This window comes from Danio aesculapii, chromosome 22 (assembly GCF_903798145.1).
Source record: "Danio aesculapii chromosome 22, fDanAes4.1, whole genome shotgun sequence".
NCBI classification, from domain to species: Eukaryota; Metazoa; Chordata; class Actinopteri; order Cypriniformes; family Danionidae; genus Danio; species Danio aesculapii.
Genome location: NC_079456.1, coordinates 24,607,584 through 24,723,746, shown reverse-complemented (window position 1 = coordinate 24,723,746; position 116,163 = coordinate 24,607,584). Strand labels below are relative to the sequence as shown.

Sequence of the window (116,163 nt, the reverse complement as noted above, 5' to 3'; positions counted from 1 at the left end):
TTTTCAACACATTTCTAAACATAACAGTTTTAATAACTCATTTCTAATAACTGATTTATTTTATCTTTGCCATGATGACAGTAAATAATATTTGACTAGATATTTTACAAGACACTTGTATACAGCTTAAAGGGACATTTAAAGGCTTAACTAGGTTAATTAGGTTAACTAGTTTAAAGGGGCTAATCATTTTGACCTTAAAATGTTTTAAAAATTAAAAACTGCTTTTATTCTAGCCGAAATGAAACAAATAAGACTTTCTACAAAAGACAAAATATTATCAGACATACTGTGAAAAGTTAATTGCTCTGTTAAACATAATTTGGAAAATATTTAAAAAACAAAATCAAAGGGCATTTAATAATTCTCTTTTCAACTGTACATGTTTAGTTTTTTTTTTTGCATGTCTTTAATTATTGAATTATTTGTAATTTTTTTGTTAAAAGTAATTTATTATATTATATTTTATTATAAAAGTGCGTGTTAATAGGCCTATAATTAATTAAAAAAATATTTTGCATGTCAACAAGACATTTTTGGCTTGTTTATTGTTTTTGTCAACAACATTTGACAATTAGAAAATTATATTATTATGTCCATATATTAAAACAGTTGTTAAATAATTGATGAAGAATTATTGTTTTTAAATGAAATGTTTATTGATATGAGTTACAATTATTACCAATTTTTCATTGAAGTTATTTAAAAAAAAATTACCTGACAAAAGTCTTGTCATCAATCCCAGTTGTAAGAGCAACAAATAATGACTTCTAGTTGATCATTTGGTAGAAAGTAGATTTTTCGGATAAATCATCTGTTAAACTGCATCTTAATCGTCACAAATACTGCAGAAGACCTATTGGAACCCACATTGACCCAAGATTCTCAGAGAAACCAGTCAAGTTTGGTGAAGGAAAAATCATGGTTTGGGGTTACATTTTAGTATGTTGTGGGGGGGATCTGCAGAGTGGATGCCAACATCAACAGCCTGAGGTATCAAGACATTTGTGTTGCCCGTTACATTACAAACCACAGGAGAGGGCAAATTATTCAGCAGGATAGCACTCCTCCTCATATTTCAGCCTCCACATCAAAGTTCTAGAAAGCAAAGAAGGCCAAGGTGGTACAGGATTGTCAGCCCTGTCACCAGGTGTGAACATTATAGAGCATGTCTGGGGTAAGATGGAGGAGGAGGCATTGACGATGAATCCAAAGAATCTTGATGAACTCTGGGAGTCCTGCGAGAATGCTTTCTTTGCCATTCCAGATGACTTTTATTATTATTATTAAGTGATTTGAGTCGTTGCAGAGATGTATGGATGCAGTCGTCTAAGCTCATGGGAGTCATACACAATATTCGTTCTTTTTCCACTGCACCATGACTTTATATTCTATACTGTACATTATTTCTGTTAAGTGACCAAACTTTTGTTTAAGTCAGAGCTTACTGTCCTAATTAGAAATCAAGGCATGATCATATTTTATTTTGGTAAAATAAGCGTAATCTTGAGGCATTTGCCTTTCATATAAGCCACTTCTGATACCAACTGATCAACTAGAAGTCAGGTTATTATTTGTTGCACCTAAAACTTGGATAGGCGACAAGACTTTTGTCAGGTAGTGTACTGTATGTGTAGGCCTACTCTTTAAAAGCTAGGTTGTGGTAATCCAGCGTCGGGTAAGGGTTAACTGTTAAATTAAAAAGGGTCATTTACGTGGGAAAAAAATGAACCCAATGTTTGGTTATGACAATCCAACGTTTATTTAGAGTGTGGACCACCTGTAAATAAATCTATTTATTATAGTATAGTCACAAAATATTGTTTAAACATCCTGAATCATACATTTAATAATTATATTTATAAAGAAAAATATTTAATAAATATCTGCCATACACTTAAAAAAAAAAACTTTTGCTGCTTGTTCAAACTACTTATTTAAAATGAGTTGAAACAATTCTTAAGTTTTCTGGGAGGACAACTTGATTGTTTTATGTTCAATGCACTTAAATTGTTACAAAACGATTGAGTTGACTTAATTGTTTTGTGTTGAGACGACATGTAGGAATTGTGTGGACCCAGCATTGTTTACAGTGTATACATGTTGTTAAAAATAATGACGATAAATTAGGTTTAGGGTATACTTTAATTACTTTATTCTTCAATCAATCACTCAAAACCATTATAAAGGTACAGCTTTCATTCACACAGGTGCATTCTTTGTCATTTTCTTTATTTGTCGCTGTCAACAATCCCACACAGCAACCCAACCCTAGACAACAGAAACTGAAAGCAAGATGTAAAATGAATCACTTTAAATAGTCAGATGCAAAATTTGTGGTGTGGTTTTCATCTTCATAAAGGGCTCAATCACTAATGAATGAGGAAATGTCCTGTCTGTTAATGAAAACAATAGCCAGTCGAGGGCAGGTTCACCGACATGCCGAAGATGTTCCTGCTTAGATTGCATGTTGAAACACCACAGAGCTTCACAGGTGACAGAAACTCTTTCCTTCAGCTCTGCTGCCATCCAGCGGCATACATGAGTATTTCATGAATATATAAATCCAGTTTACAACTTTTTTCCTCTTCTCAGGTTTGTGCATTTGAGTTTGGGAAAGCTGATTATCTGCAGCGCGCACTACTAGAAACAATGACTGAAATCCTGCTATTCATCTCAGCCACGATTCCTAGCAATGTGCACTGCAGGTCTTACGTCCAGGTAAACAGGTATTATGCAACATCTGGAATAAAAATGGCAGTATGAAATTTCATGCACATGCCCACTTTAAAATAACTTAAGTAGATATTATATTTTAAGCACTTATCTAAAACTACTTGAATTCCTTTCAACATGCTTATCAACGTTTTTCTCGGTTTGTCTTAAATAATCATGAAATTGTTATTATTACATGGAATTTTTGCACTTAAAATGGATGTCACGGTAAAATTCAACAAATTCGGTTTAAAAAGTAGCTAATTATTCACCCTAACAAAAATTAAACACTTAAAAAAAACATGATTAATTTAAGCAATTTTATTTTATTTTTTTTAGAAATTAATGACAAATACTACATATTACTAATATAGAACATATTTACAGCCTATACAAAGTATTCAGAAAGTTTCTAAAGGCTATTAAATCTATCAAATCACAATTGTCATTTCAACAGACTAAATGTTATTCGTTTAAAATCAAAATCAATAAGACTTAAAGGCATAGTTTACCCAAAAATGAAAATTCTGTCACTTTCGCACACTTGTTTCAACACTAAAAAAATCTTATAATCAATTAGTCCTGACAGCATACATTTTTGTCATTGTAACTTATTAAACTAAGTTAATCATGTTCTAACTTAATATTATAAGTTACACAAGCTGTTTTAAGTCAGTTTAACGTAATATAAGTTCAGTGGACTTAAGTTCAATAAGGTTGATTTGATTCAGCTTAAAAATGTAAGGCAACCAGGAATTGTTTACAGTGAAACATTTAAGATGCATTCTCCTGCTGAATACAAAAGAAGAGATTTTGAAGAATGCTGAAAACCTATTAATGATTCCATACTTGTTCCTACTGTGGAAGTCAGTGGTTACAGGTTTTCAACTATATTTAAAAAATCAACAGTGTTCAACATAATAAAGAGACTTTTATAAAGGTTTGGAACCACTTGAGGGTGAGTATGTTGTTGTTATTGTTGGGTGAACTATCCCTTCAATTCAGAGTCCGATGTAGGTCTATCTATTAATTTTAATACCGGTTCTGTTTTATTTGAGCAAGTTTTACTTATTTTTTTATTTTATTTTTTTTCAAATTTAAAATTTTCCCTCAATCTAATTTAGCAGCACTGTCTCATTTAGAAAAAAATACAATTTGAAATTAATTTTAAGGCTTTCATTACCCATTTTGTTAAGTGACCGCCACAAAAATTAAATATGAATATCAACTTGCTTTCAACCTTACACTAAACTTGACGCGCCATTTTAAAAACGCAACGTACAGATAACCGACGTCAGACATACGTTTAATAATAATAATAATAAAACATAAAATGCTTTAAAAAACACCTCACCTGTGAACTCTTAGACAGAGCATGTTAAACCGTGAGTGTTTATTTCTATCGTGTTTATTATCACATTCAACACGTCACTCAAACTGGCTGTCAGTTGCGTAAAAGGCTCCCCTCGGAAATGACAGTTGCTTTACCTGAGAGAAACGCTGCAGCGGTCCAAACGCGCGTCTCGTGTCGAAAAATGGAGATGTACACACCTAATACTTAACACTTACAACCTCCAGACAGCTTTACACCGTTCACCTCAACACCTTCTCCTCCGAGAGCGTAAACTGAAGCGTTTAGGTGTGTCGGCGCGCAGGTGTGAGTGCAGCTCTTCAGGCTTTGCTTTAATTCTCGTCGTTTACCCATTTCGGGCCGATGAGCCTGCGGCACATCTTCAGGAAAAACCGGTACAGGTGGTCACATGAGGGTGTGGTGAGTCAGTGATAATTAAACTCAAACAGGTTGGATATGCGTGTAAAAACTTATTCTGGTGAATAAAAACGACTACCACCGGGCTACCTGAAAATAAGTTCGCTGTGCTGGTTGCTGTTTTCTCGTGAGACCAGGCTGGTTAAGTTTTGGTTTTTTCAGAGAAGGAAACGCGAGTGCTGAAACCCGAAGCTCGAGACGCGAACTCGAGTCAGGCTTAAAGCTGAAGTGTGTGTTTTTGGCCATTTCTGGAGGCTTTAATATGCAGATACTGTATGTCTAAAAGGGAGTCGTTTAGGTTAACATCAGAATTCTTTTATTTTATTTATAGTGCTCTTGGTAATGTAGGCCTATAGTGGAGCATCTAGTTCATCCCAGCTTAAAGCTAAAGTTGTTTATTTAATGGTAAATGCCCTTTTCCCTCCATCATAATATGCAGAGATTTTTATACACTCAAAAAATCTTCTTTTTTTGGGGGGGGGGGGGAACAACAGCAAATATACAATTTAAACATGAAATCCAAATAATACAAATGTAACTAATAACAAAATAAACCAAAATATAAATTACATAAAATAATTTTAAAAAGACAACTTCTACATAGAAACCTTTACAATGATAATATGATTTAACCTACCCAATGGACAGCAAGTTTACTATTCAGTTAACTTTGCATATAGTTGTATCTTGACATTTCTTGCTATTAATATACTGGAGCGAGTCTATATATAAACGAAAATCTATAATACAAATCATTAAACAAGGTTTAGAGGTATTCAACCTACATTTATGAATATGGAATTTACCAAATAAAATCTAAAGATTTTTTCTAAATTCCACAGATAAATTGTTTGATTCAAAATAAAATATAACATCTTTGGGGGTCAAATTACAACAAAACCTGTTTTGTTTTGTTTTTTTACATACAATGATAAGTCTTTCCAAAAAATCTTTGAATGTTGACATTCATAAAAAAGATGAACCAAAGACTCTGGGTGATCTAAACAGAATGAGCAGTTTCCATCAGTCTGCATAAATTTAGATAATGTAAAATTGCTACCAAAAATGTTCTGAAGTATTTTTAAATGTAGTTCCCTATGTTTATTACTTATGCAGAAACGAAAAGGAAACAACCGAGCTTTTTTCCACACAATATCTTTAAAACAAACATTCCAAATAAAATTTCCTCTTGGTTTTAAGGCTCTGTTTTAAAAAAAATAATAATCTAATAACTTTGTTTGTACATTTTTTACTACAAATTCTACCTCATTTAAGTATAGTACAGAATCAGTTCTATGAGTACTATATGAGGACATATGACTTCTCATTAGCATTGGTAAACCAGAGGGAATGGCTTTTGTTACAGAGTTATATTCATTAATTTAATAGGGAATGACCATCTTTCCATAATTTTTTTAATAAGAAAGTAAATAAGCTGATTAGGTCCAAAATATCAGATAAGAAGTAAATACCTTTCTCTGTCCAATTTTGCAAATAGAGAGATTTCCGGATATGAAAATTCCACAATGACAGATATTTTAAATTTCCCTCTTGGACAGAATGTAGCTGAAACAAGAACAGCTGAAACAACACAATTCTTAAGGTTTTTTGAGGGGACAACTTGATTGTTTTATGTTCAATCCACTTAAATTTGTAAAACTAATAAGTTAACTTAATATTTTCATGTTGCCCCAACACAAATCGATTATTTATTACAGTGTAGCTACAGGTATATACAGTATGTTATAAGTAGGGCCAGACAGAACCTGCTGAATTTTTCTTCACAGAATTTTGTAAAAATCTGTGAATTTATTATTTAATTATTATTTTGGGAGCATCGTAACTAAACATAATACATTAAATAAAAATAATACCTTTTCAACTCTTATTTAATGTTTACAATGCACATCCAATTAGATCCACTTATACATTGGTGAACAAAGCAAGTCTCTCATATAATAGACCTCCAAAAAGACTTTACAAACAGTATTGTAAATAAATCAACATTTTCATATTAGTCAATAATATTACTGAAATTCATTTAAAACTAAATAAATTTAAATTTACACACATTTACACACAACAAAATAAATAGACTCGACGATGGGCTAAGAATCTGCAGATTTCTGAGCACGCAGATTCCATGTGGGCCTAGTTAAAAGCAATTTGTTGTTGAACTTTCCTAAAAAGTTAAATCTATGGCTCTCTTGCTGTGCAGCAGGACGCAGGCCTAACTTGAAACAAAAAATGTTTTATCTCATAATTCAAGTCATGCTTAAAATCCAATATTATCCAATATTGCTTGATGACTAATATGAAGATAAATCTATAAGTGAGCCATCGGTTGATGAAGTTATTAGAAAAACGTAAAATTGGTGTTCCTCATGCTCTGGTATAGCCAACCTAGGTTTTATTTTGAGTATTGCTATGTAAAAGGGCCACTTAAAAACACTTAAAACTGAATTGCTTATTAATCATTTATTTATACATAGGTTTAACTGGCATCGTAACTGCCTGGTTGACAATTGGTGCATATTTTATAATATGTTATTATGAAAGGGTTAATATGCAGAATATATACAGTATCTGTTGAGTATAGTCTGATCTCTTGAGTCTAATTAGAAGATTCACATTTTAAGCTAATTTTTTTTTTTACCATAATATGCAGTGACTATATGTGAGCAGATTGTAGGCAAGCTTTCCATAAAAGTCATATGTGTTTAACATGAGTCATTCTTACAGTAAAATGTGTGTGTGTGTGTTTTAACTTTTAAATGTCCTAATATGCATATATCTCTACAAATGAGCAATTTGGTGTGTCAAATCTGAGGCACTTGCTTTGAGAAAAGTATGGTGCAACTGCATTGAGACGTGCCGCTAAAAGTTTGTAATTTCTGACATTTGTAGGTTGTTTTAGTCTGATTTGTGTAATTAAGTGCAAGTATGTTAGAACTGCTCCTTCATAATCGCTCCACACATGAATGGTGTAAGTCTGTGTGTGTGGTTTAAAAAGAGTGAAAGCCACATACAGTACATTCCCATAGTAATGTGTCGTTGGGCCTCAGGCTTTCTCTGCAGGAATGACATCTGACAGGTTTGAGAGCGGCAGTCCTAGGGCGCAAATACTGAGAGTTTGACTTGAACATCTAATTGATGTTTGGGGATTATGCTGGTTATGTTTTATAAAATCAGTAGTAGCTTTTAAAAATTAGTAACAAAAATATTATGATTAATAAGTTGGCCTTTGATTACAGTACAGTCGAGTAATTTAAAATTAAAAAGTCAGAAAACTTAGTATATTATAACTGTGAGGGAAAAAGTGTTTAAGGTATAAAAAATGTTGGATTTAAATGTACAGTGCATCTGGAACGTATTCATAGCACTTCACTTTTTGCAATTTTTTTTTTTTTTTGTTACAGCCTTATTCCAAAATGGGTTTAATTAATTTATTTCCTTAAAATTCTACACACAATACCCCATAATGACAATGTGAAAAAAAGATTTTTTGAAATTTATTAAAAATAAAAAAACAAAAACAAAAATCAAATGTACAGAAGTATTCACAGCCTTTGCTCAGTACTTTGTTTATGCACCTTTGGCAGCAATTACAGCCTCAAGTCTTTTTGAATATGATGCCACAAGCTTCGCACACTTGTCTTTGGGAATTTTTTGCCCATTCTTCTTTGCAGTACTTCTCAAGCTCTATCAGGTTGGATGGGAAGCGACTGTGTACAGCCATTTTCAGATCTCTCCAGAAATGTTCAATAGGATTTAGGTCTGGGCTCTGACTGGGCCACTCAAGGACATTCACCAAGTTGTTGTGAAGCCACTTCATTGATATTTTGGAGGTGTGCTTTGTGTCATTGTCCTTGTGCCTCGAGACAATCCTGTCTCGGAGGTCTACAGACAATTCCTTTGTCTTCATGCTTGGTTTGTGCTTTGACATGCACTGTCAACCCTGGGACCTTATATAGACAGGTGTATGCCTTTTCAAATCATGTCCAATCAACTGAATTTACCACAGGTGAACTCAAATAAAGCTGCTGAAACATCTCAGGAATGATCAGTAGAAACAGAATGTACTTGAGCTCAATTTAGAGCTTCATGGCAAAGGCTGTGAATGCTGATGTACTGAACATGTTATTTTTCAGGTTTTTTATTTTTTAATAAATTTGCAACAATTAAACAATTTTTTTTTTTAGCAAAGTAATTAATTTAATCCATTTTGCAATATGGCTGTAACATAAAGAAATGTGGAAAAAGTGAAACGCTATCCTTTCTGGATGCACCGTATTCAATTCAATTCAATTCAATTCACCTTTATTTGTAATAGCGCTTATACAATGTTAGAATTGTGTCAAAGCACTTCACAATAAAAGGTCACAGTAAATAGGACAGTGTAGTTCAGTTTGTAGTGTTTAAGTTCAGTTCAGTTTAGCGTCAGTTCAGTGTGGTTTATAATTCACTACTGAGAGTCCAAATACGGAAGAGCACCCAAATTCCAACGAATGCGCAGCTATACAGATCCTGAACCAGGCAAGCCAGTGGCGACAGGCGGAAGAGGGGAAAAAAAACTTCACTAAAGGCGGAAGTGAAGAAAAAAACCTTGAGAGAACCCATGCTCAGTTTGGGCTACGACCATTTTAATTTCTCCGCGGCCAAAACGTCTTGGTGGCAGAGCTGCAGTCGCAAGTGGAGGACGGCTGGAAGCTGGCCTCAGCGAAGACTCGTCCTGTCTCGGAGCGTCACAGGAAACAGTCGCTAAATGGTCTCTCCACTTGTTCCATGACCATCGCAATCTAGTTGTTCAGGATTCGGCCAGGTCCAGGATATGGAAACCTTGGGATCATCTCTGTCGTTGGTCTTGGGTCCGAATCAGTGACTCTGCATAGTCTGAGTCTCTGCATAGCCCTCCCCACCTGGGAAGAGTATCCCCAGGTGGAAATGGAGAATAAAGAAAATAATTAGCGTAGCTGATGTTCACAGTGTATATCAGCAAGATGCATAACCTGTGTGGAAGCCCCCTAAGTGGTGCACTAAGTGTATGCTTTACTGAACAGATAGGTCTTTAATCTAGTTTTGAATTGGGAGAGTGTGTCTGAGCCTCGGACGTTATCAGAAGGCTATTCCAGAGTTTAGGAGCTATAAATGAGAAGGCTCGACCTCCTTTACCTCGACTTTGCTATTCTAGGTACTACCAGAAGTCCTGAGTTTTGAGATCTTAAAGAGCGAGTTGGATTGTAGCGAGACAGAAGATTGGTTAGATAAACAGGAGCTAGATTATTTAGAGCTTTATATGTAAGAAGCAATATTTTAAATTCAATACGAAACTTAACAGGCAGCCAGTGTAAGGAGGATAAAATTGGTGTGATGTGATCAAATGTTCTAGACCTGGTAAGAACTCTGGCAGCTGCATTTTGTACTAATTGAAGTTTGTTAATAGAGGATGCTGGGCAGCCAGCAAACAGAGCATTACGTAGTCCAGCCTAGAAGTCATAAAAGCATGGACTAGCTTTTTTGCATCTGAGATGGATAGCATACTTCGTAACTTAGCTATATTTCTCAGATGAAAGAAAGCAGTTTTGTGACATGGGAAATATGATTTTTAAAAGTTAAATTGCTGTCTAATATGACACCCAGATCTTTTATAGTAGAGCTAACGCTAACTTTGTATCCCTCTAATTGTAGGTCGAGTTGTGAGATCTGCTGTGTACAGGATTTAGGCCCAATAGTAATAATTCTGTTTTGTCTGAGTTTAAGAGAAGATAATTGTTGGTCATCCAGTCTTTAACATCTTTAATACACTCAGTTAGCTTGGACAGATTAGACGTCTCATCAGGTTTAGTTGAAATATATAATTGAGTATCATCTGCATAGCAGTGAAAGCTGATCCCATGACTTCTAATAATGTCTCCCAGGGGTAGCATGTATATTGTAAACAGTAAAGGGCCTAAAACTGATCCTTGAGGCACCCCGTATTTTACTGGGCTGATTTGTGAAGGCTGTCCATTTATATTTACAAACTGGTAACGGTCAGATAAGTATGACTTAAACCATTGTAGGGCCTGTCCCTGGACACCTGTAGACTTTAAGCGATTAATAAGGATACCATGGTCAATGGTGTCAAATGCCGCACTAAGATCGAGTAAAACTAATAGCGAGAATGCACCCTTGGTCAGCAGCTAGAGTAAATCGTTGGTTATTTTCACTAATGCAGTTTCTGTACTGTGATGAGCTCTGAAACCTGACTGAAACACTTCAAAAACATTGTTGGTCTGCAGAAAGGAGCATAATTGAGCAGAAACAACTTTTCTAGTATTTTAGATATAATGGAAGGTTTGAAAATAGGCCTATAATTAGCTAAGTTGCTGGGTTCCAGTTGTGGTTTCTTAATAATAGGTTTAATAACAGCTAACTTTAGGGATTTGGAACATGGCCTAAAGATAAAGAAGAGTTGATAATGTTAAGAAGAGGTTCTCCTATAACAGGTAGCAATTCTTTCAGTAACTTTGTTGGAATTGGGAATCAGACGTATTCTCTCTCTCTCTCTCTCTCTCTCTCTCTCTCTCTCTCTCTCTCTCTCTCTCTCTCTCTCTCTCTCTCTCTCTCTCTCTACTTTACTTTAGTGTTTTCATGACTTTGAAAAAGAGGGAAAAAAATTGTGAGACTGGAAGAGAGAAGACGTCTAATCTACTGTCCTGCTCTTACTGTAGAGGCTGTAACACCTTGCATAAGCAGTAATTCATTCATTTTTTTTTTTTTAATATAATTTGATGTAAATATGACATATAGCTTTATAAACGTACACACATTTTTTTAAATTAAGATATTTAAAACTTTCAAGATATTAAGATGCTAATGATGACAGTTAAGCGCATTATAACCGTCTTGTGAAATTTTGAATAATGTTCAGTGACTTGGCAGCTTTATTGAAGCATTTATTTTAGGCCGGGTAGTAGAATTTCAGAAAAATGGCCAGAGAAAAAGAATAGTTGATTAATTAAATTTAGAGATCAGTTCAAACTTTTCTGAAGTTAAGGTTTTAAAATAAAATCTGTTGTGTTTGTTTTAAATAAGTAGAAATATTTATATTTACCAGCTTATGTATTGGCTTTTGGCCTCCAGATCTAAACCGTCTGCATCAGTCAGTAAATCCATATCGGTGCAACCCTAAGGTTTTTTACCATGACACAGAATACTTCAACTAAAATTTAATTCATTGTTACAGTATGTAATACCAAAAATAAGGCATCAGTCAAATTTAGAACAAGAATTAATTGATGAAAATGTTCACAGTGGAGCACTAATTAATAAATACTAATAAATACTAATTTATTGTTATTTTAAATCTTTAATCTCATTTTAAATATTTATTCATTTTCTTTAAATGTTTGCTCATTATTATTTAATCAAATGAAGTCGTTGTTTAATTTTCGATATGGTGAATTTCACCCATGTATTTTGAAAATTTGTTTTCACAAAACTTATTTGTAACATTAAAATCAACACTTGCACTTAACATGATTTATGTAAATACAATAACTTGCTAAAATATAAATTAAATGAGTATATGGGTAAAATATAAAATACAAATGGGCATATAGTTATTATATAATAAGAGTAATTTTCATTGAATCCAGCCACTCTATAGCACATAAACTCTAATAAAGCATCAAATGTAGAGATGCATTTGTTGATTCTTTAATGATTTGTTAGTATACAATACTGATGTTTTGCTTTATCAAACACAGTATATTAAGGAACCATAAGATGGCGTTAGACTCTGCCAATATGCACCATTAAATATATACCTTTTTTTAAAGACCATATTAAACTTGGGTGTTTGTGCTCTAAAACATGAATGGAATTTAAAATCATGTAGCATATTGAGACAATGAGGGCTTTTCTTTTCATCAAAATCATAATCTAGTTGAGCAAAACATGACTCATGCAACGAAACAAAGCAGAAAGTGTTTGTACACTCATCAGCTTGAGAACTGGAAAACATTTTTGTGTGAGAGCCAAAACACACAACGCACACTGGTGTTGTTGGCACATTTTTTTTCTTTTCATTTCTTTGAACATAAAGTTTCTTTTAATATGTCTTGAAAAAAGTATTTCATTAAGATACGTTTACACGGCAAATAAAAAATACATATTCTTGAATAAAAACATTTTTAATTAGAAAATTTGCCATACAAATATAGTTAATAGTAATGTGTACAATTCATTGGTAAAGTTTTAACTTGATATCTTTACATAAAAAAACCCAAAAATAAAATTTCAAATAAAAGTTACAAAACATTCCCCCCAGCAATTTAAACTTTCATTCAAGAAGAAAGGGGGAAAAACCTTAGATATAATGATCCTTGAAATATAATTGCTCAATGTTACTATACTGTAATAGATGACCAAAGCTAACCTTCCCGGCATGTGTCCATCCTCACGCCCATTTGTTTCCTGTCAGCGTCACAACCCTAAAAAAGGAGGAAGCATCACAAGATTATGAGACTATAAATAAATCTTGTTGCATTTGTAAGTAAATGAGTGTTAGTTTAACGATTTATCATGGTCATGATGCGTTCATCATTAGGCGTAATGTGCTGATGTGTGTGGTTTGAAACATTTTTCATCGTCCTCCCTATAAACATGTTCATTCATCATAATAAATGACCAATTGGTTACTTAAAATATTTGTATAGATTTATTCAGAATTGCCTTGTTATAGGGAATTGAACCAACAACCTACTATTTTCCAATCAAAATCTTTAATCCCAACACATATAAAACTTAAAATGTATTAAGTCCAAATTTTAATTTATTAAGTCCAAATTTCCAAATTTTATTGAAATCTGACCTTGAAATCTCCTTTAAATGTATTGTTTAACTCCATGATACTTTATTCAAAATGGCATAATATTGAGAATTGATCCAACAACCTACTATTTTCAGATCAAAAGCTTCAACCCAAACACCTTTAAAACTCAAAATTAAGTTCAAAGTACAGTTTTCCAGATCAGAGCTGCTAATTCCATTGAAAACTTGCCCTGTCCTGTCAATGAATGATTTACACTTTATCAAAAATGGCTTAATATTGGGATTCAAACCAACAACATACTATATCTGATTAAAAACAAAACTCAATAATAAATTTAAGTTAAATTTATTTCAAAGCCAAATCTGCTAATTCTATAGAAATCTGACTCAATGTCTAGTCCATAAATAATTCACACCCGCTGTACTTCAGCAGCGCTGTACAGGTGTACCCACACTTAATTTGGGAAATTGAAGCAACAACCTACTGTTTTCCAATTACAGGTTTCAACCACAACACCAAAGACTCTAAATAAGCTAGATTTTTCCTTCCCAGATCTGCTGACTTTGGACAAATCTTAATTCACAATGCTTTATCCAAAATGACTTTATTTTGGTGAATGAACCAACAACCTACTGTTTGATTTCCAATCAAAGATCTCAACCACCACACCTGAAACTCAAAAAGAAGTTCCACTTTGCTTTGTTTTCCCAACTCTGACTCCATGTCCTGAAAATGAATGGTTAAAACTGACAATGCTTTATTAACCTACTCTGTTTATGAAACTTTTTCAATCAAAAGTTTCAACCCCCATACATAAATCTAAAAAATAAGCTCAAACAAGATATTTTCAGATCAGAGCTAATTCCTTTAAAATCCCTTAAAATGTCTAGTCCATAAATTATTCACACCTACTGTACTTCACATTGTTTTATCCAAATCGCTTCAGTTTTGGAAATGAACCAAAAACCTACTGTTTGTTTTTCTATTAAAGAGCTCAACCACCACACCTTAAACTCAAAAAGAAGTTCAACTTTGCTTTCCCAAATCTGACCCGATGTATGGACAATGAATAATTCAAACTGACAAAGCTTTATTAACCTACTCTGTTTATGAGGAATTGAACCAGCAACCCACTGTTTTTCTATCAAAAGTTTCAACCCGCTTGCATAAATCTCAAAAATAAGCTCAAACTAGATATTTTCAGATCAGATCTAATTCCTTTAAAATCTGACCCAATGTCTAGTCCATAAAGGATTCACACCTACTGTACTTCACAGTGCTTTATCCAAAATCATTGAATTTTGGGAAATGAGCCAACAACCTACTGTTTGTTTTCCAATTAAAGATTTCAACAACCATGCCTGAAACTCAAAAAAGAAGGTTAACTTTGCTTTGTTTTCCCAAATCTGACCACATGTCCTGACAATGAATGATTCAAACTGACAAAGCTTTATTAAACTACTCTGTTTATGGGGAATTGAACCAGCAACCTACTGTTTTTCTATCAAAAGTTTCAAGCCGCTTGCATAAATCTCAGAAATAAACTCACACTAGATATTTTCAGATCAGAGCTACTAATTCTATTGAAATCGGACCCAATGTCTAGTCCATAAATTATTCACATCTACTGTACTTCACAATGCTTTATCCAAAATTGCTTCATTTTGGGAAATGAACCATCAACCTACTGTTTGTTTTCCAATTAAAGGTTTCAACCACCAAGCCTGAAACTAAAAAATAAGTTAAACTTAGATTTTTTCCAAATCTGACCCGATCTCCTGACAATGAATGATTTAAACTGACAATGCTTTATTAACCTACACGGATTATGGGGAATTGAACCAGCAACCTACTGTTTTTCAATCAAAAGTTTCGACCATCAGACATAAATCTCAAAAATAAGCTCAACATAGATATATAAGCTGCTAATAACATTTGAAATCTGACCCAATGTCTAGTCCATAAATTATTCACATCTACTGTACTTCACAATGCTTCATCTAAAATCACTTCATTTTGGGAAAGGAACCAACAACCTACTGTTTGATTTCCATTTAAAGGTTTCAACCATCACACCTGAAACTCAAAAAATATATTATTTTCCAAACGTGACCCGATGTCCTGACAATGAATGATTCAAACCTACCATGCTTTATTTAGAATAAACAATTCATGGATCCACCCAGCCCATGAATGATTTACACATCTACTTTACCCTAAATAATATTAGGAATTAAACCAATAACCTACTGTTTCAACCCCCAACATATTGTTGTTAAGCTCAAACTAGATATTTCCAAATCAGAGCTACTAATTCCATTGAAATATGACCCAATGTCCAGTCCATGAATGATTCACACCTACTTCAAGTGATAAATAGCAGCCTGCAATGCTCAGTTTGCATTGGTGAGCCTCAGTGGACAAATACTTCTGACTGAAACATTTACTTCACGTTGTTTTGTTATTTTACTCAAAAATGGCTTTTCAACTCTTTGGTTATATTTTGACCATTGCTGGATTATGTGGCCTGCTCATAGGCACATTTACGAACGAATGGAAAATCAGCGGACACAACAATGACCAGTCTGTGATTCTGGTGAAATATGAAGGACTGTGGATGCAGTGTTCAGTCGACAGTTCGTCTCATGTTCGGTGCACCAATTTTAATTCTCTCCTTCATCAAACTTGTGAGTTTCAGTCATTTACTATATGGATCAAACAGACATTTGGCTTCTTATGTGTGTGTTTAATGTGCTGTGTGTTTGTTGTAGTTGAAATCCGGATGAGTCGAGTAATCATGATCGTCAGCATCGTGTTGTCAAGCTTTGCTGTTCTGGTAGCCGTTTCTGGACTCAGATGCACAAAATTTTTAGACGACAATGAGACGTTGAAGGACAGAACTGCTTTCTTTGGAGGAATCCTCTCAGTGTGTGGTGGTGAGTTTGTGAATTTTAAATATTACTGATCATTTAACCTTTTAAGTGATTTTGTTAAAATATTTCCTTTTATACCTGTAAAAGTTCTTTTAAATTAAAACTAGTATGTGGAGAGCGCTTGAAAATTCTCAGTTCCTTTGGATTTACTGGATTTACTACACAGCAAAATCCTCTGAGTAAAATGTACTCAGTTCAGAGAGTATTTGGTTCCTCTTTGAATAAGGGCAAACAGGTTGGTAAGAAGTAAAGCTGCTGTTTGTGGAGTTGTATGTTGAGTTGCTTAACAATCCTCTGCTGAGATTTTGAGAGATTCAATGTATTGTATTTCAGCTGATTTCATCTAAGGCTGTGACAGAAGTCAGATGTAGTTTTGTGTTTCTGCTTATTAACAGCAGGTGTTCATCACCAGTGCTCAATCATCCTTTCATTGTCTCATTAACTTGAGTAACTTTAACTCAATTTAGAGTTAAATTTTACTCAGAGGATTTTGCTGTGTAGGCTTGTGTATATATTTTTAAAATTTGTTTTTGGTTTTTAGGTCTGCTAAATTTCTTCCAAATTGTAGATAAAAATATTGTCATTTAGAGCATTATTATTTTTTTATTTTTTTTATTATTTATTTTTTTAAATGACAATTGTTCTGAGTTGTTCCAGTAAAAGTTGTTTTTATAATTGTCTAGTTTTATAATTGTTATAGTTGTCTAATTGTTTATATATACAGTACTCAACATTTGAAGTTGATCAAAAGAGTTTATGAACGCTGTCCTAAAACTACTGAACACCACCTATAGTACAATTTAAAAAAAAAAACTTTTGGATCCACTTCAAATGTTGACTACTATATATATATATATATATATATATATATATATATATATATATATATATATATATATATATATATATATATATATATATATATATATATATATATATATATATATATACTACTAACCTATATATAGATATATATATCTGCAAATCACTGAATGGTGCATTTGTCAGATAGATAGATAGATAGATAGATAGATAGATAGATAGATAGATAGATAGATAGATAGATAGATAGATAGATAGATAGATAGATAGATAGATAGATAGATAGATAGATAGATAGATAGATAGATAGATAGATAGATAGATAGATAGATAGATAGATAGATAGATAGATAGATAGATAGATAGATAGATAGATAGATAGATAGATAGATAGATTAAAAAAATTATAACTATATCATAAGTACTAATCCAAAATTCAGAGAAACAGTGAATTGACATGCAGCTGTGTATTATGATACAACAGAATTTATTTCAAATAGATCAATATACTGGCTCTTTTAATCGATTACTGTATCATCCTTGCTAAATAAAGCTATTGTTGCTATAAACTGCTAATAAAATGATATATTAAATGCTATTTATTTTAAACTGAGACATGAAGATATATTTATTTTATAATATTTAATAAACTTAACAAAAAAGATTGATTGAAAAAACATTTATAAACTAGCATGTTTTATTTCTAGATTGGTACTTAAAGGTTTACCTAATATAATATTTTTCGGAAACCTAACCTGTTTTTTTTATAGAACTGATTCTATTTTATTTTTTAATTAGCAATCACTTTTGATAAATTAAATGTATCTTTGCTGAATAAAAATGCTATACTTTTTACATATCTGTTAAGGTTTAGTTAACTGCTATATATATATATATATATATATATATATATATATATATATATATATATATATATATATATATATATATATATATATATATATATATATATATATATATATATATATATTTTTTTTTTTTTTTTTTTTTTTTTTTTTTTTTTATTTTATTATTATTTATTGAAAATGTAAATGCATTTTAATGTTACAAAATATTTTTTTATTTTCTTTTGAAAATGTTCTTTTAATTATTAAAAAATCCTAAAATAAAAAAATGGGTCATAACATCCATAAAAATGCAATGATTTTCAACATTGATAATAAAAACAAACTGTTTCTCGTGCAGCAAATCCACACATTAAAATTTCTGAAAGATCATGTGGCGTTAAATAGAGTAATTATACAAAACAATTGAGCTGTTCATCAAATTAATAAATTACTTTTTAAAAATACATTCAAATATGAGCGTGTGTGTAAAATTTCAGTACTGGGTTGCGTTTGGAAGGGCCGCTGCATAAAACATTTGCTAGAATAGTTGGCGGTTCATTCCGCTTTAGCAAACCCCTGATAAATAAGGGACTAAGCTGAAGGAAAATTAATGAATGAAACACATTCACATCCAAAACAGATATTTTAAGTTGCTGTAATATTATTAGATTTGGAATAAGCTTTATGAACATATATTCTTCTTTCTTCTACCCAATGTAGGTCTGTTTGCTTTGGGAATAACCAGCTGGTTCACTTATTTAATTGTCGATGATTTCTATCAGAAGGACGAGGGCAAGGATAAGTAAGTTTAGTTTTTGTTTTGAATATTCACTGCAGCTTCATGTTGTTTTGTTTTTGTGGATCTGAAATGTTAATCGTCTGTGCTCTCTGTTTTTTTTGTAGGTATGTTATCGGCAAATCTCTGATTGGTGCATTTGTCGCATCTTTGCTCTGTTTATTCGGAGGTGTGTTTTTATGCGTCTGCAGCGTGAAGAATCTGAGATCCAGCAATAAGCTCAGCCAGCATCTGGTCTCCAAAAATCCTGAAAAAGACTACGTTTAATGCTCCTGAGATGATCTGAATGACTAAACCTCAATTTGAACATCACACACTTGTTAGGGATAATAAATGTATATGAATTGTAATACAGATAAGTATAAATGTATAATGCATTGTGCTGATATGACCTAATGTCCTGATGGTTTTTATGTGTGTGTGGTTTATATGGACTTTTATATTTAAACTGTTTTCATTCATTTGATATATTTTGTACTATTTGATGATGTTTGAAGAAGAGTCTGGATTTTGATTTATTGTATCTTTTTGCTTGTTTTATAATTTACTCTTTTAAATATTAATCATTATTGTACAAAACTTACACAATAAATTGTTTGTCATTGTGTGCACTTGTTTGTTAATTCTCCTTTGTTTATAGCACTATAAATACAAAACTGTATACTATAATAATAATATGCAGTGCTCTTTTGCTTAATGACATGCAATATTTTACTTAGTGAAAGGTATATCATCTGACTACATTGTTTGTATTTAATTTAACAATACACTGTAAAACCCAAAAAGTTGAGGTAACTCAAACCATTTGAGCAAACTGATTGCAACAAACCGTTTAAGTTCAAAAACTATTCCTAATGAGTACTGTGAACTTAATCCATTTGAGTAAAAGAAGCAATTTGAGCACAGTAAAACACAATAAATGAAGAGAACTCAAACCAACTGAGTACTAAAAACTCAATAAGTTAAGGCAAATCAGACTGTTTGAGGAAACCGATTGCTACAAACCATTTGAGTTAAAAACTAATGTATATGAGCAAGGTGAACTTACTTCATTTAAGTTGAGGTAATGAGGTATTTAATTAACATCAGCTAATTAAAGATTGTGTAGCATCAGGTAGATGGTGAGTCATATGGATATCAGAATTATTGATCTGTGCCTGCTGTTTATATTTAATTATCTGAAAAATCTATTTAACTAGCAGCCAAAACTTCCAGTTTTCATTGACTTCGTAAGATGGGGTTTTGTTCAACCCTGCTCCTGGAGATCTACCTTCCTACAGAGTTCAGCTCCAACCCAATTAAACACACATGAACCAATTAATTAGGACCTGAACAGGCAGGTGTGTTTAATATGGCTTGCAACCGGTTGCAATTGAAATCTGCAGGAAGGTAGATCTCCAGGAACAGGGACAGGAACACCCCTGTTTTAATGTGATTGAAACCCTCAGACAGCAATTTGAGATGAACCCTATGAACCCTAAAGTAATGAGGCTTTTGACCATAGCAAGAGAAACTGGTCACTCAAAAGCTGTGATTTCTAGAAAATATAGACCATCATTTGGGAAATATTTTAAAAAAGAATAAAAAAGTCAACTATATATATATATTATATTAGCCCCCCTTTGATTTTGTTTTTCTTTTTAAAATATTTCCCAAATAACAGAGCAAGTAATTTTTCACAGTATGTCTGATAATATTTTTTTCTTTTGTAGAAAGTCTTATTTGTTTTATTTTGGCTAGAATAAAAGCAGTTTTAAATTTTTTAAAAGTATTTTATGGTCAAAATGATTAGCCTCTTTAAACTATACATTTTTTCGATAGTCTACAAGAACAAACCATCAATATACAATAACTTGCCTTATTACCCTAACCTGCCTAGTTCACCTAATTAACCTAGTTAAGCCTTTAAATATCACTTTAAGCTGGATAGAAGCATCATGAAAATATCTAAAATCTTAAATATTATTTACTGTTATCATGGCAAAGATAAAAAAAATCAGTTATTAGTAAAGTAAAAGTTATTACTTACAAGTAAAAATATTTTATTTACTTACTGATTTGACTGCTAGATTGGTCCATAATTGGGGTGGTGGAAAAATATGCTCATGGTGTAATAATTACGTCAAAATGCTATTTGTTAGATTTTTGCCATACAAAATACGAACAAAAAAGATGGTATTTATAGTTTATAGTTTTAATTTTTACTTCTAGGTGCTTATTGATGGCCCCCAGATTTCCTGGGCTCCTAAGCCACTGCCTACCTCGCTTCTTGGTTAAATCCACCCATGGTAAAGAGTGAACACATCTGTATTAGTTGTACCATCAATGTTATTATTTTATTGTTCTATTTTGTGGGTTGTTTATGTGTTAAATACAGTATATTAATGTTTTTAATATCGTTATTATCAGGGATGGGCAGTATTTATGATACATGTATGTCAAATAAACATTTTAAATACAAAATAGCATTTTGTAATTGGTATTTAATGGAGTTTATGAAAATGGGTTAATATTTTGTATCAAAATACTTTAGTATTGTCACGGATTGGTCAGGCTCTCACGATCCCCACTCACGAAGATCACCATCACCTGACTTCTAATGAGCACACAGCTGCATCACATTCACGAGCACCAGATAAAAGCACAGCACTCCAGTCGCTCATTGTCCGGGCTCGTCTCGACGAAAGCGGACAACTGAGCGACCACTCAGCGTAGTCATCCTCAGCTAAAACAAACGCTTTACTTACCTGTTCTCTTTGTATTCCTCCTAGTCTTCCTGGTCCACCCGAATCGTCCTGTCTTCCAGTCCTTCCAAGTCTGTGTCATCCTCTGTCAGCTGTATCTGGTGTGTGCTGTCCATCCTCGTGTATTCCTGTTACCCAGCCACGGAGGAAAAGACCCCAACATCATTCCTGATCCTCCTGGCTATCCTTCATGTGCTCCTTGTTGTCATTTAATAAACACCCTAACGTTTCCTTACCTCTGTCTCCTGTCCGCTTCATAACAGAAGCCCGGACCTATAACGACGACAACATGAGCACCCCCGATCACTTTCAAGAGCTGGTGGACCAGTTGAAGCGGATTCTACAGCCACCAGCTCCACTTTCCAACGCACCACCAGCACCGAGCACTTCCGCCTCCACAGTTTCTTCTTCGGCCCTTCCTTCCAGTCCCATGGCCCGACCAGCGCCCTACTCAGGCGGAGCGGGGGAGTGCAATGGTTTTCTGTTACACTGTTCCCCTCATATTCGAAATGCAACCTTCTCTATATCCCACAGATAAGTCAAAGATCGCCTACATCGTATCACTACTCTCTGGGCCTGCACTTAAATGGGCTGAGACGATCTGGAACCAAGCCGGGCCGGTCATGAATTCCATCACTACCTTCACGGAGTATTTCAAAGAGGTGTTTGGACGTTCTGATGGGGAAGTAGCCGCTGGAGAGCAGCTGTATCATCTAAAGCAAGGTACTCTATCTACACAGGAATATGCTCTCCGGTTTCGCACTCTAGCAGCTGCAAGTGGATGGAATGAGAGATCGTTGTTGACCACGTACCGGCTCGGCTTGGAACCCACTCTCCGAATCCAGCTGGCCACATTAGATGATACTATGGGTCTGGAGAGATTCATCCAACATTCTCTCCGATGTTCCGATCGTCTCCGTTCCTATCAACAGGACACCATCACCCCCCTCGTCTGCACTCCTCCAATTGCCTGAGTCAACAGCCTCTCCAGAACCAGAACCCATGATAATAGAGTCTGGAAGACTGACATCAGCGGAACGACAGAGGAGGCTGACCCGGGGTCTGTGTCTATACTGCGGTGTCAGTGGACACACCCGTATGGAGTGTCCCCTTCGTCCCATTCGGACTTCAGTGAGTGTATTCAGTACGAATATTGAACAATGTAAACCACTTACTACCCACCGTACAAATAACTACTGCCTCTATTTCTCTCCTTGTCACAGCCCTCATCGACTCCGGGTCAGCAGGGAACTTCATCTCCCAATCCCTCTGTCGTCAACTCCACCTACGTACTGAGGCGTCCTCGCATATATACCAGATACAACCGATAACCCAGTGCACTCGATCTTCGACCCGTATCCATCGACAATGCGAAGACATCCTTCTTCAAGTGGGGTTGTTTACATCAAGAGAGGATTCAATTTCTGGTTCTGGAGGGTGCAAATATGGACATCATTCTAGGGCGCCCGTGGCTGGTGAAGCACGATCCCATCATCTCTTGGGGCACAGGAGAGATAAAGAAATGGGGATCTGGATGTACACCTACCTGTTTTCCAAATCTCCCTCTTCAAGGTCGGAACCCCCCATTTCTTTGTTTACAACATCGGTCGAGAGTCCTCCTGAGAAGCAGTCTATCCACATTCCTAAGGAGTACAGCTCCTTTCATGATGTCTTCTGCCCCAAGAGAGCTTCCCAGCTACCGCCGCATCGGCCATGGGACTGCGCGATCGACCTAGTTCCAGATGCCCAGTTGCCAAGAGGTAGGATCTACCCGCTCCTCGCTTCCAGAGAATCAGGCAATGGAAGATTACATAAGGGAGGCTCTGAGTCAGGGGTACATACGTCACTCAAAATCACCAGCCGCCTCAAGCTTCTTCTTTGTGGCCAAGAAGGACGGGAGGGCTGCGTCCATGCATCGACTACAGGGTCCTAAATAACGGTACAGTAAAATACCGATATCCCCTTCCTCTGCTACCAGCCGCTTTGGAACAGCTCCGAGAAGCTAAGTCTTCACTAAATTGGACCTCCGCAGCGCGTATAATCTGATAAGAATACGTGAGGGGGACCAATGGAAGACAGCATTCGTGACCCCTACTGGCCACTATGAATATGAGGTCATGCCTTACGGTCTGGTCAACGCCCCCTCCGTATTCCAAACTTCATTCATGAAGTCCTCCGGGAGTTTCTTCACCACTTGTAATAGTGTACATAGATGACATCCTCATTTACTCCCGGAGTGAGGGCCGAACATCGCCAACACGTTGCGGAGGTCCTACACACATTGAGAGAACATCACCTCTACCTCAAAGCGGAGAAATGCTCATTCCACCAGAAGTCGATTCATTTCTTGGGATACATCATTGACCAAACCGGTATACGTATGGATGGGAAGAAAATTGAGGCTGTTCTATCCTGGTCAGAAACCCACTTCCATTAAGGAGCTCCAGAGGTTTCTTGGGTTTGCTAACTTTTATAGACGGTTTATCAAGGACTACAGCAGGATTACATCACCTCTCACTAATCTCCTCAAGGGTAAACCCAAAGGACTGGAGTGGACCAAAGAAGCAGCCGCAGCCTTCCGCCTTCTTAAGAAGGAGTTCACAAGGGCCCCACTCCTGACTCATCCTGACCCAAATCTTCCTTTCGTGGTGGAAGTGGACGCATCCACCACCGGCGTCGGGGCAGTATTATCCCAACATCATTCATACACCCGCCCCGACTGCATCCCTGTGCCTATTTCTCTCGGAAGTTGAGCCCGGCGGAGCAGAATTACAGCATAGGAGACAGGGAGCTTCTAGCAATCAAGCTAGCCTTGGAGGAGTGGCGTCACTGGTTGGAGGGAGCCAAACATCCGTTCCAGGTGATCACAGATCACAAAAACCTCCAATACATCAAAGAGGCCAAGAGACTATGTCCACGTCAAGCCAGATGGTCACTTTTCTTCTCACGTTTTGATTTCTCCATTTCCTATCGTCCAGGACCCAGAATCTAAGAGCAGACGCTCTCTCTCGTTTACACGAGCATCACGATCATGAAGAACTCCCAACGAAGATTCTTCCCGAACACATCTCCATTTGTCCGATCACCTGGAACGCTCCTCCAGTCGTTGCCACTCCGGAAGCCCCTGCTCCGCCGGGATGCCCTCCTCATCGGCAGTTCATACCACCTGAACACCGGGTAGATCTGATCCACTCCTTACATACCTCGCTAGGCACTGGACATCCAGGGATCAACAATACTCTCTCGCTAGTATCCCAACGATTCTGGTGCCAAACATGGCAAGGGATGTGAGGCAATATGTTCAGGGCTGTAAGGACTGTGCCCAATCCAAGAGCCCACGTCATCTACCCGCTGGAAAGCTCCATCCCTTGCCGATTCCGAACCGTCCCTGGTCACACCTAGGAGTGGACTTTATCACTGACCTCCCCTCGTCAGAAGGTAATACCTGTATTCTAGTCATCGTAGATAGATTCTCAAAGTTTGTCAAACTAATCCCTCTGAAAGGTCTTCCCACAGCCTTTGAAACAGCCGACAATATCTTTAATCAAGTCTTCAGGTCATTTGGTATTCCAGAAGATATTGTGTCGGACAGAGGTCCACAGTTCATCTCACGTCTATGGAAAGCCTTCTCAAGCTCCTAGGTGTGGCCGTCAGCCTCTCTTCTGGATATCATCCCCAAACCAACGGGCAGACAGAGAGGAAGATTCAGGAGGTGGGACGGTTCCTGAGGACCTTCTGCAGTGGTCACCAGAGCTCCTGGAGCCAGTATTTGGGCTGGGCAGAATATGCCCAAAATTCACTGCGGCAACCCTCCACCAGACTCACGCCATTCCAGTGCGTCCTGGGCTTCCAACCACCGCTCTTTCCCTGGGATGGCGAACCATCTGATGTCCCCGCAGTGGATCACTGGTTCCGGGAGAGCGAGAGAGTCTGGGACGAGGCTCATCAACATCTGCAGAGGGCAGTCCGTCGAAGCAAGGTAACCGCCGATAGAAGAAGGTCTGAAGAACCCAGATACACACCCGGACAAAAGGTGTGGCTATCCACCCGGGACATACGCATGCGACTGCCCTCTCGCAAGTTAAGTCCCCGATTTGTTGGTCCCTTCACCATCGTGGAACAGGTTAACCCCGTCACCTACAAACTACAATTACCCTCTCACTACCGTATTCACCCTACATTCCACGTATCACTCCTGAAACCCTATCACGATCCTGTTCTTCCCTCCACAGAGCCTGACCACGAAGAGGAACCCCCTCCTCCCCTGCTCCTAGAAGAAGGAGCCGTCTACGCAGTGAAGGAGATCTTGCGTTCCCCGACGTCGTGGTGGCCAGTTGGAGTACCTGGTGGACTGGAAGGGTACGGCCCCGAAGAAAGGACATGGGTTTCCCAGAGCTGATATTCTCGATCCTAGTCTCATGGTGGAGTTTCATGAGAGCCACCCTGAGTTCCCCGCGCCTAGAGGCAGAGGGAGACCACCACGGCGTCGGAGGTGTCGGCCCTCAGGAGCGGGCCCTGGGGAGGGGGGTACTGTCACGGATTGGTCAGGCTCTCACGATCCCCACTCACGAAGATCACCATCACCTGACTTCTAATTGAGCACACAGCTGCATCACATTCACGAGCACCAGATAAAAGCACAGCACTCCAGTCGCTCATTGTCCGGGCTCGTCTCGACGAAAGCGGACAACTGAGCGACCACTCAGCGTAGTCATCCTCAGCTAAAAACAAACGCTTTACTTACCTGTTCTCTTTGTATTCCTCCTAGTCTTCCTGGTCCACCCGAATCGTCCTGTCTTCCAGTCCTTCCAAGTCTGTGTCATCCTCTGTCAGCTGTATCTGGTGTGTGCTGTCCATCCTCGTGTATTCCTGTTACCCAGCCACGGAGGGAAAAGACCCCAACATCATTCCTGATCCTCCTGGCTATCCTTCATGTGCTCCTTGTTGTCATTTAATAAACACCCTAACGTTTCCTTACCTCTGTCTCCTGTCCGCTTCCATAACAAGTATCTTGTATTTTTGTATTTTAAAATACTGTAAAACACTTTGTAAGAAGTCTACATGATGACATCATAAAAATACGCCATCTGATCAGAACAGAAAATTGATTAAGAAGGTGGTCAATGCTTGGATGGAAGTTATGCAACATACATAAAGAAAATAACAGACAAATGGAATCAAACATCAAAAATGATTGAAAATAATATACTGCACAATGCTAAGACCAGTAATATATAATGCCAGTATAATGTACAATTCAGCATCTTTGCTTAAGAAATGAGATGGACTAAAATATCAGTCATTAAGAATAGAATATGGAGCCTTCAGCACATAATCATTCTCAGTCTCAGTGCTGCGGGTGGAAATACAGAGGATGTTTAGAAATATAAAACACCTAAAGTCTGTTTACTGGTGTTCACTAAGGGGGCAAAATGGGACTCTTACAGTTAAAGAAGAACTGAAAAAATCTTGAGAGAATGAGTAAACTGCTCAAACAATAGTAGTTTTGGATGGACTGCTGATCTAGATGCCAAGAATATAAGACAAACAACATACAAATTAGTCATACAGTGGATATTTCTTCATTGGCTGTTTCAAATGCCAGTAGCTGATCTGTAGATGCAGTGTACAGTTAATGAAGAGATGTCAAAGTGGCACATTACAATATATTAGACACAAATATTTAATAATACTCCAGTCAGTACAGGATGCATCATATGCAGAATATGCAGCAGCAGGGTGTATATGAAGAGTTCATTTTTAGAGACATCATGTTTTATGTTCAATATGCATTGAAATGTAATTGCAAAAAAACATGATTTATGGAAATGACTAAAACTGGAGATGTTAGTAGTTTTTCAGAAATCATGTTTTTACATTAGGTATTGAAGATTTCAATCGCAAGAAAAAACTGTATTTATTGAACTAAACAAAAAAACCTCTTCATATATCATTCTTTTAAAAATATAAGACTGTAAGGAGATTGTTGCAGTTTCATTGGCCAAGCAATGAATGGAAACGCAAGAGATACAGTACTATATTCCAACTCATTATCTGCATTACATGGTTTTTACAGTAATTAAAGAAATCGTCTTCAAGACAGGACTTTCTAGATGAAATTTGTACAAAATGTATGCTAAAATGAAAGGGAAAGTCAGTTTAACGGTGAAGGGATTGAATAAATATGATTGAAGGTTTGCGAAGAAATGTCATGCTCCCTTGTAAAGTATTTTCAAAATACAAAATACGGTATTTTATTTTGATACATGTGTGGATGCTGTGATTTGTAGTTTATTTTGATACATGTAAAACTGAGGTATTTGGTATTTTATTTAAAAAACATTTCGATGTATTTTCCCATCCCTGGTTGTTGTTATTATTATTATTATTATTATTATTATTATTATTATTTATTTTGTCATTTGTCCTGTTTTAAAGGCTTTGAAACTATTGATTACCTGTGAGAAACTAGACCGAGAGCTTCATTATGTTGTCTGTCCTCAAGAGGGAGTCAGTGAAGCGTCGGAGGGATTTGAGTTTGTGAGAATTTCACTGAAAAGTTCTGTCTGAATGTCGGTAAAGCTGTCCATAAAGAGTGCATTTAAACCTGTTTAAAGTACTTGTTGTTTCACATATTATAAAATCCACAGCCTATGATATATTGGTGTTCAACAAAGCAAAAAGGTTATAAATCTGGGGGTCGTCATACTAAACTATTGTTGTTGCCTCCTTGTGTGGGCTGTAGGGGAGGAGTGGCTCAGAATTGATGGGAGGGACGGGGGTCATTGCTGGAAAATGTCCCCAGTAATCTCTCATTCATTATGAGTGACAACGACCCGTCTCGGAAGCTCAAAACGGCCGTTCAGCCGTCACTTTCATTACTCTGCTGCGTCGGTAACATCCCACACTAGACTCATCATCGGGTCTGTTTGTTCATCACACAGGGCGCATTATTGTGCGCACCATCCCTTCAGAAGATGGATATGAACTCCAGAATATGTGGATTTTTGATTTGTATTATCCAGACGCTGCTTTTGTCATCGGCTACTCTGGAACCTTTCGACCTGCTTTACGATAGCGGAGTGGAGGCTTTTTATAAAGGAGATTATGGAAGTGTGGTGCGATACATGGAGAGCGCGCTGAACAGTTTCTCTGAAGTGCGCCGGTCTAGAATCGCATGCAGACTCAAATGCAGGGAACAGCATCGCTTTGACAGCTTTCAGACCGAGAAGATTTTCGAAGTGATTCTTCATAAGGCACACTGTTTAAATGAATGCATTGACGGCCGGATTGGAGCCCAGTCCATGCATAAAATCAGCGAGGATGTCATTCAGGATTTCAACAGGAGAATTCCATTTAACTACCTGCAACTTGCCTACAGAAAAGTGAGTCCAAGACTTTTACAGTTTGAATAAAAATATTTGAATATTAGCTACATATGTCATATTTGTTCCAAAAATTGTTGTGTGTTGAAAGTTGAAAGCCGATCCACTAAATGGTTGACCATATTTTGACTATTTTAAATAATGGTTTAAACACACAGCATTGTTGGTCTAACAAACAAATCCCTGTTGCACTACTACACTTGATTTTGGTTTTATTGTAAAAACAAACAAACAAGAAAGCATGTTAAATGAGAATATATAGTATTTTATGGCATAATTCAACAAATAAATATGTTTTAGTATTCAAGTGTTTTATTTTGCACATTTTTTTTAAAATAAATTTGTTTTACACTTCATATTTTCTGATTTCTCATATGTATTAATTACGGTACTTTTACCGTAAACCGACATATCAGCCATTTGTAGAGGCTGATATTTTAGACATTATGGGATGTGTTGAACAAAAATGCATAGCGACATTAGGAGTTAAGAAATGCAATCCAAACATTTTTTTTTTTCTTGGAGGGGTAGTTAAAGGGTTAAGATGTTCGAGCGCAATTAAAACCGTCATAAATGTTCCATCGTTTGAACCAAACATGTTCATAGATTAAACATGTTCTGGGACATTTAAATTGAACATATACGATATTTTTGAGGGTTATTTTGCATCTGAACATTCGAATAATCTGTCATAATAAGTTACACATGTTCATCTTGGCAAATCACAACCTCTGCCAGAGAATGTCGTAAATTAAACATGGAACTGACATGTAAGTTATAATATGAAGTGTTACGCAATCCTGAGAGCCACCTCTGGCCGTTGGGATGGGACGCGGGAATTCTATAGAAAGTCTGACCCCAATGTCCAGTCCATGAATGATTCTATAAAAGTTAATTTCTTTTCTTTTTTTTTCTTCTTTTTTTTACTTTGTTTCATATTCTTTTACTTTACCAACAAAGCAAAGAAAATTATTTGAGGCCTGCAAAATTACAAAACAAAAATTTGTATATGTTGTTGTTATGTTTATACACCCTTCAAAATAACCATTCTTGGTATCACTTTATTTTGATGGTCCCTTTTAACGCATTTTGTTGAATTTAAGTTACATTGCATCTACATGCCAACTAATTCTTATTAGATTATAAGTAGACTGTTAGGTTGGGGTTGGAGTTAGTGTAAGTTGACATGTACTTGCAAAGCTTCTTATAGTCAGTTAAATGTCTGTTGAAGCAGATATCAAGCAGAGAGTCTGCTAATACTCAAATGATTATTAGCAATTAAAGTTGCAATACAACTTTTAGTCAACAAAATGTGCAATAGGGAACTAAAATAAAGTCTTGCCGTTTGTTTATTGGCACATTTCCATAAATTTAATTTTAATCCACAGCATCACTGTAAAACATATATTTCTTTAAAAAAAGATTATTATTAGAAGCATATAATGTTTATTTACTATGTAAAATTATATCAATATAGCTAAAATAATCATGTTTATCATGTTGCCTTTTTTACTATTAATCATATTTCCCTTTTCATATTTTATACTTTAGTTTGATACAGAGTTTCCCTGTTTTACTATAGTAAATAATCATGTTGTTGCCACCTTTTGTGTTTTCAATGTAATCATATTGTAAGTATTGTGTGAATATGGCGAAACAGTGAAAACAATATACAAATGACCTCGATAAATGACCCTTCTGGAGCACTTAAAGGTGTTTTGTGAAATCCTAAAATGATTGAGATATTCAGTACAGTTTTTGGACGGCGCTGCAGACAGATGGGAACAGAGCGTAACATTCTGAGAGTAGCCGTCTGCAGGAGCCAAATCCGACTCGTGTTTTTACCCAGTGACAGCGAGTGACTAATAATTTGTCCAGAACCAGAGATCACACACATTCCTGTCAGCTCTCCTGCTCGGCGGATGTCATAAAGAGAAGTGTATGTGAGTGTATATGGGGTGATGTTTGAGAAATTATATAACATTCCACTGCTCTTTGATATGTTAACCGCACTGCCATAGTGAGGCTTTTTCGCCTCTGGACGAAGGCTCCGCAGGCGCCAACTGTTGCTTCATTGATTTGAAGTTTCTCTGTTTGAGTTCTTGGGTCAATCAGCATTTATCTAGGCAAATATTTTGTTTTCCTCTTAAAGTGTGTTTGCTGTTCTGAGGGGAAAGGCAGCTGCTTGTTTGGGGTTATGAATGGATGGGTTTTGGGCCAGAAGTTATGCCTCCTGCTGCTCTGTTATTGGTTAGTTCCTGCTGCATCAAAGGCCAGCTATTTCCACCTGACATTGACAAGCATTCAGATCCGTCTCTTGTGACCACTTGTGTTAAAGGAACACTCACCTTTTTTCTGGTCTCGCAGGAGCACTTTTAACTTAGCTTAGCATAAATCATTGAATCGGATTAGACCATTAGCATCTTGTTTGAAACTTAAAAAAAAAAATTATTATTTAAGTTGTACCCTTCTGTAGTTACATTGAGTATTAAGAATAACGTAAAAATATAAAGTTGCTATTTTCTATGTCAATATGTATAGGAACTATACTCTCATTCTGGAGTACTAATCAAGGAACTTTGCTGCACCATGGCTGCAGAAGGCGCAATGATATTACACAGTGCTTTTACATAGTAACCAGCTGGGATCAATTTTCAGGCACATATATTTGTCAAACTTGGTACACAATGGGACATAGAGTAGCTCCTCCCCTTTTTAAAAAGCAGCCAATAGCATTTTGTTTTATCACAGCTCTGGTAGTGAAGCTGCGCTAACACTGGACTTTTCTCCCCATAGACTTCCATTCGTACGCACGCGAATGCGTCAGACCGAAAACGCAAGCTCATGCGTCAAAAGTGGGTTGGAAAGTTCAAGCTTGGTGAACTCTGACCTGCGAAATTGCATCATTGACTGCATGAGACCAATCGAGGATCAATACATGATCTCTCTGAACAAAAATTTTAAATATGGACCAATCGCTCTCTTTTTTTAATGTCTAATCATCTAGTTTAACAAACTCTAGTGTGACAACAGCTTAAGAGTGGTTGAGCTCAATCGCTTATTATCTTATTATCAAATAAGAAGCGTCTTGAAAGGGGCGGGACATGACAGATACTAGAGAGCATTTAATTGGTCAAGATTTGATGAGAAAGTAGTTTGAAGTATGAGGTGATGTGAAAAAAAAAAAGATCCATTTAGGTGGAAGTGATAAAGCATTGGAGGTTTATATCTTCTAAACCATGGGTTTTCAAACTCAGTCCTGGAGGTCCGGTGTCTTACAGATTATAGCTCCAACTTGCCTCAACACACCTGCAAGGATGTTTCTAGAAAGCGCAAGAGCTTGATTAGCTAGCCCAGGTGTGTCTGATTGGGGTGTGAACGAAATTTTGCAGGACACCGGCCCTCCAGGAACCGAGACTGAGAACCCCTGTTCTAAACTTTTATCTTCTAAAAATTTTGTCACTGTTTTGGAGCACACTAGCTTATAGATATCCTTAAAGCTGACATAATGAAGCTAACATCTAAAAATAAACTTCATTTTAATTTTATGGGAGCTTTAAAAATGAAAATTCACAATACTTTTTTTTGTGAGTGAGATGCTAATGGTCTAATCTGATTCAATGATTTATGCTAAGCTAAGCTAAAAGTGCTTTCACGAGACCTGAGATTGGCTGAATGGATAAAAAATGGTAAAAATTAACTGTTTAAACTCTAGGGGAGTTGCAAAACTAGTCAATTTCCAAAAAAATTCAGTGTTCCTTTAAAATTTCACTTTCGCAAGAGCACTCAGGACACATTAGGTCTATCGACTGACCAAATTCAAATTATGCAAAAGCGAACAAATAAAAAGAAAGTGGATGGCAATTATTGTAATTTAACATCTGTGGGTTTTCCTTTTCTGGTCTTTGAATGTCTCTGAATGTTACTGTCCATAGAGGAAGAGCCAAAAAGATTATCTTAAGATTCTTATTTTTTTCAGTAGTCCTGACAGAAATCTCCTTTATTAGTTTACCCATGTGACTGTGATACTCAAATGTTTAGTGTCCTCATTGAGCTCACTGTTGCTGTTATTGTCTTTCAATCTTTTCAGAAGCACACAAAGACTAACCCATATCTATTGTACAGCCACCAGCGCAACGGCAGATAACATCATGCAAAAGCATTGTGAACTGCGCTGCGGCTGCATTACATTACATTCTTTCTGCCATTCTTCAAAACCAACCTGGCACAATTTAACATGCAGCGATCGAAAACAGTTTATACTGAACCCAACCTTGCATACACAGTAAAGCAATCTTAATAATTATGAGCGACACATTTTTATTGTTTATCCTTTTGATCTTTTGTTAATATTGATATAATATCTTTAAATATGTGTGTGCATAATTCAATTCAATTCAAGTTTATTTGTATAGCGCTTTTCACAACAATTATTGTTTCAAAGCAGCTGTATAAAAGGTGCACATTATTGCATTACAATCAAATTCGGAAAAGTTAAGGTTATTACCATAACATTATTAGTTACTTGTATTTTTAACTAGTAACTAATGGCTTTTTAACAGTTAACCTGCAGTTAAATAGGATATTGGTGATGTCCATGTGTACGTGTTTAATCAGGTGTATTAAGTCTTGGATCCCATTAATGGCCCTGCACAATCTCTAAAGGCCTCGAGATGGGCATCCCCTGGGGGAAATAGAAAACAAAGAAAATAATTAGCGTCGCTGCTATTCATAATATATTTGAACAAGTGATATTAAATCTCAATGCAAAAATGAAGAACTAAAGATTAAAATAGATGCATTGCATGTATGCTTTTCCAAAAAAATAGGTCTTTAATCTTGTTTTAAACTGAGATGTGTGTCTGAGCCTTGGACATTATCAGGAAGGCTATTCCAGAGTTTATGCGCCATATATGAGAGGGCTTGACCTCCTTTAGTGGACTTTGCTATTATGGGTACTACCAGAAGACCAAAGGTCTTAAGATCTTAAAAAGTGGGTAGGATTGTAGCGAGACAGAAGGTTGGTTAGATTATTTAATGCTTTATAGGTAAGAAGCAATAATTTATAATCAATACCAAACTTAACAGACAGCCAATGTAAGGATGATAAAATTGGGGTGATGTGTTTTTTTCTTTCTTGACCTGGTAAGATCTCTATCAGCTGCATTTTGCACTAACTGAAGTTTATTAATAGAGGATGCTGGGCAATTAGCAAACAGAGCATTGCGGTAATCCAGTCTAGAAGTCATAAAACCTGAAATCTGCATCTGAGATACATGGATGGATGGAGGGATAGTTTGGGTAGTTCACCCCCATTAAAAGGATAGTATCTATTTTAGATAGATATAGATATAGATAGATAGATAGATAGATAGATTGATAGATAGATAGATAGATAGATAGATAGATAGATAGATAGATAGATAGATAGATAGATAGATAGATAGATAGATAGATAGATAGATAGATAGATAGATAGATAGATAGCATGCTTCGTAGCTATATTTCTCATAAGTGAAGTGAAGTGTCTATTGATCAGTATTACTCATACTCAAAATTGGTCCTCTTTTTTTTACCCATCCAAGTGCACACAAATCTGTAGCAATAGGCTATTGCTTTCAGTGCCCTGCAAGGCAATTAGGGTGTTAGTATCAAATATGGAGAGACTGTGGTTTCATTTACCAGGAATCAAACCTGCAACCTTTTGATTACAAGTCCAACTCCCTAATAATTAGGCTACAACCTGGTACCTTTGTCAATTCATAATCATTATTTGACACTTTTTTAGCCCACTTGGTTGACTAGAAGCAGTAAATTGTTCAGTCATGGCCTCCTGTTTCAGGAGGGGTGTAGATATGAGAAGCCAAACTCACTCAGTTAATCATCAACAAATTGAAAGTAGCTTTAAATAATGTCCACCATCAGGGCAATATTGAAGAAATTCTTGTCAACTGGAAGTGTTATGAATCAGCTGGAAGAGGATTTGTGTGTCTTGTGCAAAAAAAACTATTTCGAGGACAGTTTGAATGTGTGGAATTACGTGGATCTTGGGTTCAGAAAGTCTCCAAAACTTCAATCCAGCGTGTCCTACAAATCTCCACAAATTGTTTGAAAGGGTTTAAATAAAGCCTCTACTTTCATTGTAAAACAAACTCAAGCATCTTTGGGTTTTTTGGGTAATATTTTGATCAAAAGATAAAACAATAAAAACTTTTTTCATAGCTTTCTTTGCTCAAATTTACCGTATTAGTGAGTTGATTTTATTCAATAATCGAATACTTAACAAACAGTGCCCTTGCATCAGTCAGAAAGAGCCAGTCGGCGGGGTTTGTTTTGTACCCATCACCACTGCCCATCCAAGACAGCATGGCATGTCCTCTGCCAGACTTCTTCTGCATGAGTGACTGTATGCGGATAACAGCGCAGCAGGAATGTGCGGGCGTATCGCCTTATTTCGTTGCACAATAAACGTCCCTGGCTGGGATTACCTTGAAGAAAACCCGACCACCAAACTATGTGTGCTTCCAAAGACTCGAGCAGATGCGTATCTCTCGCCTTTATTTTCCAGGAATTTTTACGCTTGACAAATAGTGGAGATAAACAACAGCTCTTTGGTTGAGCTTGTTACGTTTTGATTAACATCGCATATCCCAGTTATCGGTGATCTTCTTTGATTGAACCCCTCGTAAAATCGTGTTGGATATAATGCAACTCCATAAACACAGAAACGGCTGCTTTTAGGAGTCCTGCGGGGTCACAGGAAAGACCCAGAGCTGTTGGGCAAAGCCAGTGAATGAAGAGACTCTTGGGGAGGCTTTGGCTTGGTTTGAGAAAGAGTGGAAAACGGGACGCGGCGGCCAAGCGAACATCTGTTGTCTGCTGTTCCTCTATCGCTCTTGGCTCCGCTCGCTCTTGTTTTCAATGAAATGATGGCTTCCTTGTATAGGAGAGCAGGGTTGAATGTTACAAATATTTATCTAAAATCCTTGAGACCAAACTTGTGGTGTAGTAAGTGAAGTGAAAGGTCAATTTCGGCATCTGTCAGAGTATATTTATTCATATTTAGAGCGAGTGTAATGTTTGTAGGCTTGGCTGTAAACTTGATCTCTTCCAGTCGCATTTCGAAGTGACAGGAAATCCATCACAACAATGGCTCTGCGTGTGGTGCACGTGTGTCGCTGAAGAGGAAGTGCTTTCTATTCTGGATTTTCGGAGCCATGGGGAGCACGTTTGTAGAGTGGTAGATTGAACCCTACATAACCTCATGGCTTTTTATAACTCGTGGTTTGGCAAATTAGTGGGCAATTCATATTAATATGTAAACTAATCAGTGCTTGCTTTTTTCATATGAATTATATTTGACTAATTATCTACATATTTGACCCCAAAATGTCATATAGTTGCTTTCTTGTAAGATCAAATTGACTACACAGTTTTTCAGTCTTTTAGATTAAATGTCACAGACCCCTTAATATGATTACAAGGGACCCATATCTTAAAATGTTTGGACTTTAACAGTATTCAGAGCTGAAAATCAATGAAAATTGCAAGTATTTTACAAACAAACCAGTAGTAAATATTAAAAAAAAAAAACCAAACGAATTCATTTCACTGTGTACAAAATGTATCATGAATGTCGAGTATAATCAGGGTATTAGCAGTCTTAGAAAGTCTTAAAAATTTACTGAAATATTGTGATGTAGGTCTTAAACTGTTTTAAACGGGTCTTAATTTGCCTATGTCTATGTAAAGCTACCCTATCGGGCTCACACCCAATAACACCATAACATTCCATCTCCAAAAGTTTTAACAAAAGCCTATTTGTTAATTGTTTACCAATATTTTTTATTTTTTTTACAATAATATTTTTTTCAATGTTTTTTAATGTTTTAACTGGATTTAAAAACGATTTTTTAGCCTTGTATATCTAAAATCTAATTCCTAATGGTCTTAAAAGGTCTTAAATTTGACTTGAATTTAGAATAGAAGCTTTTAGATGTTACAGACCCATTGATTTGAAATTATTTTCCATTATTATTAAACGTCTTAAATTTCAGACATTTCAAAAAAGGCCTTAAAAAGTGTCAAATTAACTAAAATATTGTAATGTAGGTCTTACATCATCTTAATTTTCCTATGTCCATGTAAAGATACCCAGTCAGGTTAACACCCATCCAATCACATAACATTCCATCTCCAAAAGTTTAAACAAAAGTTTATTTATTAACTCTATTTAACAATATAATTATTTTTTTACAATAATATTTGTTTTCAATGTTTTTTTTTTTTATGTTTTAACTGGATTTAAAAGGGATTTTAAAAGTCCTTAGCGTTTAGCCTTGTATGAATCTGTAATTTAATTCAAAACGGTCTTAAAAGGTTTTAAAACGTCTCAAATTTGACCTGAATTGAACCCTTTGATTTCAAGTTTTTTTTTCATTATTATTAAACGTCTTAAATTTCAAAAAAAGTCTTAAATTCACTAAAATATTGTGATTTAGGTCTTACAATAATATTTGTTTGCAATGTTTTTTTAAATGTTTTAACTGGATTTAAAGAGCCCATATTATACATAAAATAGGGTCATATTTAGGTTGTAAGGGTCTCCAACAACAGTCTAATATGCATGCAAGGTCAAAAAACACTTTGATGGTCTTATAATCTGCATTTATTTTTACCTAATTATCCCAGCGACTCCCATATGAATCGTTCAGCGATTCATTTGTTCCCAAACCCCTCCTCAGCGCGAAACTAATCTGCGCTGATTGGACCGATGACAGCCTGCTGCGATTGGTCGACACGGACAAGGCTTCAGCGTGAGACAGAGTGAAATGCCCAGCTGCTAATCTACAATATAAAAGTAGTCACAGTGCACACACGCTTCATAGTGGATTTTGGCTGCCAGTGGGTGAATGTAAACACAGACGATGGACTAGAAAATACTGACGACTAACTATTTTATTGAGCAAAAAGTCCAAGAACTGGCGAGGAGATCTCCTAGCCTCCTAGTCACAGTCTTCTTGCTCTTTTCACACACACACAGGACCTGCGCGTCCATAGAGAAGCGGCTGAATAGAGAGGGCGCGGCGCTCAGTTATATCTGCGAATACCCGTGCGTTACACACACGAGGAGACACACACACACACAGGGCCGGCGCGTCCATAGAGGAGCGGCTGAATTGAGAGGGCGCGGCGCGGTTATATCCGCGAATACCCGTGCGTTACACACACGAGGAGACACACACACACAGGGCCGGCGCCTCCATAGAGGAGCGGCTGAATTGAGAGGGCGCGGCGCGGCGCTCAGTTGTATCCGCGAATACCCGTGCGTTACACACACGAGGAGACACAGACACACACACACACACAGACACATTACTCCTACCCGAGGACACGACACACACGCCTAGAGCGCTAGTTCAGCTTGCTCGGTGCAATTTAGACACCTCACCTCGAACCTGAGCTGAAATATTTTGAAACTTGTCCGTTGCATGTGTGTAAACAGCTGACGATCCGTAATCAAAGCGGCACGCGTCGCGTTTTCAACGTGGCTTTACACGCGATATGAGAATATAAAGAGTTAACCTGATACAGCACACGCGGTTACAAGTAACAAAACACAACTGAATACATAATTTGCAAGATAGAGTAAACGAGGCAATAATTTTAATCGCACTTACTTACACTTGTGAAATGGGGGTAGAAACTGATTCATGATCCACTGATCCATGTTCTGACAGTCTATACTGATCCTTCCTTTAACAAACTGAAGAAGTCTTCTTTGAAAGCATATAGTTTTCAGAAGCACTCAGAACTGCTCAAGGCTGGGCTATATTGCTGATGTTTCATCTTTGATTAGACTGTCCATAATATCCATCTGCACAACGTGACTTCATTCGGCAGGTGTCTGTCTGTGTGTGTGTGTGTGTGAGACTTTTTTTATGTTAGTGGGCGGGGCCGCAGGTTTCAAATCTCCCGGGTTTGCGCGCCCAACTACTTGTGTTTCGTAGCTGCGTCATCGCGAAACACCTAATGACTCGTTATCAAGACGACTCGTTTGAAGCACTATGAGTCGACTCTTTTATAGATGAATCAATAGTTTTAAACACTGTACACTTACAGATTTAAGCCTTAGCTGGATATTTCACTTCACTTAGAGCTGTGTTACACACTACATGGAAGGGCATTTTCAAAAACCCATAATATGGGCTCTTTAAAAAAGGATTTTTTAGCCTTGTATAAATCTGAAATCTAATTCCTAACAGTCTTAGAAGGTCTTAAAAAATCTCAAATTTGAGCTGAATTTAGAATAAAATCTTTTAGATGTTAGACCCTTTGATTTGAAGTTTTTTCATCATTATTAAACGTCTTAAATTAAAAAAAAAAGTCTTCAATTCACTAAAATATTGTGATGTAGGTCTTAAATCATTTTAAATAGGTTTTAATTGTCCTATGTCCATGTAAAGCTACCCAATCGGGCTAACACCCATCCAATAACATAACATTCCATCTCCAAAAGTTTAAACAGAAGTTTATTTATTAACTCTATTTAACAATATCATTTTCTTTTCTTACAATAATATTTGTTTTCAAAAGTTTTTTAATGTTTCAACTGGACCATTCGAAAAAATCCTTATCATTTAGCCTTGTGTAATTCTGAACTTTAATTCATAATGGTCTTTAAAAGGTTTTAACAAATTCATTTAATGTGAAAGTAAAATTAACAGTATATGGAGAAAGCACTAAGACTACACTCTCAAAAGGTACACATTTGTACTTAAAGGGTCCATATTGGTACCTCAAAAGTATATATTAGTACCTAAATATTTTAAGAGGAACACTCTTGTACTATTTAGGTACTAATATGTACCTTTAAGGTATTAATATGGACCTTTAGGTACAAAATTGTACCTTTTGAAAAGGTACCACCTCGTGTACCTTTATTTCTAAGAGTGTATGATTTTTCCGAATGCGTGTTGTGCGTATATTGTGTTAATGTTAATTACCTTGCTTTAGAAAATTGTAACAATTTTCACTTAATAAAAAATGACTTTTAGAATTTAGAATAAAATCTTCTAGATGTCACAGACCCGTCGATTTGAAGATTTTTTTCATTATAGAAGTTTTTTAGCAACATTTTAGTCCTTTTTTTTGGCTCATTTTAGTGTATTTTGAATTGGTTTTTGTAAAATTTCAAATAAGTTATTTCAATCTCGTTTAACTTTTTTTCGTATCAAATATTTTATGATTGTTACATTATTTCCTTCCAATATCTATTTGAAATTTTTGGTATTATGGTTATTTATTTATATTATATATATATATATATATATATATATATATATATATATATATATATATATATATATATATATATATATATATATATATATATATATATATATATATATATATATATATATATATATATATATAAAAGATTTTTAAGATTGCAATAAATAAGATATTTAAGATTTCTTATTATTAATTATTTATTTAATAATATTTATTAATTATTACTAATTTTGCTGTTGTTGCTTTTCTTTTCTTTTCACTATGTACAACAAATGTCCTAAATGTCAAGCATAAGCAAATTAATTCATAGTGAAAGTGAAATTGGAACACAGTGAGTGGAAAACGCACTATACTAATACTATTATTTCGCAGAATGTGTGTTTTGCGTATATTGCGTTTAATGTTAGTTACCTTGTTTTAGAAAATCATAGCAATTTTTAGTTGATAAAAAAGTGACTTTTAGAATTTAGAATAAAATGTTTTAGATACTTTTCTTTATTTGATATCTTTTTATTAATTACAGTGCTCAGCATATATAAACACTCCCCTCAAAAATCTCTCTTTTAAATTCATATTTCTAATAGGAAGCTAGACAATATTATATTTGTGCATATACATTGGATTAGTCAGTACTGAAGCCAAATCTGGAGCTAATCTAACAAAATAACTTACGATAACAGTCCAAAAACTAGTACACACCAATTGTTATGTTATAGAAAAATATTAAATACAAATTAAAAAAGAGAAAAAATGAAGAGAAGCAAAAAAATCTAAAAAAAAAAAAAAAAAAAAAAAAAAAAAAAATATATATATATATATATATATATATATATATATATATATATATATATATATATATATATATATATATATATATATATTTAGCTTGAATTTAATTGTATTATCTTTCAATTTCTAAATGTTTGGTGACTAAAATATTATTTCAATAACTATATCTGTTTAATAAATCGGTTTTGGTTTGCACCAAATTACATTGCCTATATTCACTAAGAAATGGAGAAAAGGTTCATTTTCAAAACGGGGTGTACTCAGTTATGCTGAGCACTCTATATAAAATGTACTTTTTATTTGAATTAAATTTTTGCTCTTGTTGCTTTTGTTTTTTCTTCGCTCATTTCCAAGGACAAAACCCTAAATTAACCCATATTAAAATCAGGGTCACCCATTAAAAGTACAGTTCACCCAAAAATGTAAAAATTCTGTCATTTGCTCACTTATAAATTTTTTTATAAATTTTTTTTTGTTGTTGAACACAAAAGAAGATATGTTGAAGAACGTTGGAAACCTGTAACCTTGTAAATATACAAAAGAATCAGCTGAAATCAGCTTCTCCAGAACATTTTTTTTCCCGCACACGAAAACTCATAAAACGACCTGATTGACACAAAAGCTGTCATGGGAAGTGAAGTGTGAATTGTTTACATACATCCTTTTATTGCGAGCAGTAATTCAGCATAACCGCAGGGCCCACACTCCATGTCCACAGAAAGAAGACATCAACACTTTTTTCAGCACTCCTTTATCACCTCTGTCATACACCGTGAGCATAGATTGGCTTTCATTTCCACGACCCCACACTGACCTAGAACAAACTCTGCTACATGTCCGCATCTGTTTGTAACGGGACACCTCCATAGTAAATTACTGCTCACATTGGTGTCAACACGTACCTGAGAGGCATTCCAGTGTGCCGTCGAACTGCGATGTAGAAATCTTAGGCTGGATGTCAGGAGTGCAACATGGAAAAACGATCAGTCATATTGTCTTTTGGAGACAAACATAATCCTATTCAAGTCCCTGCCCAGTTGTTTTGGCAGATGAGACCATTCTTTCCATTTTATTGACATATGTTATGTGCTTATTGCTTATGCAGTTATTGACTGGGAACAAGTTTTGAAGTCTTTTGAAGCTTCTCTTGTTGATTGAAATACACCATATATTCTGGAATAGCTTATAGACCGGGGTTTTCATATGCAAAGGGCTCTTTCTGTGAAATATCTGCTGTACAAATCAAAAGGATATGAGGTTTGCACTCCCAAAGGCTCATGAGAGCTTGTGTAAAAATAAGACTTCTTAACTGCTGCTTTCGTACTTTAGTCCATTTTAGTCCAATATGGATGATCATTATTAGTAAATGACTGGAAGAATATTTTAAACTTCTCTATGCTTCTAGAACTGGATTTGAAGGAATTTTCCATTTTAATGATATTGCTTTGCGATATTTACAGTTCTTAGAGTCACCGTGAAACAGAAGTAAACATGTCATGACGTACATTCACTTGAAACGATCTCTGAAATGAAGATTGCTTGATTTAATTCTTTAGGAACCGATTGGATCTTTGAAAGATGTGTTGCTAACACATTGGAGTAAGATTGACTTATAGACATAAGCAGGGAAGAAACGAGACACGCACCTTTACAAGCCCCCTGTTTATTTTTCCCCCAATTTCTGTTTAACGGAGAGAAGATTTTTTTTCAACACATTTCTAAACATAATAGTTATAATAACTCATTTCTAATTACTGATTTATTTTATCTTTGCCATAATGACAGTAAATAATATTTGACAAGATATTTTTCAAGACACTTCTATACAGCTTAAAGAGACATTTAAAGGCTTAACTAGGTTAGGTTAACTAGGCAGGTTAGGGTAATTAGGCAAGTTATTGTAAAACGATGGTTTGTTCTGTAGACTATCAAAAAAAAAAAAAAATAGCTTAAAGGGGCTAATAATTTTGACCTTAAAATGGTTTTTAAAAAATTTAAACTACTTTTATTCTAGCCGTAATAAAACCAATAAGACTTTCTCCAGAAGACAAAATACTATCAGACATACTGTGAAAATTTCCTTGCTCTGTTAAACATCATTTGGGAAATTTTTAAAAAAAGAAAAAGAATTTAAAGGGGGGCTAATAATTCTGACTTCAACTGTATATATGTGCAATATCACACGTGTAGCAGTCCGATGTGGCTGTATATCGGCACTTGTGGGAGGCATGCATTGTGATGATATACAGCCACATCGCACTGCTACGAGTGTGATATTGCATTTAGACAACACTTTGACGGCATAATCGTGTGTATAAAAAGAAAATCAAACACCTTTAGTCTCAAAATCCTTTTGTAGGAACTACTTTCTTCTGCCATTCCTTCACATTTGCAGCTGACATCAGAACAGCAGAAACCATTGCTCATTCATCAACGTCACTTCAGAGCTAGTGTTTGAATAATTCTCTAGCATAATGTCTAAAGTGATGACAAAACAAGTGATTTTGCTCACATTTTAAGATTATAAGGCTGAACAGCATGAAATGGCAGCAGTCTACAGAGATTTCCAGTATTTCTCTGTTGCAATCGGGAGATCACAATATTACTATGGTATAAATGCAGCGCTACAACTTACAAAAGAGAGAGATTGACTTAGAGTATCACTTACCTGTTTATTAATGATTTGATCAGCTGTAGTTTGAAATTACCGTTTTTCTCTTAGGGCTTATTATGTGGTCTTTTCGCCATCTTGTGGTTAAACATCATCAACCGTCTTTACTCAAAGACAGGCTAATGGCCGCCGACGCGCTGTTTCTCAGAAAGTATAAATATTTCAAATAGGCTCTATCCTTATAAATAAACTGCATTAGTCATTATGTGGGTGGAGTAATACACAAACACAAAGGTGAAGGCTTAGGAGGGCAGTTACCGGCTAAATATCAGCCAATCAAATTCAAGAACCAGACAGAACTGTTGTGTGTGTGTAGATATATATATATATATATATATATATATATATATATATATATATATATATATATATATATATATATATATATATATATATATATATATATATATATATATAAAATCTATTAATATATTGAATATATACTGTAGAAATGGTAATGTATTGTGATATATCCTGTATCGTTATCTGGATATGACAGGACTTATATCGTGATGAGTCTTTTGTCATATCGCCCATCCCTTACCGATACAATGTCTAAAAATAGTATTTTACACTACACTCCAAAAAATTGCTGCTTGTTCAAACTACTTATTTACAATGAGCTAAAACTACACAATTCTTCAGATTTTTAACTTAATTGTTTTATGTTCAAGCTACCTAAATCTGTAAAAACAATCAAGTTAACTTGAACATGAAGGAATGGTGCAGATCCCAGCATTTATTACAGGGTATTTTACATTTTGATAAATTACTTACTACATGTTATTTGTTTGAATTTGTATAGTCCTAGGCGACATGGTGGCTCAATGGTTAGCACTGTCACCTCACAGCAAGAAGGTTGCTGCTTCGAGTCCTGTCTTGGTCAGTTGGCATTTCTGTGTGGAGTTTGTATGTTCTCCTCATGTTTGCGAGAGTTTTCTCCGGGTGCTCCGGTTTTCCCCACATTCCAAGGATATGTGTTACAGGTGAATTGAATAAACTAATTTGCTGTTGTGTATAAACGGTCACACACCGGATGCGCCGCTCAGCGACATGCCACAGCATGCAACACCATACATTTTAGAATTGTGAACATAGATTTCTATCAGGGTGCAAACTAGGATTGGGCGATGTCGACCAATTTGGCGAAGAGTCATTAGATAGAGACAAGATGAATTAATTATCACGTTTAACAACTAAAGTGAGATGCGATCCAGCGGCACATCCTTGATAAACTGTCCGACGTGCACTGCTCTCTGAAGCTCAGACCAGCGCATGACAGTGTGTGTGGCTGTGTGTGGTCATGTGATGCTGCGTTTTTAGCAGATGGAGGGCTGGTCAGAAATTCTGGGTAAAACACAGTGTGGATGTGGATCATTTTCGTTGTAAAATGCCATTTTAATACTAAGATGAATTAGTATAAACGTGGCCTATGTGTGTATTTTTCGCAAGCGGGTTTGCGACAGGGGCGGGGCGAAGGATCGGAGATGCTGGCTCAGCGTCATGTTGTCTATTGGCCATCGGCGATGGACGATGGCATCATCTATCGGCTCAACCCTCTTGCACACAATGGACAGCCGCCGACTTGCGGCGCCCAGCTACAACTCAGGACACTGTTCATATTTCTGCCACGCCACAGAGTGCCATCTGAATAGTTTCATATTAAATAACATGCGAATGTGCGCGTCTGGTATGTGATACCTCCAATTGTCGTGTGCACGCCATGTCACGGCGCTGAGCGGCGCATCCGCTGTGCGACCCCCTTATGTGTGTGAATGAGTGTGTAAGTTTCCCAGTACTAGGTTGCAGCTGGAAGGGTATCCGCTGTGTAAAACATATTCTGGATAAGTTGGCAGTTCATTCCGCTGTGGTGACCCCTGATGAATAAAGGGACTAAGTCGAATGAAAATTAGTGAATGATTGTATACTCCAGTTCGAGTCTTATTTTCGATTATATAGATATGCGCTGTTAGATCAAACCAGTGTTCATTTTGACAGCAAATTTGGATTTAGTTTTAGTCATATTTTAGTCTTCTGAATTAGTTGTAGCTTCAGTTTAGTTATAGTCAACTAAATTTAATATGATTTTAGTCAGCTTCATGCATTTTCACATGGACAAGGTCATGAAAATTCTACAGGATCAGGTTGTACCAATGCTATCTCACAGCAATTCGTAACTTTTTGATTTAGTGGCTAATTAATATGCATTTCTACAATTTCATTTGTACAATTTAGTATTACTTGCTCCTTCCCCAATGACAATTGGATTTAGAGGTGGGGTTTGGTGCCTTTTAAAAATCTCACGTTTTCGTGCTACTGAACTCATACAAATTCGTATGAATTAGCCACTAAACAGACAAAATATATTAATAAAGCTACAATTCCTGATAAGAGCAGGCTGGGTTGTACACAAGCAACAGTTTTCCTCTTTTCTGTCTGTTTTTCTCCCTCAGTTGTTCAGTACGAGGTCTCCTGAGGAGAGGCCTGATTTCAGGCTCAACTCTTCAGATCTCTACTGAAGGTTATTTGTATGGTGAAAGGGGTAAAGCACACTACTCTATTGTTGTTCGATGGTTACATTGGAGAGATTATTGGCCCTCTAATCACTTTGCCCTGCACTTTCACTCTCTCTTGTATTTAATCTTGTGGGATTTGCCTAAAAGCTGAAGAGATCTCAGGTTCACTACACAAATAAACCTCACTAGCCTTTCCAGTGTTGGAATGTATCAAGAGTACTTTCTTGGAAGGTTTGAGTGCAACACAACTGAGGGATGTTTCTTTGTTTCTACAGGACTTATTTCTAGTACTTGTTTAAAGAAAGATTTGGACCGCCTTCAGATTGTCAAGGAATTTAATCTTTTTAAAATATTAATTTATCATTTTTATTTTCAGGCCATTGAGGTTGTAAAATGCCATGTGGTGTTAATCCGAAAAAAAAAGTATTATTTTATTTTATGATTTATAAAAAAAATACATATATATATATATATATATATATATATATATATATATATATATATATATATATATATATTTTTTTTTTTTTTTTTTTAAATACAAAATAACATTTGTGAGAAAAATATTTTATTATTTTTTACTTAATGGTGATTCTTTAAATCGGTATTATTCAAATTATTTTTGTTTACATTTCTTTAAGTTGGACACCCATTTTTATTGGCCCAAAAAACTAGTGCTGCATATTTTAACCCTATAAAACCTACTGGTTCTTTTTTATTATTATTATCTTTAAGGCCTCTGAATTATCAACAGTATGATCAAAACTTTGCTGAACATCCATATAATTAAATATGGCCAAAGACTGTAGAATACATAAGACATGTCACTTGTATCTTTTTGAATGTGGAAAAGTGTAACAGTCAATATGATGAATGAAATGCCATGAAATGAAATGATGAACTACTAGTGCAGGAGCCAATCATCGATCGCTATATATCTAATAAAGCCCGCCTTCTAGTACAGGAGCCAATCATCACCCGTTATATGGTGAATAAAGCACGCCTTCTAGTACAGGAGCCAATCATCGATCGCTATAGACTGATGGTACTCCGGGGAAGGGGCTCTGACCAGACGTGAGTTTCTGCAGATTTTGTGTGAATTGGACATTTAGAAATGAAACTTATGAGACAGTTGTTGTTTAATTTTATTGGTGATTCCTAATATGAAATTCTATAGTAAGCTTGGTAGTTTTGAAGAATTTGATGTTTCCCCATTCAGACAGAATACATACTGCCTGTGAGGCGTTTTAAATATGGCTGCCGAGTGAAATGACTTGCCTTAAAGGGACTTTAATATGGCCAAATGACTATCAGCAGGTGCACTAATATTTGTGCTAATTTTCGAATAAAATTGCCTGGATTTTTGAAGACATTAACTGTACAATTTCCTTCATAATTGTTATAAAGCTTTTAAAACGTCACTTTTTGGTCACAATTTTATGAACACAGCATAGTTTTCAATTAAAAAAAACATTTTACGTTTAAATGATAAAGCATATAAGGGGCCTGAAGTCTTAAACTTGATTTTTTGGGGGATAATAATACAATTGAAGGCTCAGTAACAACAAAAAAGTACAATTTTGTGACATTTATGCATGAGTAAATGACAACAAAAGTAACAGCACTTTGACGTTTCAGTTTTAGTGTTTTTCGACTTTAGTTTTGTTTATTCTCTTAGTTATACCATCATAGACACAAAGTGCTGAGTTTTTGGTCGTCTGACTAAGCGTGCTGAGATATGTGCAGAGTACGTGTGAAAATCATCGGGGGTTTGGTATCATTTAACAAATGAAAGCACACAGTCCTGTGCTTGTGGTAGACCAAACTTAAACACAGACAGTGTGTAGTCTCAGCATGTCTGTGGAGATGATGATGTCTGCTAATAGTGGAGATGATGTGGAGTCTCGGGCTCCCGCAGGATGTGACTCATCTGTATAATTGCTAAAAGCCACAATTTTTGACCTGCTGGTTCAGTAGCTGAAGAAACAGGGCTTCCATTCATAGATCAGTGACGTTGAGAACTAAACTGTGGAAACTGAAGTAAGTGTGATCTGTGAATGTTCCTTATTATTTGAACATGGTTCCCATATCATTTCCAGGACTTGCATATGGAAAAATCATTTTGGGATTTCTTTGGATCTTGGTCTTGTACATTCTTGTCATGGGTGTGCTCAACATCACTTTAATCATTGTTTTCCCCAACCTTGACATGGATATGCTTCTCAACAGAAGTTTCCACCAATAATTTCCAAGCTTTGATATCACACCTCTTTACCGCAAATAGGAAACCTTAGATCACCTTAGTAAATTGCAGAGGGAGTTTCCTACATTCGTAGGCTTTTAAAGTCACTTGTTTGAGCTTGAATTCTGTGCAATACTTACATTGAAAAGTATTTCTCATGCACAACATTGGCTTTCATTCTTTTGGCTACTCTTGAGTGGCCTTGAATGTTAAACGTTCACACAGAGGAACATCATACACTTCAGAAATAAAGGTAATCGAGCTGTCACTGGGCTGGTACCTTTTAAAAAGGTACACATTTGTACTTAAAGGGTCCATATTGGTGTCTCAAAAGTATATATTAGTATCTAAAAATTTAAATAGAAACACTTTTGTACTTCTAAGGTACTAATATGTACCCTTGAGGTATTAATATTGACCTTTTAGGTACAAATTTGTACCTTTTGACACGGTACCACCCCAGTGACAGCCTGCGTACCTTTATTTCTGAGAGTATTGGGGCTTTTTGGCAAGACAAAGTACTGATATGCAGGTTAAACCTACACTTTTGTTCCATTATTTCAGTGTTTCTCAACCACATTCGTGTAGGACCACCAGCTCTGCACATTTTCCATGTCTCCTTAACCAAACACACCTGATTCAGATCATTAGCTCATTAGCAGAGACAGGAAGACCTGTAATAGGTGTGACAGACAAAGGAGACATCCAAAACATGCAATGTTGGTGGTCCTCCAGGAACGTGGTTGAGAAACACTGCATTAAATCATGTTTTTCTCTTCAGTCGTAGTAGTAGAAAACTGCAGGCAGTTCAACAGAACAGTGATCATTTATATTATTCAGCCATGAACTCGCTGTGTGTTCATTTTTGTAAACACAATCTGTGTTTGTTTGATCAAATAGAGACTCTATTCAAAATGAGTGATGTATACAGATGCAGTTGCAGAACAGAACATCAATTATTTATCAGATCATTCGTTTAGCTTTTGACTCATTGCCTATGGAACTCATTTATTCTCGTTTAAGCATTAAGAAATAATAAGAGCAATTTTTCAGGTTCAAAGGATAATGATATAAGATTTATGATGATTGATGAGACCCATTCTAAGCATGTTGCAAAATTAAAATCAGTAAACATGGCTTGGAGAACCCTCATTTAAATCATACTGGTCTTTGTTCTTTCATCTGTATGTCACCATTACAAGAAAAAGCACTGGGAAGTGTGTTTGAGACAGCTACAGTTGTTTGCAACCTGACAACATAGTTTATTTTGGGTCAGAACCAATCAAAACACATAATCAATAGGCATTTAAAGTTGTGTACACTCTTCATAAAGCCTCGCAACTTGTTATAAGCAAGAAAACATGGATATTTGGCTTGATATTGGTGATTTTATTTGGACCATCCCTTTTAGATCCTTCCAAAGATAACCTTACAAACAGTTACTAGGCCAACGGTGATACAAATAAAGGTCTTAATGAGTGGTTGGAAGCTGTGCGTGGTGGCTCTGGGGATATCTTCATGAAGAAGGAATTTTTATAGATGGGACTTGCTCCATTCTGTGGGCATTTGAAGCAGATGGCTTGCAGATAGTAGTCGAGGTCTAGATGAAGGAAGCTAGCGCTCTTAAGAAAACCTGCAGTGGCTTTATGGGTTACATTTGGTGCATGTGGTAATGATTAAAGAGCTGAAGCATATGAAATTACCAGTTTGAGACTACTTTGATTTTTACAGATTAGGTAGTCTCATCTATCTATAGTCTCTTAATAATTGTTTCCTATTTGCCTCAGTGTATGTTTACACCATTGCAGACATTTTTTTTCTGATTGTCTCCTGTATAAAAATGGAGTAATCCATCCCCGTGCCAATATGTTTTCTATGAGCCCACAACCAAAACCAACACAAGGTTTCCTTCCATCCCATTTCTGACTTTAGACACATGGTTCGGTTGCTCAGAAATGTCATGACCTACCTTCATCTCAGGATCCTACTGGAAATGTTTGAAAAAAGTTTTTGTGATTTCATCGATACCACAGACAGTGCTTTTTTCACTACTTCATAACACTGGGGCTGCACATCAAGTTTAGTGCTTATTCTCACACGATGTTAGCACAAAAGAAGTGCTGGAACCCATTATTTCATGTCCTGAGTGTGTTTTCAATCACTCCACTGTCAACTGGGAGCACACACCAGGAGGACCGTATGCTTTACCTTGAATTCATTCTCAGGCCTTAGACTTCTGCAGTCTCAATGAGATTTGACATGTTTGAGAAAGCCATAATACCCTCCTGCAAAGCTCTGAAGATCAGACAGGCTAATGTTTCAGTCTTTTATTTTTGCCGTTACTTATATTTGAGCATTATATTCCCAGTTCTGGCTTTGTGTAACCAACAGACTGAATTTTAAGTTGTTATCCACTAAAAATCAGGCTCTCCAATTTTTGTATCAGTACAATGATTGATTGTCATTGACGTCGAATGTGGCATGAATGTGCTAAATGTTAATACGACCAAATGAGATTTCAGAGCTGCAGTGAAGTGGAAACCTATTCGTTAAGTCTCACCCAAGAACTGCCAAGGCTTAACATCGAAATTTGCTTTGAAAACAATTATCGATGCCCCATGGGCTTTGCACAGAAGCCAGGTATTATGTCAGTTTGTAACTATAGCTTACATGACTTACTCTTTGGAGTGCCAGTGAAAGTGGAAGCATATAAAGTCAAGCATTCAGCTGTCACTTGCACTGTAATTAAGTACGCCCTGCTGCAATCGCCCTAGTGGGAACATCAGCCATTACCTCACTAATGCTTTTCCTGCATGTTGCTTAAGCTTTAACAATGGGTTCTGTCTAGATTCCACTATTTTTTTTCCAAAACCACAGAGCAATTATCTCATTCCTAAAGCTACCTGTCAGCCTTTCCATATACAGTATTCCCAGATCTCCTTTCAGCCACTCGGATGGGGTTTTACTTTGACCTTATGTCAACATGAAGCATAGGGGCAGGAATTACACCTGAGAGTTGCATGAAAGGTTAGTTGCGTTATTCCTTCCCATCTATGGCATGCAAGACAAATGTTACTTTATGCTCACCATCATACTCATTATTGTAACCCAAGGGACATCAAAATGACATCAAAAAACATGTTAAAAACCTGTCAAAAATGAAAATTGATTTGACGTCAATTGCCTACTTTGATGACATCTGGTATTGGTGTTGAAAAATGATAACAAGACAATCAATGTGTGGATGACTAGTGTTGGGGAAAGTTACTTTTGAAAGTTACAATATTGAGTTACCCCCCAAAAAAACTAAAGGTTGGCTAAAACTGTGCGATTTTTTTTTATTTTATTTATTTTTTTTTAATTAATTAATTAATTTATTTTTATTCTTTTTTTATATCCTGAACGATTGTAGCATGTCAGACTGCATGAACATGGCTCCCATGTCACACTGTAAGATCTCAGCTGTCATAAAGTCAGACTGAACGACAATGAAGACGCGCCAAACCACCCCCCCATACCCCCCCCCCCCCATATAAAATGCCACCGGGGGTTATGAAGAGGGTGGGGGGAAGAAGGTTGACAGTCACAAACTGAAGACCCGGGGGCACTTCACTTCAGTTCATTTTTGAAGGGCACTTTTTATCCAAGAGAAAAAAAGGCATGTGCACTGCACAGGTTGAGCCTTATATGTGCATGTGCCTGCAAGAATCCATTGCAAAACTATAAGTCTCCGACCTGCCATTCTGACTGCAGTGATGACGGGCCATTCGCGAATGAATCGTTTGTTTTAACCAGATCTTCTAAATGAACTGGTCGAACCAGTTCATTAAATTGATCGAAGTTGTCGTGATACGGTTTGCGTCTAACTACGGGATAGTTCCTCTAACTCGAACTAAATTCAAATCCATAGATATTCAGTTACTAGAATAGTACAGTGACTCATCTGCTGTGAAAAGGAGACCTAATGATGAGTGCGAGTCGACTGTCTGTTCCCTCACAGCACGCTCTCCCATTAAGTGTGGGATTCAACCTGATTAAGGTCATTTTTATTCCGCAATATGTTTTTTAAAGACAATCAAACAAGGTAAAGAGTAACTCACTTTACATTTTTTACTTATTTTTAAAAGTAATGCGTTATATTACTCATTACTTTGGAAAAGTAATATTATTACGTGACGCGCTACTTATAACGCGTTACACCCAACACTGTGGATGACAAATAGACACCAAGTTTTTTGACATCAAATTGATTTGCATTTTTTAAATATGTTTTGCAATGTGTTTTGATGTTGTTTTAACATTAAGATGCCCGCTTCGATTCATCTAAACTGGGATTTGAATCGTGAACTGAATTGTGAAACTGGGAACTTCATGTGACATGCAAGTACTTTATTTAATTTTGGGAGGAAAATGAAGCATCAACTGTGGAATGATGAACCTAACTTTAATCACAAAAAGTTAAGTGAATTCTGCATTGTTTCATCCATTTAAGTGACCCAGGCCTGGTCCTCTCCTATCTTCCTGTTATCAGTCCTCCTTTCATCCTTCTATAGATCCTCTGTGAGTCCTCGGATCAGTGTGGGATGTGTTGCTCCCTACCACTTGCATCCCTCCACAGCAATAGATGTGCCTCAAGCTCACTGGAGTGGGTAATTCAATACTCCCATTTGCACTTCCCACAAGTTGGCAGCCCTGCTCTCAGAATCTCTTCATAACCGTCTTGAAGCACTCCCAAGAGGAAAATAAAGTGAAAAATGTCTTATATTAGCAGTCATCAGGAGTGACGCTGATGGGGGAAAAGGGGGCACAGAGTGCATAGTGCCTAGAGTTTTGGACGGGACAACAGTAGTAAAGTCTGGGGTAGTAGTAAACCCCCTCTTTAACCTGTGCATAGAGCCCAGAGTCTGTAGCGACCTCATTGGCAGTCATTAATTTGGCCGTCGAAGTTATGAATTCAAGACAAGCGTAATCCTTTGAAACATGCTACTTTTCCTTGGACTGGATCCCTTGAACTTTGTAATGCAGTTGGGTGGTTTATATGACCTATATTTCAAGGTCAAGTTCTTGGATCTTATGAGGACACTCTGAGAGGTTGGTACTAGAAAAACATGCATGGCACAAAATCATTTACCCGGCACTACCGTCAGTTTACCCTGAGTTTACCATGGTGATCTCATTATTAAAGAAAGAACTGTGATGTAATTCTCTTTCCACCACAGAATCAGTCAAGTTTTCAACTAATTTGACCGATCATTCTATCAAATTACCAGTTTGATACCACTTTGTTTTTTACAGATTAGATCGTCTCATCTATCTTTAGGCTCTTAATAGTTGTTTTCTATTTGGCTCGCTGTATATTTACACCATTGTGGACATTTTTTCTGATTGCCTCCTGTATAAAAATGGAGTAATGCATCGCCAATATGTTTTCTATGAGCTCACAATCAAAAGCATATGAGGACACTCTGAGAGGTTGGTACTAGAAAAGCATGGATGACACAAAATTCTTTACCCTGCACTACCAACAGTTGACCCTGAGTTTACCATGGTGATCTCATTGTTAAGAAAGACTGTGATGTAATTCTCTTTCCACCACACAATTAGTCAAGTTTTCAACTAATTTGACCAATCATTCCGTCAAATTACCAGTTTGATACCACTTTGGTTTTTACATATTAGGTAGTCTCATCCATCTCTGGGCTTTTAATATTTGTTTTCTATTTGGCTCATTGTATGTTTACATTATTGTGGACTTTTTTTTCTGATTTCCTCCTGTATAAAAATGGAGTAATGCATCCCCGATATGTTTTCTATGAGCCCACAATCAAAAGCATATGAGGACACTGAGAGGTTGGTACTAGAAACTAATTTTTTACCCTGCACTGTCAACAACCTTAGGTATACCATGGTGATCTCATAGTTAAGAGAGAGCTGTGATGTAACTCTCTTTCCACCACAGAATCAGTCAAGTTTTCTACTAATTTGACCAATCCCTCCATCCTCCTACTTTTGGGGCCACGATGTTGGTTGGGGTTTAAAAATGGCTTCTGAAGAAGCACTTAAACTGAGGTCATAATCACATATTGTATGCTAATTATACCAATAATGACATGCCATCTGGTTTTATGTCACTCTTGGCTCTATCTGGAAGCTTAATTAACCCACTGACCAGGCCTCCGGGTGTGCTTGCCTTAATGCCAAGGAGCAGAACCAGGTGCATACAATACTTCCATTCTATGGACATCAAATGCAGTCAGGAATTTTTCATGAATTGAGAGATTCTGTGTTTTCTATTTTCCATACCTGCTAATAGAGTCCATGTTTAAAGATGGCTATCATTTAGGTGCACTCTGACACACCATCATGCTTACAGTCACGTTCTCTAATGGAAACACTCCAGTGAATCACAAAACCTTTAGGAAACATGGTGCATTACTTCCACCCGAGAAGCCTATATTGAATCACGATGTTACGTAGCACGTTTTTCCACTTTCTATTATTACCTACAGATTATTGGCCCCAGCGACTACTTGTTTTACAGCCCCTAAGGGCAACATCCCAGAATCAGCATGGAATGAAGCCAAGTGGTCGTTTTTATATTTATTACCGCTGCGTTAGAGTATGGAGCATGCTCCCTCTTAAAGCTGCACCTGTGAGGAAAGCTCAGCCTGTATTTAAGTCTTTCCTGTCGAACTGGCCAGAAAGGAAACAGCACTGAACCGCCAGCACTTTTTCATCTGGATGGTACCTTGCTGTCAGAAATGGATGGCGGATGATGTAAATGCATGCTAGTCTGTTTCTGCAACCACAGACATGTGCTCTCTCAGTTCATGCATTGTTTGCCAGCAGACTTGCGTATGTCCAATGTTTGATCACAAGTCGCTCAGAAATTGCTGAGAGCATGGATTGTGTTTGCAGTTTAAGTGTGTGAAGCTGGAAAGCATTTGCGTTGAATCCACTGTCACACTCACTTAAGTATAGACTGAACGCAGATCTGGTAGAGTGTTTAAAGGCTTTTTATGAGAGATCTTCTTCTTTTTTGAGGGAGTGCAATCTTTTAGAGGTACAAGAGACAGATAAGAGATCTCCCCAGACTATTTTAAACACATGCTTGTACTGTAGTACATTTAAAGTTTTTGGCTGACGTGCTCATAAATGTTCTGGAACAAACAACAGGGATTTTATTGGTGCCTTGACACCTTTTTTATAGGGTTCACCTGTCATGCTCCCTGTTAGAAAGAATAAACAAACCTGTGGTGGTTTGCCTGTTTTAGCTAGTTCAAGCTGTTGAGCAAGTGCCCAAAACTGCTTTAAAATCGTCCACGGCGCTTATAATAAATCACAACTTTTTAATCAATAATTTAGGTTTCAGATACTGGGAATAAAAATGCATGTATGGTTTGTAAAACAAAAGCTCCTATTTCTATGGAAGACAGCACTGATAATTACTGTGTTTAACATAATCTGACAGTGTGGTTTGTTCACATCAGATGTAGTACACTGTTAATGAAATTAGAACATTAAGTCTATTCTTCTTCCAGGTAAACTCATATTTCAAAATATATTAATGAAGTTTGTGAGTCATTGCAAAAAAAAAAGAAAGAAAAAAAACATGATATAGCTATTACATCTGCTATCACGCTGGGTATTCAGCTGAAGAATTTAGAGAGCCCCTATTATGGGTTTTTGAAAATGACCTTGCATGCAGCGTACAGCTCTAAGTGAAAATATCCAGCTAAGGCTTAAATCTGAAAGTGCACCGTGTTTAAAACTATTGATTCATCTATAAAAGAGTCTACTCATAATAGTTTGAATGAATCCCTGCGGTAACAAGTTTTTAGCTGTGCCGGCGTGACACGATACGTAACTCAAGCCCCGCCCATTTGCAGAAGGCGCAGACCCGGGAAAACTGAAATCCCAGGCCCCACCCACAAACACTGTGGCAGATCCCAGTCGAGTCATGTCACGAAGATGCTGTGCTCTGATGTGTGAGGGAAAGTTAGTGTTATTTTCCCTACCCAGAGATGAGGCTGTGAAGAGTCAGTGGTGGAAGTTTATTTTTGCACAAAAATACCTCAGCATTATAGCCCCAGCCTTGTGCTTCAGCAATCTACACGCTTACAACGGGGCATTCGTCGGCCGTTGGTTAAAGGAAGGATCAGAAAAGACTATTGATGTATGGGACTTTGTCAGAGCTTAATAGGAACTTTACAGTGCACAGTTCATGGATCAGTTTCTTCCTCCGTTTCACAAGTTTAAATCTGATTAAAATAGTTTCCTCCTTGTTTTCTCTAAGTCATATAGAAGTCGTTGGGATAATTAGGTAAAAATAAATGTATGTTATACAGTAAGACAATGAAAGTGTTTTTTGACCTTGCATGTTGTTAGAGATCCTCAAAACCAAAATATGACCCTTTTTTATGCATAATAGGGGCTCTTTAAAACTTTCAAGGGAAAGGCTTAATTTAGCAGTTTCTTGACACTTTTTTTATGGGATACACCTGTCATAATCTCTGTTAGAAAGAATAAACAGCAGCAAAACCAATCCAAGCTCAAAGGCCTGGTAAGCTATTAAAGCATCTTTAGTTATTTTAGTCCACCAGTTTTTGGTTGAAACATAAATTCCAGTAGTTTGATATTATTGTGTTTTAAACATGCTTATGGTCATGCTACAGTACATCAGCAACTTCTCAACGTGCTAATAAATGTTTTAGAGTGCATTGGACACCTTTTACTGTGGGATTCACCTGGCATTGTCACTGCTAGAAACATAAACAAACCTTTAAGTAAGATTTTGATTTACACCAGAAAACAGACCAAACTCACAGACCTTGGAAAAAGCTAATGGTTTGCATTTTAGGTTGCTTTTGCTCTTTATTTAAAGTCTATTTTTCATTGAGTTGCTTGTAATAAAGCAAACAGTGAAGCAAATATGATTACAGTATAGTTTGACGTAACATGCTCCCAAGCAAAATTAGCAATGCTCTTATTATAAATTCATACCATACCCACACACATATTTAATTACAATTCAATTCATTAATTAATTCATTAATTAAATTCCAAAATGATCTCTTCGATACTTGATTCTATGCTGAATGAAATCCCCTAATAGCTCAGGACTTTATTGAGTGAATATTTACAATGAGCTTTTTGTTAATTCTTCATCAGACCAAATGTTCCTTCCTACAATTGAAACAAGCTTTATGTTGTGAGGCTGTCAAATAATAAGTAGGCAGGTTTTATTCTCTCGTTTTATTCTTCCTTTACATCCGGATTTATTACAAAATGCGTTCGTTTCCCTCAGGAAATCCAAATCTGCATTTTATTCCAGAGTTTGAGGAGATTGTGGCATAAAAAATGAAAAGATTTACCAAGCAAAAGGTTGAGCCGTGGATTTTCTCATGAAAGCAGCTCTTTCATCAGTGTTTGCCACTGGTAAAACCACAGGCTCTTAAATGAAATTATAAATAGTCTCTGGCCGCACTTCCCGATGTTTTCACTAGGGCACATATGTGTTTAGGCTTTTATTAGAACTATTTAGCATTTCATAGTTTTGGTCGAGTGGAAAATCTCCAGCGCTTTTTGTAAATGCTATTAAACCTTCAGGAGTGTAAGCCAACACCTCCAGGGTGTTTTCGAAAGGTGTGTTCGTCCCGCAGACCTGCTCAGTGGCCCGTTTTGAAACCAGAGCCCTATTTACAGATTGAGCTGTGTAGTTTATCGTCTTGGAATAAACCCCCTACTGACGTCTGAGATTTAATAATCAAGGGCTTTGTACTCTGGAATTGTGTTTATCCGTTATATAATTGCACTTTTCCGAGTGGAACAGATGTGTAAAGTCCTACAGCATTTGTGCCGCAGTTTCTTTGAACACGAACAAAAGGAATTTTGCTTTACATTTGACAGCTGTGTAATTGTAAACCCCTGGCTTACAAAGGCCATACCAGTTTATAGTCTGCGCTGTGTAGCTAAGGAATGTCGTGGGATGTTTATTTGGTCATGCAAAGTCTTGCCTTTTGGATAAACAACTCAACCCCCTAACTCATGGAAGTATGTCCAAATCTTTATATGCGTATGTTGTGATAATGTAGTTGATTCTGTTATTGCTTACATGTACATAAATATCTAAACCAGACATAACCCAGGAAGGGCCGTTTTTGCTAAACAAATTTGCCAATTATACCGCAATAACTGAGAGGCCTTGTTTGAGAGTCAGCATAAACATGATAAACAAGAACATTGAACATTTCCAGCCTTCTAATGTCTGTTGATTTACAAAACTCTGGGGAAATTTTTATATTACCTATTATATCTATGCTTTCTTCCTGGTTAAACAGGGAGTAACACAAACTATGTGCACCTGAAGAAATTTAAGGTTCAGATATACTCATGTAAAGTTTATCATATGTAAAATATAAAGGTTTTAAAAGTTTACACTGTCAAAAATGTCTTTTGTCCTGTTCCTGTTGAAATATCTAAAGATTTTTGTACCAAAAAGCATTTTCTAAGACAAGCAAAAAATATTGTTTTGTATTAAAAAAATAATGTCAGAATTGATTTGATTTTCCTTTTTCAATTTGGCAGGAAAAACATTTTACATCAAAACAAACAACACGATTATTTTTCTTAATTAAAACTTAATATTGGCATATTGTTTCTGAAAACAAGACTAGAAAATGCTTCTTGATATAAGAATTTTTAGAAATTTGAATTTCTATATATACTACATGTTTATATTTTTGTTTATATAACATGTGTTATATTTTTATTGCTACATTTTAGGTCATAAATGCATTTGTCTTCAACTAAAACTTTGTTCTACTTAAGTTCTTTGTTAACATTCACTTCGAATGACATGTGGCATTCTATTAAATAAGCAAGGCCATTAGGTATGGCCTTAATCGGATGAAATGCTTTATGAATAAGAGGGAAATTATACAGTGGTCAGCATATATAAGTACACGCCTCACAAATCTTTTAAATTCATATTTTAATAGCAAGCTATAAAATATTATATTTGTGCATATGGATTAGATTAATCTGTACTGAAGCCAAATCTGGAGCTTATCTTACAAAATAACTTAGGATAACGGTCCAAAAACTAGTACACACAAATTTATATGTTATAGAAAAATATTAAATAAAAAATTTAAAAAGAGGAAAAATCAAGAGAAGCAAAAAAAATGAAAAATTGTGTAAGTTGTAATTTTTTTTTTGTTGCAATATTTAGCTTGAATTTAATTGCATTATCTTTCAATTTCTAATTATGTTTGGTGACTAAAATATTATTTTAATAAATATATTTGTTTAATAAATCTGTTTTGTTCAAATGCACCAAAATACATAGCCTATATTCACTGAGAAATGGAGAAAAATATTCATAAAATCTCCATACGAATAGAAGTTCCCTTATGGATCAAGTAAAGCGCAAAGATAATTAATATCCTTTTCATAAAAGTGTCATTTTCATGCCAGGCCTGAAGGAGGTGATGTCACTTTGTAAAGAAACATTATGGTTTTGCGCACATATGGTTCTGTAGTCCACCATGTATTGTTTTGTTTGTTAAATATTTGCTCACAAATTCACTTTTTTATTTTTCGAAAGCCCCTAAAATGCTGTTTTGCTAAGCGAACAACCAACATGCCTTTTAAAGCCAGCTTTTCTCTTTCACTTCATTAAAAATGACTACATTCACGATGAAGAATCATGACTATTTTATTGTTAACTTGATTTTGGTTTTTAGTCTACGTAGTCCTCTTAAGCACCTGTTAAAAATCACGTTTCGCATCACCAGACCTGCTTCAAGTTTTCTTTGGCAATATGTTAATGGAGAGGAAAGACGTCTTTCCTCTTTTGATTGAGTCCTTGTGGCTTTAAACTCATTCCTTAAAATCAGTCAAATTCATAGTCTCAGCATATAATGTTTCTACCAAGGAGTAGGTGATGGTTCTAATGAAGAAACCAGAGGGCCTTTTAGCCACAACAGAACGTTAGTGTGTTAAGGGTTCGTTTGCTCTTGAAATCAGATGAGTCTGGTTTTTATAAACGGTTGAATGAAAACCAAATGTACTACATGAAACATGGCTCATTCTCTTAGTGTCTGCTTTTGTTGATGGGTTTTTTTTTCAAAGAGATTGTACAGCTAACAAGAAACAGGTATTTTAAATGGGGATGCTCAAGATCATTGATTGCCCATGAATTATTGTTAACATGTGGATTGAATGAGTTTCATATTGGTACATTTACAAATAACCTTGTGTAATGTGGGAAGGACAAAGTTGCATAAGTACAAAGGCTAGATATTTGTGAAAACAAGACAAAGCCAAATAAAATATCTGTCATCATATTTTGCACATCAAGCATTAGCTGACAACACGTCTCCTCTGTGGATTCATCATCCTCTGGATCCAGTTAAATATTCGATCCAAGAAGTGGATGACAGAAAAAAAAACGTTTTTTTTTAGCTATGAAATGCAGTGAACATTCTGTTTGAATTAGAGCTCTGTGAAACAGCATATTGAAGAGTCATTTAAACAACATTGTTAATTGGTCTGGCCAATACAGGATATAAAATACAGGGGTTTTAGCTAGTTTTATTGTTATGCAAAACACAAAAATATATGAGTACTCCTATTTTGAAAATGAATATTTCTATTTATTCTCAGTGAATATAGGCAATGTATTTTGGTGCATTTAAATAAAACAGATTTAATAAACAGATATATTTAGCAATTAAAAGATAATACAATTAAATTCAAGCAAAATACTGCAAAAATAAATTACAACCTACAAAATTTCAACAAAATTTTCAATATTTTTTGCTTCTCTTGATTTTTCCTGTTTTAAAATTGTATTTAATATTTTTCTGTAACATAAATTTGTGTGTACTAGTTTTTGGACCGTTATCCTAAGTTATTTTGTACAATAAGCTCCAGATTTGGCTTCAGTACTGACTAATCTAATGTATATGCCTAAATATACTATTGTATAGCTTCATATTAAAAAATATGAATTTAAAAGAGAGATTTGTGAGGGGTGTACTTATATATGCTGAGCACTGTATTTTTCCCATTGTTATTATATTTAATTTGTGTGAACATGTTCTGGATAAGCTTGAAAAGACTTAGGACATAAAACAAATTGTAAAAAAAAGTGCATTTGTCCATTTGTATGTATTAGCATTAGCATCTCGCTAAAAATTACTTTCAAAAAAGCTATGATAATTTTCTTATTTAAATTGGACTATTCTGTAGTTAGACAAAAAATGAGAAGTTGATATTTCATACGTCGATATGGCTAGGAACTTTACTCTCATTAGCCAGGCTAATGGTCTAAAGACTGATTTATACTTCTGTGTCGCGAGATCACCATGACCCACGGTGCCTGCCTTGCACGTAGTTGTGCATTTATTCTTCTGAGTGCTGTTTGTGTTGCTCTGCAATAACACTTCCGCCAGCTGGCAGTAGGTTTTTACGCTCCTCTGTATCGAGTTTCTTTATGGATGTTTTGTTTTTCTGAATGCTACCTTAATCTATAAGTAGCTAAAACTCACTCATTCAGAGGTGGAAACTGTTGGAGGTGCAACATCTTTAATCATAAGGTAAACACAAAGCAGAAGTTTCCACTTGGAGCTCATTCACGGGACTCGACACTTGTAAACACTCGCTCCATCAGACTTGCGGCTGTCAGCACTGCCACACTCACAGCTACCAAGCCGACCAATTACAGAGATTGTGCTATGTCATGTAGTTACATTCTTCGAGAGGTTCACATCAGGCGAGGGCTATGCGACCATGTGAGCATATTCATGCGCTTGATGCAGAAGTACTGTATAAATCAGCCTTAATCTGATTCAATTATTTATGCTAAGCTAAGCTAAAAGTGCTAATGCCAGATCCAAAGGTCAACAAACAACAAACTCTGATGTGCCACTTGTTAGCATTATCTGTACTGACTAATCTAATTTATATGCCCAAATATACTATTGTATAGCTTCCTATTAAAGTATGAATTTAAAAGAGAGATTTGTGAGGGGTGTACTTATATATGCTGAGCACTGTATTTTTCCCATTGTTATTATATTTAATTTGTGTGAACATGTTCTGGATAAGCTTAAATAGACTTAGGACATAAAACAAATTGTAAAAAAGTGCATTTGTCCATTTGTATGTATTAGCATTAGCATCTCGCTAAAAATTACTTTCAAAAAAGCTATGATAATTTTCTTATTTAAATTGGACTATTCTGTAGTTAGACAAAAAATGAGAAGTTGATATTTCATACGTCGATATGGCTAAGAACTATACTCTCATTAGCCAGGCTAATGGTCTAAAGACTGATTTATACTTCTGTGTCGAGAGATCCCCATTACCTACGGCGCCTGCCTTGCACGTAGTTGTGCGTTTATCCTTTTGCGTGCTGTTTGTGTTGCTCTGCAATAACACTTCCGCCAGCTGGCAGTAGGTTTTTAAGTTCCTCTGTATCGAGTTTTTTATGGATGTTTTGTTTTTCTGAATGCTACCTTAATCTATAAGTAGCTAAAACTCACTCATTCAGAGGTGGAAACTAGTAGACGTGCAACATCTTTAATCATAAGGTAAACACAAAGCAGAAGTTTCCACCTGGAGCTCATTCACGGGACTCGAAACTTGTAAACACTCGCTCCATCAGACTTGCGGCTGTCAGCACTGCCACACTCACAGCTACCAAGCTGACCAATCACAGAGATTGTGCTATGCGTTGTGTAGTTACATTTTTCGAGAGGTTCACATCAGGCGAGGGCTATGCAACCATGTGAGCATATTCATGCGCTTGATGCAGAAGTATAAATCAGCCTTAATCTGATTCAATTATTTATGCTAAGCTAAGCTAAAAGTGCTAATGTCAGATCCAAAGGTCAACAAACAACAAACTCTGAAGTGCCACTTGTAAGCATTATGTTTTTAAGACAATTAATGCTGTATTAATTTATGCTATAGAACACTATATTAAAAATAATTAGCTTGTATTAACCACAGACCTTATATCAGACGTTTAACCAAAAACTATTTCTATATGCCTTGAATCAAAGTGCTAAAAAGCTAGTTTCTGTGGCTAGAGCTACAAACCTTAAAACATGTCATCCCTGCAGCACTATATTTTACAAAAACATAATTAAAACATATAAAGATAGTTTGGATTATAAATGTCTACTCCACGAATGAAGACAAACAAGGCCTTACGATCACTTGTTTTCCGTTGCTCTACAGTCCATATGATCACTGCCATTTGTCTTTCTGTTTTCATTTTGCAAGATGAATGTGTCAGATCCTGCCAGGCGTGATCTTTAACCTTTCGCAAGCATCCCGGATCAGACGTCAGTAGATTCCTGACTACTACAGACTCGTGGCACCAGTTGCCATTGAGGTCATCAGCTGCGGGGTTCAGGACCCCTGACCCCTACTGACTCACGCAGTGTAATCAGAGATGACCTGTTGTGTTTTTCACCGCTACCCTCCATTATCATCTCCAAATATATGGCAAGTCAAACTTAACTTACAGCCCAGGCTCTGACCCCAGTCTACAGGTCATCAACACAGTTTAGTTTTTGTTATTCCTGTTCTTTTTCCCAGCTCTCTCGAAACTGATTCTGTTCCCTCAGTCGGAAATCATGTCAGATCTCCTGTGGCTCATGTGAATTTTGCTGTTTCACTGATTGCATTAACATGCACAATCACTGGTTATGCTTTGCAATCCCTCCAACATTCTTCTTTTATTATTGCAATAGTTCTACCAATAATGAAAATATTGTAATTTACTCACCTTTTACTTGTTCCTCTCTTCTGCTGAACACAAAAGAAGATATTTGGAAAAAGATTGAAAACCCACTCATTGAATTATATTTTTCCCTATAATGCCTATAGCTACAAGCTTCCATCTTCTTTTGCGTTCAACAGTAGTAAGCAACTAGTGACCTTAACCACTAGGTTCTTACATTAAAAAAATAAGTTAAATGTAAATATTGTGCTCTTTACATATTGTACTGCACGACATTTTTGCTGCTATTGAGATGGGACATGGGTAAGGTTAGGAGTTTAAAATTCCTAAAATTTAAATGTAAGCACTTAGTAATGCAGGTCATTTGATATAAAGTGGGACCAAACTTTTTATTTTTGAGCAAACTATTCCTTTAATCAAAACCTAGATTTGTATTTATTAATTAAATTTTGCTTTGCGTGTAGGTACCATGATGTAGCATTTAAACTGAGGATTATTTAAGCAGTTGTTAATTTAAGCAATTAGTTTGGTTATTTTGGTTGTTGTAATGAGACTTTGTATGCAAAATATGAAAAACCCAGCTTAAATTAGTCTCAAAATATATTAATTTATCTTAATTTGAATTTTAGGAAGTGTTTACATTACAGAATTTATGAAAACAGGTCCAAAACAGGACAGTCGTTTATTTTTTTGTACCTGAAAATGCAAATTTAAAACACTATAATCATCTCTGTGTGAACTGTAAAGTCATGTACATTTGTATTATGTATTCAGTCTATAGGCAAATATTTCGTCAAAGAAAGGGGTAGACTACAGAGGTCCGTTCTTTGTACCTTGCTTAAATGATCTAAGGATGCTTTCACACCTGTTTTGTTCCGAAACAGGGATTAAAATTGTTACAATGTTGCGCTTTGTACTTGGTGAGGTTCGCTTTCACACAGGAAAGTTTCTAAATAGACCAAAAGAGCTAAAACAAGTCACGTGTGAGTAAACTCTCCTCACATTGGTCAGAGTTTCAGGGTTTATTTTGCAGAGTCCCGCTTGGCTGTCATGCGTCCTTATTTTAATTTATGACCATGAGCAATAAGACATTATAAGTGAAAACTGCACTTTGGTGACACCCACAGACATCGTCACCAGGTATAAATCAGAGTTAAGACTTTCTCATACACAGCCCTTGACTTATGCATTAATGGCTTTACATTATAGAGAGAAAAACTGATAAACCAAGACTGCAGTTCGGTCAGTTTTCCTAATGGATAAATGTCTCTCTGTAATAGTTCAGCATGCTTTCACTTTCGTATTTAACATGAAACACACATACCAGTAGCAATGACATCGCCCCTACTCATCATTTTCTCTTCATATAGTGGTATTTATGCCTATTACATATCCATAATACACTGTAATATAGCCAGACTCGGATCATTTTGCATTCTCACTACAATCAATCCGCTCCAGAGTTCGTTTCGATTGAGCCGAGACCACCCCATTTAGGTGATCTTGGGCCAATTGGTTTGGCGTGGATCTGAGCGCGATTGCTGAATTCACATATGCCAAATGAACCGTGCTAACTAGGGAAGCGCGCCAGGTTCCAAAACAAAAGTCTAGGTGTGAAAGCACCCTGAGATGATTTGGCAGATCCTGGATCTTTTAATATTGATCACTTATTTGTGGCGAATTTGGTTTTTCAAACAAGTTCGCGAATCAGATAAAATGTCAGGATGAACTGATCTGAGATCACTGCGTGTGTTGTGAAGGACAGATCTATCGATCCTCGAAATCATGATCAGCAATGCAATGATTGGCCGACGGCACATCAGCGTAATGACATCATCTGATTCAATTATCCCTGTAAGCAAAAAAATTACATAAAATTAATTATGTAAAACGTGTGTAAACGATTTGTCAAATATGATACACAATAACTTTCCACATTTGTTGTGGGCTTTACACTCTAATATGTCAAAATTAATTAGCAATTTATTTAGTTTTACATTCAGAGAGGATTTTCTTTATTATAGACGCCTAGGCCTATTCAAGTTTTCTGCCTGAGGAATAACTGGCTTTATAAATTAATTCTGCATCAAAAACACATTTTGGTATCCGTAAAGTCATATTAGCTGTCAAAACATGTACATGATTGCATAAATTATTATTCCTTTAAAAAAACAGTCGAATATTGTGCGTGTCTATTATCATACACAAATTGTATCATAATGTAAATTCCACTTTTAAATAATAGGTCACCTTCAGCTTTCGTCATGAGCCACAGCAGCGTTCAAAATGGCATAAATGTTTTCAAAGTGCACTACAAAGGGAACGCAATTGTCAATATGAAGATCGCTAAAACTGAACTGTAAAAATACTTTGAAAGCAATTTACATCTAAGAGTGATTACTTTTATATTTTTTTATCATTCAGAGTGTAAATGTTGGAATGTTTTAAATAATAGGGCATAGCAGAGAACACAGCTAGGAACTAAGCTTCTAACAATTCTAGAGGTGTAGTTGCAAGCGTACAAGTTTGCGATGCAGTTTGGGAATGTTCATTGGAACGATGGATTTGGGAAATGGCAAATCAATGAACTATGTTTGTAATGACAGAACTTGGTTGGCTAATAGTTTTCGAAATCGCACCCCAGGTTTAAGCTACCAGACCTTTTGCTATGACAACAACTCTTGGATGAGTTTTAAACAACAAAACTATCCTGGATCGTGTCAAATCGTCAATAACCAAATCCAGCTATGTGTGCCACATAGTGTTTCATTACAAATTAACACCGCCATCAACTGGTCTGGCTTACGTAATGCATAGGGTTTTTTGTATGCAAAACAAAATCACAAAGGAAAGCTAGTTATTTTTTAGCACATAATTTTCATGTAAATGTATCCAACTTCTCTTCAGCAATTGTAACAGGCCATGGATTTGTATGTATTTTTCTTACAATATCCAGTGCCTGGCTCCTAGTTGTAAATGTAATTTATTAGCAGTGGGTTTGGTTTGGAAACATGTTCTCAGCCAAAGTCTTATTAAATGAACCACTCACCATCAGCCATAAATCAGCGTGCTTGCAGAATGGGTGTGAAATCAGGCACGAAATTTGGCTGCCTTGACCCTTTCAGATTAAAGATCTATATGTATCAATCTGTAATGCTCTCAAAACACACTGGCAACCACATAACACCATGCTAACGTCCACTCATCTAGTCACTGTGTTCTGTTTTTACAGAGATTTTATTGTTTATAATTTATTGATTTGATTTCTTCTTGGTCAACAACTTTGAACAGTAACCAGAACTCCAAAAGAGATGTTCTTTCCAGCAGTGTGTCCTTAAAATAATTTAAAAAACTAATTAATAACAGTCATCCCAGGCTAATAAAACAGTCATCCCCTTTCAGAAAGAGGTTAACTCTCTGGATACCCCCAAGTTATTTATTCCCATTTGCAGGGTGTTTTTTCAGCGGGGAGCCAAGATGAGTCTCAAGGGGGGGATGCTGTTGGCGGCTCCCGAACTGCAGGGGGCTTCCACTTGGCATGTTTATCACAGCTTTCTGCCTGTGGTGTTGCAAGCCAGGCTACTGTCAAATCTCAAGCTCCCCAAGCCTCCAAAGATAACAGGCCCCTGCACCTCCTCTGCTGGTCTCCTTGGGTTAACTAACCTGCCTCATGCAGTGATCTGGAGCGAGGACCCATGCTTGGTGCACTTTGGAAGCATTTAAAGTTGGCCTGTGCTAACATCACTATAAACCAACAAACAAATGGATTTTCCAAACCTCATAACACTAAACTTTTTCGCAAACCTTATATTTTAGCTCGTTATCCCAGCAGGCACACAATGTCATTCATTCATTCATTTTCTTTTTTGGCTTAGTCCCTCTATTAATCCGGGGTCGCCACAGCGGAATGAACCGCCAACTTATCCAGCACATGTTTTACACAGCAGATACCCTTCCAGCTGCAACCCATCTCTGGGAAACATCCATACACACTCGTTCACTACGGACAATTTAGCCTACCCAATTCACCTGTACCGCATGTCTTTGGACTGTGGGGGAAACCAGAGCACCCAGAGGAAACCCACACGAATGCAGGGAGAACATGCAAACTCCACACAGAAACGCCAGGGCTCGAACCAGCGACCTTCTTGCTATGAGGCAACAGCACTACCTACTGCATCGCTGCACACAATCTCATAAGACATTAATATTAGTCACGTCGGGTAACCAAAATTCAATGTCTAGGCAGCGTCTAAGTACAATGTTTTTTTTAACATCCAATAACGACATTAAATGACGTTGATAGTTGGTATATTTTAGGTTGTGTTAGAAAGTGACCAAAATCCAACATCAAGCCAACATTTTAAACCAACGTCATATTGATGTCAAATACTAACATTAATTCGTCAGATATGGCAACCAAAATCCGTTGACTGATAGACGTCATATTGTTAATGTCCACACAACGTCAAGCTGTTACAGTATGCTGTGTTCACCCCAGATGTGGAACGCGCGAGTAAATCACGCTACTCGCACATAAATAGACGCGTGAACATTTTGAGTTTACTCGCTTCATTCGCACGTCAACACCACTTCATTCGCGCGTCAGATTCACTTCACAATAGACGCAGATTCACGTGATGGGCAGGGCTTATGTCTGCCTGGTGACACTAGCTTCATTGCTAAATGCAATGCTAAATGCTAACATGAATTTTATGAAGAAAATAGCTGTGTTTATGTGCTTTAGAAAGGCTGATTAACAGCGTCGAGTCATTTGGAGCTGTGTCCGAGTCAACTAGATCCATTCAGAGATGCACCCAGCTCTGTGAGTTCATAAAGTCTCCAGAAACTATACTTGGATGATGGAAGCTTTCAACCTAATTTTCACTTCCAAGCAAAATGCAATGTCCCCATGACGTTGGGGTACAACATCAATCTGACATCATGTTGATGTCCTGTTCCTACTGGGTCGGTTCTTAAATTGTTTTAGTAGGTTTTTTTAATGCCAAGATCTACTAAAGCAGCTCAGCTTGTTTTAATACACATGACCACTATGGCTGCATGTTTAATTGAATTGAAATAGAGCTTGCGATTATGCCATTCTCATGAACATTTTGTCAGGAAAACATGGCTCTGTGATCAGTAGTAAATTACCTCAGTGGAACTCAGAGGGTGGTTTCTTGCAGACATTTCATATATGTCACAAAGAAGAGAAATTGGAAATAAAACAGAGCAGAGTATTTAACTGCTCTTATTGATTCAACGTGACTATTAAATATAACTGTAATCTTCTCACAGAAGTATTTGGTTCATGAGTTGTAAAGAAAGACCAATATTAACAACACCAATGTGAATACAATACCAATGTGAAAAAGTAAATGAGTCTTCCACAACAAAGGATCCCAAAAAAGTAGGAGTGCTCAAGTAGATCGAATCCATTCTGATTGGCTTGTTTTAATTGTGTCACACTGGACAGAAGATTCACATCCATTGTAAACCAGGCAAATTGTTTGTTGTTGGAAACTTGCTGCATCATGCCCCCAATGTTCATTGCGTGGGAAGTTAAATCCGGACTTTATTCTACAGACATCAATCAGACTTTTTAAGCTTTTCTGTCTGGCCGGATGTTTATATTGCTTTGTGAAAGTCTTCAAAGCAAATAAAACAAAAATGACAATGACAACTGCCAGAAATTTGTACAACTTTCTCCTGTCTGATCCCATAGACTTAGAGAGACCAGATCCATACCAACAGTAGGAGTTCAGCTTTAGCCTGAATTAAAAGTCAACAACACTTTGGACAAATCATTCATCACTTGGCACTCAAAACCTCAGGGTTCCCAGAATTCCTCGAGGGCCTGTATGAGGGTTTTTCAGGAGCTTTCACACCTGACAGAGCCAATACAGTAGCCTTTACTTAGTTTCCTGCACTCAGTACAGTGCTTAAGATACAGATGGGCATCTCCAACATGACAAAATACAGTGTGCAGACCTCCAGGGAGGAAAATCAAGGGTGCTGGTGCTTTCATAAGAGAATGAAAGGCAGCATTGTGAAGGCACAGCAATACCAATCCCACCGTTAAAAAGCCCTGTTGTGTGTGAACAAAGTCCAGGCCTGCTTTAAATTGAACTCCTTTAGTACAGCACCCCCATTCTGCTGTTTCCAATCCTTGCATTTAAGCTGTGCGCTGATATGCCTCAACAAGAGCTGTAATGGGCTCTTTGACCTCTAAAGGAACTCATTTGTAAACATTGTCAAGAAAAAAAGTGCTTTGTGAAGTATACCGAATAAAGCTTCAGCAGTTGAAACTGATTCAGCTCATAAAAAGTGCGTGAGGGGGGTGACTGTAAGTTCAAAACGGTCTCGTGTTTTTTGAGATAGAGAAAAATGACATTGTTTTTTTGTTTAAATGTTCCCGGCTCTCTCCAGCAGGGAGTCTGTGGTCATTAGGAGGCCAGCATGAGTCCGATTTGATCCTGCCCTCTCTCAGGCCGAGGGCTCTGCAGGAATGTGGAGGGAGGGTTGACTCAAGCCTCTGCTCCGGGCCAAGAGATCCCACGCAGTGACATGAAAGACGAGGTGCAGGAGCCAAAGATGTTGAGGACTATTAACCATGTGCATTTATCACATTTTTGGAACAAATAGTCTTTCTTTTAAGTGGTACGTCATCCCATATCGCAAAACCATTTTTCCTGATGCAGTAGGCAAGGAAAGGTTGGAATATTTAGGCAACTGTTTTTCACTATTTTTATGAACATCTAAAGCCTTTGGGATCACTGGAAATAGAAAAGCAAATGAAAATGGTGGGATGGGTTTGAACAAACCAACCCATAAATTGGCATTAATTTAGTAGAAACATTAATGCTAGATTTATCCAGGTATCTTGAACCTCCAACTGTATAACATTAAAAAAAAATTCAATTGAAGGGAACACTTTATTTTTATGGTACCCTACATGTGAGCCCACTCTTATTATAGAATTAACAGAGTATTAGTAAACTGTTAGGTTGTGATTTAGGGGTTAGCAGAATTAATTGGCGACTTTAGGAGTGTTAAAAATTTTAACTAAACTTTGAAACGCTACTACTAATCAGATATAAATGGAGACTTTTGCAAATGGGTTTCAAAATACGACAGTATAATTATTACCTTTCAGCAAACAACAAAAATGTTTTGATTTTGCAAATACTGAAAGCATGCATATTGTTTTACCGTACATGTTCAGTCTATATGTATGGGCGAGTACCCAACCAAAACAACAATAGTGAACTACAGGACTGTATCATGGTCACACTGCACTTTTCGCCCCATTGACTTTCATTCATACACATGCGAATTCACCAGACCGGAAATGCAAGCTTGCTTGGTGGCACTCACAAACAGAATATATGGCTAAGAGAATAGCAGAGGAAGAATGCTGACTTTGTTTGGCTTTGGTAGACACTTTAAAATTTGTCTATTGTGTTTGAATGTTCATTTTGATGTGAATTATTTGTTATTCAAAATTGAGTTTACATTTATAGATATACTATTGTTGAGGGTTAATTCATGTTTATATGAAAAAATAAGTTTATATGTTTTTAGTTAATTACATTATAGAGAGAAAGTTAATAATAATAATAATAATATTAATATATGAGCAATATTACATGAGTAGCAGTGCGATATGGCTGTATGTGCCGATATACAACCATTTTTCATTTCCTCTGATCATCCCTGAGATGGTTCTACACTTCATTTGAGTCCTGCTGTGTTTGATTACTGATTGGACTTGATTAGGAAAGCCACACACCTATCTATTTAAGACCCTACAGCTCACAATGCATGTCAGAGCAAATGAAAATAGCTATATTATATAGCATGAAGTATGTACAGTATGTAAAATTTTAGTAAGTGGAAATCCTTTTTAATTACGTAGATTAATAAATGCTGGAAAAGTATTGTTCATTCATAATACCCAGTGCAGTAACTAATGTTCTACTCATTGTAACTGTGTTTAGACAGGTGTCTCTACAAGAGCATGATATGTTATTGTCTGAAGACCTTCCTTCAGACACAACAAAAGGACTGTTTACCAAACAAAAAGCCTTAGAATTTAGTCCTGACCTTTAAATCAACTACTAATCTTTCGATTCGCCCTCTAATTACATACAAGCGAATCAGCTACAGTCAAACACCTCATCCAATCAAAAAACCCTCTGAAAACCAGACCTCACCTACACAGACTTCCATTCAGGGGTAGCATACAGTAGCTGAATTATTGTAGGTCTATTTTTATACGGTACTTTTTCCAGCTATCCCATGTCTTCACGTGTTCGCTCTAATGAAAGAGGCCGTCTGTTTCATCCGCCTCTAAAGACATTCCTCAGACATTACCTTATTAAACCAACATGTGTGTGGAGAAAAAGGCTAGTGTGTCAGCGCTAACCAAGGTGTTGGGAGGCCACGCCCCCAGACGGATGACATCATGTACAGGATTTCCACAAGCCGTGGTTGTTTTTCACAGCACGTGTTGTACGCGACACAGCTGGCTGACTTGGAGCTTTAACTGCAGTGGACAAGGACAAGTCAACTGGTTCTTGGAATAAATGAAGAGTTCAGATGCAAAAACCTCTAAGTGCCATCTAAAATGTCCTCCTAAAATGAATTTTTCTCAGCCTCCTATATTTATGTTCAGTTATTTCACTTTAAAGGCAATGAAAAGAACTTATTCATCATTATAAAAGTAAAATTACTGAGTCCACACACAGGAGTTGGAGATTTTAGAAGAAAATATTAAATGGCATTTAGAAGTTTTTGCATCTAAACTCTTCAAATACTTTTGGGTGGAAAAAGCGGATTTGCTAGAAGCTCGCTGTATCTTTTTAAGCTTATGGTTTAAGCTTATGGTTTACACAGCTGGTCAGGCGTGATGAAATTCCCACTTCATTTTGATTACAGAAACATTTTGTTTACTAAACTCTAAAACAAATTGATGACGGTAATCGGGAATGATGGTTTAAATGAAGTGCATACAACAACAAAGAAAACTAAACAAGCTCCACATTCTAAACACTGAATTTAGTTTCGAGATTTTACTGTTTAAACAGATTCTTGTGGTTTCTCCGTTTCTCACTGTTGAGTAAAACCAGGATGATGGCAGTTTGAAGTCAGTAACACTGTTTCACTGTGGTTATAAGTTACAGACTCAAGTGTTCTGGTGAGTTTTTGTTAAATATTAACTTATCCTTAAATTAAAGTTGAAACAACAAGGCTTTGTTTGGATTTGTAAATTGGATTTACAACTTTTTTTTAAGGTAAGTGGTTACAAACAATTTATATTGGTGGAATTTAAACAAACAAAATAAGTTGAACATTACCAAATTTAATTTGTTTAAATTCAGCCCATGATAATTGTTTGCAACTACTTACCTTAAAAAAAATTGAGTACATCCAATGTATCATTTTTGACAGTGTACTTTACCAACAAAATTAAGCATAATGTAAGCACTTTATTAGGTTCAACTGTCCAACTGCTCTTTAAGGCAAATTTCTAATCAGCCAATCACATGGCAGCAACTCAATGCAATTAGGCATGTAGACATAGTCAAGATGATCTGCTGTAGTTTAAACCGAGCATCAGAATGGGGAAGAATGGTGATTTAAGTGACTTTGAATGTGGCACATTTGGTGGTGCCAGACGGGCTGAACTGAGTATTTCAGAAACTGCTGATCTACTGGGATTTTCAATAACCACTCGTTACAACCGAGGTATGCAGAAGAGCATCTCGGAATGCACAACACGTTGAACCTTGAGGTGGATGGGCTACAGCAGCAGAAGACCACACTGGGTGCCACTCCTGTCAGCTAAGAACAGGAAACTGAGGCTACAATTGGCACAGGCTCACCAAAATTGGACAATAGAGGATTGGAAAAACGTTGGCTTGATTTCTGCTGCGAGATTCGAACAGTAGGGTCAGAATTTGGCGTTAACAACATGGATCCATCCTGCCTTTTATCAATGGTTCAGGCTGGTGGTGGTGGTGGTGGTGTAATGATGTGGAGGATATTTTCTTGGCACAATTTGGGCCTATTATTACCAATTGAGCATCATGTCAACTCCTACCTGAGTATTGTTGCTGACCATGTCCATCACTTTATAACCACAGTGTCATAAAGCGTGAATCATCTCAGACTGGTTTCTTGAACATGACAATGAGTTCACTGTTCTCAAATGGCCTTCACAGTCACCAGATCGTAATCCATATAGCACCTTTGGAATGTGATGGAACGGGAGATTCGTATCATGGATGTGCAGCCGATAAATCTTCAGCAACTGATGCTATCATAGACCAAAATCTCTGAGGAATATTTCCAGTACCTTGTTAAATCTATGCCCCGAAGGATTAAAGCAGTTCTAAAGGCAAAAGAGGGTACAACCCGGTACTAGTAAGGTGTACCTAATAAAGTGGCCGGTGAGTGTACATTGACGTATGCTCTCTTTCTGAAAGCATTCTTTAAGACTTTGCGTGTTTGTTGTTGATCTCAAACAAACCATGATTTTCTCAGCACATAAAAGCATCTACAGTCCCATCAACATGTCGCTGAAGTTTTTCATGTGAAAGAAACATTCGTAAATGGGGCTTCGCCTTGGCCTCGACAGCTACCCACATCAAACGGGATGTTTTCTTCTTTACAGCCAGCAAGTAAATGGTTTGTAAACTCTGGCTGGAGATGCAGGGAGAAAAGCGGCGGTGCTGTGTATTAAAGAGCAGTTATGAGGGCCACAGGTGCTCTCTCTGGAAAATATTTACCCAGAAGGCACAAATGTTCACTGAAGGTCTGTTTATGCTATTTGGAACAAACTTCTTCTTCATGTCGTCAGATTTGTACTTTATTTTTTCAAAGAGTTGTGCAGTAAGTTGGGGTTGTTTTCGTTTGACATCAAATGAAGGGAAAATCGTTTTTACGCATACTAAAGCTTTTAATGTAATGGTTTACTGAGAATATCTGGTAATGCCAACGCTGGATTTGTGTGCAAGTGCCTGTGAAATGAGTGTCTCAGCTGTGAAACCATCTGTTGAAGTCATTCAGCAGGTCAGCTAAAATATGTTTTCAGAGGACTGTAGCAACATGGCCTTTGTTTGGATAGCAGCTACTCTTTCAGTCTTACTAATTAAGCCTAGCACGCACTATTGACATTTTAATTGGCTAATTTATTAGATACTGGTTCTCCTTCATTGGATTATAGTACCTAGTAAATATAGACACTAGTATTTATTCATTAGATACCTGTTCAGCATGTGCTTTTGTACTTATTATTATTATTATTATTATTATTATTATTATTATTATTAGTAGTAGTAGTAGTAGTAGTAGTAGTAGTAGTAGTAGTAGTAGGGGAGAGCGGCGGGGCACAAAGTAACACTTTTTGGTTTTGGACAAATAATGAACAAAGTAACGGGGTTAGACAAACCCTATTTTTTTACCAACAAAACACAAGCCTCTCCTACAAATGAGCACTGGTTGTATGATCACCGGAGCTATGGTTTCTGTGCAGTATTGCCAAAAGTGCCAGGAGTAAAAATGTTACTATTTACCCCACCAACACATGCTTAAAAGGGCAGATTTCGCACAATTAATTTAAATCCAGTTTATATATACATATATATATAGTGTGTATATATAAGTGTGTATATATAAGTGTGTGTGTTATTTATTTATTTATATTTTTTTAAGTGAATTAAATTATTGGTGGGGAAATTTTAGTAGTCAGTTGATATTGGTGGGGATGCTTTCCCTCCGTCCATGCTAATTGTACGCTCGTTTTTTCATTCTTTTTCATTGGGCTAGAAATTTCTTGGACCTAGAAACCTTGGTTGTGGCGCTCACCTGATTTGCATTTATAGTACTTGTGTCAAATGTGGATCATAACAGAAAGTAACAGAAAATTCTTTATATTCATGGCAACATTGCAATATTCGGTAACACTTTATTTGCGGTCACAATTTACGGTATTAACAAACCATTAACTAACAATACTAGCTTAATAAACTATTAATTTACTATTTATTAGTAGTTAGTAAGTTAGTAGTTGGGTTTAGGTTTTGGATAGGATTAGGGACGTAGATCAACTACTAATGAACAGTTAATATCTTAATATTAGGCAAGTAATAAGCTGGTAGTTAATAGCATGAATTGTGACCTGAACTAAAGTGTTACCCAATATTCGTTTTAGCTGGATGGGCATCCGTTGCGTAAAACATATGCTTGAATAGTTGGCAGTTTGCTGTGGCAATCCCTAATCAATAAAGGACTAAGCTGAAGGAAAATTAATGAATAATAAACTAATAACTAATAACTTTAACAGTTAAAATTATTATATATAAACATTGTTGTATAAACTGTATATAAACTACAGTTATTCACTTAAAACAGGGGTGCCCAAACTCAGTCCTGGAAGGTTGGTGTACTGAAAAGTTTAGTTCCAACCCCAATCAGACATCCCTGGACATATACTAGCCTTTCTTGAACCATCCATGCAGGTGTGTTGAGGCAAGTTGGAGCCAAAATCTGCAGGACACCGGCCCTCCAGGACCGAGTTTGGACACCCCTGACTTAAAATATGAATGTTTTTCATACATCAGTCTTTTCCCACCAGATTTTCTGGGGTTTTTTTAGATTATTGAGGCAAGGATTTCATATAAAACATCAAACACACACACACACACATAACAATAATTTGGTAGTTAAAACGTTGGAAGTTTTGGAATTGTTGCAGTTTTGGTCCATAAAATTGAGAAACAGCTGCCTGAGATGAGTGAATGTGAGCCGACAGTGCGCCTAGCTGGACTAATTCCCAGCTGCGATTGAGCTTTTGTGACTCGCTGAGCTATTTTCCAGTCACCTCTTGTGAACTCTCTGGACACTGTTCTGTGACAATTACCGGATTTGTCAGGGCATGAGGATTTTTTGACAGGCTACAGTAGCACATGTGGGCTAAACACGGCAGGTGACTGAACATCACAGTCTGATCCGAGGGGCCAGGTCGCTTTTTGGCTTCGGCCCCGGGAATCTGACCCGCTTAGAAGAAAATTGGGTAGGTCAGCATTTGGATGGGATGCAAAAAAATACCCCCTATATCCAGCAACCAGGGGCTTCGCAAATCACTGGCAGCTGAAATACGAGGCAATGTGGGTGTTTGTGGACGAAGACACAGGAATGCAGTCGACGCCAGTTTGCTCTTTGGCCTTTCAGAGGTAACCAAGCATATCCTCCTAAGCCTTTAGCCTCCCTGCCTCGTTCCCTCACAGATAAAAGCCCAAACCTTGGCTTTGTTACAAAAGAGAAGGAAAAAAAAGAGCCACTTGATTCAAGATCATCGTTTCCACTGTGCAGTGGCCCATCTGTGTTTGTATTTCAAGAAGCTACATCATAGTGTATAAATGTATGGTCAGATTAGTGAAAATAAAGCCATATTTTTCTTATTTCAGCTGAGGTTGAAAAGAGCTTGAAATCATTTTGAAAAGTTTAATTTGCAGGCCTTCAAAAACGGCATTGCACTATAACAACAGTGTGATTCAGCTAATGTATTTCAGAGGTAGGAGTCTCAGAGCCACACATACCAATTACGTAACAATTATAATAATTTAATAATTCCTTACATTATATAGCATTTTTCTGGACACTCAAAGTGCTTTACTCATTTTTTGGGGGGAATCTCCTCATCCACCACTTGGTTGCAGCATCCACCTGGATGATGTGATGGCAGCCTTATTGCGCCAGACCGCACACCACCAGTGGTGTAAAGTAACAAATTACAAATACTCAAACTTCTGTAATTGAGTAGTTTTTCTCAGGAATTGTAATTTACTTAGTAGTTTAAAAAATGTGTACTTTTACTGTCCATTGAGTACATTTTTAGTGCAGTATCGGTATTTTTACTCTACTACTTTCCTTCAAACTTCAGTCACTACTTTATTTCTTTCTTGTCTATAGTGATTGGCTAAAGTGGAAAAAATCTGTCCTGTGATTCCCGTCCAATCAAATCGCACATAGAAAGTAAATAACAAGGAAGGAATAAATAAGTAAATAATAAGGAAGGACTGAACAAACTAAGGAGGGAGGGAAAGAACGAATGAATGAATTAACAAAGGACCTAATGAGGGAAGGAACAAAAATATGAACTAATGTATAAGCAAACGAATGAAGGGAGGAATGAAGGAAGAAACGAATGAAGGAAGGAAAGAACAAATGAATGAATGAAGGATAGAACAATGGAAGGAAGGTTGGAAGGAACAAACGAATATAGAAAGATCACTAAATGCACTACAGAATGTTACGTTTACACATCCCTGCGCAAACTGCATGTAAACGCATCAACTTGTCACAGTGTAATACTCACTACTCTCGAGTACTTTTAAATCATACTTTGAGTAATATTTACAACAGATACTTTTTACTCTACTTGCACTACATTTTTGGGCAAGTAATGGTACTTTTACTTGAGTATGATAATTCAGTACTCTTTCCACCACTGCACACCACAAACCAGCTGATTGGTGAAGAGGAAATTGAGTGATGAAGCCAATCATGTTATGGGGATGGTTAAGAGACCATGATGGAGCGAGGCCAGAGGGCGAATTTTGCCAGTATGCCGGGGTTAAACCCCTACTCTTTTTCAAAGGACATCCTGGGATATTTTATGGTCACAGTGAGTCAAAACCTCGGTTTAACATCTCACTGAGCCATATAGTGTCCCCATCAATATACTGGGGCATTAAGACTCATATAGGCCGTAGGTTGAGCGCCCCCTGCTGGCCTCACTAACACCACTTCTAGCAACAACCCAGCTTCCCATGTGGTCTCCCATCCAGGCTCCCATCAGTGGGCAACCATGTGAGAGTTGCAGAGAGCCACCTTAACGATTAACAGTTTATCCTGGAAAGTTTGAATTGTCAAGCATTTATAACTTTTAAAACTAAGCATTTTTGTTGTTTGCTTCATCGAAGTTTGTTCTTCGATAATTTCTCCTCAACTATTTTTTATAATAAAGGTTGATATTTCTGTAGTCAGTAGTGCAGTGATATATGAGTCACAGTTACTTTCAAACCAGACAGTTTTCTCTTTCTGGACCTGATTTAATTTTAACCTGCTGCCAAATTAGCTAAATTTTTCACCCTCACACTAAATTTCCGATCACATGTACTCAGACCTGGATTAAGAACATATTGGGCCATGGGGCTGTAGCAAATCCAAGGGCCCCATTTATTTCATCGTCTCACAAAAGTAGCTTTTTTTGCTATTATTATTATTATTAATTTGCTAATTATTATTATTATCTAATTTTCCACTACTTGATTTATATTTGATTATTATAAATGTTTTCTATTTTACTAAAGTAGGCGTACAAGCATACAAACTTAACATTACATAAACTTCATATTTTAAACAGGCTGACAAACTCAGCAAAAACACACACATTTGAAATACTTCCTAAATGAGTGTTTTACAATAAATACTTCAAATATATCTGTAAAAACTTTACTTTGAACTTTAGCTGAGCATAAATGCCTAAAATATCTTTAAAAGCCATGCTTCTAATTTCCCATTTGGGCTTGAGATAATCAATTACAGAAGATTAGCATGTTTTATTTTTTCCTCAGATATAGTGTGATGAAAGCCAGACAATATTTGATTGCTCCGGATTATTACTGTAGTTTTTATGAAAGGGGAAAATCATTTATTTAAAAGTTTACTTTCTAACTGCTTTAGTTGGACTTAAAACACGTATTTTCTTGCTACTCCACAAAGATGGACCTCTTGATAACTGTTGTGTAGCCTATTTTATTTGCTCGCAAACTGTTTTAGTTATATTATTTGAGGGCAGGATTGTGCGGGTGCTTGGCTGAGACAGCGGTTGGTTATGAGTTCATTATACAGCATGATTTTGCCTATCCCACCTACTCTTACTGCACATTAATAACGAATACTGTTTGAATCTTTTTGTTCTACAATGCACTTGGTTAGCCTACCTTTGACTGGACCATACTTGTGGTAGAGCCTATAAAGGAACTGTTCTGGGAAATAAGAGACTTTCCTGAAAAAAATGGGACATATGTTCACCCTTACAGGAGACTAAAACAGGGCTACTCGAAAACAGATTGGGCTACAGCCACTCCAAGCCATAGTTTAGCAGCATCACTGTTTTTGAACAGAAGTGAGCCGAAGAAAATTCTTCACGTTATCGGCATGTGAAAGCAAAACACAAACAGGCGTTTCCTGCGTCATGGTGCAAATTAATTCTCCAGCCAATCAAGGGCTCGCTTCTTTTGAGGGCCCTGAGGCTTTAGCCCCATCTAGCTCTTATGTCATAGCCTTGATCCCGTGGGCCAGCCTGATCACCCGCCAGTGATCTGCAGCTCTCCACGATGGACGTCCAGTGTTCTCCAGCCTACGGCACCTAGACTGCAGCTCCGCACAAAAAGTTTGGCTAGAGGAGAAATGGTCGTGCCCAGCTGAGCCTGGTTTTTCTCAAGGTTTTTTCTTTCACTTTTGTCAATTGGTGAAGTTTGTTTCTCGCCACTGGCCTGCTTGGTTTGGGACTTGTGGAGCTGCGCATCCATGGATATACTTTTGAGTGTTTGGACTTTCAGCAGTGAAAATTAAACCATTCTGAACTGAACGAAACTGAACTTAAACTCTGAAAATTGGACTGACACAGTTTCAATTTACTAGAACTTCTATGTGAAGCTGCTTTGACACAATCTACATTGTAAAAGTGCTATAGAAATAAAGATGAATTGAATTATGTTAATCTGGCCCTGCACTAAATTGTGTACACAGAAATATACAGAGCAGCAGACTCCATAATTAAGCTCACACAAAACAAAAAAATCTGTGATAATTCACTAAGCTTTGTTCCAAGCTTGTGAACTCTTCCCCCCCCCCCCCCCCCCCCCCTAACAAAATAGAATTGTTCAAGTGTTTATTTCAATACATCAAAAGCAAATAGTGACCAGAAAGGATAATAAAGCTCCATGAAATATGGTCCATGCTAATTGTTTACTGTAGTTTGGGTATTTCAGGATGTTTTGTTGACAGAGAAAGCAATGGTATGCAAAAAATGAATTCAAGATTGAACGTGTCTTGATGTTGATGGCATTCTGATGTATTTTATGATTTATGGAGATAAACTTCAGAGGATCTGTGTTATTTTTCCTTGTGTTTGTATCTTTTTTTCCATGAAATCATCATCAACTTGTCATCGTTCAAAAATTTGTGAGTCATTTAGTATAGTTTTGTTCTTACGATATATTGTTCCTTGAAAGGATTAAAGAAACTGTTGACAGTCCAAGATCTGCAGAACAGATTTGGGGTCTGCAATTCATAAAAGCAGAAAAATAACTGCAGACTGCTCCTGTGAACTTATTTTGACATTTTTTCTTCTACTGATAAAGCCAAATTTCTTGGAATTGTGAGTCAAGCGGTCCCCGGTTTATTTATCTAAATTTCTAATTGCTTTCAGAGGCTACAAGTAGCATCTTTGAGGGAAAACTAGTTCAGGTCAGAAATAATTTATCCACTTGTCATTATCAGATCTGATAATGATTGTTTAAATGGTGTGTATTTTACACACATGCTGTGGTAATTTTCCTTATAAATAATAACAATTTTTTGTTACTTTATCTTACAATAACAGCTTTGTTTGACATAATATTTCTGTAGTCTATTAAAGGAGTTCATCTCTAAGTCAGTCCAAAACTTTTCCTGTTCTTCCTCTCTTGAAAACAGCTCGGGCAACTGGACAAAGCTGCGTCCGCTGCTCATACGTATTTCCAAGCCAACCCTGAGCATGTGGAGATGGGAGAGGATCTGGAGCAGTACAAAGCCCAGAAGGGTGTAAAAGAGGAACATTTCATTGACCGGGAGTCACGTCCACATCAGGTGAGTCACTGCTGACCAGTTACCAGTGATGTGCCAGACTAGTTATTAGTGCTATAACTGTTCATAAAGCGGAGGGGATGATCAATCCATGTGCCTCTACCTACAGTGTTTTATCATGCCACAATAAAGAGTTTTTTATGATTGCTCTACAAATGTTTCATATCAAAAGTTTTACCATAATACATATTAGATGTTAGAGCCAATTTTATTCATTAATTTTCCTTCGGCTTAGTCCCTGATTTATCTGCCACAGCAGAATGAACCACCAACTGTTCTGGCAAATGTTTTACACAGTGGATGCCCTTCCAGCCACAACGCAGTACTAGGAAACACCCATAGAAACTCATTCATTCACACACACAGACACACACACACACACACACACACACACACACACACACACACACACACACACACACACACACACACACACACACACACACACACACACACACACACACACACACACACACACACACAAACACACACACTACAGACAATTTAGTTTACCCAATTCACCTATAGTGGATGTCTTTGGACTATGGGGGAAACCGGAGCACCTGAAGGAAACCCACGCCAACACGGGGAGAACATGCAAACTCCACACAGAAATGCCAACTGGCCCCACCGGGACTCAAACCAGCGACCTTCTTGCTGTGAGGTAGCTGGTAGAACTACTATAAAAAATGCTTATCAAAGTCACGTATCAAGTACCAACTGAATACAGCATGTACTAAAACTAATCTTGGTACATTAAAAAGACCAATTTGCCCTCTAAACTTTTTAGAAGCTGAAAATTTATATGTACCCAAAAAGGCTACAGTTCAGTTCAGTTCAGTTCAGTTCAGCAATGTACTTTTACTGTAAGTACAGAGTGATATGAATTGATTATTGCATGTAACTGTGTATAACGTATTGTTATTACTTTTGTAACATTGTTATTGTTATAACGTATTAGTGGTAAGTGTGTGTAAGGACGTTGAAAATGAGTCTTTACATGTGAAGGTGATTACATGAGATTTGTAATTATTTGAGATTACAGTATACTCTAATATAGGGCTGGGCTGAAAATCGATATTATATTAAATTGTGATAAAATTTATGTCAATAACAATGATAAGCTCTGGACTTTTTTAATCTATATTTATCTAAGAGCCAATCACACAGCAGAAATGTGCAACAATGGGAATCTAAAAGTGTGTTGATATTAGAGATGCACCGAATTTTCGGCCACCGAAAATGTATCGGCCAAAAATGTTATGCCATTTAATGGACCCTCTCATTTTTCTGGCTTCAGTCATTGTTGGGGTACTCTTTTAAATATGGAATTATTAACAACTGATATTGAAATATATATATCGTTATTGTTCAATATGGAAAATATTTATTGAGATTGCATTTTTGCCGTATCACCCAGCCCTACTGTAACCTAATCCACAAACAGGCTTATTCACAAAAAGTTCAATCATGAAGGCTAAGTCTTACATAATCCTGAAGTGCGAACAGAATCAGAGAGGGGAACTTAAATACACAACAATAATGAATGGCTAAACAGAAATAGGTCATACAGGTGAAAAACTAATGATGGTGGAAAGACTGAAAAAAAGGCAAAAAACTAAGTCACAGTAATTAAGGCAGGTGAAGAGACAAAAAAGAACTTAATTTTTTAATTAATTAAATTTCACCAAGGTTTTTAGTTAATCAAATACCCAAAATGAAAAGAAATTAATTTATTAAATAATTTATTTCACATTTTAGGAATTTTATTTGTTGTGAATAACATTTAAAAATCAATGTGCTATATAAACAAATGAAATAATGAAATGTGCTATATGTGCTATATATACTTATATACAGTGTTGTATATAAAATGTAACTATTAATAGTAAATGATATTTAAATTAAGCTTATTGGTACATTGTTATTTGATATTGAAATACTTTTTTTTACTTGTTTTCAGCCATGTGGTAAATAATGAAGAGACAGGAGAAGTAAAACAATTACAGTGATTATGTTGCACTATATATTAATAGCAATTCAACTTTCATTGTCCTCTCTCTGAGTTTTTTTTATTTCATTTATGGACGTTAAATGTACAACAGCTTAAATGTAACGTCAAATGACATGCAGTTTTATTTTTATTCTTTCTGTGTTTGAAACAATGATACGACATGATATACTTTATTACGTTGTTTATTGTTCTTATGGTTCTTATAAAGTGTCTCATATTCAATATTTTTTATATCTTGCTATTATTAGTTGTAAAAATTAAGAAATGGTCATTTCAAGTGCATTAAAGTGACCAAAACCACATTTATTGTTCGGATTTCATTATCATACTGGTGAAATATGAAAGCTGAGAGTGTCAAAAGTGAAAAGTTGATCATGGTTATTCCATTTTAAATGCACTACAAATAATGCTCAGTGAAAATGTTCCCCAAAATAAACGTAGATCAATAATGACAAAATTGTGATTTAAAATGTTGAAATAAGTGAAGTTTATTTATAAACTAATTTCGAGAGGATCATGTGCTTATGTGCTTTCCTAACTTAGTATAAATAACCAAAGCATCTTACCTCAGTCATCTTCGTCTTGAGGAATCCCCCCTTCCACCCCCTCTCCTCCTCTTTTTCCTCTATAGTGCAGCACGGCAGCCTGCACTATGTGGTTCGGGTCTTTACCCGGCCAGTTGACATTCTGTCTCAATTGACATTACTTTCAGGGTTGGGGTTCTCGAGATCTACCTGAGCTCAAATTCCCTTCTTGCCTTGCAAACGGATTTTATGAGCTCAGGGCTCTCTCCCGGGACAGCATGCCAAACAAGCTTTATTACCAATCATCAGCTAACTCTAAAATCTCAGTTTATTAGCAAACATTCAGTACATTACTACTAATTAGCTCCTCAAACCTTCAAAAACACCTTATAAACTCTATAATCAAATTCATTATAATGCATCTTTATATTTTCAGAGAGCCTTCTTTGCTGGCGTGAAGCTCTATGACAAAAGCCACTATGAAGAGTCGGTGTCACTGTTTGAGAAGGCTCTGAGCGAGTATTTTCGTGCCGATGAGGATTGTCGGGCCCTGTGTGAAGGACCGCAGCACTTCGAGGAGCAGGATCACGTCTTGTACAAATACAGCCTGTACGAGCTCATCTCAGGTACAGGTGCTTTTGTATTCAGAGCTTCTCTGCTTCCTTTTAATGTGGTAAAGTGATCATATGCACTTTTGAGAAAGCCCTGGGAATTTTCCATTGAGCTTCTCATGTTTCTAAAGCTATTTGTGTTTCCATCTTCCCGTTCTCTGACCTTGATATAAGCCTTGTCTGAGCAAGCAAGAGGCACAAATGTCTGACCTTCTTTTTTATGTACTCTAGTACAATTTGTTATTGTTGTGTCTGACAGGCAGTTCAACAACGAACAGCTTGAAAGAGCATGACATACGATTGCCCTGCGCAAAGTTTTGCACATAAAAAAACAACAAGGTGCATAAAAAGGACACTGCTTTTTGTGTTTATAAATACAGGAGCAGATCATTTTAACTTTAGCCTGTGAAGTTACGCGGTCTGGTAAACATAATCATAAAACCTTAGTTTTAATTGCATTGCATTCCTGCTCAAAACCGACCATAAGGCATTCACAGTGTTAATATAATGAGGTGGATTTTTATATTCATTCTGTGTTTGGTATATTTAAATTTTTGTTGTACAGTGGTCCCTCACCATAATGCGGTTCACTTTTCGTGATCTTGCAGTTTCGTACATTTTTATAGAGGAATTTGACAAGCTTTTTTTTTTTACAGTGCATTGTGTTCTGTGTCCTGATTGGCTGTAGACCATTATCAATCAATATCCTCTGTGCCACGTCTCCCATAAAGTAGATACAAAATGCGTTCAGCTTGCCAAATTAACCGAAACGTTTGATCTCTAGCATTGTGACTCTGTAGTGCTGTACTGGGGTGCGTTTCCGAAAACCATCGTTAGCTAGCTAAGGTCGCAAGTTCCATCATTATAAATAGTTCGTTGATTTGTCGTTTCCCAAGTCCGTTGTTCCAACAAACGTTCACAAACTTGTAAGCTTGCAACTACACCTCTAGAGCTGGAGTTAGAAGCAGAGTTCCTGGCTGTGTTCTATTCCCAGTTATCCCCCCTATGCCCTATTACTATAGAACATTCTAACATTTAAACTTGGAATGATTAAAAAAATATTAAAGTCATCTCTCTTAGGTGTAGTTTGCTTTCAAAGTACTTTTACAGTTCAGTTTTAGCGATCTTCATATTGACAATTGTGCACTTCGTTGTGCACTTTGAAAACATTGGTGTCATTTTGACCACAGCTGTGACAGCTCATGACAAAAGCTATAGGTGGACCTATCATTTAAAAGCAGAATTTGGGTTGTTACATCTCCAAAGCTAGTGAAAACAAATATTTAGCATATGTTAATGGTTTTAAGTTATAGTAGGTTATTTAATTTATAATAATAATAATAATAATAATAATAATAATAATAATAATAATAATAATAATAATAATAATAATGATGATGATGATGATGATGATGATGATGATGATGAGACAATGCAGTGGCGCAGTAGGTAGTGCTGTCGCCTCATAGCAAGAAGGTCGCTGGTTCGAGCCTCGACTGGGTCAGTTGGCGTCAGTGTGTGTGTTTCCCAGTGATGGGTTCCAGCTGGAAGGGCATCCGCTGCAAAAAACAAATGCTGGAAAAGTTGCCGGTTCATTCCGCTGTGGCGACCCCAGATTAATAAAGGGACTAAGCCGAAAAGAAAATGAATGGATGAATAATAATAATAATAACTATTATTATTATTATTTTAAATTTTAATATTATTATTATTATTATTATTATTAATAAGGATTTTTTTTCATTTCTTAATAAATAGCCTACTGTAAATTAGGCCTACAACCTGTTGTGTTAGGTAAGTGATTTTAAATGAACGATTCTCAATAATATTTGTAAAGGAAACATATATAGGTCCTGTATGTGTTGTTTACATTTTAATTAATAATCATTACGGACGTTTTACATTATAACTAACATGATTCAAACAATAGATCTGCGACAGAGAAACTACGGTTTTGGGAAACACTCGTCACTACATCGTTGTTTTCTCAAACAATGCATTGTACTATGATAGTTCAGCCATTGGCTATGTCGTTGTTTGGGAAACGCACCCCTGTATACTTGCAAGTTTTCTCCCCAACATACCCCACAATGTCGATAAAACGTTCTGCACCATCAAAGGCACCTGCTGTAGCACCCAAAAGGCAGAGGAAGATGCTAACCATTGCACAAAAAGTTGGACTTCTGGACACGCTAAAGGAAGGTCGAAGTTACGTGAGTGTTGAAACGATAGAAAAGTGTGAAAATGTTAATGCCTGTCTAAGAAAAGTGTGTAAGGAGGGGCTTTACAGCTTCAAAACATCTATAATACGTATACAAAAAAAGCTGACTACTTGTGGGTTATTTTTAGAAAGTAACTCCCATGATTAACGAGGAAACACTGTATTATACACTCAATATTGACTTTATTAGTTGTGTGTTTAAATCCTTTAATGTTTCATATTGTGTGCTGCTGCACATCCCTGTGTGTGTAATAAGCAATATGTATGAGTGTGCACTGGCCTATAGGCGCATATGGCTAGCACGCTTTTTAAATAGCAAAAAATAAATAAAAAAACGTGCCATTGACTTTAGACCAGCTTGTGGTTGGTCAATGGCGCGGTCTAATTCAGTTGCCTCAAAATAGCAATGAGCAAACAATGCACCTTAGCACACCTTTTCACACCAGCGCCCTATTTGAGACCAATTGTTGTTTAAACAATGTGTTGCAGGACATTAAAATGACTTAAAAATGTGCCGAGCTGAAACTAGCAACAACAACAACAAAAAAAAAAAACCTTTGTGCATTGCACCAGGTACATATGATAGGGCCCAAAGTCTTTGTGACAATTTCAGCAATGACACTAAGGGTGCTTTCACACTAGCACTTTTGGTCCGCAACCGGGTTCGTTTGACGTCAGAGTACAGTACGTTTAACTAGTGTGACCGCTGTCTGCTAAACTTGGGTGTGCAGCCGTGAACCGTACCCGAATCTGCGTGAAAAAGGTCTCTTAGCCTGAGAGAGACTGAGAGGTAAATCAGTGGTGCTAAAATAATACTTCGTTTTTTTTTTTTTTTTTTTTTTTGTTTTTTTTTTGTAGATATAGATATGACAAAAGTTGCTGTTGTTTTTTTTAACTAGTTTTTAGCTGCTATCATTTTAGAACATAAAGGCTGCATCTGAAAGCAGATGACTTGTTGCATCACTGCTCAATCAGGCAGCTCAAAGGAGCCAGTGTTTGTGCACAGAGGCACTTCGTAAAACTAATTTCAGACAGTCTTCGGGGACAGCATAACAATTTAATCATGTAAAACTAAACTTTTCACTAGAAATCCCATCGAAAGTAGAATATGTTGGTCAAAAATGTACATTTACTAATAAAATGACACCCAAGTGGCTCTACCAGACACCGTGTTTAATTTTTACACTGTCAGAAATGGAACTCACAGGATTGTGGGATATTTAAAGCAGATACATTTATGCTGCCTTCAATATTTGAACAGAACAAGGTACCTTCCAAGAAATGAGCAGAATTTGAATCTGGATGTGCATTGATAAATTCCTGCTTTGGAGTTCTGCCTCCAAAGAAAGAATTTTAAAGCGTTCCGATGAAGCCAAGTTAAGTGAAACTCCATAAGAAAGTGAATAAATGAAGCTAATGTAGCTAACTGATGTCTTTTAATCATGTGAGAGTCTATAAAACTCCAACGAGGAGTCGTTTCTCCAACACTTATGTCATAACAACCACCTCATAACATGTGGCCTATAAAACAATGCCTTGAGCTGTCCTAATGATTCTTAATTATTGCACTGTTAATTAAAGGAGGGTGCATTTCAGAAAAAAACTGTTCATGGCCTGAATGTGTAATGGAAAACATTTTGACAAAAGCCTGTCGTGAGAAGACTTGTTCTTCGCAGGACTTGTCAGTGTTGCTGACATTTGCTTCAGGCAGTTTTGTGCATGATGACATATCACACAGTTCAGCAAGGAATCCCTGGAAAAAAAAATATCAAAATGATGTAACTGACATCTGTGTAACTGACTGACCTCCCTCTGTAATTTATTGCATTCATGCACATTAAAGGATCTGACATGCATGGTTTATGTTAAAATCATGGCATTATTTTAAAATGGTGGAGACTTCTATGATTAAAGCCTATGTGAAATTAGAATTTACAATGTTTATTTTACTAGAAAGCATTGTTATTCTTTAGATGAATCACAAGTTGATGACACCAAATATACACTACCTGACAAAAGTCTTGTCGCCTATCCAAGTTTTAGGAACAACAAATAATAACTTGACTTCTAGTTGATTATTTGGTTTCAGAAATGGCTTATACGAAAGGCAAAGGCCTCTACATTTAGTTTATTTTACCAAAATAAAATATGATCATGCCATGATTTTTAATTATTTAATTGGGACAGTAAGGTCTCACTTTGCCTAGACAAATGTCCTGTCACTTAACAGAGATAATGTACAGTATAGAATATAAAGTCATGGTGCAGTGGAAAAAGAATTAATATTGTGTATGACTCCCATGAGCTTATACGACTGCATCCATACATCTTTGCAATGACTCAAACAACATCAATAAAGTCATCTGGAATGGCAAAGAAAGCATTCTTGCAGGACTCCCAGAGTTCATCAAGATTCAAATTCTTTGAATTCATCTTCAATGCCTCCTCCATCTTACCCCAAACATGCTCAACAATGTTCATGTATCGTGACTGGGCTGGCCAACCCTGGAGCACCTTGACCTTCTTTGCTCTCAGGAAATTTGATGTGGAGGCTGAAATAGTAGTGGAGTACTATCCTGCGGAAGAATTTGCCCTCTCCTGTGGTTTGTAATGTAATGGACAGCACAAATGTCTCAATACCTCAGGCTGTTGATGCTGCCATCCACTCTTCAGATCTTTTGCACGCCCCCATACTACATGTAACCCCAAACCATGACTCTTCCTTCACCAAACTTGACTGGTTTCTATAAGAATCTTGGGTCCATGTTGTTTCCTATAGGTCTTCTGCAGTATTTGTGATGATTGGGATGCAGTTCAACAGATGATTTATCAGAAAAATCTACCTTCTGCCACTTTTCCAAGTGATCAACTAGAAGTCAAGTTATTATTTGTTGCTCTTGCAACTGGGATCGACAAAAAGACTGGTAGTGTAGGTAAAAACAGTGTTTTAAATGTTTTAAGCTTTTCCTATTTCGACCACTTCCCAAGGTTTTCAAAAATGCATTATATCAGCTTACTGTCATGGTGTAGATGCTCATGTAGTTGGATGTGTTCAAACAGCCACAAATGATGACCTACTATATATACTGACCAAACGTGTGATAATTATGGGACATGTTATGGTATTAGTACCAAGTTATTAATACCGAGGTTATTATAGTTTTCCGTTTTTATTTAATTTTTTATTTCAATTCTATTTTTAAACTTTAGATTTCATTTTAGTTTTAGTTCATTTCACTATTTGTTTTAGTTTAGTTTGTGTTTTAGTTTGCAAACACAATTCTATCATCTTTATATGGTTTTAGTATTCTAGCTTAGCAGAGTTAACAGAACAAAACTAGTGTCTACCATAGTGTAATATTTGCGCAACTTACAATAACTCTTGTGTAAACCTCTTAGCAGTAAATAATTGTTTGAACAAACACTGAATCCAAAACAATACACTGTAAAACGCAAAAAGTTAAGGTAACTCAAACCATTTGAGGAAACCGATTGAAACAAACCATTTAAGTTCAAAAACTAATCCTACTGAGTACTGTGAACTTAATACATTTGAGTAAACGAAGCAATTTGAGCACAGTAAAACCCAATAAATGAAGAGGACTCAAACCAACTGAGTGCTGTAAAACCCAATAAGTTAGTTCTGTTTGGTTTTACAGTGTACAAAAACAATGAATAAAAATAAAAATCATGAAGAATTCAGAAAATCTTCTTCATATTAAAGTAATCAAAGCATATATGTAATTAAACATGCCTAGTTAAAAACAAAATTGGCAAATAAAAATAGTTAGAACACATATGTTAGCCTTTTATAGAAAATGTGTTTTCTGTATATAACTCTGTCTACTGTTATATCTCTAAAAAGTCACAGGTCAGATTTTCCACCACAGAATGACTGCTTAGGAATTCTGAAAATGATTATTTATGTTTGCATATTTATTATTATTTTATTTATGTTGGTTTTCAGTGATTGTTGTTAGTTTTGTTTAGTTTTTCATTTTTTTTTTTTACCAGTAGTTTTAGTCTTCATTTACTAAAATAACCTTAATTCATACTTTGCTATATTGTACCGTTCATCCACTTCTTTTTTATCCGCTTTGCTCTTAGATTGTAAGCCACATTACTGAGTTAAATGGTCCAACGTCCCCTGAAAGTAGGGCATAACGAAAGAAGAGAGAATGATCTCAATGGAATCCAAACATGAGTGGTCAAATGTGGTCACGGTATTGTGTTTTGGCTAAAGCAGGGCTCCAGACTGTGACTAAATTGTCACATTTTGTGACTTTTTTCCTGTGCTGGGCTTCTTTATGACTTTCATAATTTTCTGGATAGCTATTTTTATACTTTAATGAGAAGTCAGAAGCTAGTCACATGTCGAGTGCAAGCATAGATTAAATCAGAACAAATTCAGTATCCCAAAATGTACCTTACTTAATAAAAGTTGAGCAAATTCAACAACAGCCTCTCCTTCTCTTAATATGCACTTCTTTTTAATTCGTATGTTTGTTCCCACTTTTATGTACGAACACTCTACCAAAATACTCCACCAACTGACCCTTTGAGGTGGGTTTAAAGTCTTCTCAGCTCTCTAATTCAATCTTTAACCTCAGCTGGTTAGACATCTTTGATTTGATCCCAGTTCACTGATCTCACTCTAGGCGAAGACGTGGATACAACTACAAGCCATGAGATCCCACTGTCATACCCTGTTTCATTTTTACATAAGTTACTCTATGTAGTTCAAAGTATGTACATGTGTTTTGACTTGGTTTAAGATTGAGTAAGAACCAGCTAGTGGCCTGAAGCTAATTTGAACTCAAGACCTGCATGTCATATAAATCGTGTTGAACTTTGTGTTCCAGATCATTATACACAGGTCCTTCACTGCGAGCATGAGTGTGTCCGAGACTTGGCCACTCGTCCCGGTCGCCTGTCACCCATGGAAAACTACCTGCCACTGCATTACGACTACCTGCAGTTTGCTTATTACCAAGGTAAATGTCCATATATGTCAAAACTGGTTTAATGTGACTCAACTTAACAATTAGATACAACCATAAAGGAACTCCACTCCCCTCCACATTTTTTAAACTCAGTCCATTAGAATTAAACAGTTGAGTTTTACCATTTTTTATTCCATTCAGCCAATCTCTGAGTCTGGCAGAAGCAATTTTATCTTAGCTTAGCATAGATCATTAAATCGGATTAGACCATTAGTGTAACACGGGGAGTGACAGAGACAACTGAGGTTAGGATCCACGTGCAGGTTTATTCGTTGTCAGAGAAGCAATGGTCAACACAGGTGCAAACAGATGTATATAGGCAGTCCAGAATCAGTGAGTTTCTAACACACCAAATCATTTGATTCAATGTGTTGCTAATGCCTAAAGAGTTCAGACTGTGTGATTTTCAAAGTAGTCGTGTCACAGATGTTTTCACACTGCATGACTATCTGGGGTAGTATTCCATCGCTGATTTGTTTACACTGCAAGATGGATTGGCGACAGGGGGTTTCACAGTGCATGACTTTACAATAGGAAGAATCGCTGACAACTTTGTCGCAGTCTGCAAACTACGTCTCACAGCCAAAAACAAGCGAGAAGTGACATGGATACAACGCAAGGTCATGTAGTCTTTCGTTGTTAACTACATAATGAGAAAGACGCCTTTAGTGGGGTAGATGATGTACTTATTTTGCTCACCTGGGTTTTAAGAGGAATGAGCAATTTCTACTCAACTTTTTTTCTTTTTCGACTCGCTTGTGATATTGCTCAGATGACACGTTAAACAGACACAGGTGCTTCTCCCAAATTTACACTAGTTTTTCCATCATTTGGGTCCAAATAAACTGAAAATGGGGGCTTTTTACTTCTCCTCCAACCTCCCGCTGGCCTGTAGATACTCATACTAGTGGATGCTGCTCTCTCATTGGCTGTAGGTGATCGCTGATGTTATTTTCAACCAGGACACATTTCACACAGCATGATTTATATCAGCTCGAATATTTAGCATGCCAAGTATATTACAGGCATTGGCGACTCATCTGCGATTCTCTCAGATCGCGTCTTTGATAGTTCACTCTGTGTGATTGTTACTCACGTGAACGTGCACCGATTTGCTTGTGATTTCAGGCATTTGTCTGCGATTTCTGAAAAACCTGTCTGCAAGTCAAAATCGGGGCTAAAATCATGCAGTCTGAAGACGGCACAACAGGCTGGAGTTGCTAACAAACCATTTGATTCAATTAAGTACTGACATGAGGCTTGCTCTTAATGGATCATTTGAGTTGTTGACTTGAGAATAGCCGCAGTGAGATCAGTCCAATCTTTCACAAGTTTAACACTTCTATTGCAGGAGGTGATGATTTCTTGAATTCAAAATGACTTTTTATTGCATTACATCTCTGAAATGTAGTTGAGTGAAATGATTAATAGTAACGATTCTGTTCATTTGTCTTCGGCTTAGTCTCTATTTCAGAGGTCACAACAGCGGAATAAAGTGCCACCTATTCCAGCATATGTTTTACATAGTGGATCCCTTCCAGCTGCAACCCAGTACTTGGAAACACCCATACACACTTATTCACATACACACACTAAGGCCAATTTAGTTCATCCAATTCACCTATAGCGCATGTCTTTGGACTGTGGGGGAAACTGGAGCATCCGGAGGAAACCCATGTGAATAAGGGGAGAACATGCAAACTCCACACAGAAATGCCAACTGATCCAGCCAGGACTTGAACGAGCAAACTTCTTGCTGTGAGGTGACAGTGCTAACCCCTGAGCCTTTGTTCCATCTTAATTAATATGATTTTTCAAAATAAAAATACTCTGATACACATACAAGTTCAAATACTCACAGTAATTAAGTACAAATACTTAATTACTGTCCACCACTGCCATGACATTTGTCTGAGAAACCAGACTCAACAAGTTTCTAATTAAAAAGGGTTTTAGGCTTGACCCCATCTCTCTTCTTAGAGTCAGGAAAGAGAGATGCTGGCCAAAACACTGACTGAGACCCTACCATCAGTGCTGGAAGGAAAACGTCAACAGCAATAATAATCAAACAGAAGAATTCTGAAATGACAAAACAGCCTCATTAATTATAAAGTGACTCGCTCTAAAAGAGAGGCAGCGTCTGATAAATATTTCCGTCTTGATTGATTTCTTTTGGAAATGTCCAAGCTGAACTTTCACATCCATCTTAAAGGGATGCTTTAAGACAATTTACTCACCACTTATTGCCCATTAAACCTTTACAAGTTTATCTTTTCTGTTGAAGACAAAAGAAGATATTTTGCTGAAACCTCTAGCCCTTGACTTCCATAGTAGGAGAAATACTTAAAAGTATAAATGAGTAGGAAAAATACTTTTAAAAATACTGTAGAAGTCAATGGCTTCTTCAAAATAGTGTCTTTTGAGTTCATCAGATGAAAGAAACTGATTTGGAAAGACTTGAGGTTAAGTAAACATGGTGAGAAAATGTTTTACAGATGGTAATTCTTCATGAAGTGTCAGTTCATTCAGGTGTGTGTGAATGTTCATGTCTCAGTTTTGTGTATTTCCACTCGCTCAGCTCTGTGGTGTTTCTTCCATTGTGGTCACTGGCCTGGAATGTGAATGTTTCCGAGCGTGTAGGAAATAAACGTGACTCCAAAAAAAAAAAAAAATCACATGATGAATAATCTCCCAGATGAGCCGGAAAAACAGAGCCCTGGTGGCCTCATTAATGCTTAATAAAAAATGTTTTCCCTCTTATGGTTTCAGCTGGGAGGTATGAAGAGGCGTTGGACTGCGCATTGACTTATCTGTTGTTTCATGAAGGCGAAGAGTTCATGACGGAGAATGTGGAGTATTACAGAGAGGTGCTAGGACATGATGGCCAGCCACGTAAGGTGAGAAACATGGAAGGAATCACCCAAAACAGCAAATGACGTCTTAGAGGGGAATCCTGCAGATCTTTATTACTGTGTGTGAAGGTTTCAATTTCAATTGAATTCATTTTTATTTCTATAGCGCTTTTACAATGTAGATTGTGTCAAAGCAGCTTAACATAGAAGTTCTAGTAAACTGAAACTTTGTCAGTCCAGTTTTTAGAGTTCAGTTTAGTTTTAGGTTTAATTTTCTCTGCTGAAAGTCCAAACACTGAAGAGCAAATCCATCAATGCACAGCTCCACAAGCCCCAAAGCCAAGCAAGCCAGCACAAGGGTTAACAGGTTGTGTAAAATATTCATAAATTTTACCTGTTTAAAGCAGCGTTTAGTGTGTCTTCAGTGGTTACAGTATATTATTGTACCCTTATCACACAATGATAAGGCTATGAAGATGGCAAAAAATCTGGGGTCATAGCTTATCAAATGTGTAGTTCCAAAATAAACCATGTATTTTCGTTCTGAAAACTTTTCTGGCCAACAAAACAAACCTTACTGAGGAATGTTTCTGGGAACCAAAAATACATGTTTTCAGATTTATGTTCTTTTAACCAAAAATTGTTAGCGCTGGTGGCATTTTTCTACAATTTTGATCAGTTTATTTGTTATTTCAGGATTGTGATTTCCAAACCAGTCAGGGGAAATGGAACATATTTTACGTTTTGGTCTTTAAATAATACGCTGGACTTAAAAATACACTGTAAAAAATACATCAAATTTACTGTTAAGCTGTGGTTGGTAGAATTTTACTATTAAAAATACAGTATAAACTATTTTTAAATGCACAGTAAACTATCATATTGTATTTATTTATACAATGTTAATAACCAATGTTTTGAAATAACATCTACTGTACATTGAACCATTGTAATAAACTGACTAAAAGCAAATTGTGATGAGCAAGTCCCATAGTCAGCCAAAGCACATCCTATTCTTAGACAGCATTCACACAACTGTTAAACACCATAATGGTAGCAAAAATGACACTAAAGTAATGACAAATAGCAATCCAGGCTCATTTTGGATACGTACCCAGGTCTATATTTCTGGGTACAGCAAAATACATAACTGGAGGTACATATGCGTTAATGTCATGTGAGCAGTACAAAAAATGTGGAAATTAGATCATGAATTCCTACAAATTAGCTACTAATTTGCTAAATTGTAAAATAGTTCCCATGCCATTGCATTGAAAAGCCACTTACAAGCAGTAGATCTACTATTTACTGACAGATTTACAGTTATCTGTAGGTCTCCTGAGGTTATAGACATAACTCACAGAGTCCTCCCTTCAGTTTATGCTCTTCCTTCAAATACTTCACTGTATAACTGCGACAGTCCCTATAGACCAAGTCCAGAGTCATAACACTGACAGTTCTTTGATTCCTACTTTGACAAGATCCAGATCGTCCCAGTGCAGATCTATTGTGAAATCAGTCCAAGAGCAGAGTCTGGCAGGAGGCCGTATATACTCATAAACACACTGGAACGATCACGCGTTGAGCGGGTTTGGTATTCGAGATGTACAGTAGTGGCTGCACGCACTGGTGAACCATCCAAAACAGTCTCTCGCTGGAAAACCTGGAAGCTATTAGCACTGTAAGAGTTTATAGAGTCAAGAGCCAGAGGGCTTGAATATGTCATTCAGTGCAGGATCCTTTAGCTCATAACAAGCCAGTACATTCTTTTCCACCCCAATGCAGTGTTTCCATCTCTCTGGCCTGCTGCCACGTCTGATTGCCCCATTTCTTGTTCCTCTGGGACCCTTGTTAACCCACCGCTGAGATATTGTGCTGACAGCATTGTCTTCTGGAATAGGTGGAAAAGTTTTACCGAAACGCCACAAAGCTCCTTGAAACAATTTGCGCGCTGTTTGCATTCGGAGAACATGAAGCCACAAATGCTACCAGCGTAACTCTTTCCTCAAAAGGGCAGCGATTAATGTGGTCTCGACCACACTTAGAAGCAGCAGACTTTGCTCTCCAGTCATAACAAGCTGCTTTTAACAATCGCCAGCGACCACTAATAAAAAAGTCCCCCTAGAATGAAAGAAGGATGAAAGCAATTGTGCAGGTTGTAGAGCAGGCTTGATCCCAGATCGAAATCTGTCATGCTGTACATTCCTCAGGTTGCATTTTTATTTTGTGAGGCTCTAAATGAGATGTTTGGGAAAAAGGTCAGTGCACAATGAGCCCGAAATTTTCATGTGTTTTTTTTGTATTTGTTATCCTGAAAATTTGTCACACACAGAGTCTGATGCATATAAATATACAGTTGAAGTCAGAATTATTAGCCCCCTTTTAATTTTTTTCTTTTTTAAATATTTCCCAAATAATATTTAACAGAGCAAAGAAATTTTCACAGTATGTCTGATAATATTTTTTCTCCTGGGGAAAGAAAAAATTTCCTCCTATTTGTTTTATTTTGGCTAGAATAAAAGCAGCTTTTAATTTTTTAAAAATCATTTTAGGGACAATATCATTAGCCCTTTTAAGCTATTTTTTTCTATCGTCCACAGAACAAACCATCGTTATACAATAACTTGCCTAATTACCCTAACCTGCCTAGTTAATTTAATTAACCTAGTTAAGCCTTTAAATGTATAGAAGTGTCTTGAAATATATCTAGTAAAATATTATTTATTGTCATCATGGCAAAGATGAAATAAATCAGTTATTAGAAATGAGTTATTAAAACTATTATGTTTAGAAATGTGTTGAAAAAATATCTGTTAAACTGAAATTGGGGAAAAAAATAAACAGGGGGGCTAATAATTCAGAGGGGCTAATAATTCTTACTTCAACTTTATATAAATCTATAATGGATACAAATCTGAAATCTGTTGCGAAAAATACATTCATTTCTTTTCCTTCGGCTTAGTCTCTATTACAGGGGTCGCCACAGCAGAACAAACCACCAGCTCAGCCACAACCCAGTACTGGGTACACACTCATTCACACATACTCACCCGGAGGAAACCCACGCAAAAATCGGGAGAACATGCAAACTCCACACAGAAATGCCTCCTGGTCCAGCCAGGACTCAAACCAATGACCTTCTTGCTGTTAGGTGGCAGTGATAACCACTGAGCCACCATGCAGCTGCAAAAATACATTTTACAACAATACAAAACAAGAGTCTTCGGGCAGTGATGCTTTTCTTCTCGCTCATCTTCGAAAAAGAAAGAAAATATTGTGTTCGTTGAATTGAATTGAACAGAGACTGGCAGTATATGCCAAAGCTATAAACACACACACACACACACACACACACACACACACACACACACACACACCAAAAGTGCCATGGAAAAGGTGGGACAGGCATTGAAACCTGCGTACAGAAGTCTACAGCAGTGATTCTCAACCATCCACCACAATCTTTTTTAAAGTCTTTATGTTCCTCCCTTTGTTTGTCTCTGTTTGTCAAGACAATGTGTATTAACTTGTGAGATTCCTTTCTGGACACATCGCTTGTATGGTGGCTCTGAATTGTCAAAACACTAGGGATGCTCTGATCGATCGGCCCAGGATCGGTATTGGCTGATAATCACATTTCATGACTCGATCGGTACTCGCCACTCATGAACCGATCGCAGGTGTTTGTTAATGAGTTTACAAGCAGAGGAAGACACACGTGCTCTCCTGTGTATTATGCATAGCCCACAGCAGCCACAATGCATAAAGAGATTAATAATGCGCTGGTGTCACAACAGCTAAAATAAAATATATACAGATGCGGTGCAAACTGTTTACAGTCTATTGGCTGTATTGGTCTCTTTGTTGTAAGTGCAGCCATTGTATTTCCAATGTTTTGAGCTGCTGTGAGCTATCAGCACTATCTAGTGTGTCATCCAACCTCATGACCTCTCTCGCATATTTACAGTGACTCCGTGATCTCCAAAAATGTGTTAAAATGCCCAGAAATCATGTTCTAAGCATTACATCTGTTAGGTTAAATGAATAGAGGAGTAAAGATACCCTGAGTGCAAATCACCCCAACCCCACCGGTCATTTAGAGATCTGCTGTCAATAGTTGGACACGAGCAAAATATTTGAATGGTCTTGCATGTATTTAGGTCTTTTTACATATAACAAAAGCATGTAAAGCTGCTTCTGACCATGACATGTTCACACCCAAGTTATAAGAGACTTGTTTAAGGTATTATATGCAGCATCTTTAATTTATTCTCTTAGGTTAAGCAAGATCTTCTTATAAGGCTCATACATACCTGTCAACATTGGGATGTGAAAATAAGGGATATGCCCACCATAATAAGGGATACCCCCCCCCCCCCACACACACACACACCCTTTATAAAATCCCCAAATTATTAAGTGTTCATTTGGAGCTGTTTCATTGTGAATAAACAGTTAAATGCTCAGTAATATGTTTTATTATTAGTATTTTTATTATTATTTACAAAAGAAAAAATAAATTGTATACATTAGCAGCAAAAACATTAGCAAACAGTTCAGCTTATTAAAATTAATAGCTATTATAATGAAATAGAATCAAGCTATTAAATCTCATTAATCTTCACTGTATAACTTACACATTTTGATTAAAGAGCAATGAATGAATCTCTTATTTATTTCGATTTTTTTTTTTTTTTTTTTTTGATTATGAAATGAAAGCATTCGATTGCTTTCCTAACTTGTTAGGCTCATTTAGGACAAAATTAGTTGTGTTTGAAAAAAAACCCCCAGCAAGATCGACATCTTTAGATATTATTAGTATTATTATTATTATTAATTATGTGTATGTGTCTGTTCGAACACGCACCCAAAACCTATCACTGCTTCAAATCGCGTGAACAGAATCCGTTTGGGGAAACAGTGTCTATTTATCACTATGGAGCGCGTCAGTTGACAGTCATGCACCGCTATATGACTGTTTTGAGGATTGCATATGAAGGAGAGACGGCATCTGTAATGAAATGGAAAGGGAATCCCGCCGACTTTATATTCATTTCAAAGCGAAAGCACAGAACGGACTCACATTTATGAGCAAGGGGCAGCCCCTGGTGGTTCAGCAGTATGGGTTGTGTATAGGGAGGCTTGGCTTTTTAATGTTTATGTGCCACCCTTCAGAGAAAGACTGAAAATATGGGAGTAATACAGGAAAATACATTTACGGGATGATAGCAGGATATAACTGTAGAATACAGGAGATTCCCTGGAAAAATGAGAGGGTTGACAGGTATGGGCTCATACTTAGAGGAAAAATGTGCTTTATGCATTATAAAGCTTGAGGTATCAGCCGATCCCTATGACAAGGAATAGGTACTTGGTATCGGCTGCAAAAATCCTGATCAGAGCATACCTACAAAATACCTCTGAAAATGCATGACACAGATGCAAAAAACTGCAAAAATTCAAACCTTATCCAACTTCTTTTTAAAAAGGATGACCGTGTAAACATCATTGACACAGCGTGAAGACATATTTATTCTTTAAAACTGAGAACATTTCCGGCTTTCACACTGTAGGAGCCAGTAGCTTTTTCATAGCTCGTGAATCTATTGGCTGAAGTATTTTCACCTCATGAACAGGGAATATACAACACGATCTCACGACAATTCATAACTTTTTGATTTAGTGGCTAATTTGTTTAAATCTCATTCGCACCATTTAGTATGGATTTGCTCATCCCCCAATGACGGTTGGGTTTAGGGGTGCGGTTGTGTGCCATGCCTCCTTTTTAAAAATCATACATTTTCGTACTAATTAGCCACTAATCTGACAAAACTTAAAATAGTTACGTTTCCTTGTGAGATCAGGCTGGGAATATACAGTATATAGCTATAGAAACTTCTTTTAGAGGGAACTAAATTAGCTCCTGCTCCAGTAGGGTACGATTCAGCACTATAGGAACTAATGAGACAAGTGTACATTTAACCAATTCATATGGCATAAGAAATAAAAGCACAGTCATCAAAGCCATCATCATCAATCCATAATAATGTAAACTTATTATGCTTATTTTTGCTACTGCAGGAAGCTGAAGGGTATCTGAGGCGGCACAAACAGGAGTTGGACCTGCTCCTCATTGGCAGCAGTAACCTTGGTGTGAACTATACTGAAGGGGTAAGTTCACAGATTGAGCCAGAAATGGCTTTCCGATGCTGAAATGTGCCTTTTTCCTGTGCCAATGTAATTTCCACAGACGTTCACAAGCAATTCATTTGTAGGTTGGGTCTGTTAAGAAATGTAATATTTGGTTCAAGTCTGTATTTTGTTGGTCGGATTGAAAAACACCAGAAAATGAATATTATAAAGTCTTTGAATAAATTATATAGTCATTTATATATATTTTTTGTTTCTTTTCTTTTCTTTTTTTTTTTTTTTTTTTTTGGTATTGCATTGCATTCCAGAGCAGTTTCAGAATATTGCTATCTCTATCAACATCTGACTAACCAGACTCCCTTTAGGGTTTGCCTTGAAATAAATATCATAAAACAGTTCAAATGCATCTTGTTGGAACCAGGAAATGTTTTAATCTCATAACAGCATTGAAAAGCAGCAGGTGCTTCTGTGAGATCTGAAATGAAAGCGTCAACCTCTATCGCCCCCATGTGGTGGATCCCTTGTGGTGGACATCTTTTATAAAGCTCTTTATAAATCACTATTTTAAGGTTTTTCATGTACGCTTTCCACATTTGTGTCTCTTCAGAACTACTGGAGCAGTTCAGGTGGTAGAGAAGATGCTAACAGGTAGGAGTATTCAAAAATATGAATATACAGTTGGAGTCAGAAATATTAGCCCCCCCTGTTTATTTTTTCCCCCAATTTCTATTTAACGGAGAGAAGATTTTTAGAAGAACACATTTCTAAACATCCTAGTTTTAATAACTCATTTCTAATAACTGATTTAACCCTAACCTTAAAAGGGATAATTAAAAGGGCTAATGATTTTGATCTTAAAATGACCTAAAAAATTTAAAACTGCTTTTATTCTAGCCGAAATAAAACAAATAAGATTTTCTCCAGAAGAAAAAATAATATCAGACATACTGTGAAAATTTCCTTGCTCTGTTAAACATCGTTTAAGAAATATTTAAAACAGAAAAAAATTAAAGGGGGCTAATAATTCTGACTTCAACTGTATTTAAAATAAATAAATAAATAAATAAATAAATAAATAAATATTCGATTGAGAGTTTATGTGCTGAATATGTGTTTTCAGGATTCCTTCTGGTACAGATGGCTGGATGGATTATGTGCCAATATCAGCCAAAAGAAACTACACAATGTCTGAGTTGCCAGAACTGAGAGAAGGTAATAAGCTGTTTATGACTTTGAAATGATCTGAGCTGAATTAAATTATAAAACGTGTGGTAATAATGCATATAGAGTCTGGAATTAACATTGTCAAAGGCGAGTAGAACATCTGTTGCTTTGTATATGAAATTTTTATTTGTTGTAAATTTATTTTAACAACACCTTAGAATACAATATGCTGATTTTTAGATCATTTAATAATAATGACAACCCTGTAATGATTATATAAGATACTGTTTAATTTGTATTTTAATATTAAGAGATTAAAATTATTTAATATTATAATTAAAACACTACTACTATTACTACTTATTCATTCATTTTCTGTTCTGCTTAGTCTTTTTATTAATCTGGGGTCGCCACAACGGAATGAACCACCAACTTATCCAGCATATGTTTTACGCAGTAGATGCCTCTCTGTGAAACACTCATACACTCTCATTCACACGCATACACTACGGACAATTTAGCCTACCCAATTCACCTATAGCACATGTCTTTGGACTTGTGGGGGAAACCGGAGCACCCAGAGGAAACCCACGCGAACACAGGGAGAACATGCAAACTCCACACAGAAATGCCACTTGACCCAGCCGAGGCTCGAACCAGCGACCTTCTTGCTGTGAGGTGAACGTGCTACCCACTGCTCCACCGTGCAGCACTATTACTACTTATATTAAACAATAATATAATTAGGAGTAGTAGTGATGTATTTATAATATTAAATCATTTTATTTTCTGCCAAAAATGTTACTAATGTAAGATCAGAAACAGAATGAAAATTTAACAGCCATCTTTTTTTTTTTTTCAAGTCTTCAACTATCGGCAGGTTTGTCAAAATGCTTGTTTTATATGCATAATGGACATAACATGTAAAAATGCAAGAAGGAATATACATAGGCATAAAAATCCTTTCATTTTGCATATACAGTAACAACAGTTTTAAGTGTCTTTCTATATCATAGTAACCCCAAAACTACAAAAATTGTGTTATGGATTTAGCATTTTCATTTCACCATGCTGTTTATGTTGGTTGTGTGCATGTGTGTGTGTGTGCAGGAGGCCCACTGCTGTATGAGAATGTGCATGTGGTACTGAACTCTCTCACCCTGAATGGCAGTCAGCGGGTGGTGCTTGATGATGTCATCAGTGATGATCAATGCTCTGACCTCAGAAATCTGGCACATGTGAGTGATCTACACTTGTCTGACTTAATAAACCCCTGAAACATATTAACACACTGGCACCTCACAGCCACAGTCAGTCTATACTTTCTTTTCTTTATTTTTATTTGAATATACTTAATTAGTCTCAATGAAGTTTTAAAAGCAAAGGTCACACTTTATTTTGATGGTCCGTTTCTTGAATTTAAGTTAATCTACATGCCAACTAATTCTCGTTAGATTATAAATAGACTGTTAGGTTGGGGTTTGGGTTAGTGTAAGTGACATGTACTTGCAAAGTTTCTTACAGTCAGTGAAATGTCTGTTGAAGGAGCAGTATCAACAAATGTTAAGCAGACAGTCTACTAATACTCAAATGGACCATCAAAATAAAGTGTTACCAAAACAAAACTTATTTCCATTGTGGTCCTTACTGACATGCTCAAGTATGTTATGTGGATATCTGAATATGTGCAGAGCGTCGCTGCAGCTGGCGATGGTTACAAGGGAAAAATGTCTCCTCACACACCAAATGAGAGGTTCGAAGGGGCAACGGTACTGAAAACATTTAAGGTGAGACCGTTTAAACTCAGACTTGTGTTTACAAACAGTACCAAAGTAACTCTTATTCCAATTTAGCGCTAGCATGTTTTTAGCTGTTCGAAAAAATGGCTGTTATGCTGCGTGATATTGCGAACTGGTATTTATCTTAATTTAGAACTGTATTCTTCATAAACACTGATTTGAAGCTCCGAGAGTTAATAGCAAATCCACAGTCCATTGTTAGCATGTTGCTAATGAACTGGAAGTAAATGCATAGTCACATGTTGCTAATGAATTGGTAATGTTTTCTATGACTTTTCTATGTCAGTTTATCCTACCATTTGATTGAACAAGTCATAGTTAAACATGAATAATTAAAACAGCCATGTTTTAAAAGCATATTGCAAAAGTGTTAGCATGTTGCTAAGCTAACACAGTAAAAATACACTTAACTATTCCTCCTCATCAGTATACTTGATCCGATAAACCTGTTGTTGTACATTTCAGCTGTTGTCTACTCTTTGACAAATAGTTTTTTTTCTCCATTCATGAGTCACTTCAGATAAATAAATGTCCGCTAAACACTTTCTTACACAAGTTGTTAACAGCTGCAGTAATTTTATGGATGTTTTAGATTGAACAGTCATGAATAATTAAAACAGTGCTGAATAATATTAATAAATAATTCACAATTTACCTTTTTAGTTTGGCTATGAGGGGCGTGTTCCTTTAAAAAGTGCCCGCCTCTTTTATGATGTCAGTGAGAAGGCTAGACGCATCATTGAGTCCTACTTCAAGCTCAACTCAACTCTGCATTTCTCCTACACTCATCTGGTGTGCCGGACTGCTATATCAGGTACAACACAATAATAACAACAATGTTATTACACATTAAATTACATGTTTATATAATATAAAATGTCATATGATTTTAATGTGCATGTCTTTAATGTATTTTTAAATATACTACAATAATATTATTTCTTAAAAGTAATTATATATTTTTAAATTGTAATATATATATATATATATATATATATATATATATATATATATATATATATATATATATATATATATATATATATATATATATATATATATATATATATATTTAATCAATTATATTAATATCTAAACGTGAGTTTAATAAATAGTATAAAACCTTAATTATACTTTTGTTAAATACTGAATTTTTGTCCATTTATTCATATTTTATTGATTATTTTCTCAGGTCAGCAAGACCACAGGAATGACCTCAGTCACCCCATTCATGCTGACAACTGTCTTCTTGACCCAGAGGCCAACGAATGCTGGAAGGAGCCTCCAGCATACACTTACAGAGACTACAGGTAACAAACAACATGACAAAACTGATCCAAATTCTTCACATTATATCATTTATTACAACTGCACGCTGAATGTGGCTATTTTATGTTGAAGAACGTTACCTCCTCTTTTCTCAGTGCCCTGCTGTATCTGAATGGGGATTTTGATGGTGGAGAATTCATCTTTACAGAAATGGATGCCAAGACGGTCACGGTAAGCAAAAATAAGCATCTCCGATATTTTAAAGAGGTCTTGAACTGAAAAATCTAAATTCACTTGATCTTTTGGCAAATAAGTTGTCATTGTACTGTAAAATCATCCTGTACATTTCAGAGTTCAAAACTTTCTTGTTAGGTTAAAAACAGCTTATATTGAAGCCAGTCTGCTTTAAACAAGAGTTTACAGTACGTTAATATCACTACAATATTATGGACTGAAAGATCTGCTGTAAATGCTGCTCTCCGAATGTAAACATTTAAACACCCAGGGGCGTCGCTAGACTCAATCGACAGTGCCTCATGAAATGCTTTGAGATACTATTTACTTTATATGCAAGTGTATTTATTAAGAGTGGTTATCCGAAAATAAAGACTCTATTCTCTATGTGCAACCGAACCAACGCTGGTGAAAGCAGTGTAGTTTAATCAAAAAGCAAACTGAGCATAGGCACAGAAAAAACCATGCCATGCTACCATGTTTGATGTTGACGCTGTGCTCTGCTCCTGGTTGTGAACATGCACACCGAAAAAGTAGTCACGCTGCTCATGAGTTGTAAAACCGGCGTAACAGTATATATATATATATATATATATATATATATGTGTGTGTGTGTGTGTGTGTGTATGTATGTATCTATGCATGTATGTATGTATGTATGTATGTGTATATATATATATGTATGTGTATATATATATATATATATATATATATATATATATATGTGTGTGTGTGTGTGTGTGTGTGTGTATACAAATTAAGAATTAAACACCCGAAATTACATGAAACTCCGGAGGAAATGTGGAAAGCGTGGCAATATTGTTAATCATATTATGTGCCATAACATGTAAAACAGGATCATGAAAGGAACATTCAAAAAGCATCTTACGTAAACACCTTCATCATATTATTGTTTTATTCAGATTAAGGCAAATAATTCAATTACTGATATCCATGTAAATGTAATCACTGTATCTCCCCTGCGTCTGTATTTGTGTTGCCTCTGTGAAAATCAGCACGTGCACATAATGAAACTCACCTTTTTCATGCAAACCCTTTCCTCTTTCACCACTTCCACCTAAACAAAGTTTACCCACCTTTTTAAACTAGAGGTGTGAAAACACGCTGCTGACACAGAGGTGGTTTCGTTGCCCTTTAAGAATTCATTTTTTTATCTCTTATTACAGATGGTTTGATATGTACCCAGCATTTAATCATTTTTAGTCATCTTTATGAAGGATGTAGGCTGTCAAACACACACACAGAAGCTTACATCAGTGGGCAGTTGTTCTTTCAAACTCTTGAAAAGATTTAAATATGCAAAACTGTCAGCCAATAACCTCAGTGGTCGTCTATTTCCGAGTCAAGAATCTACTTCAAACAGTGTGTTCCAATGAGGGGGTTGAAGCACGACCACGATATATGGCCTATTACTTCAAAACTACAAAGCTCTTTTAAATGTAAAAGTCTTCATAATCTCCGAGATATACAAAGTAGACAGACAAGGCAGTTCATAACTCTTCTAAGCTTTGTTTTGTCATCGCAGGCCACGGTGAAGCCCAGATGCGGGCGGCTGGTGGGCTTTTCATCGGGTGGAGAGAATCCACATGGAGTTCGGGCCGTCACTAGAGGGCAGAGATGTGCCGTAGCTCTCTGGTTCACTTTAAACCCCCTCTACAGGGAGCTGGTGAGAAAACCTGATCACCACATTCACCACAGCCATGCACATCACTTTTCAGTTCACTAAAACAGTATATAAGTTTGCAATATGGATAATTCATCAAAAATAAACATTCTGTCATCATTTTCTAACCTTTATAAGTTTCGTTCTTCTGTTAAGCACAAAATAAGACATTTGACCATTGACTTCCATAGTATTTGTTTTTCCTATTATTGAAATCAGTGATTACAGGTTTCCAGCATTCTGCAAAATATCTTCTTTTATCTTCAACAGAAGAAAGAAACTCTTAAACATTTGCAACTACTTGAGGAAGACTACATTTTATTTTTATAGGCAAACTACCCCTTTAAGTCTCATGTCAGACTTCAGATGAGAAAAGATAACAACAAATGGACTAATAAACCCTGCTATTGCTACTGATATTAATGCTTAACTTCAGATGGTCAACAGTGATTCATATTTTATAAATGGTTAGAATATTGGAGTCTGGGATTCAGCAGAGACTGTAGTTACACAAGTGTTTTGTCAAATATTTGCTTTAATGTGTGATATGATTACAGCTGAGAATAAGCTTGGCCCATTAAACAGTATTATATGCATCACAACTTAACAAGCCTATAATCAGAAGGGTGTTCTTATATAAGTGGAATTTTCCATTGTAAATTAAGCACAAGCCCCAAGGCTTAGATGCCCACAGATGTGTTATACTATAAGAGTGCTGTCAAACCCCCAAACCACTTCCTGTGTTCTCACTACACACTAGCATGATGGCCATTGTGTTTTAACACATTTCACCCACACTTAAGCCTGGAATATTTCAACACATGCCAGTGAACTTTGACCACTTTAGGTATAAATAAAGGTGGAACAATGTCTTTTCTGACTGTTATAAGGGACTGAATTGTATTTATATATTCATATTTTTTATATTATAGATATCATTTAAGTTATAATGGGACATTGTGCTGTGAAAACTTATCAAAACGTTTAACCTTTAGTGTAAAATGATTATTTATAGACAGTGAAATAAATAACTTGTAATGAAATACTTAATGTATAAAAGCTGAAAACATGTCTGAACATCAGTGGTCTTACATGTGGTGAGGTGATGAAGAGGAAGTAGAACGTTGACATGCTTCTGAAACAAGCACACGTTCAGAAAGAGTGCCTTATGTTCATTTAACTACTTTCATGGCCATTAACAGAGCAATTTTTGTGTGGATTTTTTTCATACAGTATACCTAACACTCAAAAACACTAGTGTTTATTATAGAATTTACCTTAACCTGTAGGTAAATAGTGTAGCAATATATAAACCATATCAACATTCTTGGGGTAACAATTTAACAGGAAGATCTTTGGAGAACAAAAGGCACAAATTTTGAGTCTGCATCATCTGATGGAGCGAGAGCAGATCATTCGCATGTGAGCAGCCCAGCCAGTGTTTTAAGTGCACGCTAGGAGTTTTGTCCACGGACAGTGGAAACTGGCATGTTCGCTCACTTGTATGATAAATGAATGTGCTCTCGACTTGTAACACTGCGCTTACGATATTTGTCAGTGTAACAATGCCATATGCATATATGTCCATCTCGCGAATGCACTGTCTTCTGTCATTTTTATCTATTTCATCTATTTCGCATTACTCCCAACACTGCTTATGACTAATTACCTTTTTAAGTAACATGCCCAACACTGCTCATTTCACAAAGGGAAACTGGAACTAGTGCTGCCTACATACACTGAAAAAAATTATTCAAAGATGATTCCTTGGATTTACTCATTTTTTTTACGTTAAGGGGTTACAAACAATTTATTTGGGCTGAATTTAAACAAACAAACTAAGTTGAACATTATTTAATTTAATTTGTTTGTTTAAATACAACACAAATAAATTGTTTGCAACAGTTTTGCAGGCATCATTTTTTTCAGTGTACAAACTGTAAATAAAGCAGCATTTATGTACCATTTTTACCATTTCAGTACTTCCCGCTCACCACAGAGAGATTTGCTGGTGCAAGGAGGTCTGATAACCTAATAATCTATATTGTTTGATGACAGCCGGCTTCTTTGTGTTCCATCTTGACTTCTGTCATTTGCTTAGTTTTGTCACTTCGGTTTTTATTTTTGCGCTCTGATTTGTAGCTGAACAACCAATCTTTTGGCTGTTATTTATGCCATAACAGCTTTCTTTTACCAATGTCAGCATTCTGAATCAGGAAAACTCTATTGATATGAGCCCAATCACTCTAAACAAAACATCCCCCTAAATTCTTTTCGATGGCTTAATGCTGCCCAATGTCCAAATGTCGGCTTGGTGTTTCCCAGCCTTAAAATCCCAAGAAAACATCAACAGTGGCCTGTATCTGCTCAACAGTGCATCAGGTGCCATGGCCTCTAATGGTTATCACTATATCGGCGATAAGTCGTTGACCAAGGATCTTGATTCGTCAAACCAGATCACTTTCCTCCAGTCATCAACAGTCTAACACTGATGATCTTGGGCCCATTTCCTGCATTGTTGGCTATGGTGTACAGTTATCAGCTACACAGGCTTTTTCACAGAATAGTATGATGAACTGTGTGCTGTGAGACATTGCCTTGGTCACCACTGTTGTAGCTGCTGGTGATTTGTTGCACTGTGGCCCTGCAGTTGCTGTATATAATGCTTAACAGTCTCCACTTTGACATCAGTGAGCTGTGGAAGGAGCACACCTGGATGGTGGCTCATCATATGACTACCTGTGACCGTTTTTAAAACATTTTCACTACATCGCCACGTGAAATACCCATTGTGCATGTCTTTTTCACAAAGTTCTGAAGCGCTGTGCGTTCACAGTTTGTCCTTTATTAAACTTTTCCAATTTTGCCATCAGACACTATACTGACTGAACCTAAAGAAAGGATTGATGCTAAAATACAATAACGTGTTTTGATCATATTGCAGGAAAGGCTTCAAGCAGACGAAGTGGTTCAGGCTCTGGATAATCAGCACATGTTTGACGATGACCTTCGTATCAACCCGAAAGATGAGTTATAGTCCATCCGCCTATGGAGGAAAGCACAGGGTTCTTCACATCTATACCTATTTATTTAAAGACCAGAAAAACTTTATTTTGTTTACTGTTGTGATGTGTTTATTTTGTTTTTGACTGTTTGCAAGAGTGTTATTATAATGTGTGAATATAAAAACCTCAGTTCGCATTTATAACCTTATAAAGCAACCCAGGCTCATTCTGAATACGTACCCCTATATACATTTCTGGAGAGTGCCAAATACGTCCCAGGAGGTACGTTTTTTTTTTTTTTGTTGCAATTTTTGATTTCACGAATCCACCAGAGGCTGCTGTGTACGCTTTCTGTATGCTCAAATTTCTCTCACAAGTGCCATTCACACCTGCTCTTCTCGTGTAAATCCACCAGAGGCCTAGGGTTGGTTAGTTTAACCCTCCTGTCGTGTTCACATCCTGCCCCTTACTTGACCGGTCTGTTTTAACTGCTCTTATATTAGCACAATTATCATTTTTCTCCACCAAATTTTTATTCAACATTCTTTAGCTGTGAACAATGTCTCAAAGTAGTGTTTCACATAAATTTGCAGAATTAGACATAAAATAACTGCAATGAATGTAAAAAGAGGCGCTGAAAATATATTACAAAATGAACAATAGATAACAGAAATTAATACTTTGTTTCATTACTAATAGACAGCTCGCTAAAATAACCATCACAGGGTCTGACCAAAGAAATTAACATTTTAATCCATCTGAATGATTTATCAACCAGCAAAGCACAAACAAAATGCTATCCTTTCCTGTGTTCTGAGTGATCGAATTTTCAGTCGTAACAGACACATACGTAACAGGCACCTAGTCTGTGTGAAGATGATACACTGTTTTATCAGGAAGTTGATTCACGTTGGAGGATCCAACACTTTCATGGCAATTCATAACTTATTGGTTAAGTAGCTAATCTATATGAATTTGTATGGTCATATTCATACCGTTTTGTCCAATTTGCTAATCCCCAATGACGATTGGGTTTAGGGGTGGGGTTGGGTTCCATGCCTTATTTTAAAATTCGTACAATTTTGAACTCATACGAATTAGCCACTAAACTGACAATACGTAAAATAGTTATGTTTCCTTGTGAGATCAGGCTGGAGGATCAGCACATAAGAGCGTAAAAGAGATGTGTTCCTGCAAAAGACATTGTTCAGTCTGAAATGAGTGAGTGAGTGAGTGAGTGAGTGAGTGAGTGAGTGAGTGAGTGAGTGAGTGAGTTGGGGTAGTGTGTGTGGGGACGTTTTCTGTCTGATGAATGAATATAGCCTGGATACCTATTTATTTCCTATGGCGGTCACTTTTGACCGGGAACACCACAGGTAATTCAACGAAAGATATGATCATCACTTTTGTATGTTCAAATGCATAGTGGGGAGGATATCATAAGGCCTGGAGGCAATCAGGTGTAAAACACAATATTAATAAGTGATTTAAGTTGTAAATCGGTCAGATTTGACCTGAACACGACAGGAAGATTGAGCAAATTAGATGAATGCGATTATGCGTGTTGATGGAGGGAGTCGCTCACCGCATGCACCGTACTGCGCGCTTTTCCTTCTATAAGCAACAAGAACAAACGGCTGACATCGCTGACGATGTCTGTATCCCCTTAAAGCTGTTTAGAATGAAATATTTAGAGATGGTGTGACAATGCGTACTTATGTGTGCCTTTGATGCACCCCTTGATGCTTCTTACGTTCTTACAAAGATGTTTCGGTACCCAACCCTACTGTCGACTGACTGATCGATTGACCCACCCTCCTCCTAAATCCAACCGATAGTGTTTTTTTCAAAAGCACCGGACTTCCCTAAACCCAACCAAATGCGTTTACAAAAGCAATTCAGAAAATGAAAGCCCTCGCGGCAGCCTGATTTTTACCATGTTTTCATATTTTACCACATTCTCACCCTGTTATTTATTTGTTTATTTGATTTTTTTTTTTTTGGCTTTTGTTTTTGTTTTACTTGCTTTCTGAAACTGTTCTTCGCCAGACTCAAACCCCGTCGTCTTCGCTCTGCATCTTGTCCACTGACATACACGTCAAGCCAATGGACAAACTAGTAACAGCAGAAAAAAGCTGTCCACACATGGAGGTAAATGGTCAGCTGGTAAGCGTGAAAAGGAACCGCGTCATACCGCCCCTTGGCGTTCGTTTTAAGTGAAGTTTAAATTTTAAACTAATTTCGAGAGGAGCATGTGCTCATGATTGACCCAGCTGGTCCACATTAACTAATCATGATCCTCCAATCAAAGGATCCCATGTCACTATATATATCCTCATTTCCTCTCTACAACTATCTTCGTCTGGAAGAAACCCCCCTCCTCCCCTTCTTCCACCTTTATCAAGAATGGGCGGCACGGTGGCCTAATGACTAGCACGTTTGCCTCACAGCAAGAATACCAATGGCGTTGGGTCTTCACTAGGCCATCTGGCGTTTTTGTGTGGAGTTTGCATGTTCTCCGTGTGGGTTTCCCCCGGGTTCCCTGGTTTCCTCCCACCATGCAAATGTGCTCTATATTATAGATAAAATAAGCCTAAATCTTTTTTCTAATGTCTTACTCTCAGGAAGTTCACCTTGGCCTCAGCTGCGGGGGAGTTTCAGATCGACCTGAGCTCAGTCTCCCCTCGCCCTGTGAAAGGAGGGAGCCCTGGGCTCGAGGATACCTTGAGCTCAGGGCTCTCTCCCGGGACAGCACGCCAAACAAGCTATGTATAAATCGTGAGCTAAGTGTGAACTCTTGAAAGACAAAATGCAGCCATACATTCCTCTATCTACATAATTAGTGATCTCCAGAAATGTACATAGGGGTACGTTTTCAGAATGAGCCTATGTTGTTATAAAGTCAAGATGGAATCAGCAATGTTGTTACGCAGACCATCATGATACAATTTTATGCTGGCTTCAAAAGAAACTAAATATCCTGTCATTTCTATGCATCAGAGTATGTTTTGATGTTCATTTTATTAAGGCAAGACACTGCTGGTGCAAACTACAGTAAAAAAATGTAACTAATAATTATACTTCCATGGTTGACTGATTACATTATAAATAGAAAATGCGCTAAATTCTGTACAATTCTGACAAAAAAAACAATCCAAAAATGTACTGATGATTTGATGGTTTAGCCAAGGTTTTTGCCTACAGTGTGTCGCCTGAAATGAAATGCACCATTCATACCAACCAAAGACACTGTACAACATCATAAATCTGGATTTATTTTATATTCAACTCTATTTAATGAAACATAATCCGAGTTACCTAATGAAAGACTATGAAAAGTGAGGATTTGCACAGTTTTATATTTACTGTCCATTCTTCTGTGATATTAGCATACAGTAGCTGTCAGTTTTCTAATAGTGCACTGTGATTTCGTTCACCACAATGCTTTCAGATAAGTTAATTTATACCGTTTACAAATGACCTGACTCAAGCTATGATGTTATTTGATCATAGAGGTCAGCATTTAATATTAGTAACCTTTTTAATAAAAGATGATATTTGTTCCTGTTTCAAGGAATTTGATCTTAAATGTGGCATATATGAATTGTCCTTTCCTTTCAAATTCATTGACTCGTGTGTTACGTATCTCTCTGGTTGCCTCAGATCCTGTTGAATTTGAACAAGAAGGACGACGGCCACTTTTATTCACTGATGTTTTACTACATGAGTATTTAAGTCTGGTTTTACTGTCTGTAATGCACATGATGATTGTGATGTGTATTTGAAATTAAAAACTGATCTGTCCTTAATTGCTTTCATGGGGTTCTTTACTTATTTTGGTAATGTTTTAATAGTGTGTGTGAATGGTGTGTATGGGTGTTTTATACTGTGTGACTGCGTAAAACATATTTTATTCATTCTGCTGTGGCAACTTCTAATAAAAAGGGGATTAAGCCGAAGGAAAATGAATGAATTAATGTTTGCGATATGCTTTGTTCAACTAAAGAGTGAGGTATTTTTTGTGAGTGTTTCTTTGTGATTCATACTGTAGCATACACACTACCAACATACAAAACAAAATATTAACTTTTCACTTTAACATCCACTTTGACTTGTTTGGATTTATAGGTTTACTTTTGAAACCACAATCAACCTGTCAGAGTTCTCAGCAAATTGTGTGCCACCAAGTTTGAGATGTCAAAACAAAACTCCTTCACGGCCTCAAAATGTACACATAAAACACCTTGGATTGGATGGAAGTAATATATTAAGACAAAAATGTCAATGATTTTAACTTTAGATTAGATTAGATTAGATTCAACTTTATTGTCATTACACATGTACAAGTACTAAGCAAGGAAATACTGTTTAAGTCTAACCAGCAGTGCAATAGCAGCAAGTGCAGGATACAGGTATAAGTTATAAAGTGCAGTTACAGAAAAACTATGGTAATATTTACAGATGGATGTACTATGAACATTATATACAGGTTGTATTAGCTATGAACAGATTTACAATAAATGAATATATGTACAGGCTGCTATTAATAATAAGAAGTGTGCGAATAGATAAACATAATTACAAATATATATGTACAGTGGGTGTGTACATAATTAGAAATGTCCATATGCAGTGGGTATGTACAGTTCAAATAAATGAATCAGTGCAATGTAGTGCAATAAATATGTGCAATTTTTAAATGTGCAAATGTTAAACAGTGCAGTGATTGTGAGGAGTATAAGTTAGAGGACAGTGGGGGGGGGGGTGTATTAGGGGGGGCAAAAGAGTCAGTGAGGGGCAGAGTTCAAAAGGGAGACAGCTCTGGGGAAAAAGCTGTTTCTTAGTCTGCTGGTTTTTGTCCGGGGGAGCCTGAAGCGCCTGCCAGAAGGCAGGAGAGAAAACAGTCTGTGAGCAGGGTGAGAGGTGTCCTTAAGAATACTGCATGCTCTGCGCAGACAGTGTTTCTTCTTGATGTCCTCAGTGGATGGCAGTGTAGTCCCTGTGATGCGTTGGGCAGTTTTCACCACCCGCTGCAGTGCCTTACGTTCAGCAACAGAGCAGCTTCCATACCAGACTGTGACGCAGGATGCTTTCTATTGTGCAGCAGTAGAAGTTCACCAAGACGGCTGATGAAAGCTGGTTCTTCTTAAGTTGCCTCAAGAAAAATAGACGCTGGTGAGCCTTCTTGACCAGGCTGGAGGTGTTGGTGGTCCAGGAAAGGTCCTTTGAGATGTGGGTCCCCAGGAACTTGAAGGATGAGACAGGCTCAACGGCCATCCCATTGATGTGGATGGGATCATGTGAGCCTGTTCGTCCCTTCCTGAAGTCCACAATGAGCTCCTTGGTCTTGTTGGTGTTGAGGAGCAGATTATTGTCAGTGCACCAGGTGGCCAGATGCTGTATCTCCTCCCTGTAGGCAGTCTCATCATTATTGCTGATTAGACCAATCACTGTGGTGTCATCTGCAAATTTGATGATGGTGTTGGATCTGTTCACAGGCCTACAGTCGATGGTAAAAAGGGAGTAGAGAAGGGGCTCAGTACACAGCCCTGTGGTACACCAGTGTTGAGTGTGACGGTGGTGGAGCAGATGTGGCCTGATCTAACATT

General features: G+C 36.6%; 2 protein-coding genes and 1 long non-coding RNA gene across 4 annotated transcripts; 2 read left to right on the top strand and 1 right to left on the bottom strand.

The window, feature by feature from the left end:
- Positions 1–2,138: 2,138 nt before the first annotated feature.
- LOC130215907 (uncharacterized) lies at positions 2,139–4,427 on the bottom strand. Its single transcript, XR_008835753.1, has 2 exons — positions 4,204–4,427; positions 2,139–2,743 (listed from the first exon to the last, which is right to left on the bottom strand). It is a non-coding gene; the product is annotated as an uncharacterized LOC130215907 (long non-coding RNA).
- Positions 4,416–19,151, top strand: LOC130215906 (claudin-1). 2 transcript variants are annotated; one of them, XM_056447767.1, is made up of 5 exons: positions 4,416–4,486; positions 15,839–15,988; positions 16,073–16,237; positions 18,625–18,706; positions 18,808–19,151. In XM_056447767.1, exons 2-5 carry the CDS (start codon positions 15,919–15,921, stop codon positions 18,965–18,967), a joined length of 477 nt encoding a protein of 158 aa, XP_056303742.1. In that variant the 5' UTR covers positions 4,416–4,486; positions 15,839–15,918; the 3' UTR covers positions 18,968–19,151. The 2 variants fall into 2 exon arrangements, with proteins under 2 accessions (XP_056303742.1, XP_056303741.1); XM_056447766.1 differs by lacking the exon at positions 4,416–4,486 and having other exon boundaries at positions 14,630–15,988.
- Positions 19,152–28,259: 9,108 nt separating this feature from the next.
- p3h2 (prolyl 3-hydroxylase 2) lies at positions 28,260–114,363 on the top strand. Its single transcript, XM_056447755.1, has 15 exons — positions 28,260–28,829; positions 81,875–82,027; positions 84,999–85,188; positions 92,257–92,388; positions 95,167–95,294; positions 101,331–101,420; positions 102,007–102,047; positions 102,520–102,611; positions 103,674–103,801; positions 104,255–104,350; positions 105,026–105,176; positions 105,555–105,672; positions 105,787–105,862; positions 107,412–107,552; positions 110,494–114,363. Exons 1-15 carry the CDS (start codon positions 28,422–28,424, stop codon positions 110,584–110,586), a joined length of 2,037 nt encoding a protein of 678 aa, XP_056303730.1. The 5' UTR covers positions 28,260–28,421; the 3' UTR covers positions 110,587–114,363.
- Positions 114,364–116,163: the final 1,800 nt, after the last annotated feature.

Coding starts and splice junctions, on each gene's coding strand:
- p3h2 (XM_056447755.1), top strand. CDS start 28,422: ATGGATATGAACTCCAGAATATGTGGATTTTTGATTTGTATTATCCAG. Junction 95,295..101,330: donor ATGATGGCCAGCCACGTAAG/GTGAGAAACATG, acceptor TTGCTACTGCAG/GAAGCTGAAGGGTATCTGAG. Junction 102,048..102,519: donor GGTAGAGAAGATGCTAACAG/GTAGGAGTATTC, acceptor ATGTGTTTTCAG/GATTCCTTCTGGTACAGATG.
- LOC130215906 (XM_056447766.1), top strand. CDS start 15,778: ATGGCTTTTCAACTCTTTGGTTATATTTTGACCATTGCTGGATTATGT. Junction 15,989..16,072: donor TTCTCTCCTTCATCAAACTT/GTGAGTTTCAGT, acceptor TGTTTGTTGTAG/TTGAAATCCGGATGAGTCGA. Junction 18,707..18,807: donor AAGGACGAGGGCAAGGATAA/GTAAGTTTAGTT, acceptor TTTTTTTTGTAG/GTATGTTATCGGCAAATCTC.